Genomic DNA, 144,179 nt, shown 5'->3' on the forward strand with positions numbered 1-144,179 from the left:
TACATAATGGAAAAAATGATGGTCTACTTAAGAAACTAGATAGGGAGGTTCGATTGAGGGACAAAAAATGTGTGAAGCACCTTGTCCCACCTATCAAGTGATAATTACCAAAAGATGATCATAAATAAAGTAGATTTTTTTTTGTATTTTTGTATTTTTGTATTTTTGAGGTTAGAAGAAATGATAAAGAGGTCAAGAATAAAATGAATTATATAGCTCGGCTTAAAAATTGAGAAATAAAGGTAATGAGCAAGCTAAACTTGAAAAGTTGTGTTTGCTAAAATTTTTTGTGAGCCTAGGACTTGAGTGCATATTCACTTGAATTTTACTCTTTTGGGTTCTTAAGCACTTTTACATGCTTATGTACTCACTTGGGAGTAATTTTCTATGGGTTTGGTCATTGGGCCATGTTCATGAGTATTACACAATTTTAATAGATGTAAAACCTCTATGCATGAAAATATATCCTTATGATAATGTTTTTGTTAGTTTAGAGAGTTAGGTGTAGGTCTAGGAAGACCTCACCTTTGACTATTAACCCTTTTCAAACAATAAGTAAAGCGGTGGGTGCTAAAAGTGTATGCATGAATGGACTCATGAAGAAGAAGATTACTTCAATGAATGGGGATTACCATCTTCCTCCTTAGTCTTTAAAGTATAAAAAACTGAACTAAAAATTGAAAATAAAATGCTAGAAACACAAAAGAAACTTGAAATAACTTGCATTAGCATTGAATAATATTAGAACTTATTAAGGACTTAAAAGGGGAAGATAGCTTCTCAAGGAGAAGACTCTCTCTCTTCAACCCTATGCCTTAAAGAAAAGTAGAAAGACTATATTGTAAAGAGCTTGAACTTAAATGAAATATAAGAAATGGATTAGGTGAGAAAGAGATGAGCAAATAGAAAAAAATCAACACTTAGATATCCTGCACCACTTTAATCTTTTCTTTCTTTCCAAACTTTTTTCTTCTTTTAGATCTAGGATTCCAAAAAGGGTGAGTAGAGATTTGGGCAGAATTTTAGGGTTAGAGAGATCCTGGAGAGGATATTCGGACAAAATTTTCTTGCTCTCTAATTCGTCACCCCATTTGTCTTGATAAGCTATCTATTTATAGAGTCTTGAGAGGCCCTTTAGGGGTAAAAGAGTTCTAATCCTCTCAATTGCACAATATTCTCAATAAAACCTCTATGTGTGGCCTTCCTTTCCTCATATGTCATGTCCTCTATTGTCTTTTTCAATAGTTTTGAATCTTACCAACAAAGATTTCTCAAGGTCAAAGTGGTAAAAGTGCAAGATGTTCTAGAGCCTTCTCCTATTGTGACTAAGGTCAAAGGTAATGGAATATGCAAAATGACTAGAAGACCAAGATATGAGGTGATGGAAGAGTGTTAAGTAGGGGATTTGTGGTAAAGTTACATGTGATCCTCAAACTGAATTAGAAGCACTGACGGGGAATGGGGGCATAACTCCCAAAGGAAATCAATCAACCCTCATCCAGTTATTAACTTAGGTGACATCCAATTAAGATTAGCCGTGTGGTGACATCTATCCTAAAGTTAACTATAAAATCTCCTCTCAAAGATTGAGGAAGGGTTCAAAAAAAAAAAAAAAAAAACTAATCAAGATATCTCTAAGAGTAAAAAACCTCTCTACAACATCACTATTCATCTTTTTCTCTATTCTTCAACTCCTATTTTCTCTGATTTCCATTGTTTACTAATTAAATATTTAGAGGATCAATGACAGACACCACAACGGGATCTCATCCTTTATTTCTTCTTGTTTTCTTCCACCCAAAGCAAAATAATTGAAGAAAGGCTTCAAGTCGAAGATCAAAGCCGACATCAAGGTACAAGAAGCATCTCAAGGAGTGGAAGCCCTAAAAAGCCTCTACAATAATCATTCTACAACATTCTAGTATAAAATTAGTGAAATTAGTACCTTTAAAGGTTATATAACCATGCCATTTAAGGTTGGGCAATTTTCAAGGATCCTTTTAGAGATTTTGTGGGTTTACAAACTGATGGCATACCCTTGACTTTGGTTTTTTATGAGAGACTAACATAAAATGATTGAAATACCCTTGTCTTTAATCACTTCCAAAACCCTTAATTTTTTTCCAAAAAAAAAAAAAAAAAACCATTGTGTTCAACTTCTAAGGTAAAATTATCATCAATTTGAAAACATTGTAATATATCTCAAACATTCAAGTTAATGTAATTCTTTGAGGGAGTAAAAAAAGTTTGTAATGCATGGCTAAAAATCAACCACCCAAGAAATTAAAAATGAAGAGATTTCAATTTCTTTTGTCTTCTCTCATTTTGTCTAAAAAATTGGGCTGTGGGTTAGTTTTCATTAATTTTATTTATGAATAATGCTGAAGTGACCTCAAGATTGGACCTCATATCGCACATCTCAATGTGAAAGTGGGTAGGAATCATAGATACAAGTGAAAAAGCATCTATGATTCCTATCCACTTTCACGTCAAGATGTGCAATATGAGGTCCAAACTTGAGGTCACTCCAGCACAACTCTTTATTTATATCATGTAGTGTGAGTTTTGTAGTAAACTCATCCTAGAATGTTTTGAAACATACACACCCAAAAACAAAATAATAATAATAATAGAAGAACTCATATTGGCACCCCAACTTTTACTTATTACACTCTAATTTCTTAAATTATTTACCATATCCCAATTGAAGATTAAAACACACTCTTCAAACATTACAAAGGTTTGGCTCAAATTATAATCTCAACATTATAAAACTTTATAACATTCATTCAAACAATTTCAATAGTTGCTTACGATTATAATTAGACTCATATAAAATCTAAAACCCAAAAACTAGAACTCTAGCAAAAGTACAAAATAAAAAAAATGAGAGAGCTTTTATTGGCACCCAACTTCAACTTATTCTCAAACCATTCACTTATTGTCTTTATTTTTTAATTGGGGTGTAATAAGTAAAAGTTGGGGTGCCAATAGCAGTTATAAAAAAAAAAAGACAGATTGATGATTTTCGAGTGAATTTGTAATTCTAGATAGGCCTGAGGATGATTCCGATCGCACCAAAAAAAAAAATTGAATTAAAGGGATTAAAAACCTCTATGAAGCTGAATTTCGACATTTGATAGAGGCTTTGTGAATCAGATTAAGATCACAAATATCAATTAATCTGTACCAAATAAAGTTCATACAGGCCAAGCTTTTACGATTTGAGCACACTAAAATGTAAAATCATGAGAGGTTAGTCCACTAGATCCATTTTAAAAACTTCAAAAATTATCGGGCACATTTAACATACGGAATATAAATGAATGATTTATAATTAAACAACATTTCATAACAAGACTTATTATGTTTGATTCACTAGTTTCGCCAGTGCATTATATTAGTCGAAATGAACGGGTATTTATTTGTATGAGAGAGAATTGGAAAACAGGGGATGTACAATGTACCATTTATTCTCGAATTGTCTTCCACCGAATCTCAACATGTATCATTCCGTTCTTCGAATTGATGAGATTATATTTCTCATTGATGCGCCATTGTTCACTACATCAGTAAGGTTGATATCCACATGTCCCAATGATTCCTAGATGATACACAAATATAAAATTTTACAATTAATAGAATCGTAAATGTATGATGGGAAACTCAAGAAATAAACGTAAATGGAGAGTGATTCAACCTTTGATAGGAAACCAAAGCATGCCCGCTTGCTCATAACCTCGATATGGATCTTGTCATCTACCGGGGCTTCTTCTAGCATATATTGGAATTCTTCGTTCCAAAATGGATCCCGTGTTTTCTTGATCATCTAGTGAAAAACAGGATTACAACATTAATTTTAAGATAACAAACAAGAAAAAAAATTAATAAATCTTGTTCTCAATAAATATAGAAAACCTAGAGAGCTTCTATTGCCACACCAACTAATACTAATGCCATGTGTGTTAATTCTCTAGCAATTTACATATGAAATGGGGTGGCATTAGCAAACGTTGGTGTGGCAATAGAATCCCTCAAAACCTATTAACATAGAATAAAAACTTCACTCAAACCAACATTTAAAAACAGCTTCAATGGAGTCGGAACATGGCCGACGCATGTTAGCTTGCCACGGCCCAATTTCAAGATCACTTTCTACATATCAGTTGAGTCAGTGATTGAACTCCACCAACTCAGCCAAGTTATAGTCGAAAATGAAAAACATAAAGACAGTTTCTGTTGAAAAAAAGTTCAAACTTTGCAACAACAATTCACCTTGGTTTTATTCTGTTCTCCTCTAAAAAGAACTATGACATAGGGGTTATTGTGCTTCCTCCCCTCAACATTCTCAGCACCTTGGATGGAAACTAAAAGTAAACCCACCCCACTTAAGGCCACATCTTCAGATACCCTTCCAACACCAATTTCTTTCCTACTACAACCATCTAAAGGTCCACTAAATCTTTCATTGTCTTCTTTGAAAGGATTGAATGTCAGCTCAACCACAATTTTCCCTCTGTGTTTCTTGTTCATAGAATTACTAGGATTCACGGTCTTAAGCAAATCAAGCGTAAATGATTTTCTCTCATGAGGGACGAGCAATCGTAGTGGAACAACTTGCATCCCCAGCTTGTCATGTGACCCCACCTGTGAAAAATCAATAAGTGAAAAATACGAACTTGCATATTAAATTGAAAACTAAGCCAAATCAATCCATTTGGTCTTTGTTAACCAACCAACTACTCCAAAAGACCGATCCATTGGAAAAGGGGAAAACTATGAATATAAGAGGGACACAAGGCCTAATTGGGGTATGAGACACCCGAGAGTGGAAGAAAATATACACTATTAACACTCCTCCTCACCCATAAGGGTGGAAAGATTTGAACCCATGACCTATATGAACCTAGCGCTCTGATACCATGTTAACCAACCAACTACTCCAAAAGACCAATCTGTTGGAGAGGGGGAGAACTATGAATATAAGAGGGTCACAAGGCATAACTAGGGTATGAGACACCCGAGAGTGGAGGAAAATATACACTCAACACTCCCCCTCACCCGTAAGGGTCGAAAGGTTTGAACCTGTGACCTATACAAACGTATTGCTTTGATACCATGTTAACCAACCAACTACTCCAAAATACCCGTGACCTATACGAACTTAGCGCTCTGATACCATGTTAACCAACCAACTACTCCAAAAGACCGATCTGTTGGATAGGGGAGAACCATGAATATAAGAGGGTCACGGGGGTTAACTAAGGTTTGACACACCTGAGAGTGAAGGAAAATATACACTCAACTGTCTTATAGATGAGAAGGATACAAGGAGTTAAACCTTTTCCCAGTCGTATACATGTAACTGAAGGATTTGAGTCTCGGGATCTTTCACAATAAGCTTGAACTCTTCGTTCCACTCAGGATTCAGGTTCTTCATCTTGACTGTGGTTTTCTTCCGTGGAAGTCTCTCGCCACTTAAGCTGAGTTTAACATAAGGATCTGAAGCTCCCAACAAGTCCATCTTCAAGAGTTTGAGTGCTCGTATAATCTTCACATGTAATATGCCAACGGGCTTCTTCGTGGCCCCTCTATAAAAAAAAAAGAAAAAGGGGAGAAGGCAAAGTTTTAGTAACATAATCTTGTAGAAATAAAAATGCATTATGTTAGGTTGTATCAAATATATACTCTTATTGTGCCACCATTGAAAAACTTGGATTTAGATCAAAATTTATATTTTTTTACATTTTGAGTTTGTAATGGCCAAGTCAAGGAAATTGAGAATTCTCATGCTTTTGAAGTATTAGATAATGCATGAGAAAACCCATAATAACCTTGAAGTTTGAAAATTAGATGCTACTTACAAGAAAACGTAATATAATAAGAAAATATAAAACTAAAATAAAGTAATAAATATTTACGATTCACAGAAAGCTTTATTATTTCATTATCGAAGGCTTACACTGAACCATCAAGAATGGGTATTTCAAATATATGGGGCCAGAGGTAAAGCCTCGCAACTTGTTTCTTTATAGTTTCCTGTAAATAACAAAAACGCATGAAATAAGGTCTAGAAACTACAAATATGTAGATTTAGATACAATTATTTTAAATCATATAGCAGAATGTACATAAAGCTATGGACTAGAAATTAAGAACGAAGTTATCAAGAAATTTAAATGTAAGTATTGCACAAAACAGAGTCGAATTTAAAATAATTGAACAACTGAAAATTACACACACAAAAAAAAAAATGTACATAAATCCCAGGCACAACCATGTCAAATTAAGACTATCTAATAAAAATCCAGAGCAGATACCCCACAAAAATTACCGGTGTAGCACCTGAACAAATCGATAAAAGCCAGGGATGGCCATGATATCTCCTCCTAGAAATTTCATTCCGAAATCCACATGCGGCTGCAAATAAATCATAAGAGGTCGGATAATTTCCACAAACACTAATTTTAAATTGGAGCACGAGAGCTCATTTGAAATATTGGCAAGTTTCACATTGATTAGTCCAATTCGAACCAAGATCAAAGGAGGGAGTTTCATGTTGAATGTTAGTTATTAAATATCAATATACGTCTCCACTTACTTTCTCCATCAAAGAGACAACTATGCTTGCAAAGCATGGAAAGGCAGGCACAAGAGGCTTCAAAGTCACGCGAGGAGCAGCAAATATTTGCAAGTCCACTAACTAATTACAAGCAAATCAATCTCTTAGAAGAAACATCCTTGTACTAGAACAGAAACCGTATATTATTTGATGAGGTATTACATTTTGAAAGTTCTAACCTGCACCGTGATTCGTAGGAACAACAATTTCAGCACCAAAGTTATGTTGGGATTGCCAGCCCATCTAATTGCCGGCTCAATTACTAGTTCCTTCTCATTCGTTTCATAGACTTTAATACCTGCCAGGTTGAATAAGCACCCAATGTGACATATGTCACCCAATATGACACCAGAGACTGGAGGAAAACATACACTCAAAACTACCCCTCACCCATAAGGGTGGAAAGAATCAAACCCGTGACCTATACGAACCTAGCGCTATGATACCATGTTAACCAACCAACTACTCCAATAGACCGATCTTTTGGAGAGGGGGAGGGCTATGATTATAAAGGGTCACGGGACTTAACTTGGGTATGACACACCCGAGAGTGGAGGAAAATAAACACTCAACAAATTACTCTTTTATTACCTATATAGGATAAAGAAACTCATGTATATTTCAAACTAGGTATCTTAAATTATCCTTTTTTGAGTTCAATGTTGCCTTTTTGCTTAGAAGAAATTCCAAGTGAGAGATAGAACATGAATAGGAGTAGAATTTCAACATAAGGGAAAAATCCCAAGGCTTGAAGATGAAGAATTCACTAAGGATCCAAAGAAAGAAATTCAAAAGAAAAAGGGAGCTGATGTATTTAGAAATAAGGAACACACCCCCTATAAAATAATGTTACATTTAATAGGTGATCGACCAGGCTTAGACCCATAGCTCAGTTGGTTTGACACATTGCAAAGTAACTTAGAGGTTGTGGGTTCAAGTCCATTTTTACCCATCAAAATATAATATTGATCAATTAATCTGATTAAGAGGCAAACTCACCGTGAATGTTAGGTGGAAGAGTTCCAAGAGTTATACTCTCAAACTCAATCGATTGTATTTGAAACTTCCCAATGTACTCAGAAATTATCGGCTTTGTAGTGCTTATTATCGTATCACATATTGCCTATAAAAGAAAATAAAATTTGAACATCAGAAAGACAGAGAACGGTATCCATTATAATGCCTCACTTCCATGTGATATGGGCATTTAACATAGCCCAGCTTAGCCTTTTATTTTTTTGAAACCAAAATGAGATTTTTGAACTTAAAAAAGTACCTTATCTAGGTAAGGCCACATATAAAAAATGAACCTGTTCAACCAGTCAACCTGCACAAAGTAACGCAATTAAAAATATATAGCTTAAAAAGTAGAAGTCGGGTATATGAGCTAACAATCGAGAGAACTACCTAAGATAAGAACTTCAATACTCACTCGATCATAGTCAGGATTCTTTATCCATAGTGGGATCTCAGGTAAAATATCGAGCAAAGCATATGAATCGATCTCATGAAGCGGCTTGACAATTGGATTCTGCCAAGACATTTATTGAAAAATTTTGAGCTCTAAAATTTACACGTTGAGTTACAAAAGAAATATTAGAGTGGGAAATATTTTAGAAGAATTTCTATTTGTCTAAACTTACAAACACAAATAGAAAACACTGTTGGTGCTTCAAATTAAAAATGAATGGAAGACCCCTCTAATGCGTTTAAAGAAAAAAAAAGTTGCATAATCTGATCATAAGCTATCAAATAAGGATATTATCCATGAAGGGTTTCTAGATCAAATTTATACACTCAGAAGACTTAAGATGTTAGAGAAAAATTGAGACCAAGTAACCAAGAAACTACTCACTAAAACCATGTGAAACCAGCACAAATATTTAAAGGAAAATGAATGCAAACCATATATAGGCGTAGCAAATAAAAAAACTTGATGATTTGATTGGGTCGTCCATTTGGGCCCTATCATTCCTACTGGAAGTGAGGGTCCTAGAAACATAGGGAGTAGTTGTTAAATTAGAAATGTGCAGCAACCAATTCAACCTCTACAAAAAGGAAGTTGAGGCCGTATAAGAGGGAAAGAAATACTCAAGTCTCTCTCTCTCTCTCTTTTCCTTAAGCTTGTTGGGTACTCACTGTTTTTCTATCTAGTACCCTAAGGATCTAAGGCGTGGATATCATCATGATCGCTCTAATAGCATAAAAAAAAATAGGTTTAAAGTATTTCTAATCTCTAGCAACCCGTGATGGCGTGACACCATTTCGGTTCTCCACTGCATGTGACTAGTACACCTACTAACCCAATTCTCAAACATACTATTCGAATCAAAACTATCAATCACAAAAACCGTACAAACTTCACCCAAGGACTACTATAATTATTCATCACTATATTGTATAGATCCATGAAACACATTTCTAATGTAAAAGAAAATTTTGCCTCTACAATTGAATTGGAGACTCACCCATTTCTCAGATGAAGGCTTAAAACAAAAATCTCTATAATACGAACACCAAGTAACCCCTATTAAAGAGCCCAACTGAAGAAATATAAGATAGCAAAATCTCAAAAACCCAAGTAATGAACTATGGATGATCACATAAGAACCACTTAGTATGTCAAGTTGTCAACTTAAGATCAAAAACCCAGATTTGAAAAACTACTAATCATCAAATATATGATTTTACTAAATATGTCAACTTAAGATCAAAAACCCAGATTTAAAAAACTGCTAATCATCAAATACATGATTTGATATTCACAAAAGATGATCAAACAAAACTGGGTTTTAAAGAAAGAGATTAAAACAGATGTGTTACCTTGATATCTTTGGGTTCAGAGTAGACGAAGAGGAAAAAACCCAACAAAAGCCCTATTGGTATTCCGAATCCAAAACCAATAATTCCCAACAAAATACTGAGAAATCCCATGTTCTTGAATTATCAAAAAAGTACAAATTAAGAACAAATTAAAACTGGAAATCTAAGACGGAGAAGAATACAAAGACGTTGGCAAAGACAAAAATTTACTTGAAACGTAACGAAATCAAGTCTCAACTTCCAATAAAACCGCCAAAACAGAGTCTCGTTGTTTGATATAGAGTTTTTAATTTTTTTTTTGGGTCCTTTTCAATGTGGAGTCACGACCATACCCTCTTTAAGCAAAAATGGATTTTATTGCCAAAAACAGAAGAAAAAGATTTCGGATTTACCCCTATTAATAGAATTGTCTTCTACTCTTTAAACGGTCACTCCAAAACATGGTTTTTAAACTCGGTATGGCATCTCGTCCAGTTCAGCTCCAATATCGAGTTATCTCGGATGAATTTTTTGATACATTTGAGACGTCTTATGAGACAACTCAAAAAATTGAACATGAGACGTAAAATTCGATCAAAAAATGACTTTGTGAGTTGGTTTCGTTCAGTTTTGATATCGAGTTAACTCAGACAATACGTCTTTGCGTCGAACGAATTTAAAAACCATGCTCCAAAAGTTATTATCTTAAGGATATATTATGTATCCTTGAGATATGTGTTTTATCTCGACAATTGGAATTCATATTTTAATGGTTGGGATTTTGTACTTTTTCTTGAATCATTTGATCGTTACTCATTACCATATAAGAGGTGTAAATATCACAGATGTCCCCCAAAATATCCTCTTTTTTAGGGTAAAATACACTTTGACTCCGTAGTTTGGCATAATTTCATTTTAACCCTTTGACATTTTGATAATTATAATTGCCTCCCTTATTATTATCTAAGGTGTTCACTTACCCTCTTCTTACAAATTGCAATGAACTTAACAATTAAATTCCTCTTATAAAGACCATTTTGCCTTTTTTTTTTAAATATTATTGAAAAAATGAGTTAAATGAATGCTTAGACAGGGTATTTTAATTATTGTTTTAAAATTTATATATTTTAATTAAAAAAAATAAAAAGTCAAAAAGGTAAAATAGTATAATAACATCTAAATTCTAATCCCATCAGTGAAAGTATAATTTAGAGGGTCAAAATGATATTAGGCCAAATTATAGGGGTCAAAGTATAATTTACCCTTTTTGAGAGGATAATTGGGGACAAAACACTTTTTGAAATCCTATCCCAATCCGAGATCATTTATTGGAGAAAAATAATGCAATTGTGTTGAAAATAAATATTCTAGAATTACTCAATTAATCATTACTTGTGGTCTATTATCAGGAATAATTTAAATTTTGATTATGATATTTATCATACTAAGAATAAGCCAATAAAATGAGAATGTTGATTATTTTGGTAATTAAATTATTCAATTAATCATTACTTCTTGTCGATTATCGAGAATAATTTAATTTTTGGTTATGATATGATAGTAAGAATATGCCGAATGAGATGAGAATGACGATTGCTTGGATAATTCCACAAATTTTATTATTTGGGATTGAAGTGAAAAGGACATGTGTTGTTGGATTCATTTCTTCAAAGGCTTCAGTGGTACGACTCGTACTGGTCAATTCGTGAAATAGATCAAATCACATATAAATCAATCATTCTAATTCATTGAATTTTGTTAGTGGGTTTGATGAATCAAATAGTAAATATATGACGTAAATTTTTTAACATTCTTCTTTATGTTTTTTTATTTTATTTTATTTTTCTTTTAGAATTATTTATAATTGTACTTGTAATTTGCTTGCTTGAATTTATATATATATATATATATATGTAGGAATGCTAACGTCCAAGACCCCATGGGATGTTAGAATTCTCCATCACTTTTTTTTTTTACCAATAATATTCTTTTCCATTTTATCTTTTTGTGAAAAAAAAATAAGGGTATATTATTTTTGTTTACTAATAATAAATCGACGCAGCAAAATATACGTGGTCTGTACATAGCAATGGCACAAAACCATTGATCTTTTCTCTCGTGTATCCTAAGGAAAAGATTTGTAATTTTGTGCCCTTGCCACGTCAATCATGCAGAGACTGCATATGTTTTGCCGCATCGATTTATCATGATTCTATTTTTTCACTTCATAAATGCATTTATTATACCCTTACTAAATGCATTTATTATGTTGATATTGATTATCAAATCATTTGTTAAAAAAAGATGTTTAAATCAAAAGATTAAAATGTTGTTATCATTTATTATGTAAACAATTATTTATTATATAAAAAATCAATATACTTTTATCTTTTTCACTAAAAGACAAAATGGAGGAAGAGTATTATTGGAAAGTGAGTGTGGTGGGCAATGCTAACGTCTCCATGAGGTCTTGGACATTAGCACTCCCTATATACATATTGAATCTCGTTCAGGTGCCAACTATTTGGCCAACACATTTTTCCTTACATGAATTAGTAGTTTCAGAATGAGCTGATTTTTGGTGAGGATAATCTCCTCTTCGTGAAGATGATCTTTATGATGAGGAGATCATCCTCATTAAAAATCAAGTCATTTTGAAACTTCTAAACCTATGTTTATGAATTGAAGTATCGTGAACCATCCATTTTTTGTAAATCACTTTTGATGGGGTTAGAGACCATCCTCACAAAAAATCAACTCATTCTGAAACTTCTAACCTATATAAGACAAAAATGTTGCCTAAATAGTTGGCATCCGAACAACTCTTAATCTATGCACGAGCTAATTGAACTAGCAATGAAGAAATAAATTATTTGTGCCTACCAATACAATATATATATATTTTTAATATTTACTATGGCGATTTTGGAGTCAAAGGCCCCGACTGGCTGGACAAGGCAACCGTCCTCTTAAAGCACTATCTCTCACCCAAATCCTCCCGAGTACATGCAACACCCCACAAACCACACATATTGGGTAAGCAAAGAAAAAATCCATGTGGGTGGCTAACGAGGGGATTTGAACTCAAGACCTATCCCTTTTGTGAGGGATGCATTGGTATTATGGCTAACAATCGTTGGTTGAATGAATTGGAATTGTTTAAGAGTGGTGAATCACGTATTTTTATTAGAATCAAACAAACTGATGAACTAGGTAATAGGTTATGATGAATATTTGAAATGTATGTTAAAACTCCAAAATGATGGCATACATCCTTGATTGAAGTACAAACTTAGTTTTCAATCAATTATTTTTCTTTTTTATCAATAAAACTTTGCAGTGAAATTTTTTCAAATTCTTTCCCATAAATTCAAAGTCTTGGTGACAAGATTGCCACTTGTTCTGTGCATAATTTGATTAATTTTCAATTATATTTATTTTTTCATCCTTTAAGTCAATTAAAAGTATATAATAAATAATTGCCAAAGGAATTTGCCAAATAAAGCAGAATTTGAAGACAATAAATTTTTTGGGAAAAAAAAAGAGAATTTTAATTAGAAAATGAAGCTAGCAAACTATATTATTAATTTTTCTGTAAAAATTTAATACTATGAAAAAAAAATCAAGAGTTTTTGGCAACAGATGCAAGATGAACCTAAAAAAATGTTTTTAATTAGTCTCTCGCTGAGCGTATACCACAGTTCCCAAGTGTGGGGCAGGGGAGGAGCTAGTATTTGCCCCCCACAGCACTTTGAGGCACCCCTATATTTTTAACTAATTACATGTCCCATTTGTCTCTACTCCTTCACCTCACTCCCCATTTGCCCCTCCACCCTCATCTCCCTCTAATTTTTACCCCCACGCCCTCATCTCTCTCCAATCGTATTTTTCAGCACAAATAATTTTCAAATCTTTCAAGTTCTTCAACTATACAACGATCCATAGTTTGCCCCCGCTACAAGAAAATCTTGGCTCTGCCCTTATGCGGGGGTATCTCAAATATTCAGCAAAACTTGGGGGTATATATCAAAGTTAAGTATCTTCCCTTTAACTAATAAATAAATTGGAGCTGAGATTTTTTTAACATTCTTTTAGCTAAAATTATAAGCAAACCATTAACGCGGTTGAGCTGTACTCTGCAAGAACTAAGAATTAAGCACTCCATGGAAGCATGACTTTAAAAGAGTCCAACTAGGCATACCAAGCTAGTAAGACTCTTACCCTTACTAAGGGTCCTTGGGCTCATCACTTTGTGATATTAAAAAACATGATCCAATGCTTTGGGGTTGAAGAGGACAAAATTCTATGAAATTTGGAAGAAAAAAAATAATTATTTTTCACCGTTGAATTTTAATTTTAAATTTGATAGTTAGATGGAAGTTCAATAGCCGTCCATTTTCAAAACCTTTGATCAAGATCAAAATAAAATGTTTTTTGGATCTGAGTGTTCCTATGAAATTTAGAGGCCTGTCATGTTGGATTGCTAATGTGATAATCTATTTGAGCAAAGCAACAATTAGTAAGACTATGTTAATAGTATATAAAATGTTTCTCATTTTAAAACTTTAACCTCATTCAAGGTAATTTGAGTGAATCATCCTAAAGGCCATACAACAAGATGGTTAATGTACATAGTTCACAGTAGACTTGTCTAATATTTTGAAAATATTGGTTAAGTTAATGAAAAAATAGTCATCTCAACCAAGATTTGCATTTTTTGATGTAAAATAATTAATTTTTTATTTAAATGTATGCTATCTAAATCCATATAACAAAACACAACGATAGATCTTATTCCACTAACAATTGTAGGGTATAAATGTCTCATTCTGACTATAGTGAAGTGAGGTCTATTCCACATTTTTTTTTATCTTTCCTCTTCGTCCCTTCAAATTTATTATCTTTCATCTCTTCACTTGTTTACAATAACATCTCTCAAATTTTATTATTATTATTTTTTTTTATTCCTTTATGATGAGAAGGGTGTAGATCTTGTGCTCGATGGGGTCACATCACATGAGGTCACATCACATGATAAAGTCTATTTTATGCCATTTATACTTAACCTCTTCTTGAAGGACTGACATCCAAAATTAGTTTTATTGGTGATTTTTAGTTGTTGAATTTGAACATATTGAATCATGATCAGTCTCATAGACAATGAACGTAGGGTTTCAAAGAAATAATGAGAAATGCTAAAATCTAGACATATGAAACTCAAGAAGGATAGGACATGTTGAGTCGAATAGGTGACTATTTTGATTAGCTTACAAAAGAAGAAGGAAATAGTTTGTGAATGAATTCTAAATGTATGCTTGCATATTATTTTGCTCTATCTATAAGGTTGACTTTTTGGTACGTAGGCATATCAAATAGTTGACCAACATAAATGAGTTAGTAAGCAAAAATAGAGCGCCATGTGGAATTTTGGGGGTCTGATGACGATATTTATCACGATATCATCCATATAATAAAATACAATGGTGCGGCCCACTTGTGGAGAATAAACGTCCTTTCAACTACATTAGGGACTTTCCTCTTCACCTTTTCAACTTTATTATTTTTTCTCCACTTTCTCTTTTCAATGATATTTCTTCAAGTTTATTATCTTTCATTTTTTACTCACTTTTTCAATAATACCCCTCTTTCTTTAATATCTTTTATTTTTTACCACTTTAACCCCAAAGTGAACCCCACTTCTTTGTCCACTTTGTCAATAATACCCTTTCAAATTTATTGTTTTTTTTTTCCTTTGTCACCTCCTATTCCCAAGAGGATGCTCGTGTTGCAGATGAACGAGTACCTATTTTCCTTTTTCCTTATGATAAGTGAGCGTTACTTACATATCACAAGCCTCTCCTCACAACTTAACCTCAAAAAGAGTAGTTGTTCTATTTTTATTTTACTTAAAAAAAAGTGTATCCTTATCATTCGCATGTTTGTATTATTAATCTTTTTTTTTTATTGGAAGACAAAGAGTCTCGCTCTCTCCCACTTTGATAGAAGAAGGTGACTGAGTACAATTTTTATCTTTGAAAGTGCAATCATACCAATATAGCACAAGACATTTTTTGAAGCGATGGGGTTGCAATCACTTTTAGGTGATCTACAAGTAGTCATCCCCCTAAATAAGATGATTTAAAAAATATATTTTCAGTGTGAAATGCTTTATTTTATTGGTGAAATAAAAAAAAGGCAAAAATTAGTTATATTTGTATGACCCTTGCATCCAATGAGCCACTACCACGGCCCTAGTTAGAGAGGTGTTGTCAAACATAATAATGGCTAATTAGTAGGGCTTAAAATGGGTTGAGTATGCATGTATTCATTTCTAAATTTATTTTTTTTAATTATCTAGATCCGATTCGACTAAATTAATTAATTCAGGTTGATAAAGTCAAATGATTTCAAGAAAAATTGGTAGAGGTGTGGTCAAAAGATGACTTGAATTCAAGACATCTCCCTTTTTAAAAAGATGCATTGACCATTATGCCCAATACTTATTGGTTGATGGAAGATAGTTTGAAAAATACAAAAATCGGACTCATATTTTAATTTGAATATACCTGAAAGAATCAAACCCACTAAAGTCAGATTCAAGTAATTTAAATTTCAAATAAAATCCGACCCATTTTAAGGCTTACTAATTAGGGTGTATTATGCTCTTACCAATTTCAATAAGGTGGTGATTGCTCATTTTAATTTTATAAAACTTGAAAAAGGGGGAAAAGACAAGGACATTTATGTAATTCTATTATTTTTTACCACACAAAATGCCATTTAGCTATAAATTTGGCATGAGGACCGTGTCCAGGTTGAACAAGTTTGTCATCTTCAGCACAAGATTTTTTCGATATTTTGTCTCTTCCAACAAGTTATCCCATTTTCCACAAATATTTATTATTGATTTTCGTTGGTTTAATTCAAATTCTTAAGTAATAGATACGTGAAGAGCACGTGCTACTACTGCATTAAAGACTCCTAAAATAATAGGTTCTTGCAATTGAAGTTTTATTACATGTCAAGAGAAATTTAAAGGATAAAATTATTATTTTATACTAGAGTCATGATAACCTAATTCGAAAAAAGCCACTCGAAATTCACTTGCTGACATGCATGTACACAAAACCATATATCTTTTTCTTTGGGATACACAAGGAAAAAGATCTATGGTTCCATACACACATTCACGTCAACGAGAGGTTTTCGAGTGGTTTGTTTTGAGTTAGTTTACCATTAGACATTATATGATATTGGAGTTGTTTTATACCAACTTCTTACAACAATGTGTTGACATGGTCATGTGCACGGAATCAACCACAGATGATATTTACTCATATCCTAACGAAAAACGTTCATGGTTTTGTGCCCACTCCACGACAGAAATGCAGTGTTGTAGGAAGTTGGTTTAGTATTTTTCATTATATTCTTAGAGATAAGTTAATTGAAATACATTAATAAGTCTAACAATACATTAATAAGTCTAACAATTATACTTTAATAATAATTTTTTTTTTAATTTAATTCAGATTTTAATCAACAATACATATTCTTCTTTCTCATGTTTTTTGATAGGCACGCGGGTTAGTAATTAGTGATAGTGCATAGAACCATAGATCTTTTTTTTTTTTTGGAATACATGTCGGAGACCGTACAAAGAGTGCCAGTTTATCATGACTAAATCAAACTCTAGTTCTTTATATATTTGGATTGTCTAACGTTGTATCTACTCACCTCTACTAGCCCGACTCAAAAATTATGAACTTGAGAATTACAAGTCGATTCTACTTTGCAGACTTATGGTACAACATTCAAGTTGACCTTGAGTGAAATATGGCCCTAGCTCTCAATTTTTTTAGTGGGCTAATCCGTACACTTAAGCCCAATCAGTTCAAGTTGACCTTGTGTGAAATGTGGCCCAACTGACTTGAGCTAAATAATTTAAAGCCCAAGTGAAAATTGGTTTGGACTCAACCTAAAGACCTTGTACAACCCAATCCTCTTGGCTTTTGTTATGAAAAATTGCAAAATGGTGAAGGGGAGGAGGAGATTATAGTGAACACATGAACCAGACAAAATAGTTGAGAACAGATCAGGCCGAACCTGTGACAACTTAGTGCCAAGCATAGTGACAAAATTCTGTGATTAAATCATGATTTTATAAAAAATCACAGATTATTTTTGTCTTTAGAAAATTTTAAGTATTTTTTTATTTAATATATAAAATATTTATTTATTTTTACATTTTATACTTAAAATAATTATTTTTTTACTTTTTAATCTATCCGAAGTTTTCCTGACTTTTACTGAGTTTTTCCAAGCTTTCTCTTGCTGAATTATTCTCGAACCCAACTGGTGACCATGAGTGCCTCGGATTAGGTTTGGATTGAGTCTTGTAAACTTGACCTTGGTTTGGTTTGGATTAGATTTGGTTTGGGTTTGGGTAGTTTGTTATGGATCTTGGGCTGGACTTCCTATTGTGTATTGACACTCTTGCATGGAACCCTCAAGCCCTTTTGGGGGATCGTTCTCCAGGGCGTGCCACATCAAGCATAACAAGGGTAGTTTTGTCAATTAGAGTTGCCATTGTGATTGGTGGATCTCGAATTTTGTGAGCAACTTATTTTTCAACATTTGATGGGATCAATACTTGCTTGTTCTTAGAGTAACAAACTTTAATTATTGCTCAGGACTTTGTTCCGATCAATTTGAAAAAAAAAAAAAACTAAAATTTTTTTGGGAAAAATTCACATGACCCTTTTAGTTGAGTCATGCTGGGGTGACACAAACTAAGACACAGGGGTGACAAAATGATGTGGTGTTGTGCATATTACCATAGATGCTTTTCCACTAGATACGAGTAAAAAGCATCTACGACTGTATGTGCGCCACCACATCATTGTTATCACCTTTGTGTCTCCGTTTATGTCATTCAAGCATTTTCCTTTTGAGTATCTTATCAAATTGAATAATGATAAACTGACCCCTTTACTTTCTTGACGTGGTATGTGTATAGAATTATAGTTTCCTCGGAACACACAATTATATATCTCCACAAATATGTGTAGTTGTGTATCCAGAGAAAATCTATGATTCTATGAACATGCCACATCAAGAGAGTAGATGGAGAGTCAAACAATCTAGACTCTATCAAAATGTAACATCATCAACCTCTCTAAACAGAATAATGATTTTTTGATACACATCCTTGACGTGTCATGCATTAGAACCATAAATTTTTTTCCTCAAATACACAACCACACAAATTTATGGAGATGTACAATGTGAATTTTCAAGAAAAAAAATCTATGCTTCTAAACCATGCCAAGTTAGAGGGTGTGTATAAGGTGGGGAGTCAGAAAATCACGACCCTCTAAGAATTCTATCTTGTTCTTGAGATTTGAATGTTTTTTGAGGACGAATATTGAAAATATTATTATATTTAGTGTTTAATTTGATTAGTCAGTTAATTCCTTATTCCGAGAATTTTACTAAATTTTTAAAAAATTCGAAGAATTGAACCCACGACCTTCCCATTTGGGAGGATACTCACCAACCGAAGTGTTGACAAATGGCCCAAACAGGTAGGTTGTTGAGAACTTATAGACTTGAGATACACTCGTACACGCCTATAAATAAAGAAGAAATGTTATTCAACTAGATGCGAGTATCTCATATTAAAATAGCCGCAACTCTCTCTCTCTCTCTCTTTTTTGGCGCTCCTTCACACTGAAATCAATGGCGTCGGAAGGTATTCTTTTGGGAATGGGGAATCCCCTATTAGACATCTCAGCTGTCGTAGACGAGTCATTCCTCGACAAGTAACTCTCAATCTCTGTGACTTTGCTGTGTTTCTGATGATTTGAGCTTGTCAAATTGTAGATCTATATGTTTATCAGCTATTCTCGATCGAGAGATGAAGATTATCTGGTTTTCTGATTGTAGCTTGTAAAATGTTGATCTCTATTTTTCCTCAATTGTTCTCGATTGCGAAACCGAAATCTTATGGTTTATCTGATTTTTTTAGTTGTTAAGATGTAGATCTCTATGTTTCTCAGTTATTCTCGATTGCGTGACCAAGATTATCTGGTTTTCTGATGTTTTTGTCTGATTTTAGCTAGTAACATGTAGATCTCTATGTTTACTCAGTTGTTCACGAATGCGAGTCTGAAACTATCTGATTTTGGCTGGGAAAATGTAGATCTCTGTTTTTTTACTCTGTAATTCTCTATCTGGTTTCTTAATTGATTTTATTCTATTTTGTTTGTTTTTGCAACTCTGGAGACAGAGATCTGTTATTCTTTTTGATAACAATGAAGACTATATTATCTCCTTATATTTGCAGTAGAGAGATCTTTGAATTTGAGGATTGACAAGCTTAGATCTGTTATTCCTGGTTCATTTTTTTTTTTTGGGTTGGATCCTCTGCTATATTTCTTTTGATGCACACATGTTCTTTGAGATCTTAGTTTGTGGAGATGTGAACTATTTTTTGTGTTTGAATATCATGAATGTTTGGCGTTTTGATGATTTGGAGGTTTGGTTTAGATTCAGTTGGGCTTGTGAGTTTTCGTTAGATTCAGGTAGGCTTGTTAGTTTTCGCGAGTTTCTTTTGTTAGGATTTAGAGGTCCAAAATGGTGCATTAACAATTATGATGTTTATGCGACTATGAATTCTAACAAAAAAAATGTAGAGAAAGATAACCAGGAGAGCACACACCGGTTTTATGTGGAAAGTCTCCTAATAAAGGGGAAAATCACGGTTCAATGCATTGAATAAGTACATCGGATAGATTTCGAAACAGTGACATCGGGTTTAGTATAAATTCAAGAAAGTCTTGTAAGAGTTTTTAATCTCTTGGTCAGATTGATTTCAAATAGTCTTGTAATATTTTCTTGATTAGTAAATGTTTTTTACCGGCTTTCGTTATGTGGTTTTTCCTCCTTTCTTATGAGGTTTTCCATGTAAATTTGGTGTGTGCTCTCTTGGTTATCTTTCTCTACAACTTTTTTTTTGAATTTGTAGTTACATAAGCATCATAGTTGCTGCTACACCATTTTGGACCTCTAGATCCTAATATCTTTGGAGTGTTTAGGTTCTTGAAGGAAATAATCGTGTATTTTTTTTTTTTTTCCTTTTTTGGTTGGGGTTGGGGGGTAATATTTTTGAAGAAAAGCTGGGGTTAGGCACCACAACCAGAATTCATTCTCATTACTATAAGAAATAGTACAACCGTGGATATTTACAACCCTTTGCTTCCTCGTTGAAAGACTTTCAATATAACTGAAATACTAGAGACTGTGTTTGAGATAATGTGAAAGCCTTTCATAGCAGCTGAGCCATGGTCGGCTCCGATCTTGCGATCAGACCGGCCATGTTCCTGGTTTCTAAAGCCCAATCTTTGTTGATCATGAACTTCCGACTTTTGAGCACAAACTTTTCGGCAACAATCAACTCTCTTTTACCACCGTCAGATCTTTCAACACTTTTCTTTTCATCACCATTGGATCAGTGTGCAACACTCAACTTATTTCTTTATAACTATATGATGGTTGTTTTATCAAACAGTTCACGTGCACTACATGCATCGTTCTAACTTTTCTTCAAAAATTTCACATGCATGGCCCAGTCATCAGCCCTCAAGGATTTCTTGCCAAAAAAATCAGTTTACTTTGCCAGCCGGTTCTGATCTGCCATCATGAGCCCTTATTAAATCTAATATGGTGAACTATGTATGAGAGATGCATGGAACCATGTCTCACTTTCCTCAAACAAAAGGCGTGGCTGAGGTAGTTATGTTGAGGATAGGACTGGAGAGACATGGGCGATGCTTGTGGGAGATGGATCTCATAACCCTTGTTTGCTTTATCACATCCCCAATTCTATTTTACCAAATTTCAACTTGCTTCCCTCCTAAAAATAAAAATATTGAAAAGCAAAATCAGAGAGAAAGGGGAAACCATGATCAAGGATGACGAAGGATTCGAGGGAAATATGGAAGAATGACTTATCAACTAATGACACGAGCTTTTGGAAGAAAAACACTCTTGTGTGAGTTTATCAACACCCATTCTTTCCAATAGCCAATTCTCATCGTACAATGGCCACCTCTCTCTCTCTTCAATGGAGGTTCTGAACTTGATTACTCCAAGTAGAGAAACAAAGAGAAAAGAAATAAAAAAGTGATATGGAGATGGGTCATTCGACCAGCATATGGCATGTTCAAGGAAATACCAATATTACAAAGATAATGATAGTGATGCTATGGTAGGGGAACGGTTTGGTGCACATTTTGTCGAAAGAGTGGCATAAGCAAAGAAACTAATAAAATACCATTAAAAGGTAGATTAATGTTGGGGAAGATCAAGATGAATTTGAAGTGGAGATGGCGAGTTAGGATGGAGATGGGGATGGAAATGAGAGTTAGGCAAAGAAAATAGGAATCATGGCAGGCCTAATCACAAGATTGGAGCCGGCCATGGCTCTAATACCATGAAAGAATTTTAATATAACTGAAATACTAGACATGTTTGAGATAATGTGAAATTCGTCTGTGCCATTGTTACATCCATTGTTCTGATCTGCTACATCCGTCACATCAACAATCTATCACCCTTTTTTTTCCTTGTTTTTGTGTCTTTGTTATCATCCTTGAAGGATTAGTGTTTTTCTCTGTTTCTGCTGCAGTTGCCAAAGAATAATCTTTGAATTGCTATAATCAAACCTCATGGTCATGAGACACATGAGTTTTCCTCAAACCCTCATATGTGTTTGGTCATTAGGTCAAAGATAACACCTTTGTGTGTTTACTTTTACTTTGTGATGATCAAACTCTTCCAATTTTCACATCCCGACTGCCCTTGTTTTCTCCATTTACTTTGTTACCACCCAACGTGACCCAATTAGACCTTTCCATATCCTTATTTTTTCTCAAAGTCTTTTCCTCGAGTTGAAGTTGTCGTTGAAGAATGAATACCTCACACTGTACACAATCATTTAGATGGTTACTGGGCTTAAATGTTTAAGCCAAAAGCCCAACCGGGTTCCCACTAAAAACCATCAAGTTCTTATGCCTTGAGACTTTTGAATGTAGGGCTCAAGTAGCAACTAAGCCCACATGGTCACCCCATTAGTCCATACTCCTCAACCTTTGTGTACATCTAAGCCCAAGTTCCTTAGCTTAATAGTTCAAGAGTGAATTGCTTCCTCTGATTGAAAAACAAAATCATCATTTTGGCATATGGGTTTTAAAGTACCCAAAGAATGCATTGAATTCATCTCTTGGCCCAAATGAGGTCACATTTGGCTCAAACCTAATTGGTTGAGACCAACTTCACCAATCTCTCTATTTCGAGTCTTTGAATCTGTTAGGATCAAGCTCACCTTGGCCCATAGAGCCCATTCTCTTTTAAATGCCTATCAAGGCCATTGCTAATGATTGAACCTATGAATGAGTTGGCATTGAGCCCATTTATTGGTCCATTGGAGATCATTTTATCATCAAATTACTTTCGGATTCATATCCATCGAGTTTCAGTCTTGCCTAAACTGATTATGGCCCCAAAGGCCCATTTGAGTTGAGCATGTTGCTCCTCATGTTACACATATCTTTTCTTTCATGCAACAATCAGGAAGAACTCTTCATCTCAATCAACAACACACAATTGGCAAGCAGATTCGTCAACAAATCAGTGGTGCATTTTGATGGTTCGAATGCCTATCAACAATTGTCATAACATCAGGGGTGTTAATTCCATTAATCAATCACACGTTCTTTATTCAAAGGAACATGTGATTGCGGGGGGATATTAGAGTATTAGATTATGTTGTATCATATTATGATATACAATGATACATTGGATCATTATCTTATGATTTGAATAGGCAGTTAGGTTGTAGTTATACGGTTATGTTTCTATCGCATGCAATCTTATCTATGTAACAGAATTTCACTGGAGATGTAAACATTCAGGAATTTCAGTCATTAAAACCTGTCACTCATCAGTTGATTTTGAGGAGCTAGGAATCAATATTTGAAGAGTACAAAATAGAAAGAAATAAAAAAGTTACTTTTATGTAACTATTAAATTGGCAGACCTATTACTTTCTCTCCAAGAGTGTCTAATATGCCAAAATTTTAAGGATTGATGATTGACTTTTATTTCTCTAAGCATATGAATCCCTCTCCTTGGGGAGTGATCTGGAGTACATCCTAAATTACGTATCCTGAGTTTGATAGAATCTCGATCTCAAAAAAGATAAAGACACTGCTGCATGCCTCCTATGGATTTAGTTCTTGTTATTGCTGCGATATAGATTCCAGAACCATGGATTTGTTTTATGGAGCTGCCTTTTGTGGTTTAGGGACGTTCATATGAATATTTGGCAACTTTTTTACATATTTACTTTTGGCACGCTTTCCTCATTGTTTTCTTTTCTTTTCTTTTCCAGTTATATTTTTCTCATTGACATTCTAACCTAATTTTGCATATTAACGTATAACAAATTTATATTCCAAAGGCTTTAAAAAAGATGTACGAGTCACCTCCTTACCTCTTTTTCAGATTTTGATTTTAGAGGTGTACTTTTCATGAGAATATGCTGCTGGTGAAAACTTTAGGTTTTTTTACTTTAAAATTTCTATTTTATGTTTTCCCAACTAATCTTTTGTTAAATAGTAAGAAAATGTACTATGTTAGACAATGGAAAACTTCTCTTCACCCATATACCTCTTTTCACATAAATTTTCTTAATTTTTTTATATATTTTATTTTCCTATTATTTATTTATTTTTATTTAAATATTCATTAAAAAAAGGCATGCTTGTGAGGCTTGCGCTGTAGTCTATTGAAGTGCCTCGCCCCATTGCCCCTTTGCATTTACATTTTTTGTTAAATATTCATTCAGCTGACCCCCAAACATTTGGGATAAGGCTTCAAGGATGATGGTGATAAGAGTGTTATTTGCCTTCTTTGTTCTTGAAGTTCATGGTTTGACTCACGAGGAACTTATTTCTAGTCAGTTTGATTTTCATGCTTTTGCTTCTATGATGATGACTACAAAACAGATGTGAAAAGTTAGTTTTTTGTTGTTTTCATGGATTTTGTGGATGTGACAATAATTTTTGTTTGGTTAACACTCTTGATAGAAATAGCTCCCCTCCGTTCATTTTGTTAGATATGGAAATGGCCATTCTTTGGTAATTTTATGCATGTAGAACATGTTCTTGTTTTTTCACAGGTCAGCATATATCTATGCATTCTTTGTAGTTTTTATTTCAAAAGTTATATAAATTAATATTCTGGTTGACAATTGTCGTCTCAAAGCTTTAAAAGTTTGGTAATATAACTTACGTGAAATGTTTGTATTTTGACTACATTTATTATTATGGGCTTTGAATAGCTGTGTTTTTGGTTACTTCATTCTCTGGAAGAGATGTTTCTTTTTGCTGACATGGTTTGAAAATCATAGTTGAGGAATAGAATGGTTCAGTGAATGTTTGAATTTTATGGTTCTGACAATTTCATTTGGTTGGCAGATATGACGTAAAGTTGAACAATGCTATTCTTGCGGAGGACAAGCACCTACCGATGTAAGTGCCCTGTTTCTAAGTTGGTTCCCTTCTAGTTTAATCTAGACTTGATCTAATGGTATAAGCTGAGATTTGGTATTTTATTCATATTCATTTTATTTGAGCTTTTTGGTCAAGTCTTGGAAAATCTTGTTTGGTCCCAATGATAAAAATTGAATTTGAAGTAATGTAAATCAGTTTGAATGGGCTTTTGAAGAGTTATTTGGATTCATTGTGCTTATATTTATGTCTGATCTTTCTTTTTATCGTGAGTCACTATGACAATTTGAACATTTTTTTTTGACAACTATGTTCTATTTAAACAAATGGAATTGCCATGTTTCAACCATTTTTTTTATAAGTGTAAATCTTTATTGATCAAAAGGAAAGAAAAAGGGAAGGGGGGGGGGGGGGAGAGTCCGAGATGGCCCCATGTTCGACGACTCTAGAGACTATGCTACGATAGGAATATGTGACGTTGGGATTTAAAAATAATCATACTAGGATCAATTGAAGCTTCTCACCAAAATTACAACATTTGACAAAAATACCCTTTACATTGAAATGTGCTTAGGAAACACATCACGCTTAGGGAAACAACCCGAAACACATGAAATGAACCTACAACGTGAAATAACAAAAATTAAGCCATAACTTGAAAAATCGTAACTTTAGTTTGAAACCAAAAGCTCATTTTATGCAATATCTTACAATGTTCTTACAATATTCAAGAGGGTTGGGATTCACGCCTGAATATTTAGTCCTCGTAACCCTGCAATGTGAAATAATTTAGATTCGGATGAAGCAACGACGTTAAAAATCGGAACAATACAAACTTATTAACGTTTATGCAATCAGTGGTTGATATGAATTTCTTCAGAGCAATGTGCACTTCATTAATGGTTGTTTTAAGATAATCTGATCAAAAATTTCCTTGAGAATCTTCCCCTTGGTATCCGGCAATAGGCGAATAGATTTGAGAGGAAGTGAGAGTTGAAGTGAATTGAAGAGGTAAAGATATGGGAGTGAAAGAGTTGGAGAGGTATGTTGAGGAGGTGTAGAGATCGAAGTGAGTTGGAGAGGTGTGTTGGGGGAGGTGTCCCTTTTTATAGAGAAAATGGAGGTGTAGGGTGTTAGGTTTAGAGTAAGGTGTAGGGTGTAGGGTGTAGAGTAGGGTGGTGGAGGATTTTAAAGAGGATGTTTTGGGCTTGTCTTTGGGCCTTGGGCTGTTGGTTGGGATTGAATTTGGATATTGGGTTTGTTTAATTAGTTGGTTAAGATTTGAACAAACCCAATATCCAAATCCAATCCCAATCAATATCCGGTAACCAAGCCCTAGGCCCAAAGACAAGCACCAAACATCCTCCTTAAAATCCTCCACCCCCCCTACTCTACACCCTATACCCACCCCCTAATTTACACCCATCACCTTTCTCTACACCCTACACCTCCATTTTATCTATAAAAAGGGACACCTCCCCCAACACACCTCTCCAACTCTGACTCCTATCTCTCCACCTCCCCAACATACCTCTCCATCTCACTCCCATCTCTTCACCCCAACTCTCACTTCCTCTCAAAATTTTCTTCTCATAAAATGTGGCACTTGAGTTGACTCACTGATTTTTGTGCATAGGGAGATTAAAATTGATTTTCTTTTTATAAAATGTGCCACATGAGTTGACTCACTGATTTTTGTGCACGTGGGGGGTTCAAATTAATTTTCTTCTAATAAAATGTGGTGTTTGAGTTGACTCACTGATTATTGTGCATGGGGGGATTAAAATTGATTTTCTTTTTATAAAATGTGCCACATGAGTTGACTCACTGATTTTTGTGCACGTGGGGGATTTAAATTAATTTTCTTCTCATAAAATGTGGCACATGAGTTGACTCACTGATTTTTGTGCATGGGGGGATTAAAATTGATTTTCTTTTTTATAAATTGTTTGGCACGTGAAGTTGACTCACTGATTTTTGTGCGCGTGGGGGGTTAAAATTGATTTTCTTCTTATAAAAGGGGCACGTGAGGTGACTCGCTGATTTTTGTGTGTGTGTGGGGTTAAAGTTGATTTTCTCTTTTAAAAACATTTGGCCATTGAGTTGATTCACTGATTATGGTACATGAAATTTGAGTTAATTCGCAAAGTTAACAAGTGTCACATGAACATTGCAAAGTTAATTGGAAATTAAGGTTTATGGGGTTTTTTCCCTAATACAAAGTTTGGAAAGAATGGTGGAATTTTAATTTTGGAAAATTGTAGCGATATAATTTGATTGGCCAACTTGGTATAAAATGACGATGATCATTGGTTAACTAGACATAAAAGATGACGATTGGGCCCAAGCCTGTGGACCTTAACCTTGGCTTAGGTCTCCTCAATTTGGCCCTAGAACATTAGTTTGACCTTAGTCTTCCCTCATTGAACTTAGGATATCTTGGATCGTAGTAGAGATCGATCATCTCGATCGTGTGGATTCGGTGCCTAACACCTTTTGAAACCTGCAACTTGAACTCTTACCCATTTCTCTTACCTGTGCACCAACCCAAATCCAATTTAGAGTCAATATTCGGTTCCTAGACCTATAACTAAGTGGTGACTCCCCATTCCCTAAAAGATTACCCAATCATCGATTCTTTGATCAATCGGTCAAGACGCTTCAACCCCCTACATAATGATGAATACCGCAATAAATTATTTATGAATCAAATTGATTCAACGATTTTCTTTACATATATTACTATTTGATATTCAAATATATTTCTCTGTGCTCCAATTATATTGCATGCCAACAATAAACAAGTAAATAAAAGAAAAGAAAGAAAAGAGGGAAGAAGGAGGGGCCTTAACGAATATAAAATCCACTAGTTGGAATAAAGTATTTCAATCCACCATTAACATTTTGTTGTCAACCATTTACCTCAAAAGATCGACATGATGGGGAAGGCACAACGATGAATATAAGAGGGTTACGGGTAGAATTGGGGTACAATACGCGAACACGTGACACCCGAGAGTGGAGGCGAATACCACAACACTCAACACTTCCTCTCACCCATAAGGGTGGAAAATTCCTTCAAGACTCGAACCTGTGACCTATACGACCCTAACGCTTTGATACCTTGTTGACAACCATTTTACCCCAAAAGATCAATTTGATGGGGAAGGCGCAACTATGAATAAAAGAGGGTCACGGGTAGAACTCTGGCTCGATACATGAGCACGTGACACCTGGGAGCGGAGGCAAATAACACAACACTCAACATATTCTTATTGCTATCTTTCAACCATAAAATGTTTTTGTGGATTGGCCCATTTAATTACTGAAATGCTGTATGTTATGTTGAACTGAGATTCTTTGGCTGAATATTCTCAGGTACGAAGAATTGGCAACTCAATTCAATGTTGAGTACATTGCTGGAGGCGCGACTCAAAATTCAGTCAGGGTTGCTCAGGTACATATGAATGTTTCCATGGTTGCTTCTATTTTTTTACCTGGTTATATCATTGTTCTAGAATTAATTTATATCCATCTTTTGTAGTGGATGCTTCAAATTCCTGGTGCAACTAGTTATATGGGTTGCATTGGAAAGGACAAGTTTGGGGAAGAGATGAAGAAAAACTCAAAACTTGCTGGTGTTAATGTAATCTTATTAGTTTTCTTCTTTTAGTTTCTGGTACTGCTTTTATTTTCACATAGTTCTTCTAGGCTTCAGTGCTACTCTATTCATCTCTTTGAAGATATCTGATACCTCTCACAATCAGGTTCATTATTGTGAGGACCCTACTGCACCAACAGGTTCATGCGCAGTTTGTGTCGTGGGTGGTGAAAGGTGGGTGCTTTGCTTGCATTTGTGATGTTAGATGAGAAATGCACACTAAAACTAAGCACAAAATACAAAATAAAAGAAGAGAGCTGCTATTGGCACCCCAACATTTACTTATTACATCCCAGTTAAAAATAAGTGAATTGCGAATAATTAAAAGTTGGGGTGCCAATAGAAGCTCTCTCATTTTTCTTTTGGCTAGATTTCTACTTTTTGGGTTTAGGATTTTATATGAGCCTAATCATAATTGTAAACAACTACTGAAATTGATTGAACGAATGTTATAATGTTGAGATTACAATTTGAGCCAAACCTTAGTAATGTTTGGAGGGTGTGTGTTAATCTTTCATTGGGGTGTACTAAGTAAAAGTCGGGGTGCCAATAGCTGCTATCTAAAAGAAAGAAAATATGGAGGAAACTTGGGTTTGACATTTAAATGGATGGATAAAGAAGATTTACTATTAAGCTATTACTTGCCTTGCCATCTTGATCCTAATACACGTGGGTCACAGCCCTCTCTCGATTCCTACCACAAACCGATGGCATAATTTCTAAAAAAATTCTTAAATCTTGACTAATATTGTTTAAATTGTTATCTTCGAATTCTTACGACCATATATAAGCAGGTCACTCATTGCCAACTTGTCAGCCGCAAATTGCTACAAAACTGAACATTTGAAGAGACCAGAAAATTGGGCTTTGGGTACACCCTTCCTTTCGATTGTGTTCTTGATCGTTCTTTTTTTTCTTTTCTTTAGTTGTATTATTTTTCTTTTTGGCTAACTTTTTTTATAAACTCCTATATGTACAGTTGAAAAGGCCAAATACTACTACATTGCTGGGTTTTTCCTCACCGTTTCTCCAGAGTCCATCCAACTTGTAGCCGAACATGCAGCTGCAAACAACAAGGTAACTAACCCATTAATATAATTCAAAATTCCTTCTCTTTTGCTTTTCCGTAGCTACGGACCTCATCCATATTCTTGCTCACCCATCTTTTAGGTGTTCATGATGAACCTCTCGGCTCCTTTTATCTGTGAGTTCTTCAAGGATGTCCAAGTGAAAATTCTACCGTAAGCTTTTCTTCCTCATCCATGTTTATTGTATTTGGTTTGAAAAGGTTACATATATCAATGCGGTGCACACCTCTCATTTCAGGTACATGGACTATGTTTTTGGTAATGAGACGGAAGCAAGAACTTTCTCGAGAGTTCATGGCTGGGAGGTATTTGTTAGTTGCTAGAGATGATTTGATGATTCATTGATATCTTTAGTTTTGAAGAAATTTATATAATTTTATCGTCTTTGATGGCTAGACCGACAATGTTGAGGAGATTGCTTTGAAGATTTCTCAATGGCCCAAGGCATCAGGAACACACAAGAGGATTACTGTTATAACTCAGGGTGCAGACCCTGTTGTGGTTGCTGCAGATGGGAAGGTGAGGTTATTCCCGGTGATTTTGTTACCGAAGGAGAAGCTCGTCGATACCAATGGAGCAGGTATGTGCTCTTCCTCCATTGCATAGTGTATAAAGCAACTAATGTTGGTTCTGTCTTGATTTTTCTACTGTTCTGTATGTTTAGTGTAGAAAATTTATTTTGTCACACCAACTTATTATTCTAAAACCCCAATTAATGAAATTAAATACAACACATTGCCGTATACGGACAAAGACACGCCAAAGAGGGGGCAACAGTATCAGATCTAGGGCTATGTTTAGTGGTTGGATCTATACTGCAATCAACCGGGAGAAGGGTTAGCTCCATAACTGATGCTTGCACCTATAAATTCTCTCCCTCGTTGATTTCGGGTTTGATGAAGGATCTCTATCTGATTTTGTGTTTGAAGAAGAAAAAAGTTCTATGATTCTAGATTTGAAGGGGCGGGGGTGCAAAAAAAGGGGTATGGAATCCCTATACGAGGAGGGATTTAATTGAATGATTGATGTGTTATAATGAAAAGTTAATGTGGCAATATAAGTTCTCAAAAGAAAATCATTGATAGCTTCTATTAACACATCAACTTTTAAATCTCATCCTAGACCGAGATGACTCGCCCTAGTCATCTCGGTATCGTTAAGTAACTAGATGGATTTTAAATGCATCTCAGATTTCACTGTCTCATGAGATAAACGAGATGTCTTGAGTGATATTTTGAAAATCTCGGCTGAGTCAACTGGGATTTTGTATATTTTAAATAAAATAATTATTATTTTTAGAATTTAAATATTTATTATATAAATAAACCATGATATTAATCCACCTGATTTTCTTAAAAAAATATGATTCTTTTCATTTAAATATATAAGAATAAATCATTTTAAACTGTCTCGTCCATGGATGAGACGAGACACCCAACCGAGTTTTGAAACCATGGTCCCAAGGCCCACCATATCTGTGTTGGCTTTGTCCAAGTTATGATTTTGTTATATATATCTAATCTTGTTCTGTTTACAGGGGATGCTTTTGTTGGAGGATTTTTGTCTCAGTTGGTTCACGAGAAGCCTATTGAAGACTGCGTGAGAGCTGGGTGTTACGCTGCAAATGTTATCATCCAGAGGTCTGGTTGCACCTACCCAGAGAAGCCTGATTTCGAGTAGAGGCTTCATCTGATTTACTGCCAACTGCCTCATTTTATTATCTTAATTAATATTTTTGATTTTTGATTTGCTTATATTAAATAGTACTATTATTTATGTTTCACCAATTGTGTGATTGCGATATGTTTTTCCTAAAAATCATCAATTTTACTTGAAATATTATGAAGGTTGATGAGTCATCCTGCATTCTGTTTAGAGTTTTAACTTTGGTGAATTTGTTAATATGACTTATTAGAGCAACTCCAACACAAACAGTCATATGTGAGGCATCTCTGCTAAGCATTTTATTGTGGAGAATCCTTTTGCCTATTGAAGAGGTCTTCATTCCAACCGTATTAGCAAAAAACTAGTAATTTCACAATTACCATCATTTTTACCGTCAACATGTAGAGAGAGAAATCTACTCTTCTTTTGCCTTTCGCACTTTCCTCAACAAATTTTGAAGTAGAGAGTCAAAGCTCCGAATGCGTTGGAGTTGTTTTGGAAGGCTCTCTATAACAGCAGTTGGTAGAAAACACAGAGTGAGAGCCCGAGTACGTTGGAGTTACTCTTAGTAAATACAAAATTCAGTATTACTAGTCAAGTTCATCTAGTTTTCTATCTAATTTTAAATTATAAAAAATAAATAAAAATAAATAAATAAATAAAAATCAAGGTAGATAAACTGAGTAGGTAATGGATTTGTGCACGAATCTCTTTGGGTTGGTCGAAAATGAATGAGAGTTAAAAGTACCTTGCCCAAGCTTGGCTCCATTGACATCAAAGTGACGACACATCATTCATCCTTCAAGTTTGGAGAAATTGCTCCCTAGTCAAGAGGAGAGTAGAGCTGCAAACTTACCAATTGTACTGTTCATTTTAAATGGTGTAGTTGATTCCTGGTGTATATGTCCACCATGGAGTGGCTAAGACATTTATGGGTGAGAGTCTCAAGATATGATCACATTTATTTATTTATTACTACCAAACCCAAAGGAAGAAGGGGAGAAGGTAGAAAAAAAAAAAATGAGAGGAAGAGAAAGAGAAAGAGAAAGAGAAAAAGAAAAATGAAAAAGTAGAAAAAAAAAAAAGAAAAAAAGAAAAAAAAGGAAGAATATATGTAAGAAGAAAACAAGAGAACCTAGAAAAGTTAAAAGAAAAAAAAAAAAAAGAAGAGAATTGCTATTGATGCCTCAACTTCTACATATACACTCCAATTTCTTAAATTATTTTTTCACACCTTAATTAAAGATTAAAACACACCATTCAAAGATTACAAAGGTTTGGCTCAAATTGTTATCTCAACATTAGAAAACATCGTAACACTCAGTCAAACAATTTCAGTAGTTGTTTATAATTATGGTTAGGTTTATATAAATCTTAACCCCCCAGAAGAAAAAAAAAGTTTTCAGTACATGGTTCATTTTAATTCCCAAAACATGCATGCGGTACATTGCTCACTTTTTAAGTGTTTACGAATTTCTAAGTTCATCACTCTTAAACTTATGAGTTCGTAGATGCCTAAAAATGAATAGTGTACCGTGTACATGATTTAGTTATTAAAATGAATAGTGTATTGAAACTGTAATTAGAAAAAAAAAAGTTGCGCATGTTTTCGTAAATTATCTCTTTACTCATTTTCTTTATTTTTAATTAGACTGTAATAAGTAAAAGTTGGAGTGCCAATAGAAACTCTCTAAATAAAGATGAAGAAAAATTAAGAGTGCGAATCGTATGCACCCAGGGTTGAGGATGGAAGCCCTCCTCCCACACACCACGTAAGTTGTAATCCAAGGAAATTTTTTAGGCACTAATTCCTTAGATTTATGGCTTACGTGGCGTGTGTATTAGGTGTGGGAGGAAGGTTTCAGTCCTTTACCTTGGGTACATGTGATCCGGACTCAAAAATTAAAGTGGGAGGGGCATATCCCTTTTTTCAAATTAAAAATAAGAAATAACGAAAGAAAGGGAAAAGAACAAAATAACATGAAAAAAAAAAGACAATAGGATGCTATTTACTTCACATCAAAAAGAAAGAATGAGGAGGAAGGAGAACAACAAAAGAAGAAACTTTTGAACAAAAGAAACTAAACGAAAAGAAGAAAAAGAGCAGATAGAAACACAACTAGAGTGTTTTGTATGGGAATATTTGGTGAGTTATATGTAATTTCATTAATTGATATTTAATAACAAAAGGTTGATCACATGTCAATGATTTTTTTGAATTTAGCAAAGTCAATGAGGGTGCGCCTTGGGACCACCCGTGAGGGCGCACCCTCACTTACCCGGTGCAAGTGATATGCAAGTGTTGCATGTGCTCGGGGAGGGATCCATGTGCCTTGGCTTTGGCCCTGACTCTTCTGGTCCCTAGTTGGACACCTCCGTCATATAATAATAATAATATTAAAAACTTAGCCAAGTCTCTCTAAGAATGAGTTAATGTAATCTCCATCATGGTAACGGATTTCCTTCTAAGTATTTGATTAACATAAAAATAATTTGCTATTTTTATTAACATAGAAAATTGATATTCTTCCTCTCAGAATTCATTTTCAAGAAAGAACATTAAACTTTTATGTACATAAAAATAAATAAATTCATCTCTAATTAACTATTGACTCTTAGCAAGTTTAAAAATTATCATCAAGAGTTAAAGGATAAGTTTTAATTAAAAAGACAAGATTTGAAATGGTAATCTTTTTGTAATTCAATTAAGGGAGCGAGGATTAGTTACAGAGCACCTAAAATCAATTGCATTCCATCACTTAAAAAATTATCCTTGCATTCAAAAAACAAAAAAACAAAAAAGGAAAAGAAAAGAAAAGAAAAAAAATGCACTTTTTTTATTCTTTTTTTTTTCTTAATTGGTCAAAATCTACGATGTTACATTTTTTTTACACACCTTTTTCATCTTAATCTTTTTTCAATATTTTATTTATCAGTAAAACTTATTTTTAATGAGATCATTAACTTGATGACGGTGAGCATTGAACTCAGGCTTATGATAGCATAAACTTTACCAACTAAGCTATTTGACACCTTCTTCTTCTTATATCTATCTGTTGATTTCACTTCATAAATGTGGTTATGACATTGAGAGAAAGTGTTTATGAATATCAATGACACGAACATTTGAAAAGTAGGAGTAAAGAAATATGAAGTGGGTTCAAAGAAATCATATGAATACCTAGTGAGGTGCAACAACTAGTAACAGGTGATCTACAAGTTGTCGAACCCTTCAAATAAAGGGTAAATTATCATTTCATGTGCTAAATATGATGAAAATTTGGTTTTGGCCCACTGTTCATGTTAACTCCCATCGCATGACTAGTTAGATTGTACATTTTACAAAGTGATGATCTTACTAGTTTAAAATAACGAGATCCTTGTGAACTTCTGAGATTGTCACTTAGAAAAAAAAAATCAACGATCTTGCCAATTTAAACCAGCAAGATAATCACTTTGAATGACTTGCGATCTCACCTTTCATGTTTTGGGAATTAAATTAAACAGTAAGTCATGATGGGAATTTCGTCAAAAGCTAATCATGTCTTGGAAATTTTTTCTTAATTAACAAGAAAAAAGACATTTAATTATAGAGAAAAAAATATATATACAGAGGACTGCGCGTTTGGTCTTTATTAGATATTTATGTTTGATTCAAAATGAAATTAATGAACAAAATTTCAAGAAAATTTTATTGACATACCATAATCTCTAAGGGCCCTCTAAAAAAAAGTAAACTTTGAAAGAAGTAATTTTTAAGGGCACCTCATGAACTAAATCCTTTTTATTGTTCTTTTTTTGTCTACACTGCATTGTCTTCTCCAGTGAATCAAGATGTTATAAATTTTAGAGTTCAACACCAGTAACCAAAATCAAAATCTCATTAGAAAATATATGTGGATCCTTACGAACTAATCGCTCACTACATTCCTTCTTTTTTATTTACAATACATTGTCTTCTCCAATGAACCAAAACATTAGAAATTTCAGAGCTCAACTCATGCTTTGATCTATGAATGTTTGAGTCTATAAGAGCTAATGATGTATCAAAGCATAAAATTGCATTTGCTTAAGAAAAATTCTCAGCAGTAGTATGACCAAGTTCTATTGTCTCATTTCATTCCTCATCATCTGAACAAAACCCACTAATTAAATATGTATCTTTGATCTCAATGAAAATAAATTATGCCTCATTTTGTATTATTATGTCAAAAGTGGACATCTAAATGCTTTGAGTCATGTCAAGAGTAGATATTTGATATTGTGAAGCACACACATCAAAAGTGTACATCTAGCACAAATTATGCCTCATTTTTGTTCACTATGTCAAAAGTGGACATCCAACATGTTTCAAGCCATGTCAAGAGTACACATTTGACATTATAAAGCACTGGTCAAGAGTGTACATCTGACAAGGGATTAAATCAAATGCATCAATGGAAACACTTTCTCTCAAATTCTTAAATGTTGTCCAATTATGATCATGCATTACATAGATTAGACTTAACTCAAACGAAACCTTAATCTCGGTAACTTACCCTGATATCAAGTTATGTATTATATTCCAATTAGTTGTGAAGTTGCATTTTTGATGAAATTTCGATTTTGGTTATTAATGTTTTGACTAAAGTTGAGCTTTGAAATTTTCAACATCTTGGTTCATCAGAGAAGATAATGTTCTATAAATGAATGAGAAGGAATGTAAAGAGTAGTTAGTTTGTTAAGGTTCATAGATATTTTTTAATGAGATTTCAATTTCGATTATAGATGATTTGACTGGTGTTGAGCTCTAAAATTTTTGACGTCTTGAGTCACCAGAAAAGGAAATGTACTGTACATGGAAGAGAATGAAGGTAAAAAGGGTTTAGTCCTTGAAGCACCCTTAAAAATTTAACTTTCAAAATTTATTTTGTTTTATTTTGGAAGACCCTTAGAGATTGTAGCGTGTCAATAAAATTTCCCAAATATCAAAGCAACAACCTTAAAATTTTATATTCGTTTTTTACATACTATTTATGTTAACTGCACATCTTCCCCTAAAAAATTAACATTATTTACATGAGTCCTTTAAAATTCTAGACAAAATATTTTGTCCGCTAAAAATTTGATAATGAACTGATTTTTTGTGAGGATGATCTCTATAGTGTAATTCATTATGAAATTTCTAACCTTAATTTATAAATTGAAGAATCATGAACAATCAACTCTTATTGATAATTTATAAATATTTTTCATGGATTAAAAGTTTTAGAATGGGATGATTTTTTTTTTTTTTTTTTTTCATGTAAGACAAAAAATTTTCAAATCCTATTTACATGTTCTTATCTTTGGTGCAGTCGACGTACATGATTTGCTATCGTACATGTGTCCATGTCATCCTCCTCAATAAACCCGCACGAGAGAACTTCGAGAAAGATCAGCTTCAGTTGCAGAGAAAGAAACACTCGTCGTGCTAACATACGCCATGACCTCTCCTCGTCTTGACCTACGCACCACGGCGCAAGTTATCAAACAATCCTCAACATCTTTCCTCTCCAACTTCTACACATTTCTCTTCCTCTCTTTTCTTCTCTTCTCTTTTCGAAAATCTGTCGAGAACTCAACTTTCTTCATCATCACCTTCATCGATCGAGATCCATCTCTCAAAACCCTAATATCTCGTCTCGATCTCTCCGGTAAGAACTCCAGATCTTCCGATAATTTCAGATCTCAAACCACTGGAACCCACCACCACCGTCGCCGCCGATCTTTTATCCAGTTCAGCCGCGTCGGTAACCTAGATGAAGATTTCTTCTCCGGTGAAGGTGAACATGATCGGAATCTTTACGGTCTCGTTCGGAGATCTCCTGTTAATGTTAGTTCTGTCAGTTTGAGTAATTTCTTCCTCCGTGATGGGAAATTAGGGTTTTCTGATTCGGAGAAGAATGATGGAATTAGGTTTTCTGAGATTTTTGGTTCGGGATTTCTCTTCAAAAGCGAGGGTTTTTCTTTGTCGGATGACGGTAATTCCGAGAGGAACGAATCGGAATCGACGGCGGTGTCGGAGGATCTTGGATTTTTTATTAAGGGATTGGAGCTCAATCGTCGAGATGCCACGGCTTTGTTCTTTCTGGTGAGTTTCTTGTCCGCTGCTTATGGTTGGGTGATTCTGGGGTTTCTAATTACAAATTCTTGCATTCTAGGTATAGTGTTCTTCACTGTGGTTAATAATCATTTAGGGAAGTATAATTCATTTTTCAGTACAGTTTGGGTTGGTTCTGGATTGGGAATTCGGAGACTTTCGGGTTTTATTCTAATGAGATGGGCAGTTAGAGATGCAATGACTCAAATCCTTGGTTTATGGTACTTTGGTGAAATTGAGGATCAAAATTCATTTTTTAAACTTTTTGTTAGATTAAAGTTGATGCCTTTCTCTGTTACGTCTCCTTGGGTTCGTGGGTATGAGTCAGAGATTTCAAGGTTCTTGGTTACATGGTTTTTGTCGGATACTCTTGTGGCTCTTGGGTTCGCGGTGGATTGTTGGGTTGCAATTATGGATGTCAGGAGTGGAAGAGAAGTAGTGAAAGAAGGATGTTATTTGATAATTACAATGTTGAACCAAGCAATCCAATTAAAGTGCTTTGAAGCTATTCTTTGTGGGTCTCTTGTGAATTGGATTCTGGCTTCGATATTTGGGAATCTATTTGCCTCGTTTTTCCAATCTGTGGTGGAGGTTTACTTTATGGTGGTTTGGTTGGTATACTACTTTGCAGCGAAGTGTAAGGATGCCAATTCAGATGGGACGAGGTTTGGGAGGAGAAATTTGGAAGATTATATCAATGGCATCAGATGATACTAGTGGTAACTACGTGGAAGTTCACTTCAAGGTACCTAGCAAAAAACAAAAAAAAGAAAGATGAAGTTCACTTCAAGGCTCTGAATGTAACTGAAATATACCGGTAACATCTTGATGCTTTTGGGTGTTTCTCTTTTGTACTCCATATGTGTACTTCATCGGTCAGGGAAACGTATGAACTTGTGTATAATTTCACGAGAATGTATTGTATGTAAATTGTGTTCTGCTTATGATTCCAATTTCCTGTAGTGTATGATTTGTTGGCACTAGTGAAATGAAAAATCAGATAAGGCTCATGATTTGCTCAGCTGAAAGCTTAAGTGTTGGTCTATAATATTCTTTGTTTCACGTCATATTGTATAGATTAAAGCATTTTCTTTTTTAGTCTGTACTTGTATTTCTTTTTCTGCACAAAGCACACTAGAATGTAGGTATTGTTGCTGTATTGTAATGTTATGTGATGCACTTAGCATTTGTTGATGTGGGTCATGTTTCTGTATGTGGTTGCTTGTTTAGTGGCAAGACAACTATCTTCAAGTCATCAGAGTCTTTGGTTCTCTTTAAAATTGAGAATCTTTCTTTCTTCTTTTTGTTTTTCAGAGGAACACTGAACTGCCTTTGAAATCCTGCCCAACCTAGCACATAGAGACTATTTTTTTTTATAACCAAAAGATTTGTTGAAAAGAGGAGTCCTCAAGGAGAGATACAAGAAGCAAAGGCCAAAAGACCAAAAGGCCACAAAAAAAGAAAAAGAGAAAAACGTAAAGCCACGATCACCATTTACACACAAGGTCCCACCCAAACAAGAGACCCTTGAACAATCAAAATTGCTTACCCCGATGAAACAACAAACCCACAATGCTAAAAATAATTTCCTGCAAAGAGTGTTCCTTTCCTTAGAAGATTTTCCTGTTCCTTTTTTTTTCCATAAGCCCAACAAATAGTCTAGGGAATAAAATTCAAAAGAATCCTCTCCCTACCAAAACAATCAGAGGACCTCCAACACTCAACTGCCTCTCCGAGTAAGGGGCACACCAAGGGAATCCTCTCCCCATCAAATGGCATGCAACTGGGACATGGTTCTTTCCTTGGAAAACCCTATTGTTGTGCCTTTTCCACACATCCCCAATGTTGTTAAATAGCATATGCCATGGTGTGCAACCTGGCATATGCTATGCGCATATGTGATTCGCATTAGCATATGCAATGGCAGAACAAGAACTTTTTTTTTTTTAAATAATAAAGAAAAATAAGAAAAAAATGCAAATATTCTAACAACCAAAGAAAAATATTCTTATAAGCTTTCATTCCCAACGTGATTGTAATTTATATTTGCATATATATAACAAGTATGCAAGAAGGTAAGAATGCATGGACTCAAGAAATTGAAAACAAAAATGAAATCTATATTAATTAAAAAAAATTAATGAAGTTACAAATTCTTGACTTGTATTTGATTTTAAATTATTACATTTGTTTGACTTGCTTTGTGTATAATACTAGAACCTTGAATCTTTCTTGAGTTGTTTCTTGGCCTGATTCTTGTCTTGCAATAGAAGAAGTAATAGAAGATAAAAGTAGAAGTATAAAAACTAAGAAAACAAGTCATAGTTTAAAAGAACTAGTTGAAAAATTAGAAGTAGGGAGCCTTTGAGTGTGTGATTTGGAGGGTATTAGAGAGAAAATGTGGGCCTTTAGATGCGTAGAGAGTGATGGGAAAGGGAAGGGAGGAAATGGGGTATTTATAGAGGTGTTTGAAGAAGAAAACATAAAAATAAAAAAATAGTGTGCCCAACAATCAGGGGTTTAGTCAGGATTTTACCTATATGGGGGCAACTCAAGAGTGGAAAAATTTGGGGTCGGGGGAATAAGAGTAAATTTTTTTTATGGGGGCAATAGCGGCAGATTTTTTTGATTCACCGCTGTTATCTGTTGCAATAGCTCTTAACCCCATATAGGCTTTGAAAATTCTTGTAGGGGCAAGTGCTCCTATTGCCCCCACTGTAAATCCGCCCTTGCCAACAATAAGATTTCGACTATTGGATAAGTATGCCATCACATACTGCATATGCGATCGCATAGTGCAGTATGTGATCGTATACTACAATATAGTACGCGATAGCATATGTGTCTAGCATGTTTGCCTCATATGCCATTATGGCATAAGCGGAGAAAAGTTTTGTGGATGGCATAGGCGACCGCATTTGACAACAATGCACATCCTGGAAAGTGCGCAGAGAGGATCTTTCAAAAGATTTTGCTAGTTGGCTGAGGATGTGAAGATCAATTATGGAGTAAGTCAATTGCCCTCTTGGGGATCAACTGCTTAATATCAAGGAGATATAGACTATCTTCTTGGATAGCTAAAACTGACAGAGGTACAAGGGAATAGAGATTGAGAGAATAGAGGAATGTAGAGATGTGAGGGGTTAGAGGAAAAAAGAGTGATAATAAAAGGGTTTGGAATAGCTAATGAGTCTACAAATGGAGGATGAGGAATTCAAGGAAGAGAAGGGAAAGCTTGCTAGAAATGCTGAAAAAGCTACAAGGAACTGCAAGGCTAGGCTGGTGTTAGTTGGGATTTTGTTGGTGTTGGGTTTGAAACATTATTGGGTCAAACCCAACTAGTAATCGGTAACCACAAGGCTATGGAAGCCATTCACGCTTTTTGACCTACAATACCTTTTTGGTGTTTTTTTATTGATTGCAGTTCATGTTCCAACATCATCCATGCATAGGATTATAGGAAGTTTATTGACCCATTTTTTGTTGTTGGAGAAAAGTGCGGAGTGAAGTTGCATAAAGTCAAGGAGCAAATAGATTGAGAGATGTTAGACAAAGCTATGATTGGTGATCGAGATTGATGGCATAAAGTCGAGTCTTCATCCTTGAGGTGTGAGGAATAGGGCTATGGTATCATTTGTGGGGTGTACCACTATAGGAGTTACAACATATGCAAGGTTTGTTTGTTCATGAGAGTCGACAAGTGAAGAGGAGAGCTGGATATCAAAAGGGTTCTCAAGTCCATGAGAGTCGACTAGGTTGCTTTCGGTGTTCTTTGTTCTATGCTTTATGTCAAGATGTAGTTGAGCTGCAACTCAGGTGGTTTGGGTCCGGTTAGGGACCAACCCAAGCACAGTGAGAGCTTTATATCGCCCAAACCAAACATGATCTGGTCGGAGCTTGGTGAGGTGCTTAATCTAATCCCACTTAAAGCTGTAACTTGGGTTGGGTTAGGTTAGGTTAGGTTAGGTTTGAGAGGGAAAGCATATTAGTTGTGTCTATAAGAGTTCAAATCAACAATATAAACAGTTGCAAATAAGGAAAAAAAAAAGTCTATATATATTAGCTCAATCAGTTGTAAATTCAGAAATGCAAAACAAGCCTCTTTGTGGTCAGTGAAGATTAGACAAAATAAACTATTTCTATGCCTTAACCAACGTGAAAAAGAAGAAAATGAAATGTCTTCACTTCCCTGTCACTCTACAACCACTATGAAAGCTCGAGGTTTGATCTCAAAGTTCATCAATAGCTCCTCTTCACTTAGGGCTATCAGCATTAATGGTTATTAAAAATCGACATCAATAGAAAGACAACCACTAGATGACGAGTAGAGACTTTGAGAGGAAATGGTGAATGAAGAAAGGAGAGGGTGAGAGAAACACAAAGGAAAATGAGTAAGGGGAGAGGAAAGAGGGAAAATCGGAAACATAACCTAATCTCTGAATGCGTTAAACTAAATCTTTTCACCATTGTTAGTTATTAATTATTATATATGAGGTATATTTATGTAATATGAGGTATATATATATATATTTCATAAATTGAAATTTGAGTTCGAGTTGAATCAGGTTGCCCTCAACCCCACCTTGGTTTGGTCTTTAATTTCCAAAATTGAGCCTAACATGAGCTAGTAATACTCAAACCCAAGCTTGGTTTAGGTTTGAGTTGGCTTAGTTTGGCTTGGTAGGGCCCACCCAGGTTGCACCTAGTTTGTGGTGTCCTTCAATCGAAAATAACTAAAATATGATATCGTAACGACATGTCAGCAATTCAGGCTTCTATGTCAAACACCTTATATTTGCGTTGAACATTGATGAATGTTACATGGTTGATACCCAAGAATTTTTCTATTCATGTTTCAGCTTTGAAGTTCCAAACTCTGATTGTGTAGTGTTTCCTTTATACTACATGGTGGGTCCCAGGCCCCGGATAAAGGGGGGTTGTGTCAGGTTGACACCCAGTGTAAAAATTCATAACCTCCTAGTGCGAATCCTAATTAAAATTATACTCAATCCATTTACATCAAGGATTTTCCTCGAGTCTGTATTTATTTTCTCTAATTGTAGATGAAGTAATTTTTCATATTCAAGACTGCATGTCTTGGTTTTTTGTTATTTGCAGATATTGTAATATTAATTGATGAGGCGAGAAAGTGAGTTAACACAACTAGAATTATGGAGAAAGGTGTTGAAGTCTAAGGCCTTTAGAGTATGTAGAACCAAGAGTGAGTACATGGAGTGTAAATTTAGAACTGACACTCAGGTAGAGGAATGCATAGTAAAAATTGATGGTTTAGAAAGACCCCGAATCGTGACCAGTTTTGTTATCTCCAGTCTATCATGCATCAGGATGAAGAGATTGAGACTTGAGAAACATGTCTCCCATATGTATGATTAGAGTTGGATGGTTATAATGGAGGTACACTTCTGGAGTGCTATGTGATGGACACAAAACAAATTAAAAGGAAACTTTTATCGGACAACAATATGATCAGTTATGCTTCATGTAGTGTAGAATGTTGGGCTGTTAAGAAGCATATGTGGATAGATTGAGTGTAGCAGAAATCAAGATGTTGAGATAGATGAATGAAAAGACTAGGAAAGATAAAAGTAAAAATAAATGCATTAGGATTGGTTCCAATAGGATAAAGTGAAAAAGTTGACTGAATATGCTTTGGCTGGGCATATCCAACGAAGGCCGATTGCAGCCGCCCTAGTTAGAAGAAATATTGAAGTTTAAGTTTCTAAAAGAGCGAGATGAAGATGCCAAAAAATGTGGACTCTTAATTATAGAATACGTGGCATAAGGTTATGTTTTGAAGTAGTACCAAAACAGATGTTACTAACGAGAACAATTCTCCAGCATCCACAAATAAACCACCATATCATCTCCACCTCACATCCATATCTCATGTGAAGTCTTTCCCGGCCATATAATTTTACTGTCAAAGAAACAATAGATATTTAAAGACTAGAAGGAAAAAAGGACTCGGGTATCCATCATGGCCTCATCCATGGACCTTGTGATGTCTACGACACCTATGTTTACATCAAGCTCCAAAGCGTTCCACATGGCATTGGAACCATCAACGATATTGGTGGCGTAGAGGTTGGTACACGTGTTCTGTGTCGGACCCATTTATTGAGTCACACTCATTGACTACCTTAGCAGTTGTAGTCCTTCCATTGTTAGCTCTAGTGCTGATCGTCGTCCCACATCTGATACCACATTCGTACCATCCAGCGGATGAGCAACTACACGTTCAGTGTTGTCTTGGTAACTATTGTCACACTTTGAAGGTCCCCAACCATAACCACCTTGGCTTAAATCATTAAGAGTAAGAGAGGCAATGTGTGGAAGATACAACTAGAGGTGAGGAGATGTAATTTGGGTAGATCTTACCTTAATCAAGTTAAGTTGACAGACTGTTTGCATCCAACATCAGATGGAGGAGAGGAAGATCCACCACCACCAGCACCTGATGATGAGGAGCAAATATGGGTCCCGATATTGGGGTCATCATTGCATTTTCCATTGATGCCAGATGAGTTTGCCAGCACAATCGTTTAGGGTTTTATAAGAGAAGGAAAGAAGAGTAAAGGGTAGAAGTAGAACTGCATGAGCCCTGATGATTAGTGACATAGTGACAAAATCTGCGACTTTTTCATGAGCCCTGATGATTAGTGACATAGTGACAAAATCTGCGACTTTTTCAAGAAGTCGCAGTTATATCACAATTTTAGTAGTTGTTGATTAAATCATTTCTCTCTCTCTTTTTTTTTTTTTTTCCCCGAAAGATCACTATTAATCACTTTTTAATCCCAATTTTTTAAAAGATCATGGATTATTTTTATTTTTAGCATTTGTAAGTGTTATTTTTTTATATTTAATATATTAAATACCTATTTTTTTAACTAAATTTATTTTTACGTTTAGTTTTCTCCGATAATTTCTCAACTTTCTCTTGAATAATTCTTTGATTAGTTAGAACTCTAAGTCTGAATGCTTGGTTATGTGAAAAGTGATGAAAGAGAGAGGGAGGAACCGGGGGGGGGAGGGATTGCGTATCTATCGCTACACCAGCTTTCGCTAATGCCACCCCAATTCATATGTAAATCATAAGAGAATTAGCACGCATCTTGGGGGTGGCATTAGCAAAAGTTGGTGTTGCAATAGAAGTGTTCTCTTTATTTGGCATAGGTGTGTTATAAGCAATTGATTATCTATGACACGCGAGATTCCATGTAACTTGGCGCGAGGGCTTGAAGTTAACATGGGTGTAGGTCAAGGATTGGGAAGCACTAAACACCCTTCCTACAAAGTGTATGCTAAACTTTTCCTAGGTTTCCAAAAGGAAACATCAAAAGTAGAAGCTGGTCATTATCCCTTAATATTAAAATTTCACTAAACTAATAGATATGCCCTGGCACGGGGTTGACATGGCTTCATATGTGAGCCTTACATTATGTTACATGAGTGTTCCTGGGTGACTTCGGGGTGAGATATACCTAACTTTAGGTGACAGAATGTATGGCCATCACAGTCTCCTTCACCTATTTTACAGACGTTCTCGTCGCATTGTTCTGACAAACTCTTTAATCTTCTACTTGAAAGGTAGTAGATTATCTGCACTCTTCTATGTAGTTTTACATTTTAACATGTTTTTCTATGTGATGACACGTGTTGTTGTTGGCTTGAACTGCTGTTGACTTGATGCTTTCGAGAACTTGGTCGACAACTCGTTTTGGCTGAATAACTGAATCAGAAGATATACGTGTTGGAATACTGCGCGTAGGATCTGCATGGTACGGTTTGAAACTTTTTGCATGAAAGACAAGGTGAATGTTGCGTAATTTGTACGGTAATCAAAGCTTAGCAAACTTGTACGTCCTTGGACTCTGTCTTTGATAGCCTGAAATAACAGTATGAGGAGTTAAATGTTGTTGGCCTGTGATAATTTCAAAAGATTGAAATTGAACTCTTCTAAAGGTTGAAATTGAACTGCGCGACATCAAGAAGATTCGCCCAATTCATGTGGTTGGCATTGGCAAGATGTCTCAAATACTCCAACATGGAATTGAATCTCTCCGTTTGCCAATCTGTTTGAAGATGTCCACTGGTTGAAAAGTCAAGCTAAAACCCAAGTAATCTACACAGTTTGTCCCATAACTTCCTTGTGAATCTTGAATTTCTATTATTGACAATACTTTTGGGCACACCCCAATACTTGATGACATTTTTGTGAAGTAACTGAGAGTCTTTATCTGCAACCTGAACTTGACAATAACCTAATTTTAAACCCAACCCAACTTTGAAGAGTACTTAACTGTCCCAAGTTTATCAAATAAGTCAACAATTCGTTAGCTAAGATACTTATTCTTGATGGTGATTTTGTTTGACGCTCGATAATCAACACGACGTTGTAATAACCCATAATGTTGCTTACATAACTTAGCTAGTTTTAGAGGATTCATTTTGTAAGACCCCTTCGTAGGAGGTATGGTACCAGGTAGCGGTTCATTCTGATGATCAATCGGCCTATGAGGTGGTATGACCTTTTGAAGTTCATTCGGCATCACATCATTAAATTCTGTCAATACCTGTGTAACCTGAGTGAGAGTTGAATTATGGTCCTGATCATCAGGTTCAACTCGTAAGGTAACAATGTACGTTTGCTCACTTTTCTTCAACCTTTTTTTTCAATTGAAGGACAGAAATCATCATTTCCTCTTTCTTATTGGTGGAGACAAGAATAAAGCTTGGACATTCACCTAGCATACCCAATAGGTTAGCGAATGACATTGGTACAATCTTGTTCTGTCGCAAGAAATCAATCCCAATGATAACTTTGAATTCATCGAGTGGAATTGAGAGTAAATCAAGCTTACCCTTCCATGTGCCTATTTTGACAGACACTGACTTGCCCGACCCTTGGATATGAGTGGCCTAAGAGTTAACAACTTTCATGCAGCCTGAACCTTTCTCGAGCCGTATATTGAGATGCTTCGCCTCTGCGAGGGAAATGAAGTTGTGTGTAACTCCTATATCAACCATTGCCTAGATGGTCTTGCCACCAATTTTGATGTCAACATATATAAGACACTTCCATTGACGATTTTTCTGAGTTTTAGAGATCTGCTTCATTGCATTTAATAAATACTTAGTTCCCATGTGAGGAGAATCTTCATCATCTCGCCCACTTGTACTCTCGTGATTGGGGTCACTTTGGGAGGTTAATAATGCATTTAACTTACTCCGTTGTGGGCACTTGAACGTCTTGTGAGACTATCACATATCATGCACTTAAACTTGTGGCGGTGCTTGGCAGACAAGGTACTTCTGCTCTTTGAAGGGGAGGAATTTCGTTGGGATCCCTGACTTGAACTATGTTTGTGCCGTCCAATTTCTTACCATTTGAAGACTTCTTAGTGTACTCATGTTGTTGGGAGTACCCCTTCGAGTGAGGGTGTGCACTCTATTTGCTCCCATTCGTGGGAGTATAATCAGTCAACCGTTCGGCTACGACAATTATAGACGCGAGATCTTGCACACATTACCTTTGTAGTTCGGTTTGAACCCAAGGCTTGGGCCATTCTTGGAATGAGAACAGTTTGTTTTTTTCTAACATGTCACGAATATCAAGTATCAATGAGGAAAATTGCTTGACGTGGTCGTGCACTGTATCTGTTTGGTGGAGTTTCCTCAACTTTCTAAGGGCAATGAATTCCACATTCTCTGGTAGAAACTGATGTTTCAACTTTCGTTTAAGATCATCCCATGTATCGATGAAACATTAGACACTTTCCATCTCGGTATATTTTGTTCGTCACCATAGTTTGACATCTCCTGTAAGATACATAGTAGCTGTTATGACCTTTACCTTTTCGGAATCCGGACGAGCAGTACTGCTCCATGTCAAATAAGAAATTCTCGAGTTTTTTCGTATCGTGAACACCATTAAAGGTGCATGGCTGGGGGACTCGCAGGTGTGAGGGAGGAGTTTTACTATTGGTAGGTCGTTCATTATCGATGGCTCTGACAGGAGACCTACCTTCGTAGTGAGCTCTGTGATCTGTTCTTGTAAGTTGGCTAGGGATCCTCGGGTATTTTCCTCGAGGTCAACTAGTCTAGCACTGATTGTCACCGATTCCTCTTCCAGCGTGTTCTGGCGATTATCTAGTTGTGCAATACCATCAACGAGACCTGATAGTTGGGTCATCTTTTATTCGAGTAGCTCAATACGTTCCTTGTTATTACGTCGTGGTGATATGGTTGGAATGGGTTGGTTTGCGGTACTTTTCTTTCGTCTTAACATTGTTTGTGTGAACTAAATGGAACTAGGGGAAGAGCTTGATGATGAAATTAACTTGAACTTATAACCAACGTGGTTTAGATACCAACTGTCACGTCCGTGTTCTTTCGAAATGAGGTCGTGCGTCGCAAGGGAGTGCTAATCCACAAGCAAGCCTGTAAAAATGATTTTACACCACAAACGTAATTAGTAAACAAGATAAGAGGCAAAGTCCGGAAGTAAGTTTATTGATATAATATTAATTACACGGTGTAACACGTTACAAAAACAAATAGGTGTGTTGCAAGCAACTGATGATCTATGACACGTGGGACTCCACGTAGTTTGGCATGAGGGCATGAAGTCAACGTAGGTGTAGGTCGGGGATTGGAAAGCACTAGACACCCTTCTTACAAGGTGCATGTTAGACCTTTCTTAGGTTTTCAGAAGGAAACATTAAAAGTAGAGACTGGTCATACTCCCTTATTATTAAAATGCCACTAAACTAACATACATGTCCTAGCATGAGGTAGACATGACTTTATATGTGAGCCTTACATAATGTTATATGGGTGCTCCTGGGTAACTCCGGGGTGAGCTACACCTAACTCTAGTTGACAGAATGTATTGACGTCACACTTTCATACATTCTTTTCATGTACGACCACACGACAGCTTACATTTGCTATTGACTGTATTGGGAGGAAAAACACTTTCCTTACAAACTTAATAAGATTTTTAAATCTTACTAAAGGTTTTTAAGCTCAAATGGATTATCATATTGGCAATCCAACACCATGGTCTTTAGATTTCATGAAAATATTTAAATCCAATAGAAAAATATTAAAAAAAAATTAATTTTCTTTTGAGTTTGATCTAAGGTTTTTAAAATGGACAGCTCCCAAACTTCCATAGAGCTCCCAAACTCAAGATTAAAAAGAAAAAAAAAATCGGTGAAAATTAACATCATTCTTTGATTTGTTTTTTATATTCCAATCTCTACCAAAAACAGAATACTCTACCAAAGCATATTATAAAATGGTCTAGACCTTGAAAAGGCTTAACAACTTTGCACCAAACCCACCAATTTGATGTTGATGTTAGTGGACCAAATAGAAAGTGAATAGAAACTTCTACCAACCACCAAGAGGGTGGCTGAATGGTAGTAACTTGGGGTCAAGAAATTTGCTCTTTCTATAGTCTCAACTTTAAATCCCACTATCCATAAAAAACCTTGGTGGCCACGCACCGCTCCACGTATTGGGGTATAGCCTGAGTGTGGGGCGTAGGAACTAGTCTGGTACACGCAAGCCCCTTCGTTATCCCAAAAAAAAAAAAAAAAAAAAAAAGAAACTTCAACCAGAAAATGAGAATCTTTTCTGCTCATTTCTTAGAAAAATCTCATTTTGTTACTAAAGTTTCTATTGACTAGACATTGGACCGAAATTAACGTGGCCTATTCACTTTCCATTTGTTCCAATAACATCAAATTGGTGGGTTTGGTGCAAAGTTAAGCCTTTCCAAAGTCTAGACCAGGTCGTCATGAACTCATCATGCCTCCACACACTAACATATTGAATGAAAATACGGTTTACGCTTAGCCATTATTCAAAGTTCCATGCCATTTTATAATGCTTAATGTAGAGTATTCTGTTTTTGATAGAGATTGGAATAAAAATCGGCCCCAAATCTTCCATTGAGGAGAGAAGATTTGTAGCAAGTTTTCTCTGTAGCTCTTTTTCCACAGTTGGGAAAAAAAAATTCACAACTCAGGTCGTCTATGATTCATGGTCTTCTTCGTCAGTCTAAAAGGAGAGTTACCATTGCAACATCAACTTTTGCTAATGCCACACCAAACGTGCGCAATTGTTTGGTGATTTATAATAGGAATTGGTGTGGCATTAGTAAAAGTTGGTGTGATAATAGTAGCTATAAAAAAAAATGAACAATTTTTTTTTTAGCCTGATCAATGGTTTGAAAATGGACGGCTAAGGATCTGATGCAGTCTTGGAAGTTTTATGATTACAGTATTATTAGAGCTAAGGGTACATTTGATTGCATAGAAAATCAGGTGGAAATTACAATTTCAGGGAAAATTATTGTTTTTAAGTGTTTGGTGCGTCAAAAATTAAAAAATTATGGGGAAAATGATTTGCCACTAAACTCGATTTTCCTTTGTTAGCGACAAATCATTTTCTTACCCCTCCCCTCTAGGAAAATGATTTGCCATCTCACGTAACATTAAAATTTTAAAATAATGAATTATTTTAAATTGTTAAAAATTAAGTTTTATTTGTAAAATAAATATTTAAATTGTTAAAAATTCATTATTTTATAATAAAAAAAATTAAAATTAGCTTTGTCAATCATTTTTTAATATTTGATTAAATAATTAATTTTAAATTATTTCAATATTTATTTTGTAAATAAAAATAGAGTGCTACTGTTGGCACCCCAACTTTTATTGATTACACTAATAAAAAATCATAAATAAAAGTTGTGGTGCCAATAGAAACTCTCTCAGGTTTTTGTTAGATTGTTATTTATGTATTTATTTATTTTAAAGACTTTTAGATGAACTTAATCATAATTGTATAGAACTAATAAAATTGTTTGAATGAGTGTTATGATGTTGAGATTATAATTTGTGCCACACCTTTGTAATTTTTGAAGAGTGTATTTTAATATTTAATTTGGGTTTGATAAATAATTTAAGAAATTGGGATGTAAAAATTAAAATTTGAGGTGTCAATAGTATCTCTCTAAAAGATTAAGAAATTGGGGTATAAAAGGTCAATTTTTTCACAAAAGAATGATTTTATTGTGATTTTTATATAGTTATCACAAAACTTGAAGTAAAAAAAAAATATTTTTTAGGTTTATTTTTTTTATGCAACTCTAGCAACAAAAATAAATTTTTGTGAAAATCAATTATCAATTATCTAGCAAATGATTTGCCAAGTAATATTATCTCTGCAATCAAACACGTCCTAAGATCTTTTCCTAATGTTACTTGAGCACCATTTGAGCCCACTATATTAAGAACCATAGTTACAAAACTCAACCCATACCCCAACTTTTACCTATTACACCCCAATTTCTTAAATTATTTCACACCCCAATTAAAGATTAAAACATACCATTCAAACATTACCAAAAATTTGACTCCAAATTATTATCTCAACATTATAACACTCCATCAAACAATTTCGGTAGTTATTACAATTATGATTAGTCTCATACAAAATCTTATACCCAAGGATTAGTAATGTAACAAATAAAAAATAAAGAAATAAAGAGAGTTTCTATTGGCACCCCAACTTTTACTTATTCACAATAATTTACTTATTTTCTATATTTTTAATAGGAGTGTAATAAATAAAACTTGGGGTGCCAATAGCAGCTCTCTAAAAAAATTACCTCACTCCCAAACTCGCATCTAGAAGATAATCCCCCTCTTATTCTTGTAAAAAGTCTCAACTATGAAATTTTTTTCCAGATTAAGACCCTCTGACGATTAAGTTAACAAGAATAATCAAAGGGTTAGTGAGAAAATGAATCCAAAAGTCTTTTACTTATGTGATTTTTCTTGTATTTATAGAAAAAAGAGAGTTTTAATCTCTTTAGGTAGCTTCTATTGAAAATCTTGCAATTGATCCTTATCTTTTAAAGAATTAGGGTCTTTCAATCGTAGTCCTCTTCATTCCTTTTTGAATTATAACTCTTAATTTCTTATTTTCTTCATACTGATCTAGAAATATTATTGTAATTAGAATTCTAACCGATTATGAAACTCTTTTGTTTGAATTTGCATTGACCCCTTATCAATTCTAGAGCATTCCTTAATTACCAAGGTCACTCAGCCATTCTTGTTCGAGTGGCTTAACGCTGCCACGTGTCATTCTAGTTAAGTGTCATTTCAGACTCAGGGGAATTGGCTCGTGAGGGTCTTGGCTGGAATCTCTCATCTGTTGATTGGATTCCACTAACTCTTAATATTTTCCATGTGTCCGTCAGGCCCACTTTCTCAATCTCTTGCCGAAACCCCTTAATGGTATCTTTGATTGTATGAAATTTATCGTTAAAGGAATATGAATTCTTTGGGAAAATGAATATTGTGAGAAAATGAATTCCACCATTTGATTTATGATAGGATTCCGGACCCATAGGTCCAACTAGCAGGAGCGAGACAACTGGTCTCTTGGAATACCATATATATCTCGTCCAAATCCCTCCGGTATATGCAATACCCCACAAACCACACATCATGTAAGCAAGGAAAAATCCTTGTAAAAGTGATCAATAAGGGAGCTTGTACTCATCACTATTCCCTTTTTGGAGAGATGCCTTGGCCATTGTACCCAATGCTTTTGTGTGCTTCATTTGATTGCACCTAGAAAAATATCAAAAGGAGAGTTGGTTTTTAGCATAATTTAAAGGTACTCATCTCGTCAACTTCAAATTTGACTGAGTTGACTCATTTTGATTGGATTTCAAGGTGACTCACCCTAAAAAATTAATGGGACCAACATGCAAGAGAACCTGGCAAATCATGAATTCAAAAAAGACGAATTGTACAAGGAAATTCTTTTTCCATCCCATTTTCCATTTGCGATCAAACATATGTATATATTTTTCCCAAACACCCTTCTTAAGTCTTGAGTGTGGCCAAATAGATAAAAATTGAAGAGGTTAAAGATATTGGATTTTTGGATCCAATTGCAGAAGATGGTATCTTGGTCAATTTTTATAAGTATCTCAAAAAAGACCACGGTCAAGGGGTATGTCATCAATTTGAAAGCACATGAGGGTATCTCAAATATTTACCAAAACCTGGAGGGCCTTATCCATAGTCAATGGTTAGAAATGGGATCTCTTCACCTTAGAGCTCCCATGGTGTGTTTGGAAAATGGAATGAAAATGGGTAGAATTTCCATTTTCCACGTGAAATCACACAGAAAATGGAAATCTACCACATAATAATTCAGTCAAGCAATCGATTTCATTTTCTCACATGGGTTCATGGAAAAATGGGATCTCTTCAACTTAGAACTCCATTGGTGTGTTTGATTATCCATGGAAAATGGCATGAAAATGGGTGGAATTTTCATTTTCCATGTGAAATCACACAGAAAATGGAAATTTACCGTCATATAACAATTCAGTCAAGTGATCGATTTCATTTTCTCATGTAATCCCATGAAAAAATGAAATCCAACCTTCTTATCTTTATCTCTATTTTCTTTTTTTTCTCTCTTTTCTTCTTCTTCCTCCTCCCTCCGCCTCTATCCTCTGCTACCGTTAACTCTCTCCCTTCTCTTTTTTGGTTTTCGTTCAGGTATCTTTCCAGGTGCAATCAAAATGGTGGATTTTCAATTTTCATTTTTCCCACCACCATTTTATCAAGGAATTTGAAACCCATGAACTTCTTCATCAGCTTCAAACTCTTCCAATTAAAATTCTTCTTAAAAGCAAATAGTTCAACTCCTCAAAAAACCTATCTATTTCTTAAGATTTTAATGTTGAAGGAAGTAGACTCTTCAGTGTGAAAATGAAGGTAAAATCTTTATATTAGAAACTGAAGACAATGGATCTCTAAGAAAAAACTAAAGGGATTTGGACAAGAAGTTGAGGATGAGAGAATTTGGTCATTTTAATTAATCTCTCATTTATGATCAAATTCTAGGGTTATATCACCACTTTGAAATACAAGATTTTATCTTCACCTCACTTCTCTCATACCACTACTAAATCTAATCTCTTCCTTTATTTCAAGTACCATCTAGTGAAACAGGCCTATATATAAGTAACATATCAAAGACAATATATCTTTAAAGACAAGAAAAATAAAAAAGATCTTCGGATCCCATCATCGACCATGTGACATTCACCACATCTAAATCTGTGCTAAGCCCCAATGCGTCCCACACAGCATTGGAAGCATTAATGACGTCGAAAGCGCATGGACCTTGGTACCCATGCTCTGCATCGCATGCATTCCTTGAGTCACACTCATCGACTACCTTCGCAGTTGTACTCCTTCCATTGTCAGCTATTATATAGATCAACTTCTCACACAGGGTGCCACCTGCATACCATCCAGTCGATAGGGCAATGATATGTTCGGTGTTAGCATGGTAACTACCATCGCACTCGGAAGGACCCCCACCATTGCCTCCTTTGCTAAAATCATTATTCGTAAGACGGGCATGTGTGGAGGACGTGATTGGGGGCGAGCAAGAGTAAGTTGAGAAATTTTGGCCTTGGCAAGAAACTATGCCCGACGGTTTGCATCCACCAGCAGAAGGAGAATCAGAAGAGCAATTGTGTGTCCCCATAGTGGGATCATCGTTGCATTTGCCACTGATGCAAATGAGTTGGCCCGAGCAATCGTTTAGGTTTCGACAAGGTTCTCCACATAAGGAGATGGAACTTATAAGAGTAGGAAGGAGAAAGAGAGAAAGAAAGGATAGAAGTGCATGAGCCATTGTGAGAACAAGATTGGTTGGATGTTGTGAGAGGTGAAGAGATAGAGAAGGATGTTTGTTTTACTGTCTTTTTAAGGAGATTAAGTTTTGACCATATATGAAGAAAATTCAGAGTAATGTAAACCTTAGTCCTGAAACCTCTGCCAGTTGGTTTCTTTTTTACTTTTCTTTCCTTTGAATCTTTTAGTCGGCTTATCTTGAACCAAGCATAGCCACAAATTCTCCGAGCATTTAAAAAAAAGTCATAAAATTCTTCAATAATGAATCAGTCCATTAAATGGATCAATTGCCGATTTATTAAATAATCAGAGTCTGTTACATATTTTAACCTTCAACCTTAAAATTTAATCTTCTTCAACCTTAAAATGTCGAGAATTTTCTCGAACTTAGCCAAATTATGCGAAATGAACTGAACTTAATAATCGTCAAATCCAAATTTGGTTAGTATGAACACGACATAAATTCCCTTAAAGTAAAGTTTGAAGAATGAGTCTAATTAGCCTTACAATGATAGTGAGGAAAATAGATCTTACTAAACCTCATTAACCATAAAAATAGACATTGAGATTCGTGAAACAAACCCTCAAGATTTATAATAAATTTCAAAGTCTTATTTTACACATCTCGAAGTCTTTTGACGGTGGATGAGACTTAACAAGACTTTCTTCGTCAATATCATTGTAAGAAAAGGTTTTCTCTTGAAGAATTGGGTTCGAGGTTTGCTCGTAAAAGACACTTTTCTTTCAGTTTTTTGTCTTTTGCCAAGATGCAGAAATCTGTACCTAATTAACCTGTGACATACTTTTCATGAGGCCCACACTGCTTCCGTGACATGACACTCGTACCTCGAATGACGCTAGTTCCACGCACGAGGTAAGTGTTCATATGTAAGTGTCAAGATTGCCTGATTACTTTAATAGGATCAAATCTTACTACAGATCGTTCAGCCAACATGGATTACCACATTAACAATCTCCAAAACCCTAGTCCTCTAGATTTTATGAAAAAATTATATATATATAAAGATAGTATTCTTTTGATAAAATTCTAAACAATATTCTAAACAAAGCATATCTTATAGGAGTTAAAAATTTCGGAATGAACTCATTTTTTGGGAGGATGATAGCTATAGCGAGAAAATCATTCTCACAAAAAATTAGTCAATTATGAAATTTCTAACCCTAATTTATGAGTTGAAGAATAGTGAATCGTCAATTTTTAACTGTTAGTTTGTAATCATTTTTCATGGGGTTAAAAATTTCAGAATTGGTTGATTTTTTGCAAAAATGATCTATTGACTATAGAGATCATCATCACAAAAAATCAGTCCATTCCAAAACTTAATCATATAAGACAAAAATTGATCTAGATTGTTGTATAGGATTTTGTCAAAATAACCCAACCCAAATATATATAACTTTATTCAACTAACACTGAGGGGGTGGTTCAATGGAAATTTCAAATCCAATAAGCAGTGAGAGTGTCTGTAGGTTGTGTCTCAATACCCAAGATAAGCAATATTTTCTTGGGACAACCTCCGAGGGTGTTCCTTTACTTAGTTGGTGCGTGTGATGTATGAGTGTTGCACGAGCCTGAGGGAGGGTCCCATATGCCTTGGTTTCGGCCCTATCTCATCTGCACCATCCTAGTTGAACGTAAGTCCGTACATCTCCGTTTAAAAAAAAAAAAGAAAAAAAAACTTGATTCAAGGTGTTGAAAATGGACATAAGTCGAACTCCCAAATTTAAAAATAAAAATCTAATGGGAGGGATTTCTACTAAATAATTCTTAACTTTTGAGTGGTGTCTTGATAGTTTATTTAGTAAACTTTTTATATCTAAACCGTCCATCAAACTCATCTCTCTTTATAAATTTTTTGGAGTACCCATACCATCCTTTTCTCATTTTCTTCATATACTTAGGTTTTTTACTAGTGATTATAATCAATTTTCGATAATTTTTTTAAATGTGAATGGTAAATGTTGACTGATACATTCTTAATTTTAAACATTTAGGTATATTTTTTGATTTATTTAGACGATTTATGACAATAAATAACAAATGAAGTTAGAATACTAAAGTTTTGTAGATTTTGATGTAACTTTTGATTTTAGTGTTTGTATCACAACTATAATATATATATTTTAAGTATTTCAAGGGAATTTATCTAGTATTGAAGTCATAAAAAAATAAAATTTTCTTTTAAAATACATTGTAGACACTCTATTTTTTTACTTTCGTCTGATTCACCGACTCGTCATGATAATTGTCCAAGAATTCTGAAATGAGTTTACATTATTATAAATACTCCGAGATGAGTATAAAATTCCCCAAGTCCTAAAATGAACTAAAGCTACATGTATCCGAGAGATGATAGAAAGAAAATAATAAAAAAAAAGGATAATTGAGAGAGAGCTTTTGCTAAGCGACCACCCTTCCCTACAAAAAATCATCACATTAACTTATCATGGTAAATAAAAAATAAGAACCTAAGTCATATGTCTAAAATCCCTCGACATAGGTAAAGTGATGAAAATACCCTTAAGACCTAATTAAGTGGTATTAAAAAATAACAAAACAAATCCAAAACCCAAACCTGATTCGACTAAATACAAAACAATTCATCTTACCCTAACACAACTTACTTTATCCCAACCAACTACACCTTTACCTCCTTACACGTGGCCCCCCACCTTACAATACTCCAACTACCAATCCCACTCATCTCACACGCACAAGCACAAATACACAAAACAGCTCTCCGCTCTCACGTTTCCCTCATACGTGGCCCCCAATTAGACCTTCTAACATTTCATCCCCAACTCTCTCATTCATAAACCCTTCCCCCCCACACGTTTTTTTTTTCCATACCTTCTCTCTACATTTTCTTCTTCAACTTCCTCCTACAACACAAATCAACTTCCATCATCTCCTTTTTTTCTCTCAAAAAACTCACCCACGAAGAGAGTGAGGTTGCTTTGGGAAGCCTATAAAAGGGAGAGAAATCCATTGTTTTGGGCATCCAAATCTTTTCAAATTAATTTCTTCCCCCTAGAGTCTCTTTCTCTCTCCTTCTCATTTAGAGGTTAAAGTAGGAAAAAGTAGTTGCTCTCCGTTTCTTTGAAGAAAACGCGGCAATCAAATTGGAGTTCGTTGGTTCAATTATTTTTGTCGATTGAATCTGTTAAAATTCAACACCAGCCCAAATTGGAAAAGCCCACATTTATTGTCCAAGCCCAATAGTTATTTATACCCCAATTTCTAGAATCTTCCTAGAGAAAACTCTAGATGTCTTTAGATAAGAGAAAAATAGAAGATTCTATAATTTTAGATATTTTCATAGAAAACTCTAGACTAATAGATATTTTTAGAAAGTTCTAGATGACAAAATTGTAACCACTAGATTAAGAATGTGTTGGCACAATCCTAACCATTAGTTAAGGAGGTGCCACTAGTATAAATAGGGGTGAGTCCTTTCATTTTGTAATCAAGTAGTAAGAAACAAGTTGTGAGAAATAAGTTGTGAGTAAGAAGTCTTGAGAGGTTGTAAAAAGTGTGAGTGTTTGTAAAAGTGTGTTTTTCTTAATAGAGTGTTATTTTCTTCTTTAACTTGTGAGTGATATCTTTATTGAGGGTATAGTACAAGTAAATTGTTTACTTGTTTATATCCAATATTTGTGCATTTATAGTCAAGTACTCTAGTTTTTTCTTCAACAATTGGTATCAGAGCCAGGTTGTCAAGGATCGATTTTGGTGGAATTATCTTGAGTCGTGAGGAGTTTACTACTCTACAAGATCATTAGTCAAGTTTGTTCCGTTCAGTCGAAGCTCTGTCAGTACGATGGGTGACCTTCAAGTAGTTGGAGGAATCAAGAAGCTCAACAACCAAAACTACAACACGTGGGCAACATGCATGGAGTCTTACCTACAAGGTCAAGACCTTTGGGAGATTGTTGGTGGTAGTGAAGTTACGCAACCGACAACAGAAGATGCCAATGGCATTTTGAGAAAATGGAAGATTAAAGCAGGCAAGGCGATGTTTGCTTTAAAGACCACAATTGAAGAAGAAATGTTAGAGCACATTCGAGATGCCAAAACACCGAAAGAAGCATGGGATACTTTCGCTACACTCTTTTCAAAGAAGAACGATATAAAGCTACAACTTCTCGAGAACGAGCTGCTATCAATGGCGCAACGTGATATGACGATCGCCCAATACTTTCATAAGGTGAAGTCGATATGCCGTGAAATTTCAGAGTTAGATCCGAATGCTGCTATTGGAGAAACCAGGATAAAAAGAATAATTATCCATGGTTTGCGACCCGAATACCGAGGTTTTATTGCTGCAGTACAAGGATGGCCGACACAACCATCACTTATTGAGCTCGAAAATTTGCTTGTTGGTCAAGAAGTTTTGGCTAAGCAAATGGGAGGAGTCTCGTTGAAGGATAAGGAAGAAGCACTTTACACAAGCAAAAGTAAAGGTAGCTTCAAGCAGTACGTCAGAGGTGGATCTAAAACGAATGGTGACACGATAAGAGGTCATCAAAGAGAGGGAGGCTCTCGTCCAGGGGGAGCTTCAAAGAATCACGGTAATAGTAGAAGGTTCGAAGGCGATTACTACAATTGCGGGAAGAAAGGCCACATGGCGAAAGACCGCTGGTCTAAGAAAAAGCATGCTGAAAGTAATGCTGCTACTTCCAATTCTAAAGAGAAAATCGAAGATGGATGGGATGTTGAAGCATCGTTTGTAAAGGAAGAAGAAGAAGTAGCTCTTACAGCTACATTTGAACGGATTGACTACGAGAATGACTGGATCGTAGACTCGGGGTGCTCAAATCACATGACAGGTGATAGACAGAAGTTGCAAAATTTGTCCGAGTATAAGGGAAGTCGTGTGGTGGTGACAGCTGACAACTCAAGGTTACCGATAGCTCACATCGGTAAGACGATAGTCACACCTCGTTATAATTCTAACCAGGTGCCACTTCAAGATGTCTACCATGTTCCAGGAATGAAGAAAAATTTGTTATCTGTAGCTCAACTAACATCATCAGGCTACTATGTCTTGTTCGGTCCCCAAGATGTGAAGGTATATCGTGACATCAAAATCTCATAAAAGCCAACGATGGAGGGACGACGATTGGAGTCAGTTTACGTAATGTCAGCAGAGTCTGCATATGTAGACAAGACAAGAAGGAACGAGACAGCAGATTTGTGGCACATGCGGTTGAGTCATGTTAGCTATTCCAAGTTAAGTGTGATGGTAAAGAAGTCGATGCTTAAGGGACTTCCTCAGCTTGACGTGAGAACAGACACGGTCTGTGCAGGATGCCAGTATGGCAAAGCACATCAATTGCCATACGAGAAATCGAAGTTTAAAGCAAAGGAACCATTAGAGTTAGTTCACTCTGATGTGTTCGGGCCAGTCAAGCAACCATCAATCGGCGGAATGCGGTACATGGTAACCTTCATTGATGACTTCTCTAGGTATGTGTGGGTTTTCTTTATGAAAGAAAAATCTGAAACCTTTTCAAAGTTTAAAGAGTTCAAAGAGATAGTTGAAGGAGAAGTAGGAAAGAAGATCCGTTGCTTGCGCACAGACAACGGAGGAGAATATAGCTCGGACGAGTTCTCTCTATACCTACGAGAATGCAAAATACGTCGTCAGTATACATGTGCCAATACACCACAACAGAATGGTGTAGCAGAAAGAAAGAATCGACATCTTGCAGAAACTTGTCGGAGTATGCTACATGCAAAGAATGTACCTGGAAGATTTTGGGCCGAAGCTATGAGAACAGCAACCCATGTGATCAACAAACTTCCTCAACCAAGGTTAGAGTTTGTTTCACCCTTTGAAAAACTGTGGGACATAAAGCCTACAGTTAGCTACTTTCGAGTATTCGGATGTGTATGCTATGTATTTGTTCCTGATCATTTACGTAGCAAGTTCGATAAGAAAGCAGTCAGATGTATCTTTGTTGGATACGATAATCAGAGAAAGGGGTGGAGATGCTGTGATCCTACAACTGGAAGGTGTTATACATCGCGAGATGTGGTATTCGACGAAGCATCTTCTTGGTGGTCCTCAGGAAAAGAGGTGTTGCCAGACTCAAGAGAATTCGAAGACAAACTACAACAAAAGATGGAGGAGCACACTGTCAACATTCAACCAAGTTCAGATGAGGCTGGAGATCTGCATGACAGTGATGGTGATCAAGAGATGGCCCAGAATCCTTGGGAAACTGGTGTGTATCAACAAGAAGATCATCATGGAGAAACGGAAGTATCAACTCCACAATCACAACTGAGAAGGTCAAACAGAATTCGCAAACCAAATCCCAAATATGCCAATGCAGCCATAGCTGAAGAAGCAACTGCTAAAGAACCCGAGACATTTGAAGAAGCATCACAAAACTCTGAGTGGATCAAAGCTATGGAAGAAGAAGTCACAGCGTTAAAGCAAAATCAGACCTGGGATCTGGTGCCAAAGCCAAAAGATGTGAAACCCATATCCTGCAAATGGGTTTACAAGATAAAGCGTCGTCCAAATGGATCAATTGAGAGGTATAAGGCTAGACTGGTGGCTCGAGGGTTTTCTCAACAAAATGGGCTAGACTATGATGAAACATTTAGTCCGGTGGCGAAACTTACAACTGTACGAGTCCTACTAGCACTTGCAGCCACCAAAGATTGGAACCTGTGGTAGATGGATGTGAAGAATGCCTTTCTACACGGGGAGTTAGATCGAGAGATCCATATGATCCAGCCAACAGGTTTTCAAAACCAAGATCATCCTGAGTATGTGTGTAAACTGCGAAAGGCACTCTACGGATTAAAACAAGCACCAAGGGCATGGTACGGTAAGATTTCTGAATTTCTTACTCAAGGTGGCTATTCAGTAACATCTGCAGATTCCAGTTTGTTTGTTAAAGCTAATGGAGGAAAATTAGCTATCGTGCTTGTGTACGTGGATGATTTAATCATAACGGGTGATGATGAGGCAGAAATCCTTCGAACAAAGGAGAATCTATCTGTTCGTTTCCAAATGAAAGAACTTGGACAACTCAAGCACTTCCTTGGTTTAGTAGTTGATCATACACAAGAAGGAATATTTCTCTGCCAGCAAAAATATTCTAGAGATTTATTGAAGAAGTTCGGAATGCTCGAAAGTAAACCAATCTCAACACCAATGGAACCAAATGCTAAGCTGTGTGCACATGAAGGAAAAGACTTGAAAGATGCAACGATGTATCGACAACTGGTAGGTAGTCTTATCTACTTGACTTTGACTCGACCTGACATTTCTTATGCAGTTGGTGTGATGAGTCGGTACATGCAAAATCCAAAGAAGCCACATTTGGAAGCAGTCCGACGAATACTAAGATACGTGAAGGGTACAATTGACTATGGTCTTTTGTACAAGAAAGACAAAGATTGCAAGCTAGTTGGCTACTGTGATGCTGACTATGCAGGAGATCACGACACTCGCCGATCAACTACTGGGTATATGTTTACTCTTGGATCGGGAGTGATTTCTTGGTGTAGCAAGAGACAACCGACTGTGTCTTTATCAACAACAGAAGCAGAATATCGAGCAGCAGCAACAGCAGCTCAAGAGAGTATGTGGCTGATACAGTTGATGAATGATCTACATCAATCAATAAATTATGCGGTTCTATTATACTGTGATAACCAGTCAGCAATCCGCTTGACAGAGAATCCAGTTTTTCATGCAAGAACTAAACATGTGGAAGTGCATTATCATTTTGTTAGAGAAAAGGTTCTTCAAGAAGATATAGAAATGAGACAAATCAAAATAGATGATCAAGTTGCAGACTTGCTCACAAAAGGATTGAGTACTGGCAAGTTTGAAAACTTTCGTCGTCAACTCAACATGGTGCAAAGAGTAAGAGCTGGTGTTGAGGGGGAGTGTTAAAATTCAACACCAGCCCAAATTGGAAAAGCCCACATTTATTGTCCAAGCCCAATAGTTATTTATACCCCAATTTCTAGAATCTTCCTAGAGAAAACTCTAGATGTATTTAGATAAGAGAAAAATAGAAGATTCTAGAATTTTAGATATTTTGGTAGAAAATTCTAGACTAATAGATATTTTTAGAAAGTTCTAGATGACAAAATTGTAACCACTAGATTAAGAATGTGTTGGCACAATCCTAACCATTAGTTAAGGAGGTGCCACTAGTATAAATAGGGGTGAGTCCTCTCATTTTGTAATCAAGTTGTAAGAAACAAGTTGTGAGAAATAAGTTGTGAGTAAGAAGTCTTGAGAGGTTGTAAAAAGTGTGAGTGTTTGTAAAAGTGTGTTTTTCTTAATAGAGTGTTATTTTCTTCTTTAACTTGTGAGTGATATCTTTATTGAGGGTATAGTACAAGTAAATTGTTTACTTGTTTATATCCAATATTTGTGCATTTATAGTCAAGTACTCTAGTTTTTTCCTCAACAGAATCGTTGTGGGCGTTTTAACTTTTGCATGAAATATGTTAGACTTTATATCTAAACTATCAAGGCCAAAATCTTTATTTTATTTTTATTTAAATCAACTTCAAATTAATAATTTCTATTTGGGTAACTGCATACGAAATAACATCTAATTTTTTGAGTTGATTAAGGTGCAAAGATATATATTCATTTCCATGATCGTCGGTTTAATCGTCAAGTTAACTCATTATTTGTTCATGGGAAGAAAATTTAGGTTTAGTTTCTTTTACACTTAGTCGCCAAGTCGACTCGTTGGTTGCTTCAGTCTTGAAGGTCTTTTTGGTCCATCTTTGTGTTGATGATCAAGTCATGAAAGCCACTTTGAGTTCAATCAGTTGCTGGCCAATGGGTTGTCAAGGAGAGTTAAGAGTCTTACTAACTTAGTAGGATTCCAAACTTTTTGGCTAACCTTGTGATATCCAAAAACTTGATCTCATGCCTCTAGAATAAAAAAAAAAATTTATTTTCTTTCTTTTTAATTTTTTTTTTTAATTTATTTTATTATTGGAATTTAAGTTTACCATGAAGTAAACTCAAAAAGAATTAGACATTTATTAAGAGGGAAAGTAGTCTTGAGCTCAAACATTTGTTGAGTTAACTTTTTGTTCTAGTCACGTGGTACAATTGAAATTAGTTTAGTGCTTCGGGAGTTATCGGGTTGACTCACTATTTTAAAGGCGTAACATTGCACAAAAATTAAAGAATTTCAAAAGAAAGCATTGAGTGGATTCAACATTTTTGGGCAACGTGGCATACATGAAATTGCTTTCATCAATTTGCGAGTTAACCCATTATTTTGTGCAAAGTGGCATGTTTGGTTTTGAGAAATGTCCTGTCAAGTTAACCCATTGTGTGACATGGAACGAAAATCAATTTTCACAAATTAGTTTTTATTGAGTCAACTCGGTAGAAATCTGGAATTGGTTAAACTTCAAATTTGGCATGGATTCATCTTTCAACTAAAATAAAATGATGAGATGATGATGATGATCAAAATCATTCCCTCTAGGATAGCATATTGACCTTATTCTACTTAGGTTGACCTTAGTCTAATTGATGTATCGTAGTAGAGACTGACTCTTAAGTCAGACAGAACCGATGCCTAACATTCGGATTCTGTAATTTGACCCACGTACCAAGGATCTCAAACGCAGACCGACTCGAATTTGATTCGGTGTCAATTTTGGTTCTAGACTTAAACTGGGTGGCGACTCCCAAACCGATCTCTCCGAGGGCTCCCTCGAGATTTTCCTCGGCGCCTTCATATATTTACAAAGTCGAGTTCATCATTTTTTATTGTCAAGTTCAACAATTTTACATCAAGATCAATGTTTCCTAGTGTTGAGATCAATATATTTTTTTTAATGTTGATCTCGACAATAAAAATTGTTGAACTCAATTATAAAAATATTTTGAACTCAACAATAAAAATTGTCGAACTCAACAATTTTTAAATTTTTTTTCAAACTCAACAATAAAAAATGTTGAACTCATCAATTAAAAAATGTTAATCTCGATTATAAAAATGTTAAACTTAACAATAAAAAATGGTGAACTCGACAATCTATGGAATTCAGATTTTTTTTCTTATTTTTTCAACTTCGATAGATCTTCTTGAAATATCCAAATAGATCTTCTCGAAATATCCAAATACAAATATTATAATTGTGAAACAGACAAATAAAAAGTTGCAATAAAATCTTCAAAATTTTTAGAATCCCAACTTAGCTCCTCATTTTTTTTACTATGGAAATCCTTTTTGTTTTTGAGGTTTGAAGGTTGAAGGAGATAGATTCTTAAGATTGTAGGATAATATATATATATATTTTTCATGGAGGTTTAAGAAATTGAAGATGGCTGGTTTTAGGTCGGAAACAGTTTTTTACCCCCTAAAAGTTGAATGTGAGTGTATTTAGGTAATTTTTCCTTAATAACTTGGGAAGATAGGGTTATAGGGAGCATATCTAATCGCCCAAAAAGGAAAGAAAGAAGACAAATCCATTCAATTTTTATTCTAGTTGTTCAAGCCATCTTGAATGAAGTCTCTTGTTATTGGATTCTGTTGGATTTTCATCCTAGGATTATTTTTCCTTCTCAGAAACGATAACAAATTTTCTTTTCTCCCACGAAGATTATATTGTATTTGGATTAACTAATATCAACTAGAGTTATTTAGTTATATATAGTTCTATTTCTATGTATTACTTTCTATATAAACCCATTAGAGTTCTTGCAACTGTGAGATTCAACAATAGAAGAAATAAATATTAGATTATGATTAAATTAATTAATTAATTAATTAAAGTTAAATTTAGTTAAATTTCTTTTTATTATTTTTAATTAAACATTAGTATAGTTCTTATAATTATGAGATCAGATAAGAAAAGAATAATTTTTTTATATCAAATGATCTCTTGTAATTGTGAGATCCCCTGATAAAAGAATAATTCATAATTTATATTTCCTTATATAATACGATTACTGCTAGCAACATGAATTATAATTTCTTACTTTCACAACCATATCATATTTAACCCTTCTCATATCCATTTAAGCTGTTGTTTACTACTGGATATGTTGATTACCATTTGATTGCCTGGGCATATTATTTGATGTTTACTACATAATAAAATAAACCATGTTATTTCTATTACCAATGTAACAGTTGTGATAATACTTTAAAAAAAAATAAAAAATCAAATGCCGCTTTTCAAAGTAATTTAAAAATAATCTTTAAATATTGGACAACAGTGTTATTTATTATTTTGAAAAATGAAGAGTCTTAATTATTTAATAATTAAGAATAATGATTTTCTGACGCCCCATCATAGAACCATAGATCATTTGCTTCGGGATACATAGAAACATAAATTTTTTCTTGTGTATCCCGAGGCAAATGATCTACAATTCTGTGATGGGGGTGTGGGAGGTATGTCAGAGTGGGGCACCAGAAAATCACTACTCTTATTTTAATTAGATGTCGTTGAATATTTTTTCTTTTCTTGAAATAAGTTTTCCCAATGTTAGATGAAATATATGATAATGAGGTTTTTTTTTTTTTTTTAATCAAAGAATCTAGGTCTCATAGACCACTCGACTAATTAGTTAGGTTTTTTTTTTTTTTTTTTTGAACCAAGGAATCTGAATTTGGGCCTTATAGAACACCTGACTAATCTTCGGGGCACGTACAAACCCCTCCCCTCACATGCACTGGGCATGGGCGCCGGGGGGGGTATGTCAGAGGAGGGCTTCAGAAAATCATGACTCTTATTTTAATTAGATGTCGTTTGAATATATTTTCTTTTCTTGAAATAAGTTTTCCCAATGTTAGAGGAAATATATGGTAATGAGTTGTTTATTTATTTATTTTTAATTGAAGAATCTAGGTGAAAGCACCCTCGATCCGCGGGGAGCGCGGATCCGCTTTTGACCCTTGAGGTTTGGGAGTCGCCACCTAGTTATTGTGGTCTAGGAACCAAACTGACTCTAACATGGATAAAAAGAACTAATCTATCACAAAAAATCTGGATCCGGGGATCATGTTACGGGGTTGGAAGGTGTTAGGCACCAACCCCGCCCGGCCATGGCCGGTTTCTACTTATCCCAAATAAATCTACATCGCTAATGACAAACCTAGATTAAAAAAATAATAAAAATAAAAAAACTTACCTTCGATCTACAAAAGTACTATTCCCTCAGATCTGGTGAAAATGGCTCCTTGTACCGTATTCCTTACTTAATTCTATCTTCAGATCTGATTTCTGATCTCCGAGGTAAGGTATCTCCTTCTTGGATCTGGGTGCTTCGAATTTGTTGTGGATTTTTAGGATGTTTTTGAGAGGTTTTTGGGTGTTTTTTAGGCTAAAATCAGAGCAGGGGTGTTAGATAAGGAGTTGGGACTCCAAAATTAGGATTTTGGAGAGGTTGTGGAGGCTTCTTCACCTACTTTTCCTAGGGTTTTTTATTTAATACGAAAATAGGGTATGGAAGCTCCTATTTATAAAATTTTTAGAAGCATTAGGGTTTGATTAGGGTTTCTTTTTAGGGTTTCAATTAGGGTTTAGACTTTGGTCTCATGAGATGGACTTAGTCATTAGGGTTTTGACTTAGGGTTTTGACTTTAGTCTTATGAGATTGATTTGATTAGATTAGGGTTTTGATTTAGGATTTGACTTTAGTCTTATGAGATTGACTTGATTAGTTGAGATTAAGGTTTTGATTTAGGGTTTTGACTTTAGTCTTATGAGATTGATTTTAATACTTGACTTTTAGTCTTACTTAATTAACTTTAATTTTGGCTTTAGTCTTATTTAATTGACTTTAATATCTTGACTTTAGTCTTACTTGATTGAATTTAAATTTTTGGAGAACCCCTCTGTATTATATCTTTAATTCTTTGGACCCCCAAATGGAAAAGTCCTTAAAGAAATATCTTACGAACCCTCAACAATTTTGCCTGAAAGCCTGATTGATCGATTTTTTTGTTCACATTTTAAAATTAATTTTATTAATGTTTCACTTTAATTATTTAATGTTTTATTTATTAATTTCAAATTTTTTAATTATGAAAATTGTGAAATTACTGTTTTGCCCCCGGAGAGGACTTTTCACGTTTTAAGTCGATTTTTAATGTTTTAGGATGTTTTAGAATCGATTTTTCGTAAGAAATTCAATGGAAATATTAGTTTGTGTCATTTATGAAATTTTTTGTGTGAAATGGTTGTGAACTTTATGAGGGGCATTTTCGTAATTTTGTCGAATTCTGTGAAAATTGGCTAAACGATTTATTTGGTTTCGATTTATTATTTTATGTGTTTGAATGAATTTTTCTAAGCGTAATGTAGGCTCTAGGGTTGTTTTGATGTTAGGGGTATTTTGGTAATTTGATAGTTTTTTAGTGATTTTTATCGTGAAGCTTCTTTTTGTCTGAAAAATGATGATTTCTATGTTTCTGGAGTCGTATTTTCCTAGCGTAGCGTGGTTTCTAAGGTTTTGTTAGTTTGAGATACCTCATCCGGATTTCTGAAACACACCTGGTAACAAAATAAAGCAATGGAATACACATCCATCATTGAAAATCATTGCGATCGGGTTGACGAGTTGATTAATCAGGCGGATGCAAAAATGGGGTGTCTACACTAGGCCTCATAGACCACTCGACTAATCTATAGGGCACGTGCAACCCCCTCTACCCACGTGCACCAAATAGTTTTTGGGATAAGTCCGTGAGGGTGGCCCCTAAGGGCGGATTTGAACTCAAGACATCTGCTTCTTGAGGTGTGGTCTTGACCAGCTCACCAGTGGTGGATTTACATTGGGGGTTGTAGGGGTACTTGCCCCTGTCAAGAATTTTTTAAGTTTATAGATATTTGAGCTATTGTGACAAATTTTAGCGGTAGATAAAAAATTCTGCCACTATTGACCCCACAAATATTTTTTCCACTGTTAGTTGTCCCTCACAACTTTATTTTTTCACTCTTATTTGTCCCTACAAAAAATTTTCTACTCTTGGTTGTCCCCACATGGGCAAAATCGTGGCTCCGCCCCTGTTTATGATAGCGATTTCTACCATGTAACAACGTAATAAGACACTCACAGATGATCATGTCATTTTATTAACCTTTTTTTAAATATTTGTATAAATATTTAAATGTTTTCTCTTCCTACACTACGAGAAAACTAGAAAATTCGACAGAAAAAATTGTTGGCCCACGAATTTTAGAAACTGAATTTTGACGGTCTAGGATCGTGGAAATTTTAGATATTCCTAGTTTTGATGGCTTAGAGCTATCAAATTTCTCTCATTCTTTATTAATTTGACAGTTCGGCCTATAAAAAAAAAATGACAATGAAAAGTTTGATGCCAATTCAACCCTTTTGTCCGTTGAATTTTATGAAATTTGACGGCCTAGAGCATCAAATTTGGGTTTTTTTTCACATTGTGCTAATAAAGTGCAGCAATGTTTTTTTAGTGTAGTTTTTTGAATAATGATAATTCTTTTAGATTAAAATAGTAGAAAATATAACTAAAATTAACCTAATGGATAAGTACAATAACTATGTAAAAAAAGTTTATGAAGACATTATTAAAGTAAGAAAATGTAGATAAGTTTTTATTTAATTAAAATATGGAGTTTTCAAAATCCATATAAAAACAATATTTGCAAAAATAGGCTAATCTAACTTATGATGTTATAGATCAAGTAATCTTATGAATGATTTGGTAATCTCTATAACACAATGATGATATTACAAAATTATCCGTTAAAAGTTTTACATCACGAAGATACACAATGTAATTATACATCAGAGTTACGTATTCACGGTAAATGGGGCATAAATTGGGTTCAGGTCTAAGTATGATTAGCAGATGGGTTGGATCGACGCCCGAACCAAATGCTTCCTAATGTATATATACAGGTGACTTGGGATTGAATGGTTGGTTGAAAATGTCTGAATAGCTAAGTAATCATTAAGTGCAGTAGGATTTCCAAATGCTTCTCATCCAAAACTTTGCTTCAATATAGATGATAAGTTGTTGAGAAACTTCTAAGAATATATTCTAAGCCAAGGTGAAGATAATCATGCACTAAAACAGGAAAACTACAGTGTTTAGTTGACTTTGTTAGAGCTTCATCCACTAAAAGGTGATATATCTGTTAAGAGTGTTCATATTGACAAAGAAATTCTAGCAATCCATCATTTAAATGTTGTTAAAAACAATTTAGTGGAATTAAATGTGGGTGTCATTTGTTTTTGCCCCATTTTGGTGGGGACCCCATAGCCTAATCTTGAGTAACTTTCAATGCTATAATCTTAGCTCTTTATCCCTATATAAAGAGTTGAACACTCCCTTTATTAAACCATTAACTCAAACTGCCTTTCATCTCTTCTTGGTGCTTCCACTTTACTTAGGTAATTAAGCAAATATTTGTTTCCTTTCTTTCTTTCATTCATTCTATTTATTTTTTTTCTCTTTTAATAAAATTATATTGGTTACTGATAATCTTTATTTATTTATTTTTGTTAATGTTTCAAACCATTATGTATTTCGGTTGATAACAGCGTATGATCGAACCTTGAAAATGAAGTTGGTAGCATTTCTTGTATCCCTGATGATGGTGACCTCTTGCTTGGCCATGAACCGAAGAGGTCTAATGGCTGAAGTACAGGTGCGAGACATCGAAAAAGGCATAGAAGGAGAAGGTGACAAGGAGAAGAGCAAAGATATGTATCCTCAAAGCAGTACCAACGACCATCACACCATACCTAGGCATGACTTCAACAACTGGGGCAAAGGAGATGGTGGGGGCAATGATGGGAATGGCTAATTTTTCATATGTGGGGGGTTTTATTACATGATTAATTAGTATTATCTGTTTATAAATATCAGTTAATAGTCTAAATCCAGATGTAGATATGGAATATAATGGCTAGTATACTTGCATGAATATATTGCAAATAAAACATATTTTATATATATAAAGGTTTTATACTTCCACCATGATATTGCAATTTGATGGGCTTGGACCAGAAAGCTTTTTAGACTGTCTGTAGGTTTAAGGTCCACCATGCCCGGGCACGGACAGGTTAATTTTAGCTTATTATATCCCAATCATCATCTTTTCTAGGACAGTTTTGGGCCCACGACCAATGAATGGTTGGTCCACCATTGGATCAACTTACTCTGATAATCAGTCTGATTGGTGATATTATGCATTATTTTACATTATTTGGAACGGTTGAGATGGAACTTTGTTATCTTGGAAACCTATATTTCTCCTCCCATCTCAGACGCTATATTGGAGACTAAACAAATCCTAGTGATACACTAGGGAAACTGATCCCCATAGAACCTTAACAGTCTCCAAAGAACAGCTGAGAGCCTGAGAAGAGAAGAGATACCGTAAGGATCACCAGCAAAAGTGATCCCTAGGAAACCTTTATTTACACTCCCATCTCATCCTTTTGTTCAACACACAAAGTTGTTCGAGACTAGAAAAGTCCAACATAAAATGATGGGTGTGACGCTAATCCACCTAAGAAATTAAGAACATAAAACCAACTAAAAATCCTTACTATTTGGATTAAAGATTTGAAATATATGTAAATGGAGAATCCCAAGTGTGGGGCAGACAATATGTGAAAAAGTGCTAAATTGGACGCCAAAGTTTGTTGAATTTAACCTTTTTTTCACATAGTGTTTAAAAGAGACATAGAATTACCCTTTTTTTCCACTTATTTAGTGAGAGAAGCATCCACCTCTAATTCAAGAACTTAAAAGTCTGAATATGATGTTCTCAACTCAGAATCAAGCACCCGAACCTAAGACACTATTGTTGAGTCCCCAACACCAAAAGGGAAGCTAACAATGGGGAAAACCTACACATTTTTAAGTGTTTTAATTGTAATTGGATTTTGATTCAAATATATTAATTAGTAATACGTTGGAATTAAATAAAGAATCCTCATTAGAATTTTATTGATTAGGAAATTTTGATGAAAAGAAATCCTAATAAAAGAGGAACTCTAGGCCCTCTATTTTTATTTATAAAAGAATGGAATGACACCCCTATTAATGAATCAACTAAAAATGTTGGAATATTAATTCTAGTAATTTTGGCCTTAATCCATCAAGAACAGTGAACCATAGCTTATCCGAAGAAGAGAGAGAGAGAGAGAGAGGAGAAGATGAGTCTAATAGTCAAAAGGAGTGAGTTGATTAAAACGACGGGAGCTTGTTTCATTCTTCCATATCTTATTCAATCAATTTATTAATCTCAATGGCACAATGTACGCTTGCATATGACCTTTTAAATTTCAGATCATAATTATGACAACCTCGAAATATGTGATTGATTAGTCCATGAAATTTATGTTGAGTGAAATTTGTAATCCATAAAATTTCTAGCAGGTTCTCTAGAAAATAGTGTCATGAGGATGTTGATATGGACGCACATGTCTTGACATGCTAACAGGTTATTGTGACGTGGGGTGATTGACCTGATCTTACGTGCTAGACAAAATGCTCAACATCACCCTTAACAGGGGGTTGTTGGACTTGGTATAATGTTGACACATGTCAAATCCATCAAAATGATATTTATCAAATATTTTGCTATTCGTCCAAACATTATAAGTTTAATTGATAGAAATACACTTGAAGGTATGGATACACAATTTGGCGTTAGCTAAATCCTTACTTTCCTAGAATATATGTGGACTCATTTGATCATCAAAGTCTTTACTTGAGATTGAAGGGCATGAATATTACCTTAAAAGTTATAGGTGGTTTATTTTTAGGAAAAAAAAATCAAGATTTTTAATTTGAAAATGAAAAATTAGAAGAATGTTTCGTAAACTTTTGGAAGAAGAACAAGAATGAAGGTTATGAATTTTGCAAAAATTAAATAAAGGCTGCAAAAGAAACAAAAAAATAAAATAAAAAAATCAACAAACTTCAAAATAAAAAATAGGAAGACAGAGAAGAAGGATGATTGAGAGGCAGAGTAATGAGGATTTTAATAAAATTAAAAAATTATAGTTGAAGCCCTGTAGGATGGAGTGACAGTTCAACAATTAATGGGAAAATCACCAGTTAATTAATTCATTAATATTCCAATTTGATTGACTGGTCCCTTTCTTGACAATTTTTTTAAAGAGTCATGATCCAAAATGATGTCCCGCTCGTATAACAATGTTAGGTGTCATGTGGCACATTTTTATTGGAGTTAAAAAATATCGGACAACATGCACGACTTGGTTAAGAGCCCTAGATATTTTAAACTCCAACAAAAAAATACCATGTAGACACCTTACCTTTATTATAAGAAAGGGACACCATTCTTGAACCCAACTCTTTTTGAGTTATTGAAGAGCTTCATCGAATTTTGTTAGTGACCATTGCCTATCGGTGCACTACATAATCTTACTACTCATTGTTAGAGTATTAGATAGGAAGCTATGTAAGAAGGTGTATTGGATTTGAATTAGAATCGATTGTGCTTATCCAATTAGTTAAGATTTGATACTAATTTTTATATAAACCCTCCTAGGATCTCTGTCATTATTATGAAGAGATCATAATTATAATCTTAGATTTTCACGTGGTATCAAAACATTTTCTTCCCCATTCCTTCTTGTTGGGGAAGGAAAGTTACCTTTGGGAAAATCCTACTAGTGTGAGATCCATTGGTTCAAGTGTTAAGGAACATTCTTTTGTTAAAGGATTTGTTTTTGATATATCACAGATTTGGTGTACATCATAGTGTCCCAAAGTCCCACACATATACTAAAAGCCTATTAAACCCATCTATATTCTTATTGCAAAAGACTAGTTTGATCCCAAATCTTGGGCCAAAACATAAATCTTCACCCCCCATTTTATAGATTTTATTTCCCTGCAACTCTCCATCTTTCACCATTCATAATCTCCATTGAGAGATAATTAAGCCACACAATCCAATCAGAGACTCTCGGGAGTGATCATGATAGATCTGATTAAGTGATCATTGGCTTCGATAGACTCCATAATGAGTAGGACGCAACAATGACGACTTTACAGATAGTTGATGAGCACCAGTAGCACGATGGAGGCTTATTGACAATACTAAACATTGAGATCAAGGAATTCAATATTATATAATATCAAACTTATGTTGATTGTTGATCACCATAAATTTGAGGGACGGTGTTAGAGTATTAGATAGGAAGTTACGTAATAAGGTGTATTATAATACACCCAATCATCCTTTAAGGATTAGATCAAATGATTTAGATTAAGATTAGTATTGGAATCGTTGTATTTATCCAATTAGTTAATATTTGTTATTAATTTCTATAAAACCCTCTTAAGATTCTTGTAATAATTATCAAAAAATTAAATTTAATCTTAGATTTTCACATCCGCATCCCTCGCCAAGCGGTAGATGTTTTAGCATGGGTAAAAACCAAAACCTTCCCTCATTGTTACTCAAGCACCACTTGGACTCACTACATTCAGAAGGGATTGAATAGTTGCACATCACCTAGTGCTGATTACATTCCAACAATAAAAATTTATTTTTAGCCTTCTATAAAGTTCTCATTCCATCCCATACTTGCTGCGCCTCATCTTTATATTTAAATTTAATATTATAGGTGTTATTTTTGTCAAAAAAATTCAATAATATTTCAATGTCATAATTGTAATATAATTATATAGTAATGTTGATTAATTTTTTTAAATTATAAATATCTTTTTACAATAAATAATGTTAGAGTGACCTCAAGATTAGACCTCATATCGCATATCTTGACATGAAAATGTGTAAAAATATAGATATTTATTCTTATACATTTTCACGTCAAGATATGAGATATAAGGTAAATTGTTGAGGTCACTTCAGCACAACTCTTTTATTATATATATCTTTGAAATCTTTTGAATTAATATTTTAAATTATAAATAGACTCCTATGATCCATGTGCGTTTATTGCTTTTTATTTATTTATTCCTGGGTTATAATTCTAGTTTTAAAGTCGTTTGACTACATTTGTATAAACCGACAAAGTTCATTAAAAAAACCAACAGGCACTTTCTGTATCTCTTCCTATGTTCATTGGACACTAGAGATATACTTGTGAGACATATCTCTATGAAACTTTTACTTTCTCCAAAGAACAGCTGAAGAAATCTCCTAGGGGATTACAACCCAACTGATCGCTAGAAAATCGCTGCTTCCATATCCCATCTCAGCTATTTGTTCCACACAAATCATTCATAAAACAATACTAGAAGACAAGGGTATGTAAGTCTGTTTGTGTTAGTCTTACATAGAATACCACAGTCAAGTATTGCAAACTTTCATATGAGTTTATTTAAAAATCATTGGATCAATTAAACCAACTACAAATGCAACACAAGTTTCATCTCTCCATCTCAAATTCAACTCTCTCATACTACTTTCTCAACTAAAGTAACCTAGTCCCTCCATTTATTCTAACAATATAAATATATATATATATTATCTAGTGAAACAGGGACTACAGGAGAAATATATCAAACACCATTCATAACTCTTGTAGGGTCCCACCTAGTTAGAAAGCTAGGCCATGGACCATGTTACCTCCACCCTACCTTCATCTATATCAAGCCCCAAAGCTTTCCATACAGCATTGGAACCATCAACGATGTTGTTGTCGCATGGATCTTGATAATCATGCTCTTCGTCGCACCCACGCGTAGAGTCACACTCATCAACTACCTTAGCAGTTGTAGTCCGTCCATTTTTAGCTCTAATTTTGATCATCTTTCCACATCTGCTGCCATCTGCATACCATCCAGTGGACAAGGCAACTATACGTTCTGTGTTCTTATGGTAACTTTCATCACACTCTGAAGGGCCTCCACCATCTTCACCTTCAGCAAAATTATTATTAGAAAGATTGGCAATTGTGGAAGATGTGATAGGAGGTGAACACGTGTAAGTTGGTTTGGTTTTTCTTCCTTTGCAAGCTAGAGTGCCGGACGGTTTGCATCCACCACCAGATGGAGGACGACGAGAGGGAGATCCTCCACCACCACCACCACCTGATGAGGAACATGTGTGAGTCCCAACCTCGGGATCATCATTGCATTTACGATTGATGCAAATGAGTTGACCAGAGCAATCGTCATAGGTTCTACAAGGTCCTCCACAGTGGGAGATGGCAGTTATAAGAGAAGGAAGGATGGTGAAGAGGAGGAGGAGAAGAGAAAGAGAGGGTATAACTGCATGAGTTGCCATAATTATAGAACAAGGTTTGATTGGTTATTTGATGTGAGAAATGAGGAGGGAGTACTGATGGGTATTTATATTGTCTTTCTAAAGAGATTATTGGATAATTGATGAAGAATGGTCAAAGTTCAAAGTGAACTTGGTAACCTTGACATTGACACTTGGAGCCCACACCATCAGCTAAGACATGGTCTTTCATGTGGTGCACTTACTATTTAATTAGCTTTATAACATCTCACGTTCTATGAGGCCAAAGACATTTTCCTACAAAATTAGTAAGGAAAATTTCATTACGACACCTCCATGATATCCAAAAACATGATCTGATTCCACAAGATTATAAAAATAGATAACTTTTCACAATTCGATTTGAATTTTAATTTAATATTTCACAATTGTCCATTTTCAAAACCTTAGATTAAACTCATATATAAATATAAATTTGATTTTTTTTTTCTCTTTTAAATCTGATCTAGAACTTTAGAGGGTTTTAGGGTCATTTCATCAATGTGGACCAAATTGCATTTATCAATGTATTTTCAGAATACCAATGGTTTGTTAACTTGAAAACAATGAAAGTTTTGTTCATATGAAATTGTCATTTTTTTTGTAAAATATCCCAATTTTTTTACTAAACCTGCGAAATAGTCACCTCAAAACCCTTCAAATTCGTTATCGATTTGATAATTAAAATGAATAGTGAGGTAGAATTGTAAATTTGTAAGAAGTTGATCATTTTTTTGTAAATATCCCAATTTTTTTTTTTGCTTAAATTACCATATCATGTGTTGAATATGGGGAAATCTCATTCCAATACATTTTTCATTTTAATTCCGTAAAATACTCTACATGTTTTGGAATTTTGTTTTCAACTATCATCTGTTTTTATTTTTATTTTTTTCTTTTTCTAAGCAAGCAAGATACTTGAATTAAAAATGAAGAACTTTACAATGGTGGAAGGGGCTTACCCCTTAATTATGTGACTCTCACAGATGGAAAACTCAAAAGATCTCCTTGAAAAGCATTACAAGTCAAGAAAGGAAAATTTTCCAGAGATAAGAAAGTTTTAGACGCATGGTTTGCAAGAGCATCCGCTACTCCATTAGCTTCCGTAAAAACATGACGAATCTCCCAAATATTATTAGTAATTCATCAAGCCTTATCAAGATTACGAAAATCAAACTTTCGTTAAGCATTAACAACCAGGGATGAATTAGATTCAATTAACAAGTTAAATCCAATTGTTGGAATCAATAAATTTTGCTATGTTGTTTGAGGACACTCCAATGAAATTGCTATAAGCACTAACAAATTCTCACTGTCCATCAACAAGATCGTCACCTTTATAAGTTACGATATAAATATCAGCGAGATAGCCACTTTTATAAAACAAGATTGTCACTTCAGAATAAATACATGTAATATCACTGATTCATGTTTTATTTATTTTTAGTGAGATCATGATTTAAAATTAAAATTAATCCCTATGATTCTCCTGTTCATATTTTGGGAATTAAAATAAATAATGTACTGAAATGAGAATTTTAAAAAGATACTGCTAAAGTTACATTAAAATTACACCGTGGGGGACATTTCTGACATAGATGTGTATCAGAATCATAGATGCTTTCATTGAGATCTCACTCGTTTCTTGATAAAAGCATTTATGGTTCTAACACACATACACGTTAGATATGTCCCCCACTATGTACATTTCACTGTTACTCCAACACGACTCTTCTAAAAAAAATTGCACATGTTTTGAGTTTTTTTCCACTGTCATCTTTGAGGTGTGGATAAAAGTACGTACCTTAATAATCTTTATTAATGTATCAACTATCCTAGAGATTTGAGGTCGATTAAACGAATCTTATTCTTTCGTTCCACTTTGTTCTAAAGCAAGGCTTATCAAATCAAATCAACTAATTATATATAAATTAAAATTAAGTTTTTAATTAAAAAAAAGATCATGTTAAACTATTACATTAATGTTTGACCATGTTCAAGTCCTCAAGGGCCATGATTTCATCTAATCATATATATTTCCATATGAACCTTTGGATATTAGAAATACCTTCTTCTCTCTTTAAAATCATTCCATAATGAAAGTATAGTCTTTCCAAAAATCTTATCTTAAAAGAAAGATTCTAAATTTTATATTTAGTTCAAAAAAAAAAAAAAAACCTCAATCCAATGGTTGAGTCATTATTGTTCTAAAAATCGACTATTCTTTCAAATGATATATTCTATCCTAAATAAAATCAATTTTCCTAGAAGATCCAATTGCACCATGACCTAATTCTATCTTTAATTGAGTTGGTTTTCTTAGAAACTAAATACAATATGACCTTGCACAATTCAGTGTGATAAATGATCTAAACTCTTTTCATTTAGTAGGGGATCTCTAAGAGCATCTCCAATCAGTTTCTTTATCTTCAAACATAGGGACCATTTTTTCAAAATTCAACTCAAACCAATCTTCAAATTTGTAGGAAGCCCTCTTATTACCATTACTAATGGGTGGCACGGCTCATGTATTACAAAAATTAGGATTTATGCATAACTAATTTTTATAATTATTTAAAAAAATTAAATAAATAATTTAATTTTATATCATATTTTATCATTCAATGTTGTTTAAGAATTTTTTTATTTAAACTGTTACCTATGGTAGTTTTGTATTTAACATAATAAAAAAATTTATTTTATGGGGTTAGGATCCCTTGACTCCTAAGATTGACTCTGAAAAAACACACATGATCCAACTTCTTTAAATGCAGAATTCAATGGTTGAGATTTATTCTCACAATATGTTTTTATGACATTTGTATTATCAAGATACTCATAAATCTCAATCATTGGATTTTGTGTTTAAAGGGTTAAGATTTTATGTTTTTTTCATGAGTCATTCTTTGGAACAATGGATCCCAACCCATTTTTATAATAAAAACTAACCGTAGATAATAAGGTTAAATATTAAAAGTAGGGATATTTCTGTTCTTTCCAAATTTTGTGACAACAAACGCCCATGTGGCCTTCTCTAGTTATAATAGCGAAGATGCGAAAAAAAAAAAAAAAAAACGCATCCATCCAACTTTATTGACTGTGATTGAAATCAAAGAAACTTTTTCAAATTTTAACGACTCTCTCTTTTGAGTTCTTTCCTTCATTAATTGCTTGGCTATTGTTCAACGATTGTTTCGCTACTTTACGTACATCGACTAAGCAACGTGAGTTGGTTCACCATCTGAATGACAGAGATTGATAGAGAATCGACATTGTAATTAGACCTTACCTTTACATTTGGGTAAATATTAGAGATATACTGTGTTTTAAAACTAAAATGACATGCACCCCTTGAGGTAGGTCTTTTTTATAGTTAAGTAAACGATCATATGCGGATACGTCTCATTTTCGAGTCATTTTTTGCTCAGACTCCTCAGGGCTGATTACGTCAAGCATACAAGGGTAGTTTTATTACTAACAAACGTAATTTTGTAAACTAAAAAAGTCATCCATCCAATACGCGAGGATATATGTGATTGGTGGATCCTAGATTTCTACATGAGCAAAATACTTTTTCTCATCTTCAATTTGTACCCTTGGTCATATTTTTTTTATCCTCAATCTTTCACTCTAAGATTTTAGCCCTATCTTGAACTTGGAATTTCTGCTTATATCAACCTACAAAACTTAAAACCGAAGATGGTTTTTGGGAAATTGAAATATTAATTCTTTTACCATCATCTTCAACTGGAATTTTTTTTTTCCTACATCAACATATGCCTAAAAAATTAGATGGATTTCTTGCAAGCAAAAGATGACTGATTTTTTTTATAGAAAAATCGTGGATTTGCTGTGAAAAAATCGAAATAACAAAGATAATAGAAGTCGCACAAACACAAGGATTTATGTTGATCTACAGTATGCCGTTCATAGAATAGAATAAGAACAATCTCTATTTTCTCTTATGTTTAATTGTCCTAGGGATCTCTATTTATAAAGTTGAGAGTCATTAAAACACACTTATTATCTCCCCAAAATAGAAACCCCCTTAAAAGAGAAAACCCTTAAGAAGTTTGGCCGGAGGTTCTGCACTCTTAGGAGGGGCACTACCCCTTGCACCCCCACAACTCTAGGTAGTACAATAGAATATAAGACATTTACACAATAATCTCCACCTTAACTTGAATTCTGTCGCATTGAAGAAAAATGATAAATTCTTCATCTTTCATAACTTATTGAGGTACCCCCATATTACCTCTGGGGGGAGGGAAGGGGAGGGGGTGCCTTCAAACACATCTCAATAAATGTTTACCAAGTCCAAACAATACTCGAATTTGATTGTTGTAACTCACTTTATTATCAAATATGTTGGGTTGTCATTTGTATAGATTTTCTCCAACATAATCTCTTTGTCAGATACCGCACCCCTAATGAAGTGGAAATGAACGTTTATACTTTTGGTTCTTGGAGTCAAGTTCAGTTTTACAGTTTTAAAACTAGGTTAAGAACAAATGAGTATGACTTGTTGTTTGTGGAGGTGTAATTTTGTGCAATTATGTAGATCAATAAGTTTTCTCCACATGGCCATTAAGGCAAAGCTGAATGGGAGGAAACATACTCTCATCCTCCAAGTAGGAGGAACTATTTGGGAAGAGAAAGGTTCAGCCAAACACGTCCCTTCCTCACTTTAGCTTAAGCACCCGACTTAGCTTGACCGAAAACCTAATTAGTGGAGGAAATATTACAGAATTAGAAAGAGAATAAAAATAGATTAAAAATGTGACATAGCGGAATCGTGTGACTCAATAGATTCGATAGACATTAAGATATCATATTCAATGGAACACACAAAACTAATTTGAATCAATAGATTCAAACTTGGAAAAAAAAAATCAGAAAATTAAATTGAAACAAGTGAAATGATTAAATTTAAAATTTATTAAATGAATAATAATAATAATTCAAAATTTGTATGTAAAGCTCTTTATATAAATAATTTTATCATAACAACTTAGAATCCTTTTAAAATACTAAAAATTAACAATCCTAATATATCTATAACATTATAGTTACTTTTTAAACCTATTATAACTCTATTTAGATACTTTTAAATATTTCTTATTATAATTTAAATAATAAAAATAAATTTAGAACAAAATAGAAACTAACATAGAATTGTACTCCTAAAATAATTATGAAATGAAAATCTTATTAAAACTAGAAATTAAAATTCTACTAAAAGTAGAAAATAAAAACAAATCCTACTATAATTAAGGAACTACTTAAGATTCTAACTAACTCTATAGATGTCCTACATCAAAATGAAAGGCTTCCTAAGTATACAAGATTCTAATTAGAATGAAATTGTTAGATCAATTTGAAAGGAGACTAACATAAGAGAGAATTGTGATTCTATAAGGAATCAACGTGATAAAGATAAAAAGATCCCAATCCAAATAGGATATGAGAGTATACATCGGACTATCACGAAAAAGTCACCAGTGCAAAGACTCTAAAATTATATAAATAAAGGTATCAATGCTGGATTATGGGTTTTGTTTTTCGTATTCTAATTGAACTATTCTAGATTTTATGCTAACTTGATCCCAAGAGTTTTAATCTGGGAGATCCTCCTAAATTTCAGACTTTTTGAAGGAGAAGGGAGGTTAACCTCGAAATATGAGTTTCGGGATGAGGTAATTTATCTTCCCCACACTGTTAACAATGCTGCACCAACCCGATAAATCAATAGCATTGTGACACGTGTATGAAGAAATAAGCAAAACCAGGCTCTTAACCACTAAAACCATGTTTCTCCACAATTTTCTCTTGGCCAGACCAATAATTTTAATTTTCAATAAACGTGGCATCCTGCCATTGGTTCATCAGTTTGTCATTGATATTCCTTAACATCAAATCCCTATTCAAGACAAATTGGCGTGTAAGTCGAAAATTAAGATGAAAATGAATCAATTTGCATTTATTTGAGTAATTCTATATAGGTAGAATTTGTTTACTAGAAAACATTCAAAGTTTTTGGTCTTATGGCCCTGTTTGGTCTACAAATCAATTAAGAAGCAAATGCTTTGCGATGAAACTTTACTGTTGCTTGGTAGCCACCAGAAAATCTCTCACAAAATCATTTTTTGTGTGTGATTGATATTTGAAACTCAAAATTTTTTTCGATCTAATCAAAAAACTTATTCAAATCATAAAAATAATTACTTCATTAATATACATATGAATTTACAAAATATCCCTATCAAAAGTATAGTAACCTATATGCTGGGATTACAAAAATACCTAACATGGAAAAAAACTATTTAAAATATGAAAATACATTCATTACCCTTCCAAAAAAATAAAAATAAATAAATAAATAAAATTCTCAAAAACTTTTTGTTCACAGCGCTCATAGAATCTAGGATCCACCAATCACATGAGCTTGCGTGTATTGAATAGCATCCCCAATTTACAAAATTATGGTCATTAGGCTTGAAGTGGCAGGCGCTAGATAGTCTGTGAGCACTGTGATGAGAATTCTCTGAGAAACAAATAATTCCTCCCAATTTCATTTTATTTTGCTCACAGAACTCATAGGATCGGGGATCCACCAATCACATACCCGCATGCATTGAATGACACCCCTAATTTAGAAAATTATCCTTATTAAACTTGACATGGCACACGTTAGAGAGTTTGTGAGCATTATGACGAGAAATTTTGTGATAAAAAATATCATTCCTCCCAAATTTTTTTGCTCTTAGTGATCAAAGAATCCAGGATCCACCAATCTATGAGCTTGTGTGTATTGCATGGTATGCCCAATTTAAAAATTAAACTCATTAACTTGACGTGGCACGCGCTCAAGAGTCTATGAACATTGTGACATGAAATTTTGTAAGCAAAAACAATCACATGCGTATTGAATGGCATCCCAAATTTATAACATTATCCTCATTAGGTTTGACGTGGCACACACTAGAGAGTATGAGCACTTTGACTAGAAATTCTGTGAGAAAAAAATCACTCTTCCCGAAAAGATTCTATTCACAATGCTCACATAATCTAAGATCCACCGATCACATGAGTGCTATGATGAATGCATCCCCTGTTTACAAAATTACACTCTTTAGGTTTGATGTGACACGCACTAGAGAGTTGGTGATCACTATGACAAGAAAGTTTATGAGCAAAAATTCACTCCTTTCTCCTTGTGGTGAAATCAGTGTCTATTATAATGAGGACTCACGTGCTCTGGTTTTGCAGAATATCTACGAAAACCAGCTTCACGAACTCTCATAGAGAGCTGCAGAGACGTCAGTCCAAGATTTCGAAACACCGGCATCCATGCAATCGCATGCCTCGCCGATCGTATCATTTTGACACTCAGAGATAACTCACGACCTTGATTCATCCCAAGATTCTCCCCTATTTTCTCTCTCTCTCTCCCCTACCTGGCTGAAGTCCGACAATAAACTCGTTAAAAAATTTGGGCCTAAAACTGTGGTGCGAGAAAAAGAAAAAATTCTATCAATACTTTGAAACAAAAAAATGCGATTTGAGCACACTATGACCTAAACATCATCTCCTCAAGGACAGTTTGGGGCCCACTGTCCAATGAATTTTATGTTCATTATCGATCAATCTATTTAGATAATCAGTTTGATTGGTAATTTGAGTTCTATAATTTCCATCACGAATTCCATGTACAGTTAAGAGGCCTGGGTCCCACATCTCTCTCTCTCTCTCTCGATTTGTCTTTGGCATTCCACAATATCTGAGGACTTTGACAACGTCCAACATACGCTTTAGATGGGAAAGAAAACAAAATATTCCGAGGAATCCGAGTTGCATGGAATTCGTAGCACGTATTATCATATATTCCAATCTCAGCCGCGTAGTGCGGGTCAAAGGCGTTGGTGAATAGAATTTTCCTTTGGAGAATTTTAAAGGAGCCCCATCCCCCATAGCCCCATTTTCCTCTAGCACCTTGTAGCCCTTCTTCTACGAACAACTAAACATAACCTTTGAACAAATAAAAAAAATATTTTTTTTTATAGGATCCATGACTTTGAAAGGAATCATGATAATCTGACTATCCACGTGACATCTCAATCGATTCCCCCTGACTTGACATGTGTGAGAATCGTAGATCTGTACTCCTTGGCAAACACAACTGCACATCGCCATAAAAAATGCAGTTGTGTGCCTAACGAGTACATATCTATGATTCTAACACATGTCATGGCAGGGGAGTCGATTGAGTATGCCATGTGAGGTAGTTAGCACTACGTGAAAATTGGAAAATTTTACAAAAAAAATTGACGGGCCAAGGCCCACAGATTTTAGAAACTGAATATCGATGGTCTAGGACGGTCGAAATTCTAGATAATCCCTGATTTGACAGTTTAGAGTTGTCGAATTTCTCCTATCCTTTATTAATTTGATAGTTTTGACTTGTCGAAAATAAAAATTTGACAATGAAAAATTCGACGCCAATTTGATCCCTTTGTCTGTAAAATTTTATGAAATTTGACGGCCCAGGACTGTCAAATTTGAGCTTTTTTCCACATTGTGTAGATTATCACGACTCCTTTGAAAATGGAGAACCCTCCAATTTTCAAACACTTTTAAAGGTGTAATATAAGTTTGTGGTTGGTGTGGCACTTTCAAAATCGTCTAAGAGCCCTATAGGAAAGCGGGGTTACAGACAATCCGCTCTCGAAGTTTAAGGTCATTAATGGCAAATTAAGTCAATAAAAGTCACCCAGAGGACAGAGCCACGGAAAAAACTTTAAAGCGGGTATCCTCTTCAAAATTTTGACCCTCTCCATGGGACTGGCATTTTCAAGGAGGTATTCCAATTTTTTGTGGAAATGTAAGGGCCTAAAATAAATTCAAAATGCAATTTGAGATTTTTTGAAAATGGTCTTTAATGCATATATTTTATACATTAAAAAAAAATTAATAAATCTTGAAATTTGGAAATCGGTGTTTCTCTTCCCATCTCACCCGTTCATTGTATCTTAGAAAAGTTCTGGTGGTACACTAGTGAGAATGATCCCTATAAAACCATTCCGAATTTTCCAAGGAATAGCTGAGATGGGAAGAGATACCCTAATGATCCCTAGGAAACATATATTTCCATTCCAGTAGTAATTGGACACTTGAAAATCCAAAATAAAATGATTTGTGTTGCTGCTAATTCAACCAATAAATTGAGGAGAAAACAAATCAACAAACAAAAATACCCTAACTATTTGGATTGGGTCCTGATAATCTCTCACTTCTGTGTACATTCTTTGTACACGCCCTTCATAGAATCGTACAAAACCATAAAGATTTGTCTTTGTGTATCCCAAAACAAAGGATCTACGGTTCTTTGAAGGGAGCATACAAAACAGTAAGTCCGATTATCACGACTGATCATTTGAATTTTAGATTGAGTTGTGAATAATCTAATGCTTTTTTTTTTTTTACCAAATGCTCCATCACAGGACAGTAGATCCTTTGCTTTGGGATACACAAGAAATAGATTTATGATTCTGTAATTGGCAAGTCAGCGAGCATCAGATTATCATTAGTCTTATAGATTTGTATTTGAGTCCTTATTTTACCTTAGTTTTTTGTACAATTTACATTGCAACTGAAAACCCTAAGTTGAAATAAAAAGAATGCTGATAATATGACACGGTTTTGACGCATGCCCTTGATGCTAACTGATGTTTTTTTATCACAGTCCAACAAATGTTTCACATGTGGTGCGAATGACATAAAAAATAGAGAGAGTTTCTCTTTCTTGCCCATTGCCCACCTATTTATTTTTTAGATTTCAAATCTTAAAAAGGGTCGTTTGACCCACATTGATTATGGCATTTACAATCCAACAACACGTGCTTTTAGATTTCATGAAAATATTCATATTCAAAAGAAAAAAAAAATAAAAAAACATTGTTTTTCGAGCTTGATTCCAAGGTATTGAAAATAGACGGCAAGCGAGAACACAAATTTAAAAATAAAATTCAACGGTGAAAAATAATTATTTCATTTATTTATTTTAAAGTTCATTTAATTGTCCTCTACAACTCCATTGCATCTGATCATGCAATTAAAGTTCATTTAATTGTCCTCTACAACTCCATTGCATCTGATCATGTTTTTGAATGTCACAAGGTAATTAGATCAGAAAATTTTCTTTTTTCACTACGGGCAAGAGAGAGAATAGGGCGTTAGCCAAAAACTACATCCTATTATCAAAATTCAAATAAACTTTTTTTGGCATGAGATTGAAGACAAGGGTATTTAGGTAAGTTTCCGTTAGTCTCACATAGAATACCGCAGTCCAGTAGGGCAAATCTTTCATTTGCTTTATTTATTTTTAATTTTAATTATGGAAAGAGCCAGATACAAATGAAAGACAAAGTTTTATCTCCACTTCACATCCAATTCTCACACCACTACTAAACTAACAACCTAGTCTCTCCATTTATTCTAACTATACTATCCAGTGAAACATGGAGCACAGGAGAAACATATCAGACACCACACATTTTCAAAGAAAAGTAAAACGACTCGCGGTGCCAACTAGTTGGCCATGGACCATGTGATGTCGACCCTACCTGTATCTATATCAAGCTCCAAAGCTTGCCATACAGCATCGGAACCATCGACGATGTTGTTGTCGCATGGAGGTTGGCCATCATGCTCTTTGTCACACCCATGCATCGAGTCACACTCATCGACTACCGTAGCAGTTGTAGTCTTTCCATTGTTAGCTGCAATGCTGATCATCTTCCCACATAGGCTCCCACCTTGGTACCACCCAGTAGATAAGGCAACTACACTTTCAGTGTTGTCATGGAAACTCTCATCACACTTTGAGGCGTCCCCACCATCACCACCTTTTTCAAAATTATTATGAGTAAGAATGGCACGTGTGGGAGATGTGATTGGAGGCGAGCACGAGTAAGTTGGGTAGGTTGCGTCTGAGCAAACTAAGTTGCCGGACTGTTGGCATCCATCATCAGCACCATCTAATGAGGAACATGTGTGGGCCCCGACATTGGGATCATCGTTGCATTGGCCATTGATGCAGATGAGTTGACCATAGCAATCGTTTAGGGTTCCACAAGGTCCTCCACAGTTGGATTGGGCAGTTATAAAAGATGGAAGGTTGATGAAGAGGAGGAGGAGAGAAAGAAAGGGTAGAGCTGCATGAGTTGCCATAGTTAGAGAGCAAGATTTGATTAATTAATGCTTGATGTGAGAAATGAGGAGGAAGTGATGGGTATTTATATTGTCTTTCTAAGGAGAATTTTTGAATTTTTTATTATGGAGAATTGTTGACTTTCAATGTAAACCTTGACAGCAAGTTTCCTTGCTTTTGATTTTCTTACAAATGTCATTCCAGCATTTTCCGTTAGAATTTTCATGTAGGCCATATTGGAGAAAACATCGTTGGCAGCTAGTGCAAGTGGGCTTGCCGACTAAGTACTCTTCGGGCTATACATTTGCTCCGTAATTTACTATTATAATAAGAATAATAATTTTCTAACTAGAAAGTCTTTCACTCGGTCAATACTTTGACGTATTATGGACACATAACCATTGACCTGTTTCCTTGGGATAGAAAAATGCAAATCCCCATAAAAGATGTGTATTTGTATATCTTGTAAAAATAAATCTATGATTCCATATCCGTAACACCTCAGTCGGATATTGATCGAGTGAAGACTTTCTAGTTAGAATATTAACACTTTAGAATACTAATGAATGCAGGTAGTCTTGGTACGTGGTTGGATATGCGGTTGACGTGGCAAGGGTACAAAATCACACATATTTTTCCTGTGTGTTTTGATGAAAATTGTAGAGGTGGATTTGAGTTCACCTCGATCTACTCTACAGTTGCTTTCTCTCAAGATACTCCTCATCCTATCAGCACCAGTGTGGTACTTGCTAATGAATCTTCGACGATCAAATTAGAATTTTTTGGTTAATCAGTAATGAACTCTCTAATCTTTCGAACACCTTCCTTCTGAGTCTCCTCCTCTATTTATAGCTTTTTTTGAGGAATCTCTTCAAATAAGGAATCTCGTCGAGATCCCTAATCTTTATGGATCTCCAACAGGGATTCCTTACCTTTAGAAGAGGATATTGAGAAGGGAAAAGATTCTCTCGAACTTTGTTATCTATTCCCTTGATTCTTGGGATTTTTGTTAAAATCAAGGGATCTGAGTTGATTCAAAGCCAATTCAAAAGTCTACCCTACTCAGTTTATATACTAGGCAAAATTGACATTTGAGCTCTACCCTTCAGATGAGCTGGGCATTTTGAGCACCACTTAGGAGAAAATCAATTAGTTTTGATCTCTTATTAATCTAATATCTGGACATATGTACGGCCTAGATGCCTTACCAAATTAACCTTCTACAAAAACTATCAATGGTTCTGTGCCCTTGCTACATCAGTCACATACCCAACCACCTACCAAGACTGTGTGCATTCATCACGACTCTTTTTTGCTCACGGCACCTCAACCATTTGACGAGTGATTGTTTGCTCACAGCCCAACATTATTTTGACATGTGGCGTTGATGACATAAGCAATAATAGAAGAAAAATTCTCTCCTACCCAAAGTAAAAAAAAACACTAAATTTCTTGATAAATATGATCTAATACAACAATGTTGTAGAGGATGAAATTCTATGAATTAAAAAAAAAAAAAAAGGTTATTTTTCATCGTTGTATTTTAATTTTAAATTTGGGTGTTCGGTAAGTGACCATTTTCAACACCATTGATCAAGTTTGAAAAATGTTGCTTTTTTCCAGTTTTTTTAATTTTTTATCATGAGCTTTTTTAATGAAATCTAGAAGGATGTGGTGTTCGATTACTAATATGATAATCCATGTGGATCCCACAATTCTTTTTAAGATTTGAAATCTAAAAGTTAAGATTTCTAGCAGTGGATGTGCGGACAAGAAAGAGAAATTTCTCTCTTATTACTTACGTCATCGACGCCACATGTCAAATGGGTGTTGGTAACAATATATTGATAACAATATAATATAAACAATTAAAAAGAGAAACCAAATTACAAAAACAGGATTAAACAAAGAGAAATTAGGACCAACAAAGGGAAATCAAGAGCACATAGATGATAGATCTTTATGTATACATATATAAACATAGAACGTAGTCTAGGCCGAACTTCTCATGTACCCACCCACCATTGAATCAAAATTTAATGAGGTCCTTTAAAAATGATACGGTATATATTGTTCTGTTGATTATCTTGTTCTTGATCCTTTTTTTTTTTTATCATTATCAATTTTTTTTCCCATTGGCATTGTATTTTTTCGAATTTACAGACATTCAATGATTCATTATTCAAATCTAGTGTTCCATTCTAACTTCACTGGAATTTCCCCTTTTTGTAAGTATATGTAGAACTTATCTATCTGAAGTAATTGTGTGGATGTGAAGTATTTTGGTTAATCTTTAATTGTAAAAAATCGATGAATATGCAAGCATTGGCTATAGTAATAGATTCAAACATGTAAAATATGTTCCAAAGTTAAATATTTTCAATGAAAATGCAGATTTGTGTGCTGATATATTTCAAGTTTTCTCGAACTCTCGTTATGACCAACTGATTAGTTATCAGTATATTAGTGATTAGTATATTATCTGAAAAACAAGTTAATTTAGCCACTAAAATCAAGTTTTCACGTTAGAATTCAAATCAAACATGATCAGAAAAAGAGATCAATCTGATAAGAAAAACTTGAGAATAGTAGATCTCTACAAATTACATAAATCAGATTCCAAATAAAAATAAATTTTCTTACCATAATCAACTTCACTCGGCAAAGAAGACTGAAAATGAGAAAAAAGAAAGATGAAAGAAGGAACTTTGTTTTTGGTAACCAACCTAAATTCTTCATAACTGTAAACTAGATCCAATGGTTTGAGAGAGAGAGAGAGAGAGATTCAATGAAGATCTGCGATTGTTGAAGCTCTATTGAGAATTTCAAATTAGAGTTTGTGGCTCTAATTGGAAGAAACCCTAAAATTATAAATCAGAGATTCAATGGTGGTGTCGAATATGATCAAGAGCTGAAGCTTCTAATGGTGTCACCATGATAGAGAGACTTCAAGAGAAGTTCAGAGAGAGAGATTTGTTACTTACAGGTTTGGATGATGGAGATATGATTTCTCGAACAAATTAGCTGCAGAGATCCACAAATTCAGAAATGGAGGTCAAGGCCACAAGCCTTAATTCAGAGGAGGAGAGCTGGTTAGAAATAAAAAAATTAGTTCAGTCGAGATGATATATATATCGGTTAAATGAGGAACCCTAGATGTTACAGAGAGAACTCGAAATCAAACGAACCTTGTGAGAGAGAGAGAGAGAGAGAGAGAGAGAGAGAGAGAGAGACGATCTCTGGTTCAGAACCAGGGGCGGAGCCAAGATTTTCTTGTAGTGGGGCGAACTATGATTAGTTGTATAGTTGAAGAACTTGAATGGAGGGAGGTGAGGGTGTGGGGGCTAAAAGTGGAGGGAGATGAGGGTGTGGGGGCAAATGGGGAGAGAGGTGAGGGAGTGGGGAGAAATGGGGCATGTAATTAGTTGAAAATATAGTGGTGTCTCAAAGTTTTGTGGGGGCAATTGCCCCCACAGCTCTTTACTAGCTCCGCCCCTGTTCAGAAACACAGAGGCGAGAGCTCCTCGCATAAAGAACCATTGATCGTGAGCTTCAAATGATCGTGCATAGTGGAGAGAATCGAGAGAAGAGGAGAAGACGTTAGGTTTTTATTTATTTTTTAATAATAAAAAATGGCGTGGCAACTGATTCATTAAGTGAGTAACGTGGATACTGTGCCAGGTCAAAACTGTGAGAATCATAGTGCCCAGCCTATGTCACCCCAGCATTACTCAAATGAAAATTAAGTCAATAAAAATCACCCACTAAAGCCATAATATATCACCGGGTCACGATAAATTGACTCGAATATAAATAAATTTGAACTGACCTCAAGATTGGCCTCATTTCAAACTTTTCTATCTCATTTCACACTTTTTTGACATGGATGCGTATAGGAACCCTTGATGTTTTTCATTGAGATACAAGTGAAAAGAATCTATGGTTCTATGCACACCTCCATGCCAGAAAAGTTAGCGCACTACCACTGTTCAGCCTTCGCTTGCTAGGTTCCTTTTGTTCTAACCCCTTCATAGAGCCTTGTATTGTAAGTGGTTTGAACCTGCCCGTAGTGAGCCCCCCACAAAGTTAAATGACGTTGGTGAGCCATATGATGGGAAACTATCTCTTGCGGTTTGGAGAGGACTTGCATGTTACGTTAATTTATTCTTAATTGATCCTAATTCGACATTAGGAGTATATTGATCATACCACAATAACCAAATACTTTTGTCTGTAAATACTACATATTTGATTCCCCATAAATCTATTTTCTTCCTATGAGTTCCAGTATCGATAATAATTTGAGTTCTTAATGTTCCTATGTTATGGTATATTTCTAATTGCCCTAGACATAGTTCCTCCAACCGCCTTTTCTAAATGAACCAAAGCCGATCTGAATTGATCTTGTAGCAGATGTGCTACGAAACGAATAGGTTTATTTTTCAAGTGATTCATATCAACAAATGTATCCATTCCAACATTTATTCCGATCAAATGATCTGAAGTTGCAAATATATCTCGTGGTAACAAAAATTTATTGTTCTGAGGTATATCGAGATTTAGAGTTCGATTCATATTTCATCGATCAATCCTTCCTAATTCTCAACTTTGTTGAAAAACATTAGAAATAATATTCTATTTTGGATTTCTTATTGCTTATGCTGTCAAATCACCGATTATACCCCTGCATACATGGTTACCAGATACCCATGGAGAAGCACATTACAGTACATGTATGCTTCTAGCCGGAATCTTATTAAAAATAGGTGTATGGATGAAATTAGGTCAATCTTGAGGTCATTCAAGCACAACTCCTCAGAAAAAGAAACTCAAAATTCATTCATTGGTGTGGCATGTGCATAAAATCATAGATCTTTTTTTTTTTTTTTTTTTTTTTTTTGGGGGGGGGGGGGGGGGGGGGATACACAACGAAAAAGATATTTGGTTTTGTATTCACTTCAACGAGTGAAATTCGAGTGGCTTTTTTTAATCAATTTATCATTAGTCTATATCAATAGTTCTCTTTCTTCTTTGAGAATTTTTGCTACAAAACATATTCTTTAATGAATGTATTTGATGCAAGAAAAAAAAAGTAGAAAACCTTGAGATATGGAAATCTGTGTTTCTCTTCACAGGCAGTCATTGAATCCTAGCTAGAAAAGGTCTAGTAGCACACTAGTGAATGGGAGAGGTTCTGAGTTTAAAATCAAGAATTTTTAGCATGGGATCGAAGACAAGGGTATTTAGGTTAGTTTTTGCTAAGACTCACATAGAATAACCTACAAGTGTTTGGTGTAATGGCCAAGACCACCGTCCAAAAAGGGAGATAGCCTGAGTTACAACCCCATTGTTGACCACCCCACAGGGGTTTATCCCAGCTTACTTGGAATGTGTTGTTTTTGAGGTATTGCATGTAAATGTGGGATTTGAACGAGATATGGTGTTCTAAGAGTCTAGTTGCCTCTCCTTACTAGTCGGGCCTACAGTCTAGACACCTCATCATTAAAAAAGAGTGATTTAGAGATGCCCCCCCCCCCTCCATTTTACTGAATAGTAGAGATACACCCCTGTGTTTTGAAATTGATGATATGCATCCCTTGACCTTAGTCTTCTAAATAGACTAAGGAAAAAATCTCCAATGCCCTCATCTCAACCTCTAGTGAAAAGTCGAGATATTTTTTTTTCCTTATAACCATTTATCTTCAAACTCTCCAACTTTCATGGTATAGTATATTTACTCAACTTTATCTTCAATTCATCTTTTTGTACATAGAACTAACCCTTTACATAAAACCTAAGATTTTTCTACCAAAAATCCCGACATTTTCAATTTCCCCAATAATCTTTATTTGTTTTATCTTCCCAAAACAAGTTATCTTCAAGCTCTTCAATCTGGTAACTGTAAGCTATTCAACCTTATTTTAATCCATCATTTCTACCTTGTCTTCTTTGTACAAAACCGTAGATTTTTCAATCCAAAATTTCATAATTTTATTCTTCTTCAAGAATTCTATCTTGCCTTGAGATTTGAAAGTTGCAGACTTGACATAAATAAAATCTTGAGATAGTTAATGAGGGTTATAAAATTTATCCAATAAGATTGAATATGATTGGTTTTTAGAAGAAAAATCTGGGTTTTATTAGAGGTTAAAGTTGAGGGTGTCCAAGTCTTTTCCCCTTAGTCTATGTACAAGACTGAGGTCAAGGGATACATGTCATCATTTTCAAAATATAGGGGGTATCTATAATATTTAGTAAAACATGAGGGGTATGTCTAAATCACCCAAAATAAAATCATGAATACAACTGTCAAGTAGGGCGAACCTTTCATTTGCTTTTATTTAAATCATGGAAAGAGCCAACCATACATGAAAAAAAAAAGGTTATTTTTTTTCTCCACCTCACATCCAATTCTTATAGTAGTACAAAACTAAACTAGTTGGTCTCTCCATTTATTCTAATTATACTACCTAGTGATGTCCACCTAGGCCATGGACCATGTGATGTCCACCACACCCACATTTATATCTAGTCCTAAAGCGTTCCACACAGCATTGGAACCATCAACGATGTTGTTAGCGCATGGACCTTGGTAGGCATGCTCAGCGTCGCACCCGTTCCTCGAGTCACACTCATCAACTACCTTAGCAGTTGTAGTCCTTCCATTGTTAGCTCTTATTTTGATCATCTTCCCACATCTGCTGCCACCTGCATACCATCCAGTGGACAAGGCAACTACACGTTCAGTGTTCTCATGGTAACTATTATCACACGCTGAAGGGCCCCCACCATCACCACCTTTTCTAAAATCATTATTTGTAAGACGGGCACGTGTGGAAGGTGTGACTGGCGGTGAGCATGTGTAAGTTGGATGGGTTTCGCCTCCTTTGCAAGTTAGAGTGCCGGACGGTTTGCATCCACCATCTGGTGAGGAGCATGTGTGGGTCCCAACGTCAGGATCATCGTTGCATTTGCCATTGATGCAGATGAGTTGACCAGAGCAATCGTCTAGGGTTCGACAAGGTCCTCCACAGTTGGAGATGGAAATTGTAAGAGAAGGAAGGATGATGAGGAGAAGAGAAAGAAAGGGTAGAGCTGCATAAGCCATAGTTAGAGAACAAGATTTGCTAGGTTGTTTAATGTGAGAAATGAGGAGGAAATGACGGGTACTTATATTGTCTTTATAAGTTGATTTTAAGAATTTTCTATCGTGGAGAATACTCAACTTTCAAAGTAAACCTTGAGAATGAATTTCCTTGCTTTTAATTTTCCTACTAATAGGATGTAATAGGCGCCCGTGCATGTTAGATCCTTTTCAGGTGGGCCCATACTCAAGAATACATTGCCCTGCCAGCAAGTGCTAGTGGACTTGACTTGAGTTTACTTGACTAAGTCCCCTTGGCATTTATATTTGATCCCTAGTTTACGATTAACTAGACTTATGTTTCTAGTTTATGAAGTCGGTAGGTTCAAATTTTGATCCAGAATTTATGATAAGTCATTATGATGTATTTTCAAGTTTACCTTCGACAGCTCAGTCTAATGATCCAATGGTAATTCATTCTCTCTGTTACTGCAATGGGGCACAGATGTGATACCTATAAAAAATTCTCTGATATTCAAGTTAATTACAAAAAGTAAATAATTACTTTCACTCACTCTCTCTCTCTCCAATATTTTTCCATGAAAAAAAGTCCCTTCCTCTAAGACTTTGCTCCCTCTTTATAGGTTCAACCCTTAACCATCCCCCCCTTTATCTTGTAACCTAGAGGGATTCAAGTCTTTTTCCCTCAAATCGCGGGGAATAATTAACGGAAAATGGTTATAAAAATGGAAGTAATAGGGGATATACTCGGTTCTACTTTTGCTAAGTTAAGCTGAATGCGCTTTTAGGTACCACTAATCTAAGGTCTATTCAGTCTTTACCCCTTTCCAGATTTGGACCCTTGAAGGTTCAGATCAAATTCTACTTTTTTCCTCTCCAGTCACTTTTCAAGGAACAAGTTTGTAGGGATAGGAAACAATATTTAAATGTTTTTATATAAAATAAATAAGAAATGAAGATTGTACTAATATTCTTAAAATCTATCGAGAATATTAATTGAAGATGTTTCTAGCAATTACACTCCATAGATTGTTAAAAAGGAGGGGTCCTTTAATCCCAGTATATCAATCCAAAACAAAATAGCCTTCAAGGAAATCATACATGTTCACTATTTGATTGTGGAAGAAATTGTCAAAGAAAATCTTTCAAAGATTCTCCTTGTGGAAGAATTGAACCTCCGCGTTTAGGTATTTGACTTGGGATTAGTGGTACATGCTTTCGTGTCTAATTATCAAAAGACAAGTTAGGAAGAGACATAAATGCAAGCTACCCAAGGAATTGGTCAGCTTTTTGCAAATTTGCAAAACAACATAGCAACGAAAATTGAATAAGGGAACTGGGAGCCTAAGTTCTCACTTTTGGGTTTCACATGGGTTCAACCACATGGTAAAATCCCAAAATACATCCACATAAGTGGAAAAAAACCCATATAATATTTTATAATCAAAATCAACAATATGCATGGGCAGATTTGAGCTCTCTATGATCCAAACATCGATCATCTCCTCTAGGACAATTTTGGCGCACCAATGTTCAATGAATGTTGATCCATCATTGGATCAAACAGCTTATACTTAGATAATTAGTCTAATTATTGATGATTTTTAATTTGAATTCTATAAGTTCTATCACAAGCTCCATGCATGTACAGTTATCAGGCTCGGGTCCTCTCTCTCTTTCTCTCTCTCCACGATTTTTTATTGGCATTCCTCAATATTTTTGGACTTCAATAGTGTCTTAACTTTTCTTTCTTGGTGCTAAATTCACTAGTGTCTAACCTACAATTGAGCTGGAAGAGAAAACAAAGATTCCTAGGGATCCAAGTTGCGCATTGACTTCATGGGACTTACCATAATATCTTCCCATCTCATCCTTTGGCATATCAAAGTTGTTGGAGATTTAGAAATTTTAAGGTCATTAAGTGCAAATTAAGTCAATAAAAATCACCCACTAGAACCATACTATATTACCATTTCTCTTCCTTACTTGAGAATTTTTCCCATAGAAAATGTTCTTTAATGATTGAGACGCGATACAATACAATGTACTGTTTGTAAAGCAAAATACGATGTCTACTTGGCAAGTATTTATTGGAGAACAAACACATTGGGATGCATGCTATATAGAGAAACGGCTTGGCTATAGGAACCCAATGTGTCTTAAACTCAAACCTAGGGATGTATATTCAAGTATACCCAAACCAAACCAAACCAAAATTTCAGGTTTCGTTTGGATAAGGCTAAAATCAAGACCGACCCTAAATTTTTAGGTTTGGTTTTGGTCTGAGCTTAACATCGAAAGGTTGGAGTTGAAATCGAGACCGGACCAATTTTTCAAGTATTCTTTGATTTCGAGTTTGGTCTGGGCTTAAGTAGAACCGAAATTTAAATATTTGAATTTGAAATATTTTTAAACAAAAGTAGTTCCAAGGGAATCAAACTAAAGATGTGGCAGAACCACCATGTGTCACCAGCTCGTTAAGTTAGCATTTGTATTAAAAGTAATAAAACTAAACATATTATAATAATTGGATTTTTGGTTCGATTCGGATTCGATCAGATTTTCTGAGGTGGAAGGGGGCAATAATGGCAAATTTGTTTATTCACAATTAAAATCTGTCACAATAGCTCACTAGTATATAGAATTTGAAATCCCCCCCCCCCCCCCCCCCCCCTCTCTCTCTCTCTCTCTCTCTCTCTCTCTCTAGTGCAGGACTCTGGCTCAATGGCCGATTTAGTCAAAAGGCATTCATAAGCTATATCTTCCTATGGCATATACCTGTAAGATCGTTAATTGCCTGCATCTGCCCTTGCTTGGTCCACAAATTATTTTATGTAAATATGGATTCCCGGTCCAGCTCATCTCTCATCTGAAAAAAAACTCTCCTGCAAGTTCAAGGCTGGCAGTAGCAGTTGCAGGTAATCCCTTCGATTCCCTTCCTTTAGAAAGAGTAGTTGCCCCGCCCCTGCACCAGTGACAGCAATCCTGTATATGGCAGAGGAGGAGATATTCTGTATACGGGCCCATACTAAACACAAAAACACCAATCTTTTTTTAGAAGTGTGGTTCAAGCTGAACACCGCCACATTCTTTATTGGAACGGAACCGAAAAAATTGTTTCATTCATACAATCATACAAATATGGAGTACAGGAAGAGGAGTCCAGTGTAAGTGTACAAGGCTGAAACCTTAAACTAATATTTATAATAACCAAGATCCTCCATGTCAAATCATCGAGATAATGTAAACAAATCTACGGAAACATACCTGGATTCATAACAACCAATCACTGTTTCGAGTCGAGCAGTTGGACTTCCAAATCAACACGTTCTTTCTTTGTTGGTCTCCTTCTTATCTTATTCTGATTTTTCTCTCTGTATCTCTCTGTTGATGGGAAGTCAGAAAGAATTGAATCTTGAACGTGTGATTTGGGGACCATAACTGCCATAAATAGATAACTGAATCCTTGTTATCTTTTGGTATTGCCATTTCAGCTCATCATAAAGATGGAAAATACCCTTAAGTCTCTACACATTAAAGGCCCACACCCTATCAAATACATTAAAGCCCAAAACCTTAGTAAACCACTTTTTAAATGGGCTTAAATATATATAACAGTCCACAATACATTATCATTCACACATAAGCCCAATGTTGGATTAAGGTTCCAACAATCTCCCACTTGGGCTATATGTGTAACTTTATAATTATGCATTGTATAAAATAAATAACCGTATGAGCTCAACTTTGCTGTTATTACCGAAATGTATCTATATTCAATCCGGTCCATTAATCATACCAACATAGGATCAAAGCAGCCTTCGTTACATTTGTCGTAACTCGACTCATCAATGGTCACGTATGCCGATATAACTAAATGACATGGATCATGATGTGGATGTGTAGCATGGAAATTTCATGCAATGTGATCTTAACATACGTATTTCCAACTGGTCCAATCTTAAACCATAGTGAGATCAAACATTACCAAAATCAAAGTGTAAATAAAACCAAAACTTTATTTCTACAGAAAATAACCTTAAAGTATCTATAAACTGAAATAACTGAAAATATGTCTATATATCATAGAAACATATAAATTACAAACTCCCACTAAAATTCCATATCCTCAAATGACATGACACCCATACGAGCAGTGTGTTCATGAAACACGTTGGGTGGCAATCCCTTAGTAAGCGGATCCGCAACCATGGAGTTTGTACCAATGTGTTCTATAGACACTTGTCCACTTTGAACTCTTTCCTTGACAACTAGGAACTTGATGTCTATAGGTTTTGACTTCGTCGAGCTCCTGTTGTTAGTGGAATACAACACTGTTGACTTATTGTCACAAAATAACTTGAGTGGTCTTTCTATACCATTCACTATGCGCAGCCCCGTGACAAAATTTCGTAGTCATATTCCGTGATTTGACGCCTCATAACATGCTATGAACTCTGTTGCCATGGTAGAAGGGGCTATAAGAGACTGTTTAACACTCTTCCATGAGATAGCACCTCTAGCTAGCAGGTAAACATAGCCTGACGTAGATTTTAAACTATCTTGGCATCCAGCAAAATCAGAGTCAGCATACCCAACGATCTCAAGCTGATCCGACCTCCGATATGTGAGCATGTAGTCTTTTGTTCATCTGTAAATATCGCAAGACCCGTTTGACTGCCTTCCAATGGTCTATTCCTGGATTACTTAAATATCTGCCCAACATCCCAACAACGTACGCAATATCCGGACGTGTACAAACCTGAGCATACATTAGATTCCCTACTGCTGATGCATAAGGAATCTTTTGCATTTCTTTTTGCTCAAAATCATTCTTGGGGCACTGACTGAGATTAAACTTATCTCCCTTAGCCACATGGGTGTTACCTGGTTTGTAATTTTGCATGTCATATCTCTTGAGAACCTTTTTAATATAATTCTTTTGTGATAATCCAATAATACCCCTAGAGCGATCCCGATGTATCTGTATACCTAATACAAAAGAGGCTTCACCAAAATCTTTCATCTCAAAATTCTTAGCTAGAAATTTCTTGATTTTGTGCAATAAGCCTATATCGTTGCTGGCAAGCAAAATGTCATCAACATACAAAACCAGAAAAATGTATTTGTTCCCACAAAACTTATGGTATATGCAATCATCAACTAAATTCATCTCAAAATCGAATGAGATGATCACTTGATGAAACTTGAAATACCATTGTCGAGATGCTTGCTTAAGTCCATAGATGGATTTATTAAGTTTGCAAACCATATTATTAGGGTTTTCCAATACAAAGTTCTCTAGTTGCATCATATATATCGTTTCATCAATGTCACCATTGAGAAACGCTGTCTTTACATCCATCTGATGTAACTCAAAATCGAAATATGCCACCAATGTCATTATAGTCCTGAAAGAGTCTTTTGAAGAAACTAGAGAGAAAGTCTCTTTATAATCAATGCCTTCTTTTTGTGTAAAGCCTTTTGCGACAAGACGGGCCTTGTACTTCTCCACAGTACCTTTCGAATCCTTCTTGGTCTTAAATATCCATTTGCAACCAATAGGTTTCGTATCTTTTGGTAATGGAACAAGATTCCACACGTCATTTCTTTCATAAATTTAATCTCCTCATTCATGGCATCAATCCATTTATGAGAGTTAGAACTTTCCATGGCTTGACGGAAGTTGATCGGATCATCTTCCATCATTCCAATATCATTCTCTTGTTCTTGGAGAAATACAATGTAATCATCTGGCACTGCACTTCTCCTTTCTCTAATGGATCTCCTTAGAGGCATAGGTTCTTGAGGTGGTAGAGTTTGTTCTTTTGGATCTTCTGGAACAATTCCTTGAATGGAAGGTTCTTCTACATTGTCTTGATTTATTGTGTCATGTACAAAGTCAGGAATGAGATCCTGATCAATGCCAATGGCACCTGTGGAAATATCAACATATTCCTCTTCAAAGACAAAATCCCTATCTTTATCTCCTCCCGCAAACTCAACATCCTCAAAGAACCGGGCATTTCCTGATTCGAAAATCGACTTAGTCGTGGGATCATAAAACTTGTAGCCCCTAGATCTTTCAGAGTATCCAATAAAATAGCAACTTACCGTCCTTGAGTCCAGTTTCTTTTCATTAGGCCTATAAGGTCTTGCCTCAGCTGGACATCCCCAAACGTGCAAGTGTTTTAAGCTAGGCTTCTTGCCTGTCCAAAGTTCATAAGGGGTTTTGGTAGTCGCTTTAGTTGGAACCCTGTTCAGGATATATGCTGCAGTCTTAAGTGCTTCTCCCCAGAGTGATGTTGGTAAGGTAGAATGACAAATCATACTCCTTACCATGTCCTTAAGCGTCCTGTTTCGTCTTTCAGCAACACCATTCATAGTGGGCGAACCCGACATAGTGTACTGTGGGACGATACCGCATTCTTCTAGGAACTTAGCAAACGGTCCTGGACGTTGTTCACCTGAACCGTCAAATCTACCATAGTACTCACCACCACGATCAGATCTGACGTTTTTGATCCTTTTGCTGAGTTGGTTCTCAACTTCAGCCTTATAAGTTTTGAACACATCCAACGACTGTGACTTTTCATGAATGAGATATATATAGCCATATCTTGAAAAATCGTCTATAAATGTCATAAAATATTGTTGACCATTCCAAGCAACCGCAGGGAATGGCCCACAAATATCTGTATGTATAAGTTCTAAGACTTCCAAAGTCCTATTGGCTACAAATCTCCTTTTATTGGTTTGTTTCCCCTTTATACAGTTAATACAAACATCAAAATTTGTAAAATCTAAAGGGTCTAGAATTTCGTCTAACACAAGTTTTTCTATTCTCCGTCTGGAGATATGGCCTAATCTCTTGTGCCATAATGCGGCCGAATTCTCATTGGTTAATTTTCTCTTTATACCTCGTGTATTTAATTGCAGGGATTCATTAAATGAAGCAATTGTATCAATTAAATAAAGATTATCATAACCTGATACGAACCGAACCTACCAATTTTGAATCATAAAACAAACTAAATTTTCCATTCCCAAATGAACAAGAATAACCAGATTTGTCCAAAGTAGAAATAGAAATTAAATTCCGTCTAAAAGACGGTACAATAAATGTTTCATTAAGATTCAAATAAAATCCAGTTTTTAACAATAATCGAAAGTTTCCTATTGCTTCAACTTCAACCGTCTTGCCATCACCCACATATATGTATCGTTCACTATCATTTGGTTTTCGGCAACTCAGGCAACCCTGCATAGACACACTGATGTGAGTTGTTGCACCAGAATCTATCCACCACGTGTGTCTAGGTACCGAAGTTAAATTAACCTCAGAACAAACCAAATTAAGAAGCATACCTTTCTTAGCACGCCATGCGTGATAGTTGGTGCAATGCTTCTTCTTATGCCCTTCAGCACCACAGAAGAAACAACCAGTACCTATCGGTTCATCCTGTTTCTTTTGTTGTTTCTTTTGAGGTGTTGTATTTGCAGCTTCCTTACCCTTTTTCCTTTTCTTTCCCTTGTCCTTGTCCTTAGAGGTTGAGGCCAGGTGAGCACTCTCTGTCTTATCTTGTTTCAGCCTTTCCTCTTCCTGAACACAGTGTGAGATGAGCTCATTCAGAGACCAAGTCTCTTTCTGACAGTTGTAACTCACCTTAAACTGGCTAAACTGTGCTGGAAGGGATATCAGAACTAGATACACCAACAAGTTCTCAGAGAGTTCTAGCTTAAGTGCTTTCAGTTTGAAAGCAAGATGAGACATCTCCATGATGTACTCCCTGATATTGCCTTTACCCCTATATCTCATTGAGATTAGACTTATCAAGAGCATACCTATCTCAGCCTTTTCATTCTTGACAAACCTTTTTTCAATATCCATAAGGAACTCCTTAGCCGTAGTGATCTTGTCAAACATTGTACCCCTAAATGCTTCCGGAATGGCCTTCTTCATGACCATCATACACATGCGATTTGATTTCTCCCACCTTTCCACATCCCTCTTTTCTTCAGAGGTACTCTTATCCGTAAGAGGTGTAGGATGATCAACCCTTAGTGCAAGGTCAAGATCCATGACTCCGAGAACTATCAAGAGGTTCTCTTGCCATGACTTGAAGTTAGTGCCATTTAACATAGGAATAGAGTTGATGTGGCAGTAATATTAGCAGGATTATTTAAAGCTGAATCAGAGAACAACCACCAAACAAAACAAGCTTACATAAGTCTCAAAATCAAAAGTAATTATAAATTCAAATAAAGGTAAATCCCATCTCAAGATACCAGGTACTCCATTAATATGCTGTCTTTGGACAAGAAAATATTAACTTGTGAGTGATATCTTGGTGCAATAATCAAATAGTGACAATAAGAACATGTCGAAAAATAAATCTTCCTTTAGGCCGATTTATTGGTCACATATAAAAAAAAATTAATAATCATCACGTGTTTATTATTACAGGTGCATATGTAAATTCTATTAAATATTGTCCTTCCTTCCTTTGGGCCGGTCAATATTCACATAATTTACATGGCTGCAACCGTTTATATTCCAAAACAAATTAATTTCCACAAGAGAGATCACTTTGGTGACATGTTGTTTTAATTAATTCATCTCAAAATATATATATAAAACATACCAATATTCGAATTTAATCAAAACTGGATCCATAAAAAAAATACATAATAAACAAACTGATTTAACCAAAAGAATATAAATATATAAACTGAAACTAGAAAATCTGAATCTGAAAATCATAAATGGGGAAACTAGAACAATATTAATAAACAAAAAATTCTTAATTAAAAAAAAAACTGAATCCAAAAGCCTAAATTTGAATCCATAGAAGTTGATTCAAAACATTGAATATATGCTCACAGCAAAATTCCAAAAATATATATATATATATAAAACAAAATCTAATTTTATGAAACATAAATCAAACTTGATTCTCAATGGATTAACATGAAGAAGGCTCTGATACCACTTGTAAGTGTACAAGGCTGAACCTTAAACTAATATTTATAATAACCAAGATCCTCCATGTCAAATCATCGAGATAATGTAAACAAATCTGCGGAAACATACTTGGATCCATAGCAACCAATCACTGTTTAGAGTCGAGCAATTGGACTTCCAAATCAACACGTTCTTTCTTTGTTGGTCTCCTTCTTATCTTATTCTGATTTTTCTCTCTATATCTCTCTGTTGATGGGAAGTCAGAAAGAATTGAATCTTGAACGTGTGATTTGGGGACCATAACTATCATAAATAGATAACTGAATCCTTGTTATCTTTTGGTATTTCCATCTCAGCCCATCATAAAGATGGAAAATACCCTTAAGTCTCTACACATTAAAGGCCCACACCCTATCAAATACATTAAAGCCCAAAACCTTAGTAGACCACTTTTTAAATGGGCTTAAATATATATAACAGTCCACAATACATTATCATTCACACATAAGCCCAATGTTGGATTAAGGTTCCAACACCCAGAACTAAGATAAAATAGCATATATTAAGAGCTACTGAGCTAGAGGTATAAATCTATCACCATGAGCCAACCGGGTTGAGCGAGTCCAATACGGAAGGCAGCTAATCCAACATTGCAACACACACGCCTCTTCCTAAAAATAAAGACTCAAATAGAATAGTACAGTCAAGTGGGTGCATATCCTCTGTAGGGCTACCTTCCTGTAGCTCCCTCCGCTCTTACCAACGGTTGAAAGCTTGCCATAGAATCAAGAAAAAGAAATCTGTACGTTTAAATTTGAGAGAACAATGACCGTTCTTTTTCAAATGTTTGATCAAGCACTAAAAAAAGGTTTTTTATGTTATTTTATTTTTTTAAATCTGATCTAAACATTGAAACCAAGAAGCCTGGGCTGTTATTTTTTACTCAATGTAGTGTTTTATATACTCTAGAAGAAGAGCTACAGGAAAGTAGTGCTACAGAGGATCCGTTCCCCAGTCAAGTAGGGCAAACATTTCATTTGCTTTTACTTAATCATGGAAGAAGAAGCCAATCATACATGGGAAAAAAAAAAAAAAATTATCCATGTCACATCCATCCAACTTCCAAATACTACAAAACTAAACTAGTTGGTCTCTCCATTTATTCTAACTATACTATCTATGAAAAACGGACTACAGCAGAAACATAACAAACACCACCAATTTTGTGGGGGATCTCACCTAGGCCATGGACCATGTGATGTTCACCATACCCAAGTTTATATCAAGCCTCAAAGCGTGCCACACGGCATTGGAACCATGAACGATGTTGTTGGCGCATGGAGCATGGTATGCATGCTCCGCATCACACCTGTGCCTCGAGTCACACTCATCGACCACCTTAGCAATTGTAGCCCTTCCATTTTTAGCTTTTATTTTGATCATATTTCCGCATCAGCTGCCATGTGCATACCATCCAGTGGACAAAGCAACTATATGTTCAGTGTTCGCATTATGGTATTTATTATCACACTCTGAAGGGCCTCCACCATAACTACCTTGGCCAAAATCATTAAGAGTAAGACGGGCATGTGTGGAAGGTATGACTGGAGGGAACCACTTGTAAGTTGGGTATGTTTTGCCTCCTTTGCAAGTTAGAGTGCTGGATGGTTTGCATCCACCACCTGATAGGGCAGTTATAAGAGAAGGAAGGATGATGAAGAGAAGAGAAAGAAAAGGTTGAGCTGCATGAGCCATAGTAAAAGAACAAGATTCGGTTAGTTGTTTGATGTGAGAAATGATGAGGGAGTGATGGGTATATGAATAATTTACCAAAACGGTAGAGTTTTTGAAATTATTTACCAAAACGGTACACTATTCAAAATATTTCCGAAAACGGTAAAAATATTTCCGAAAACGGTAATTTTACCGTTTTCGGAATTAATTTTTTTTACCAAAATGGTAAAAACAGTAAAATATATTTTTTTATACCGAAAATACCCTTTTTTTGTTTTACATATGTATTTATAATTTAAAACTTAAAAAAATGAAAATCCAAATAAAAAAATTCACTGTCTTTCGGTAATCCAACAATCATATGTATTTACAATTTTTTTTTTTACCGAAATCAATTTTATTTTCGTAATTTTAGTCAAAAAATAAAAAGGGTATTTTCGGTATAAAAAAATACATTTTACTGTTTTTACCGTTTTGGTAAAAAAAATTAATTCCGAAAACTGTAAAATTACCGTTTTCGGAAATATTTTGAATAGTGTACCGTTTTGGTAAATAAACGAAAAATTGTGCATGTTTTGATAAATCTGCCTATTTATATTGTATTCTTGAGGAGATATTTGGAATTTTTTATTATGAAGAATAGTCAAAGTCACAATCACGACAGTCAAGGGATTTATGTTCAGAGATCAAGATAAACCAAGGGATTGGCCTAGTGGCAAGCCAAGAAACTTGATACCTTACTCCTCAATGAGGGTAGGTCAAGTGTTCCAAACCCCACAAAGCAATGAATTCCTTGGGGTCACAATGAATTCATTGGGGCCAGCGTCCACGGTCTGGTTGACCCTCAAACTCAATCAATTGCATGTAGGTTTTTTCAATAGGGCGGTACATGTGACCATGGAATTAGTCTCATACAAAGGGTGGGGATGCCCACGATAAGATAATAATAATAATAATTCAATGATCAAGACAAGTGAGAAATAACATAAATGCTATTTGAGGAGCCGGTTTACCTGTTAAAGTTAGTTAAGAAATTTGTATGCTAAGCTGATGAACCAATGGCAGGTTGCCACATGTATTAAAGAAGCAAGACTGATTGGTTGGTGGCATGGAGAGAGAATTTATGGACGTTTAAGGAGATCAGATTTTAAGTGCCTTTTTAATACACATGGCAACCTGACATTGGTTCATCAGCTTAGCACGAGAATTTCTTAACAACAAATTCGTACTCGATTAATAGTGTTGGGAGTGGATCCTCTGTAGCGAGTTTTCCCTGTAACACCTTGTAGGGTTTTTTTAACGGTTAGGAGAATACCAAGTCAGCTAAAAAGAAAAAACAAATCATTGAAAATTTGTTTAATATTGAAGGTTCAGTGACCATCCATTTTAAATGTGTTGGATCATCACAGATTTTTTTTATTGAATCAGATCTAAGACCTAAACAGTACTAGAGGGCCGTGGTGTTATATTTTTTCTTACTTTATTAGTTTCTGCACTGTGGATAAAGTGCTACAGGGAAAACTTGCTACGTAGGATCTGCTCCCAATAGTGTTGGTATCAAATAGTGTAAGTAATAAATTTATTGATTTTGGCTCCTCAATCCCTGCAAATTCCATATCCTTTGTCAATTTTGAAAAAAACTTTAAAGCGGGCAGCCAACTGCAAAATTTTGAAAGAATCCTTTTCCTTGGATTACACATAGCCTCTTCAAGTAGGTATCCCCAATTATTGATGAAAAATGGGGATGTGAATTAAATACGATAAGTCATAATGGGAACAGGTTTCATCAAAATTTTGAAGTGGGTTGCCCACTTCAAAGTCAGAAGTGTCAATTTTGAAGTCATAATGGGAACAGGTTTCATCAAAATTTTGAAGTGGGTTGCCCACTTCAAAGTCAGAAGTGTCAATTTTGGAAAGAATTAGTCGACTACCTTCTTTTCTAAATGAGAGAGATTCTCTCTTATTCCTGACACGTCGTAATTTGTTGGCTTAAAACCTTCCCAATTTTAGTTGCAACCCTACGTGCATCCCTTTACCCAATGTTTTCAGTATAATAAATTAGAGGGATGATTATCTCGAGTCAACTACCCAATAGATTTCTTTCCTTGGATATTGTAGTCGGGAATTAATTTTATGCCGTTACAAAGATGTATTTATGAAAAATCGAAATAGCAAAGATAATATAATCGCACAAAACATGAGGATTTACAAGTTTATAAACCTGGAGATCCTACCCCTACAAATCTCACTTGAAAGGAAAATAACAAAAACAACTATGTTGAATGTGATTGAAATTGTCAAAGAAAATCTTTTAAAGACTCCTTGTGAAAGAATTGAACCTCCAATTTTAAGTCTTTGACTTGGAGATTATTCTTAAATGCTTTTATTTGAAGTCATCAAAAGACAAGTTAAGAAGAGACATAAATGTTACCTAAGGAATCGGTCTACCATTTAGCAAAATAACAGGGAAAATGGAATTGAATAAGAGAATGGGTCAGTCTACCCTTGCTAGGGAACGGATTTGTAATGCCATGAAGTTTTATTACATAAATCGAGGAATTAAGTCAACTATATTGACCTATTTTCTTTTTAAATTTTAAAAAATATATATTAAAAATAAATCTTGATATTATCGATCTAAAATAAGGATTTGCTAAAAGGAGAATTTAACAAATGAAATGTATAATTCAAAGAACCTTACGATGATTATGATCGAAGAATTAAAATATTTAGTTAAAGTAGATAAAATTCAAAATTTTATAGGAAGTTTTTTTGATCAAATGAACATTATCATTGAATTCAAAAATATCAAAAAACATAGTTTTGACTGCCAACATGCTTAAATCCAATTTTAATATGATAAGTTAGGAAAATATTAATTTTATTAAGAAAACTTAGGATGTAAGGGATATTATTGTCAATAGAAAAAATCTGTAAGGAATTTCGAAAATTCGAGTTACACAGTTCGAATTGGTCTAATGTAATGGATATAACAGAAAAAAAAAATATGAAAAAAATATTATTTTATTATTTTATTATTATTAAAATATTAAAATAATTTTTTATTATAAAATTGGATTTAATTATAATTATTTATATAAGAGGGATAGATTTGAAATCACTAAGTGTGTTAAAGAGGTGAGGTGTAATTAATATAAATATAAATATTATTATATTATATTATATTATATTATATTATATTATATTATAATATATTATAAGTTATAAATGTGTTAACATATTATATAACAAAGTTTATTCATTTTATATATTATTATATATTATAATCTTAGTTCATGTTCTTCATTTCCCACGAGAGAGAAGTAGAGAAAAAGACGAGTGGATTTTGATAGTGGATTCGTTTACATTACCTTCGATCGGGATTTAAACATGTTTCAAGCATGAACTAAGATTTGACACTGAAGAACAAAATATCTACAATTTCGAGATTTACTTAATCACTAAAATATTTTGTCGAATCACTAAGAAAATTAGTTAGAAAAATCATTTTAATGTCATAGGGACGGGTAAAACTCAATTGTAAAGATAAGAAACTTATAATTTCAAATTCGTAATATAGTTTTCAATGAAACCTATTTTAGTTCAATTTTGATAGTTAGTTTTAAATTTATTATGATTTAAATTCAAAATCTATGCATCGAATTGTAAAATAATTTGTTTTATATCTTTTCTTGAATATTTTAATATTGTGAAATAAAAATAAATGAATTTTGATAAGTGTAACTAGAAAATTAATTTGTTTAACAAATTGATTTTTATAATAATTTTCGTAGAGTATTCATTTTAAAAATAGTTAAAACGTCTTATTTTGAAAGTGTATTTTTATTGGATAATATTCTATTAAAAAATAATCAATGTTTAAATTTAAATGAAATCAAGAATGAAAGTTTCGATTGATTAGAATCGAGAATGGGATTCTCGACTGTATGTGTTTGTGTTGAGAAATTTTCAAATTTATAGTATTTTTAAATACTGTGCAGTAGAACATGGGATACAATTATGATAGTAACCGTATTATGGTGTACATAGATGTTTACTGTTTTATGATTTACTATTGTTGATATACTACTGCGTGTTTATAATTCGAGAATACTTAGAAAGATCATCACACTTGCAAATTTATTTTGATTTATTTCAAATGTATGTATATATATATATATATATATTATTCATTAAAAGGATAATAAATACTTATACGATTAATCGGTAGCTCTTTCAAAAAATAACAAATTAATTTAGAATAATAGGAATTTGAAATTCTTTCTACTAGTATGGGATACCATTTGAAAATACTATTGTATCTATTATTCGAGATATTATTATCTTATCTTTATTCGAAAATAACAAATTATACTATAAATATGATTTATATATGACTAGATTAATTGAGGACACATGCATACCACAGAATAACAATGAAGTTTATAATAATCAAATGATTGATCTTTGTTAAGGATTAACGACCAACTTGAGTTGAAAAAAAACGATCAATCAATTATGATAAATTGTCAAATCGACCATAAAATCAGGAACCAATGGTGAGTTCTACATTGGTTAAATATTGGAGTATTGATATACAAATCGGTACTTTTGTATCAATCATGTACCTCGTTATTCTTATCAAGTATATTATCAATATTGATATTTTTATGATATGTTTATATTTCATTTGTTTTATTATTAGATGAAAATATTTTATTATTATTTTATTAAAGATTATTATATTTTGAATGTTATTTGTTCCTGTTTACTTATTTAAAAACATGTATTATTCGTAATAGATTAGTTTGTTTATCTATTCATAGATGTCCCAACTATCGATATGTATATTTCTGATGGAGAATATTATATAAAAGGATCGCAAGATTAGAATGATGAGCATTATTTTTTATTATATATGAGCTGAGATTGGAATTTAATAGAACTATTTTGTATAGTTTTGAACTTCTTTATATATATAAAATTATGTGTATATGTCCAAAGAGTAAGAGTTAGTATATATGGCATGGACAACTGTTGATCGATATGAGATATGTATTTGATCTATGTACACTTTTACAATATACTAATAGTTATATATTTTAAAGTAATGTATATTCGTTATGATATGATGGTTGGAATGCAGTGGATATATAGATTTTGATTATACAGGTATATTTCTAAATGTGAAAATTATTCATAAGTTCAATTTTTAGGAAAAAATCTATCAAAATTACTTGTAAGAAATTCATATCGTATTTAAGTTTTGAAAATATTGATTTTGAGTTTTTTTTATTTCTCGCTCCATCTTTGAGATTTGAGAAAATTTAGATCCCAAATCGGGGGCAATGACAAAATCCTCTGTAGTGCGTCTTCCCTATCGAAGTCTTAAAATATTAAGGAATGCTATACTGGACAAAGAAAAATGTTGGAATGTTTTTGTTATACATTGTGTCTAAGTTGCATGAAATTTGAATGACTTATTATCATATCTTCTCGTCTCATCCCTGTGCATGTTAAAAGTCGTTAGTGATTACACTATGAGAAAACTAGAAAATTCGACAGAATAAATTGACGAGCAAAGGCCTACGAATTTTAGAAATTGAATTCTGACAGTCTTAGATTGTCGAAATTCTTGAGATTCTCATATTTGACGGTTTAGAGTTGTCGAATTTCTTCCATCCTTTATTAATTTGACAGTTTCGGCTAGTCAAAAAAAAAAATTGACAATGAAAATTCGACACCAATTTGACCTCTTGGTCCATCGAATTTTATGAAATTTGATGGCCCAAGGCAGTCAAATTTGGGCTTTTTCACATTGTGTTAGAATTTTTCTTTGGAGAATTTTCATGGTCATTAAATGCATTTTTTTTATTTGGTAAACTTTATTAAATTATCTCTGAGAATAATTACAAGTAATATCATCAAAAATAATTTTCAAAAGTTTTTTAAGAATGGAATCAACCTCCTCAATTACAAAATGCAAATTATGTCAATAAAAGTTAGCAAATAGAGTTATATTACATGGAAAATACTTTGAAGAGGTCATCCCACTTCAAAATTTTGGTACAATCCTCTTGTTTGGATTACACATGGTGCCTCCAAGAAGGTAATTTTAATATATATTAAAAAAAAAAATAGGGGTGTAATATAAATACAAAAAGCCATGTGTGATGTTATGAGGAGGGTTACTCTAAAATTTTGAAACAGCCTGGTCGCTCAAAGTTGGACTCTACCATTTATCTTTCTTATTTCTTAATTTTTGCTATAGAAAATGTTCTTTAATGAAAATATTTGATGTAGAAAAAAAGTAAAAAACCTTGAGATATGAAAATCGTTCTTTCTCTTCATATCTAATCCGTTCATTGATCCTAAACAATTTCTAGAAGCTCTCTAGTGAAAGAGATCCCTATAGTAAAATCTTTGGTACTGTGTCTCCAAGGGAAGATGGGAGAAGATACACTAATGATCACCATCACAACTAATCCCTAGGAAACTTGTATTTCCATTCCAGTTGTTGGACAACTGACAAGCCCAGATACGATGGGTGTGTTGCTAGTTCAACCAATAAATTAAGGACTTAAAACAATCAAACAAAAAAAAAAAAAAAACCCCCACTATTTGGATTAATGTAGCCAATGGTATCTGGGTCATTATTTTATCAATTTTTTTTTTTTTAAAATTTACATTTCAATTTAAATATATAAATTCTTGATTTTTCTTTTTGAAGATCTTGTCTCCAAAACTCTAATTTGAAAATCAAGAATTTTTTGCCGTGGATTGAAGACTAGGGTATTTAGTTAAGTTTCTGGTAAGACTCGCGTACAGTAATCCATGAGTATTAGGTACAATGGCCAGGATCTCCTTCCAAAAAGGAGAAGTCTTGAGTTTAAAGTTCAAACCCCTCGTTGGCCACTCACAGGGCTTTATCCCAGCTTACTTGATATGTGTGATTTGTGGCATATTGCACGTACTTGGGGATTGGGATGAGAGATGGTATTCTAAGTATTAAGGATATGGGTTAGATATGGTGTTTTAAGAGGCCAGTAATTTTACCCTACTAGTTGGGGCCTACGGTCCAGACATCCATCATTAAAATAATAAATAAATAAAACTAAAACCTCATTAATACAACAGTCAAGTAGGGCAAACCTTTTGTTTGCTTTTATTTAATCATGGAAAGAGCCAACCATCCACTCACACCACTAGACAACTAAACTAGCTGATATCTCCATTTATTCTAACCATACTATCTAGTGAAAAAGAAATTACAAGAGAAACAAACCAAACACCACAAATCTTGTAGGGGTGCCCACCTAGACCATGGACCATGTGATGTCCACCACACCCAAATTTATATCAAGCCCCAAGGCGTGCCACACGGCATTGGAACCATCAACAATGTTCTTGGCGCATGGACCTTGGTACGCATGCTCCACGTCACAGCCGTGCCTAGAGTCACACTCATCAACCACCTTAGCAGTTGTAGTCCTTCCATTTTTAGCTCTTATTTTGATCTTCTTTCCGCATCTGCTGCCATGTGCGTACCATCCAGTGGACAATGCAACTACACGTTCAGCGTTCATATGGTATCTGTTATCACACTTTGAAGGGCCTCCACCATCACCACCTTTCTCAAAATTATTATTAGTAAGACGGGCATGTGTGGAAGGTGTGACTGGAGGTGAGCATGTGTAAGTTGGATGGGTTTTGCCTCCCCTGCAAGTTAGAGTGCCAGACGGTTTGCATCCATCACCTGCTAGGGCAGTTATAAGAGAAGGAAGGATGATGAGGAAAAGAGACAGAAAAGATAGAGCTGCATGAGCCATAGTGAGAGAACAAGATTTGATTGGTTGTTTGTGTGAGAAATGAGGAGGGAGTGAAGGGTATTTATATTAAGTCCTGATAAAATAACTCGCCAGATGGCATACTCAAGCGACTCACTGACATGGACAAGTTTGAAAACTGTAGATCTTTCCGACACAGGATACACAGCTCGCTAGGGAGACACCTTTTTATGGAGAACTGCAATCATGTATAGCGAGGCATATGGATCTACGGTTCTGAACTTGTCCACATCAGTGAGTCTATTGAGTATGCCATCTGGCGAGTCATGTTATTGGAACTCATTTATATTTTTTTTTTGATAAGTAGCAATATATTCATATGAAAAGAAAATAATACTAGGCCAATCGAGGTGACCATCCTAGCAAGACCTTACAAAAAGATGCTACTCACCAGAAATATAAAGCATCCCATCCCAGTTATAAATAAAATCTTCGAAGAAGATCTCTCTAAATTCTCTAAAAACTTTGGACCAACAAAACAAAAGGCCCAAAATGGAAATAATTGTTTCTGTGCCATATTTTTTATTCCTCTCAAAGATACGGCCATTTTTCTCTCGTCACACCCCCCCAACATATTGCGAATGGTGTAATACTCCAAAGTAACCTCTTCATGCCACCAAACGAACATCCACTCGATGTCCAACTCGTGAAAAGGTCCTTTATTGTTTTGGACAAGCAAGTTAATATACCAAATAACTTAAGGAAATGTGCCCAAATTCCATATGTGAATTTGCAATGAAGGAGTAGGTGATCTGAAGATTCCCCATTATCCATACATAGAATGCAACAGTTTGCCCCATACCACCTACGTCGCATCAAAAAATCCGTCATTTGGATCCTTCCTAAAGAAGCTGTCCATGTGAAGAAAGCAACTCTACTTGGCACCTTCGGGCCCCAAATTGATTCATATGGGAAGGAGATATCACCATCATCATTACACAAGGAATGGTAGAAAGAACGCACTGAGAACCTACCATCCACACTCTCTCATCCTCCCGATCCCTACGGAGCTCAAAGCACGAAGCAACATCAATTACTCTACCAACCTCTGCCAATTCCAAGCCGTCAAGACCCCTTCTGAAACCAAAGTCCCAAGCCCATTCGCCGTCTATCAATCTTCGGAATGCTATGATAGGAAACCCTTTTTTCGCGGATATGGAATACAAAGAAGGAAACAACTCCATAAGGGGTTGATTATTGCACCAAATATCCTCCCAAAATCTAACTTTGTTCCCTTGACCCACTTTGAATTTAAGCCTCGACTTGAATAGAGAAATGATTTTCATAATACATTTCCACATCCCACAACAATACGGGTGTCTAACTGGGCCACTCTCCCACCCTGTTCGCCTAGCCCCATATTTTCCTTCTATCACCTGTCTCCACAAGTTATTGCCATCAGACCCAAACTTCCATAACCACTTCCCTTTCAACGCTAGATTCATTGTTCCGAGTCTTCTAATCCCGAGGCCACTCTTTTTCTTGTCTGAGCAAACTTGTTTCCAATTAACTAAATGATGCTTTCTACCCCCACCTCTGTCATGCCATAAGAAATTACGAAACAACTTATCCAGCCTTAACTCCACACTACGGGGCAAAGTCAACACAGATAAAAAATAGACTGGGATACTAGATAGGACACTTTTAATCAAAGTCAACTTGCCCCCCTTGGACAGATAATTTGCTTGCCAAATCACGAGTTTTTTCTCAACTCTCTCTACTATCGGCTCCCAAATCGACACCATCCTCTATGGGGCCCCCAACGGAATCCCCAAATAAGATGAGGGCAAGCTATCCACATGCCAACCCAACGAGGCCGCAAGTAAGGAAACACACCTGACCTTGTCGACCGAAAGTACCTTGCTTTTCCTCATATTAATTGGAGATATTTGGAATTTTTTTTATTATGAAGAATAGTCAAAGTTCAAAGTAAACCTCTAATAGGATTAAATAGGTGCATGTTAGATCCTTTACACATGTGGGTCCATATTCAAGAAGACATAACCTTACCGGCACGTGCAAGTGGGTTTGACTTGAGTTGACTTCACTTAGTGGCGTTTGGGTATTATATTTGATCGGCAGATTACTATGACTAGCCTTATGTTTCCTGTTTATGACTTTATGGGTTCGCTAGGTTCGGAAGGGAGCGGATTCTTTGTGGTCCGTTTTTTCTGTGGCTTTTCCTCTAGAGAACAACAAATTGAAAATAATAATTATTATTATTACAACTCAGCCCGTAGTCATGGTTTAGAGTAAATTTGAAAAAAAAAAAGAAAGAAGGATGGTTGAATGCACATGGTTTTAGTATGTGGTTGGGTATGCGGCAAACGTAACAAAGGCATAAAATCACACATCTTTTTCATGTGTATACATCTTTTTCATGTGTATCCCAATGAAAAAGATTTATGATTTTGTGCTCTTGTCACATCAATAATATCAATTAGGATATTCTATATTAAAAAATTCTAATAAATTAGAATATTTATGTTAGGCTAATTTTCTTATCTTGGTTAATGTAATTCTTATAAATATCCTGTCATGGTCATGTAATATTTATTCAAGAATTATCAATAAAATCAATTTTTCAACATGGTATCAAAATTCAAGTTCCACTGAGCATATTGATTTTAGTGTGTTGTTTCTTTGGTGATGCTGTCACGTCGGACATAAATCCTTTTTTTTTTCCCCTTTTTCTTCATTATTATTTTTTATTTTTTTCAATAAAAATCCTACATTTCTTTGCGTTTCTATGAATCTCTAAAAACTCATGTTACATGATTTCAATTATCATTTTATTTAAAATCTCTTCAATGAGACATTTTCTATTTAAGCCAAGCAATTCTAATTCGTAAATTTTTTAGAAAGATCACAGTGGACCTGAGCTAGAGTACCATCAGCTCTGACAGACTCAAAATAAGTAGGTTGCGACAGTGATAAATATTACAGATAGACGATGACCACCATCAAGTTTGATTGGTTGTTTACGACATTCCATCATCAATTTTTTTTTTTTTTTTTTTTTTTGTGAGAACGAGAGCAACTATTCAATTAAATCAATTGCATACTTTTTCTTCAAAAGACCATATAATTGCGGGAGGATGTAAGAGAATATGATGCATTATGTTATGATACATGAGATACATTGTATCATATCAATGTATCTCATCTCAAAAGGAAGATAGTGTTGGAGAATAATACATGTAATAATATCAGTTACGATATTCTATAGTAGGAAGTTCTAATAAATTAGAATATTTATATTGAGCTAGTTTCTTTATCTAGGTTGATGTAATCCTTATAAATATCCTATCATGGTTTAGGTAATATTCATCCAAGAATCTCAATAAAATTCAGATTTCTACAATACACAACTGCGTACCAAAACCAATTGCATTCATCACGACTCAACAAAAAAAAAATTTAGAATGCTGATTTTCTGACTCAATCTAACATATTAACTCAAAAACTCAAAGAATGGCATGTGCAATAACTATGAATTTTTTTTTTCCCTCAGGATACCCAACTGCAATTGTGTATCCCAACGGAAAAAATATACGGTTCTTACACATGCCACGTCAATGAGTCTATTAGTTTCTCTGTTAGAGTTGAGTTAGAAGATCATTGCACAAGAAATAAATGAAGGAAAGGATTCTTTGACAATTATTTAATGAACGTGCATGAATCTTTTAAGAGAAAATTATTTAAAGATCCTTGAGAAGGAATTCCTTTTGAAATACCCTCTAACTTTTATGTGGTAACTTGATGGTTTAATTATTAAACTTTTTCTTTCTTAATGCCCATCATCCCCCTTTCAATCATTGAGATCAATGATTCAAATTGTCATGGTTGGCAATTCAAATCATGGAATCAACTTTGATCCAATTGTTGATTTCGATGTTTTAACATGAATCATTGAGATCCATGATTCAAATTATTGAAATGAATCAATCAAATCATCAATTTTACTAATTAGTATGGGATACCTCACCAAAAGTTATAGGGTGCATTTGGAAAGATATCCTTTTAATAACAGATTTATCCAAATTGATAACTTCCATTTCTAATTTCTTGATTGTTTTACTAAATTTTCTCACATTCATCCAAATTAAACTGAGTGACCCTTCTTCCTCATTGAATAATTATTGATCAAAAGTTGGTTTGTTTTATGTTATCATATTCGTTCCTATGTACCAAATCATGAAGGAATGAATCAGTTTCATTCTTACTTGATTCATGAAACCTTAGCAAACCAGTATTAAAATGCTAAATACTATAATGGAAGGTTGAGTGGATTAGGTGCCTGATTTAGACTCCAATCATGAAGAGCATGGGTAAATCCCTTGGGCATTCAAGCCCCTCGTTAGCAACCCATAGGGATTTAGCCCCTGTTTGTTAGTTATTGAATGTACTCAGCTAGTTGGGCCTACGCACCGGACACCCAGTTATCCCTATGAATTGGGTTCGGTCTAATGCGACTAACCACAAAATATGGAACTGAATTTGAACCAGGAGCACATCCTTTGTGGCCCATTTTTATGTAGCTCTATGTAGTTAATATCACCAGTTGAGGATGTGTCACATCATCACACCCTCAAGACAGTTACATCTGATGATTTAAATTTAAGAGTTCAATAACAGTCCATTTTCAAACGAGTCATGCTAATCTGACACCCCCCATGTGGCCTACTCCCCGTACACTCCCCCACATGGCTGTGCATAGAATCATAGATTCTTTTTCCTCGGATTACACATCCCCCAAAAACATATGCTGTTGTGTATCCCGAAGAAAATCTATGGTTCTATGCACAGTCACTTGGGGAGTGTACGGGAGAATATGCGACCGGGGGGGGGGGATCAGAAAATCATTGTTCTTTTCAAACAATTGATATTTGCTTCTATTTTTCTAAGTGCTGGTTTTATAACTCAACCTGACGGAATAACTCAAAAGCTCACCAACGTGGCATGTGAAAAGAACGGTAGATGTTTTCTCCCCCCATGAAATCTACTAAGGAAGACTAATAGAAAATGACTTAATCATCTTTGAACTCTAGTTATAACGAAACGCTTAAAAGTCTTGCTTGTATTTAAAATCTGCCTTCACATATTAATTATAGACTATTAATCTCACTTGCTTAAAAGGAGGGGGGGCTCTTCCAACTGGGTCGATTGTGATAGAAAGTTGGCAAAGAAATATTGTGGTATAACAAGTGTTTTAAAAATCCAACTGGACAGTCGGACCATGTTGGACCAGACCCGTTAGTTTCTATGGGTCGAGTCAATTGAAAAAATCCAATTTTATAAACATCAATTGACTAGTCAATTTTATAAAAATCAATTGGACCAGTGACTCACTCGGGTTTGTGAAAGGATCGGTTCAATTTTTGGGTGATTTTAGCATACCCATTCACAATTTGGTGACTATTTCAGTTGGCCCTTGTGTTTTGAATTTGATGACATGCCTCTTTACCTAAGGTTTACTCTTGTAAACTAATGGAAAATAGTCTAATTTACTAAGATTTTAATTGTTTGATCCATATGGATTGCAGCGTTGGAAAAATAGTACTGCAACAACCTAAAATTCATGCCCAAATCAAATAGAAACACATAAAATAAAACTTAAAATAAATATATATTATATATATATATATATATATATATATATATATGGATTAGGATCCGTGTACACATAAAGCTACTCATAAAGTTACAACATGTTTTGTCTTATATGGGCAAAAATGTTTGGAATGGGCTGATTTTTTGTGAGGATGATCTCTATGGTGAGGAGATCATCCTTGCCAAAAATCAGCCAATTATGAAACTTTTAGCCCCATGTTTACAAGTTGAAAAATTTTAGATCGTCCAATTTTTGTAAATCAGTTTTGACGGGGTTAGAAATTTGGAATGAGATGATTTTTTGCAAGGATGATCCACTCACCATAAAGATTATCCTCACAAAAAATCAGCCTATTCCGAATCTTTTTGACCATATAAGACAAAAACGTTGTAACTTTATGAGTAGCTTTATGTGTCTACGGAACCCCACCATATATATATATATATATATATATATATAATATATATATATATATATATTATATATATAATATATATATATATATATATATATATATATATAGGGTCAGGTTCAAGGGTCATATGAGAAAACATATAAGAAAACTTTCGTTTTTCAAAATAAGGGTTAGAGGTTTTGGATGAGCTGATTTTTTGCAAGGATGGTCACTATGATGAGAAGATCATCCTCACAAAAAATCAGCTCAATCATAAACTTCTAAATCCATCAAAAGTGATTTACAAATTAGTGATAAAAATTGGTAAAAAATCGACAGTCCACATTCTAAATCACTTTTAATGGGGTTAGAAGTTTCAGATTGGGCTGATTTTTTTTTTGGATGATCTTCCCATCATAGAGATCATCCTCACAAAAAATCAGCTCAATCCAAAATTTCTAACCCATATTTTAAAATTTTATTTACCGTCGAAAGTTTTCTTATATGTTTTCTCATATGGCCCTTGAACCAGACCCATATATATATATATATATAGGGTCCCGTTCAGCACCCCAAGCTTTACCCTACACTTTAACAGACGTGTTTTGTCCTACATGGGTTAGAAGTTTTGGAATAGGCTGATTTTTGGTGAGGATGATCTCTATAGTGAGGAGTCATCCTCACCAAAAATCAGTCCATTCCAAAACTTCTAACCCATGTAGGACAAAACACGTCTGTTAAAGTGTAGGGTAAAGCTTAGGCTGTTGAACATTTCCCATATATATATATATATACTTTTTTTTTTTTTTTTTGCTTGATCCATGCAACTCTTAAATTTCAATTTAAAATCAATAGTGAAAAAATATCTCTTAAATTTCAAATTCAATTCCAATGGTAAAAAATTATCTTTTTAATTTTTTTAAACTCTTAAAATATCTACATTCCTATATAATAATAAAAATCTTATAATTTATCCCAACGTCATTGGATCATGTTTTTAAAGTTGAGATTAGATTTTTTGGAGGAACCCAAAAACTTAATAAATATCTCAACCTGGATCCAATCAGTTTGACCCACCAGTTCGACCAATTTGGACCAACCTGGTCAATTGTATGGGTCAATGACCAGTCTGATTTCTAAAATTTTGGGTATAACAACAAAATTCAGAATTAGCCAACTTGAATTTTTTCTAGAATGCAATTAATTTTGATAATACCTGGAGCAATTCCCAAATCGAAATTGAAAGGAATTTCTTCTGACGCATGACACCTCTGCATCAATTGAATGTTTGTGCAAGTAGAGTCGTGGCACGCCACCCACAAGAAAGAATGCCAGTTCAATGCCTACCCTATTTTTTTTAGTTACTTCCTTGTAAGTAGTTCCCTAAGTATTCTAATTTTAGGTAAGTGAATGTCCCTTTACTTTAGTGTCTCAATAGCTAGTTAGACTATCTAGTTATCAAGTCTTTATGATTAAAATCCTCCTACCAACTTCTCTACCTGGGCTCCATCGGATAGGAGATACCCTACTGAGTATTGAAGACTGATCTTTTTATCCTATCTCTATTCATTCCTTAGTAAATTCAATACTTCAGAAGTTATCTAAGCGCCTTCCAATAGACTTCCTTCCTTAACTCTTGACTCTTAAAGGGAACAGATCCCATCGGTATCACCTTTCTTTTCTTCCGGTCCGGATAGCTTGACCTACTGGAGGGGAAAGCCTAGGACTGAATTCAGCCTTTAGTTGCAGTAGACGATCAAGAATACCTTTATCGACGAGTATTCTATTATCTTATGTCTTCTATCTATAGGTGGGAGGACGGGGAATAAAGAATCGATAAGGAAGAATGATGGGCAGGAAGGACTTATAAGAAGTCCCTTAATTGGTTCGATCACAATCGTTGTTCGTTTGCCTTTTGCACGAAGGCAAGAATCAAATTGATTCACAGTAGTTTTGTTTGCCCAAATAAATAGTAGAACACTATATTTAAATATTTTAAAATAAGAAAGCAAGTCAAAAAGAAGAAGAACATTGTAGAGTAAAACTTTTGTAATGGAAAACGTTCGATAGAAGTTTGTTAGTATCTTTGTTCTTACAAGAGGATAAATACTTATAGAGAGAAATCCAACCTACATTGTTAGGTATTACTACAATTAAAAAATTATTAAAATAGAATAGTATAACATATTCGTTATATATCGATTACACTGGTAACGCAAACACCTTAGTATATCAACGGTTAGAGTTATAAAAATTATTTTTGACTAAATAATGCAATTAGAATTATTATTTTTTTTACTAAAAAGATATTAATGTTCATTAGACACCTCAATGCACAATGTCACGACTCAAGTTTCAAGATCTATAACCTGACCCATTACCATTTTTTGAACCATGATCCATAACTTAGGGGTGATTTAGGAATAATCCACATACTCACATCAATAAAAAATTACGTGTTGAACCTAACTGAAAACATTATCTAAATTCATGTCTTGGAAATATTCACATAGGACAGTTCAATACACATTCAATCAAAAATTCATAACTTGCTCAATTTTTATCGTAATTTAATGTAACACCCCATTTTGGAAAGATGATTGAAATAACAATAATATAAAAATTCTAAATCATATAAAATATTTATTTTTCTGGTATAAAAATACCGAACAAAGGTTATGTACAATGACACAATTTAGGATTTAACAACACATGGTGTGACTTCAAAAATTTGTACACCCTTCAGTTCTTATTAGAAAATAGAGATTTTAAATTCTATAAAAGTTATTAAAATGTGGGACCCAAGAAAAATATGAAATGTATATTAAAATCATTGTTTGGCATGTGAACTATTTTTAGAAAAACAGAGGTACAGAATGGATTTCCTACAATCCTATTCAATAGGTTGGACGATAAAATCCGAAATAAATATTTTTGTCATTGAAATGGTATGGGACCTAAGCTATGTCGAAGTTAACTTTCAAAACCTAATCCTCAAAAAAAATTAGAACCAAATGAGAAGTTTAAGCAGGGATTGTCACGATATAAAGTAGGTTTTGTTTTCTATTCATTTATGTTATCCATTAACAATGACCGCAAAGACAACTCCTTTCAAAATATAATAAAAAATTTAAAATTCCAGAAAAATATAAGAATATGCGTGTGCGAGTTACAAAATTTCTCTAAGTGATATCACATCATTTCAACAACAAATGAAAAATCTATAACCTTTCTAGTAACACATGTTAAAAGGAATCGACAACATTACAAATCTTCTTTTCTAAATCAATTAATAACCAAGGTTCTTAAAATGAAAATCCAACACATTTATTCAATAAATTGGTTTAAAACAATTCTAATAAACATAAGATAACATCAAGAATTTTTTCCAAAAACCCATACACCCTTAATCGTAGAAGCAAATCAACTTAAGAAATAAAACATAGCAAATCGCTGAAGACGATCTCAATGTCCCTAATGTGTTCTAATCGAAATCTAAAATTTTATAATATAAAAAAAAACATAAACCACAAGGCTCGAGTAGGAACTCATCTCTACATTTTTCTAAGAATTAATATAAGACAAATAAATAGAACATAAAAATTTTACAAGAAAAAATATATATTCATGATCAATAACAATAGTAAAACTTCAATGACAATAATAATTAAAAAATATATCATAAAATATTGTCATCATTGTCATCGTATTTCAAACCTAAAATTCAATAATAAATCTAACTACATCACAATTTCAAATATGGAACTCTCACATTCTATCATAAATATCTTATTTTAATTGAGAAATAAAGGAAAAGATGAACCTACCTTTTTTTTTTTACAATGAGTCTATGATTCGACTACATTGATTCACTTGATTCTACGAATAATGTTTTCTTCTTTAATAATAGGAAACGATCAAGGCTCTATTGATATTAAAAGTATTTTTTTTTCAAAGATGAAAATTTCTCTCTTTCTCTCTCTTAAATATGAGATTAAGTTTTAAAATAAAATAAAGGTGTGCTCCTAAAAATTCTAGGAACAATGTCATAAGATATTATCTCATTTATTTACTCTAAATATTAATTCTCCTACAAATCTAGGTCACTCATAAATTAAGAAATTTTGTAACTGTTTTAAAATTATTTCCTTACTTCAACATGAATATAAAATACTAATTTGAATTTTAAAATAAATTTCCTACTTGAACCCACTCTATTTAAGAAATGAATTTAAATTTTGAATAATTTCCTAATCAATTCTCATATCATCCTTATTCTTTATTTTTCTATATTACTATTAAAATAATAAGGAAACAAAATACTTATTAAGAACCATCACAATATGTAAGTTTTATATAAATTTTATTTGTATTCTCTTTAGAGATTTAATGATACCAAAATAAAATTCAATGTATTCCAAAAAAATAATTCCAGCAATTTTGACTTGATTAAGGAGGTGTTTGAATATTTTTTTAAGAACTTAAGATAACACCATTTTGTCATAAAAGCCCTTAATTTTATATTAAATAAAAATAATATTTCCTATGCGCATTATAAATTACATTATAACACTACTGTAAACTAATCATTTTCATAGTGACTCATTTATCCTTATTTTAACAAATACTATCTACATCACATAGACTTCTATGATTTGAGCTACTAATTTATCTATTAGATTTATTTATAGGGTCTATATATTTTAATTAATAACTCAATTATATAAAGTCAAAATTCTATATTAGTAACCACTTTTTATTTCATAATTTTTTTTTTTTAATTTTAACAGTGAATGAAAATATGATATTAATCAATATTTTGTTTCATAATTAAGTTGACTTCAAACTTTGACAACTAATTGTCTAACATAATAAATTATCGAAATGTGTAGTATAAAACTACCATATGTTAAAATCAAAAATATTAATTATAGTATATCACAATTAAAGAGGTTTTCAAGAGTATTATTTATCAAATAATTTCATGATTTTTAGATCAGGGGTATTACACAGCACCTGTCCTATCTCAACCCATGCATGTGTGTGTGTTTTTATTGAGTTGACCAATGTAGAATTTTTCCTTTGGAGGAAAAACTTGGGTGCCCCTTGGGGTATTACTCCAAACCAACCAGTCACCAAGCAAAAAAAAAAGACCCAAATTATAGAGACAATACAAAATTGAGTTGTACTGGAGTGACCTCAAATTGGAACCTCATAGCACACTTCTTGATGTGAAAGTGGATGGGAATCATAGATGATTTTTCACTCGTATTTCAATGAAAAGCATCTATGATTCCCATACACTTTCATGTCAAGAAGTGCAATATGAGGTTCTACAAAATCCAAGGAAGGAAAATGTGTTAAAACCATAAAATGGCTTAGAACTTCCGAAGAAGAACATGGGATAGTACATATCTCGCCAAGTTTGCAAATGATGCAGGTAGCAAACAATCCTTGTAAGCCATTTTGGAAATATACTTCGAGCCTTGGGGTAATTCATTGTTCAAAAAATGTTCCTAAAGAAAATCTCTAATGGTGTAATAAGTACCATAAATCAACGTAAAATAGTGTGTAAAGGGAGCAAGGATGATATATAGCGACTAGGCGGTCATTTAGTAAGTGATCAGGCAGTCACTTAGAGAACGATCAGACGTTCGCTTAGAAAATGATCGATCACTCAAAAGACCAACCAAGCAATTGCTCAAGAAAGCAACCAAGTGAATGCATAGGAGAGCGGTCACTTGGGAAAGCAATCGATCATGAGACTGAGCGATCAATCGAAGGAGAGCGAATAGTCAAGATAGCAATCACTCGAAGGAGAGTGAGCGGTCAAGAGATCGACTACTTGAACAAGAGCAATCAGCAATCACTCTAAGTAATAGAATTTTGTTACAAATATTCTCTTAGCAACCAAAATCTATTAGAAACACACACACACCACACACACACACAAAGTGCAAAAGTGATATTTGAATATTAAAAATGGATATTTTGACGAAAAAATATTAAATAAATGAAAAAACAACATAGAATAACGCACAAAAATAAGCAAGAAAAAGAACATGCAATTTTAAGAAAACGTATTTTCTATCTAAAAGGGGTGATATCCAACATCCAAAACAGGGAATTAATGTTTGTAAAACACTAAAACTGAGAAAAACAAAAAAAAACAGTGGACTAAATGTTATCGGAATTTAGAGGGTTAAATTTGAAAATCCTTTAATATTCATTTAATTTTAACCATATGGTAAATCAATCTATTAACCATAGGGTAATTCAATCCCATGTATGTTTTATGCTTTTTTACTTTATTGCTTTAAGTTTAGTTGATAGTTTTGTTTTTTACCTTTAGTAATTTTAATCTCACATCGACTAAGAGAAGAATAGATTTGCAATTCTTAAATAGTTATACTTCTAGTAGTTTTAAAAGCGGATAGAAGTAGTGGGCGGGCTCATGGGGGCCCAAGAGGAAAACCCATGATTCCAATTAGAATTTGGATCCACCGGTCCGAAAACCTTAATGCGTGTGCGTAGGGGATGTAAAATCTTGAATTTACACCTCACGTGGGTGCACGCAAAGGCCTGTTTTTGCTTTAATTTTTATATTATATATTCGAATTTCGTTTTAAGACAGTGCTTTGTGGACGCCTCAACCATTATTTAAGTAATATTTCTTCTATTACATTCAATTTTAAAATCAGAATTTTTCAAACTTCTTCTCTCTTTATCCATAAGAAAACCAAATAAATTAGTGTAAAAAAATAGTGATTTAAAGTTCTTAATGGAAATTAAAGAAAGAGAACCCAAAAATTACCACCAAGTGGATCAATGAAAGCACTATTTTATTCTCTCTCATTTGGATCCATTTGAGAGTTGTAATATGGGGTGTTTCTCTTTTGTTTTTCGGGACATTTGAGGCAACCAATTTGAGGAACATTTAGAGGGTGACAACGGATGATTTCTTTTACCCTTTGTTCTCATCACACTGATGATGGATCAAAGATCCAACCACGCAAGTAATGAGGCAATTCTTGAGTTTTCCTTGAAAAGTGTTAATGAAGAACTTCTATTCTAGTTCCAATAGATTTAACTCCATTAACTTGTTGTAAATAAAATTACAGAAATTAAATTAAATGGTCTCTTACCAAGAATAGAAGGATTAGAGGAAAGAAAGAAAAGTCAATAGTTCTTGAACTTGTTATGTAAATTTGACATAGTTTATCCTTAATAATCTCCTCCTTTCTTGCTTTCTAATCTCTCCTATTTATAGACTCGTTGGAGAATCAATTACGAAGAAATTTACAAAAATAGGCTAAAAAAATGAATTGTCGATCGCTCTTTAATTAGAGTAGTCGCTTTGGAACGATCAAATATCTATTTTTGTGATTTCTCGTGGGATTTCTACTGGTATACCTCTTATTGATCGAAAATGTGTCTTATTTTAGACACAAACTTTGATGGACCATGAGCATTGCACAACACTTAGAGATATGGAGAGATTGTTAAAGAGATTTAAATTTTGCGTCTTCTTTCTAAAGTTGCGATTTCAATTTCAATGGAGAGAAAGCAATAGAGCTGTTGATTTCTTGGCACATTTAGGGGCTCATGGAAGTATTTATTTGTAGTTGAGGAGACAAATTCTATACCTCAAGAACTCATGAATATTATTGTCGATGATTTATCTTGTAATTATATTCATGAAATTTTATTAATACAAGGGAGGTGTCCCACCAACCCTAGCTTACTGATTTTATAATAATAATAAATAAATAAACAAACTTTATCAAGTCTCTCATTTTGAATTATTTTCTTCATTTATTTCTCAATTATTGTTTTACGATCATTTCTTTATGTTTATTTACATCCACCAAGTGAGATAGCAATATGAGTTGTTTTACTATTTAGGAGAGAGAGAGAGAGAATCCAACCACCAAGTTTAATGTTAAAGAAAAAAATTAGATAAGAGGCTAGTGAAGGGTGAATTTGAAATATACCCTCCATAATTTTTGTTGAACATTATTGGAGAAACCACCGTATTTGTAAACTGATGACAGAACCCATGAACTTGGTCTAGTCTTCAAAGCTAATAGAAAATGATTCAATCATCTTCAACTTCTAATTACAATGAGATGTTTAAAAAACAAAATTGAGTGTCGATGCATGATGCCACGACTTGTGCTTAATAATAACCAATATCACCTTCACATATTAACCATTGACTAGTAACCTCACTTTATTAAAAGGGGAGAAAAAAAAGTGTCAAAGAAGATGGCACTTGTCGAACTGGATCGATTGTGATTGGAACTTGTCAAAGAAAATCTTTTAATTAAAGACTTTCCTTTTGGAAAATTTGAACATCCCCTTCTAGGCCTTTAACTTGGGAATTATTCTTACCTCAAAGAAATTCTTTTAATTAAGGGTTTTGTTAAGGTGGGGCACGCGTTAAGTGCAATAAATATACTTCAGAAATTGGAACGTGAGAGTATTTTAGTAGAAAAATAATTTTTTTAAGGACATTATCGATACCAATTCCCATTTCCAAAGTGTATTTATTGCAGTTTAACATGTGCCTTCTGCACACATAACAAAACCCTATAATTAAAGACTCCTTCTGGAAGATTTGAACATCTACTTCTTGGTCTTTGATTTGGGGATCATTCTTTGGTGCATTTATGTCTAGCGATCAAGACAAGTGAAAGATGAAGAGGAAGGATGCATAAATGCTATCTAAGGAGTTGGTTTACTTTTTAAGAAAGAGTATAAATCCAATACGGTGTCCCGTTCCAATAAATAAGAATGATGTCTATGTGTCATATTTTGGTTGGAGAATAAATACATCGGACTGCATGCACGACTCAATTAGGACCTTAAGGTGTCTTAAAACTCTAGTAAGAGCATGCCCCATGAACACTGTTCTTATTTTATAGGAACAGGACACTGTATTCGATCCTAAGTCCTAAAAAAAAAAAAAGAATCAGATCAAGTACCGTGTCCCATTCCTATATAATAGGAATGTTGTTTATGTGGCACGCATTTTTGTGGGATTTTAAAGGACTTAATCAAATCGTTTTCTACATTGCATGTAGCCTTATGTGTTCCTTTATAATTTGCTCATTATTTCAGATGCCATTGAGTTTTCAAAAATTTTGCCCGCCTTCCCCAAATATTTTGGTGACTAAGACTGACCTTGTACGGTTTTGTGAATATTTCACAAAGTTTTCAAACTGATGAAATACACTTTAGCCTTCCCACAAAATCTTTTGATAATTGAGGCATCCACTCTACCAATTTGGTGGATATTTGAGATACCCTTTTATTTTCAAACTAATGACATGTACCCCCTTGACCTTGTTCTTCCTTTATTGACTAACAAAAAATATCCTAAGTACCCTCATTTTCAACTTGAATTAAAAACCCTGAATTTTATCTTCATAATGTTAGTCATTGTCAAAATTTTCAACATTTGTATCAAATTAATTTTAATCTATGTATCCTCATTTTTAATTCATCCTTTTGGACATCGCCTTAATCTCTTGTAGAAAACCTGGATTTTTCTATAACGTATCTCTCTATCATATCTTGTTCTTTAGATTTTAAAAGTTAAATGTAGATTAATCTTATGGTTGAAGATGAGGATAAATTTGTTTACCCAAGATGTTGGAGATAAGGGGTTTTGAAAAGATAAATCCAAGGTTTTTTTTTCAAAATTTTAGATTGAAAACGAGGGCAAAGTGGTCATTTTTGCAATAGTCTATTAGAGAAGACTGATGTCAAGGAGCTTGTACTTAGAGAGTATTTAAAATACTTTATGTCAAATTGATGACAACATTACCTAACTTGACTTTGGTCTTATATCATAGACTAACACGAAATTACTTAAATGCCTCTTTCTTCAACCTCTAACGAAAAAACTTGAATTTTTATCCAAAATCAATCTTCTTCAAGCTCCTCAACTTACCATTAACCAATAGTCCCTCTAAAAATGTAGAAAACTTTGAATCTGTTTAGACTCGTCATTGTAATAATGTAGAAAATTGTTGATCTTGATGTTGAGTTTAGTCCCACATCAGATACTCATTGCCTTGTCTTTTTCCTTATAAGTTCCCGGGCCTCTCCACTCATTGCCAATTGGTCTTGAGTTGGACCTCTAGTTTTAACATGGTATCAGAGCTCTAGTCCGTATAGATTACGAGTTCAAATATTTCCACCCTTATGAGTGAGGGGAAGTGTTGAGTGTACATTTTCCTCCACTTTTGAGTGAGTCATACCTCAGTTAAGCCTCAATTCTCCCTTCTCCAAGTAAGAGATACATTGTTTCATATCAATGTATCTCATCTAAAAAGAAAGGTATTGTTGGAGAATAATATATGTAGTAATATCAATTAGGATATTTTACATTAGGAAATTCTAATAAATTAGAATATTTATATTATGCTAGTTTCCTTATCTTGGTTGATGTAATCCTTGTAAATATCCTATCATAGTTCAAGTAATATTCATCCAAGAATTTATCGTGACTGCCTTCTCAATCACTTCTTGAAGTATCTTCTGTCCATTGCTCTTAATATGACAGCCCTGAGGAGCGCTTCAAGCTCTTCAAACACAACTGAGGACTGGAATCTCTATTTTACATGCACCACACTAACAACCCCAACACTATGATTATTTCTCAACTTTTAATTGGCGAAAATTATTCTACTTGGAGTAGAGCAATGGAGATGGCTCTCAACACTAAAAACAAACCTGGATTTATTGATGGCTCCATTACCAAGTCGATTGATTAAAATGATCCTAACCTTCTTCAATGGACACGCTGCAATAATATGATCAATTCTTAGACCCTCAACTCTAAGGAACTAGAATTTAGCGTAATCTACGCTGGGACTGCATATGAGGTATGGAATGATCTTAAGGAAAGATTCTCCCAAATTAATGCATCTCGTCTTTTTCAATTACAAAGAGACATTATTTCTCTTCACCAAGAAAAAAACATTAATGACTAGCTATTTTGCCCGTTAAAAGGGACATTAGGATGAATTATATGCCTTAAATCCTCTTCCTAACTGTACTCATGGAGCATTGAAAATTTCAGTTGAGTACCAACCTCGTGATAATTTCCCACATTGGACACTCATTGCCTTGTCTCTCTTCTTATAAGTTCCTAGGCCTCTCCACTCATAACCAATTGGTTTTGAGTTTGACCCCAAATTTATCACTTGAGGTGACATATGTGATTCTTATATGTCTTTCTTGAGAAAGTTAAAATATTTTTATTTTTATTTTTTTGTGAACCTTTCACGAATGAAACACATATTTGCAAACTTTATAAAACATTGTAGAGTCTTAAGCAGGTCCCTCATGTTTTGATCAGCTTCATCTATTTTCTTTTTTCTATCAATTGTAAATTTAGTCACCCTACATCTAAAAGACTTCTCACTATCTTCTAGTGTGAAGGCCCATCAAATTCTCAACTTTATGTTATTAGTCCCGTGGAAGGATAAATTTGCAAGCCACAGAAATAATGAAACTGGTCATTAAAATGTTTGAGATATTATTTGATCTCTAGGTTCCGGCCTATCAACTATATTGCTCGGTAGCAGAGATTCCCACCTAGCCATCGTCGTTTGGAAAACGATCAAAGAGAATGAGATCCTAGAAAAAGAAGTATGCAGATCCCTGGATTCTTGGAATTTCATCGCGATATGCTAGGAGAGGTTCTAGTCTCAAGGATTCCCACGCTTCTTAGTCAAAAATAAAAGGAGGTAAGATTAAAAACATGGAAGATAGAAATTCCCACTCTATAAATAGAGGAGAAAGGCCACACCCTAAGGTACACGATTTTGACTCATAAAAATTCTGTCAAATCTTCTATGGGATCTAACTTAAGTATTGGAGGCTTTGTGTATCAGGGAATAGGAACGATTGAGAGAAGATCCTACACACGGGAGAATGGAGATCTCGAGGTGATCACGAAAATCACCTCGACAAGTCCTTTTGGATTTGAACCTAATTTTTTTTCATATGAAAATGCAACCATCTCAATATAAAAATTGAATATTGAACCATCACTTCCAACTTGTTCAAATGTTAAGGATTTGGTATAGAGTCGTGATAATCTAACTACCCCACGTGGCACACTCAATCGACTCTCCTAACGTAACAAATTCTGGAATCGAAGATCTAGACATCTCTAGATGCATTATTCCTTCGAGATACACATTTTTATGGGGAAGTGCACTTTTGTATCCCAAGAGTATAGATCTATGGTTTCCAAACTTGTCACTTCAAGAGAGTCGATTGAGTGTGCCACATGAGGTAGTCAGATTATCAAGATTCTTTGGTATATTCTTCATGGGATTGAAAATCTTTGCCTCTTAGTGTTCGTGCAAAAATTGTTGAGCTTCTCCTTTGGACTCCTCGGCAGTAGGAGTAGGATGCCTTTTAACGGAACTCTGCCACTTAAGTCATTGCATAATCTAAGAGTGCTTAGTTAGTAAATTTAAATGAATCATATATGATACTCTTCTCTTATTTATAGATTCTTTAATATCTCTTTCTGTTTAGAATCATGATAATCTTACTACCCCAGGCAGCAAACTCAACCGACTCTCTCTGACATGACATGTGCTAGAATCGTAGATATGTACTCTTTGAGATACACAATTACACTTTTATGAAGATGTTCTGTTGTGTATCCCGATGAATAAAGATCTACAATTCTAGCACAAGTCAAGTTAGGAGAGTCATTGAAGATGCCACATGGGGTAGGGTTGGCAATGATCTAAAATATATCCGATGTTCGAATTGGTCCGATCCGAAAAAAACATGAAAAATTGAATTCGGATTGGAATCTTTAGATCCAAAACAATTTCGGATCAGAATTGGATCTACCCCAATCCTCTCCGTAAAAAATCCTATCCGAGCATATTTTAATAATTTTTTTGTAATTCTTAATTTCATATAAATACATATAAATAAAATATTTTAGTCTTTTTAGTTTCCCTCTATATTTATGGTTGGAATGTAGGTTTTTTAAAAATTTTATGATTTTATATTTTTTAAATTTATTGAACATTGATCATTTGAAAATTAGGCATTTGTTTGGACTGGATCGATTTCGGATTAAGGATGAAATGAAAGGGATCGGATTCGGTTCATATATTTATTAATTTGTTTGGATTGGATCGAGTACATGTTTTCAAATTTTTGGATCAATATTTAAGTGATATTGATCCGTTGCCAACTCTAACGTGGGGTAGTCAAATTGTCATGATATTCTGACTCAAAGATTTTCGCTCGGTCGACATGGCAAGTGCACAGAACTGTAGATCTTACAGTTCTATACACTTACCACGTCAACCGAGTACGGAGTGAATGATTCAAGTCAGATTATCATTAGGCTTATAAATATATATGTGAGGTAGTCTTATAAATATATATGTGAGGGGTGGGTGGGTTGAGGGAGATAAATCCGTTTCTTTTTATCCAAAAGTTATCAATCCAATTTTCAATGAGTTAACAATCGCTAATGATTCCTCATCTGTGACTTTTTTTTAGGGGAGATTATATTCCTCACTAAAAGGTAAGTGAAAATTTTCAAATAAAGAAGGGAAAATTTCTTAAAGAACCGTTGCAGAGGGATTTCTTTTTAAATAGTCCCTAAATATTTTTTCAATGATTGTTTGGCAAGACATTTAGTTAACTTTTTCTTTCTAAATGGTTCCTGGAACTCATCTCCCACATTTCTCATTATTGAATGCCCTAGCCATTTGAACTCATCGTTTTATATCCAAAAAGAGGACTCCATTATATCAGAAAAGATTTAAGAAAGAAGAAGAAATCATTTTCAAAGACTTTTTCAAATATTTTAAAGATATATGTAAAAAATTAGGGTTTTTACACTTTTTTTTATATAAATTTTTAATGAAAATCGATCAATAATGATTCTTTTGGGTTGAAATCATTTAAACAAGTTGTTATCTCAAGTTTTTAGTTGACATTTTCATGTATTTTAGTTAGAAAAACTCAAAAATTGAATGGGTTGGATTTATCAGTGTCGAGTTCACTACTTTTTATTTTAACAAATGGTGAACTCAACAGTAATTAAAAAAGCGTTGAGTTTGACAGTAAATAAAAAGTGGTGAACTCAATAGTAAATAGTGGTGAATTCAATATTAAAAAATGTGAACTCGACACTAAATATAAAAATGTCAAGTTCGACAGTAAAAATTATGAACTCAACAGTACAAAGAACTATTAAGAAAGTAAAAAATTTTACTAATTGTCCTGTCAAGTTAACATGCAAAACTTAAGGACTATTTAGAAAGAAACCCTTTAACAAGCGACCTTTAAGTAATTTTCCTAATAAAGAAAGAAAAAAAAAAAAGGTCAAACATGATTAGAACACACCAAGCATGAGCTAAGCAAAATAGTTTTTAAATCATACATGCTAAAAAAAACCTTTTATAGGCGCCAAACGTTTTCTACAGTCCTCTCTCAATCACTCACTCACTTAGTGGGTGTGAGGACGCCAACCATGTATGCTAGAAAAACCTATTTTAGGCGGCACTCCTTTCGATAAGGATGTATTTTTAAATGCACCGTGAATTTTGGGACAGTGTCTTAAAAAAGATTAAATTAACTAAAATCATGAATATTGATGATTCAAATTGTTGAGATCAACCATTCAAAACTCAATCATTTGAATTGTTGATCACAATGATTCATGTTCAAACGTCAATACTGACAATTGTAAAATGCTTGGTGTTGACAATTTAAATCATTGGTCACAACCATCCATGTTAAATGTCGAAATCAACTATTTATAATTGGTGTTCACGACAAATGTAAAAGGTTGAGCTCAATGATTTGAACTGTCAATTTTGATAATTTGAGTCACCCAAATCACAAATTGAAAGTGGGTGAGAGGGCATTAAGAAAGAAAAGTTAAGTAAAGAGACCATCAAATTATTACTACACAAAAACGGAGGGTCTTTAGAAAGAAATCCCTCTATTAGGAATCATTTAAGCAATTTTTCCTATTAAAAAAAAAATTAATAACATAATAATAACATAAAAGTGGAACCTTATGATGAGATATAACCTCACAAGAGATGTGTCAAAGATTATTCATTGGGATTATCAGTCTCCTTGGTCAGGATAACAGTTCAATGGCATAAAAAGAGGATCTTATTTGGAGAACAAGTTTTTGATCAATTTATGTGATTAAACCAGTAATCTAATTTAATTAAGCATTGGAGATTCTTTGGTATATAATATATTGATGCCCTCAACATCAATGACGAAGGATTACTTTTAACATAAGATATTAATAATCTTAAGATATTGATAATCACGAAAAAACCACTCCACACCCATAAATAGAAATCTAATGAATTTATCAAATCTAAATAGTTAAACACTTATATACATACTTGAACCAAAAGATTCTCTTGTGACTCCAAAAATGTTCCAATAAGCATAAGACCGTTTTATTTATTTATTTATTTTTGGTTGTTTAGGAACATACAAATCCGTAACTCCATCCATGTATTGATCTTATATGCATTGAACCTATCCTGCTGGGAAAATAGAGTGTGGAAAATAAGAAAATCAAAATTTTGGGATTTTGAGGTGCAAAAATATCGATTTCTTCAAGACTTTATTTGTCTCCACTCGTAGAAGAGTTTGTTGACGAGTTGTCGATAAAATAGCCTCCAAAATCCAACAAAGCCATTGTGAGAATTTACAAACAACAATCTTGATAATTCTCTACGAAATAGTATATATTCTTCGACTTTGATAATTTGGAAAAACTAAAATACTTCACAATTTATTGGAAAACTCTAGTTGAATTTAAATCTAAATGTAAAAAATACAAAGTTAAATTCTTCAAAAAATTAGAGTGATTTGACCTAAATGTCAATCCTATTTATAGAGATTGATAGGATTCTTAAATATTTCTCCATAAAGACATTTGAATGAAAGATGTGTCCTTTCATCTCATGATTTAACTGGGAAACCATGGCGATAGGTTGTTGTAATAGTCCTCCTTGAAATTAGCATAAAAAAAAAAGTCAAGGGATATATCCATTCATAAATATTAATAAATAACGGAAAGATCATTCATGAAAACTCAAAGGACATGACTCTCCATAAATAATTAATCATTTGCATCTTTTAAAAAACTTATTTAATCAAAAAATAAATTTTATAAAATAAAATCCCAACAAAAATTAGAGACAAGATTAATAGTCTTTTTACTTACTTTGTTATATGTTGGAAAACTTCGAATTTCCATGGTATTGAGTATCCCAAAAGGCTGAGCATATAAATTAAATTAAAAAATTAGAAAATTAGTGAAACAAAAGAAAAAAAATACTAATAATAATGAAAGTGAGGCATGACGCATGTGTGTAGGATCCTATTGTAAGAAACTACCAAATTCATCTACGTCATGAAGTCCATAATAATGAAAGTCATCGGACTTTGAAGCGAGCACGCCGCGTCAGAATTTTGAAGGAGCCCTAGTCGTTACAAGAGTCAAGACACGTGAAATTTTGAATTTGTTTCACACCCTTACATGTCTGCCAAATTTAGGAGTACCTCTTAGGAAAGTGACAACTGAAATCTTTTATTACCAAAATACCCTTACATGGTTAATCCTACAGTGTATTTAACGTTAACAAAACCAATGGTACAGTGATTGTAGGGGTGTCAATGGATAGCCGAAATCCGAATTCGAATTCGAATTCAAATTCGAAAAATCGGATATTATTTGAAATTTTCGAATATTGGATTCGGATTCGGATGTTATTTTAACATTCGAATGAGTTTCGGATACGAATTCGGATATTACGAAATCGAATTCGATAATATCCGCTCCGATTATAAATACATGTATTACGTATTCATGTTATATAACAAAACTTATTTATATATATATATCCTCGTGTATTCAAGTTTTACAACGAAATTTAACTTGAATGTTATCTTCTCAACCAAAACACAAACCAGCGTGGGTTTCGACCGTGGGTTTTGACCATGGATTTCGACTATGCAGCTCCCCATAGCCACCTTCTTCTCCGGCCGGCGAACATGAAGGTTGGTATTTCCTCCTCTCTCTCTTTTCTCTCTCTCTCTCTCGCTCTCTCTCTTCTCCTCTCTCTCTCCACACACACACACACAAAAGTAAAACTAAAACCCTCTTTTGTCGATTGTGCGAGCTCCATATCCACATATTCTCCGGTCGGCGATCATCAGGTAGAACTTCATCTCTCTCTCTCTCTCTCTCTCTCTTCTCCTCTCTCTCTCTCTCTCTGTGTAAAACCGTATATTTTATTCGAATTTTTCATAATTTTTTTTCAAAAATCAAGTTTATTTGATTTTAAATCATTTTTTTTTTTGCAAAAATCAAAGCTTATTTGATTTGTAGACTGAAATACATTGAAGATTATAATTTCTGAAATTAGGAAAATCGATTTGATTTTTGCCGATTGAATCCAATTTTGTTAGGGTTTTATCGAATCGGATATTATCGGATATCCGATAAGTTTTTCGAATTCGAATTCGAATCTTGGTTAATGATATCCGATCGGATTCGAATTCGAATTCGGATATCAATATTTTTTTCGAATTCGAATTCGGATATAGCACTATCCGATCGGATAGCTATCCGTTGACAGCCCTAAGTGATTGGGCTGACACTGCGTTAAACATTGACGCATGTACAGAATCATTAGATGTTTTTTACTCCCATCTCAAGGAAAATCATCTATGGTTATGTGCTCACTTCCACCCGTTATTAGCAATTTCTCATTTAATTCTTGAAAAAATCATGAATTTTTTTTTTTTTTTTTTTCAACGTTAGTCTCCACATTATTGAACTATTCTGAGTAATTTAGAGAATTTAAGTTTGAAAAGTATAAAACGCATTTTTATGAATTTTATGAATTTTTATAAAACTCAATAAATAAATAAAATACTATTGTAACTTGTTGTATGTTGCAAAATATAAACTTATAAATTGTGATGTGTAACACAAATAAACTTTGAAGTGCATAGACGGAGCTAGTGAGAAATTGGTGAGAGACAATTACCCTTACAGAACTTTGAGAAACCCCTATATTTTCAACTACATGTCCCATTTGTCCCCACTCACTCACCCCTCCCCCTCCCCCTCCCCCTCCCCTCCTTTTCAATTTTCTGTTAATGACATTACCTCTTGACCAAACATTCTCCGATGCTAATTAAAATGATAACTACCTAAATATCATTTTCTTCAACTTTTAATAAAAAAAAAATCTCTAAATTTCTCCCTAAAATCATCCATCTTCAAGTTCTTCAACTATACAACAAATCATAGTTTTACCCCACTACAAAAAAATCCTAACTCTGCTCTTGTTGAAGTGATCAGAATTCAAAATTTTGTAAGAATTGACATATTTATGTGATAAATAGTTATTTATCTTTAAAAAAATAATGAGATGACCCTCTACATTTATTTGATATTACATCTTAATTTTTTAAATTGATGATTTATCTCTTACTTTGATGTTCTTTTAAAAATTAATGGAACAATACCTTCAATGTCCTCATTATCACCACCATCACTATCATATGTCCGAAATTTTTATTTTCAAATTTTTGAAATGAAACAGATAATACACTAATGAAGCATATGGCGCATATTTCTCATTTATCAAACTCGAATTTTTCATGAATCGAATTTTTACCGACAAGACTTTTACTTCAGCGCAGTATTTGAACACAATGTGATAGGAGGTCGCCTTAGCATTTGCCGCATGACTAAATACACTGGAATGAATAGTAGGCCAATTAAAAAGGGTTCAAAAACAGAAGGGTCACCAAAGCAACAGCGCAAATTAGCACGATGACAACCTAACAAGTGCATGTTAGCACAAAAAATAAAAATAAAAAGCATACCTTTTGCTTCAAAACCGCGAAAGAGACGTAACCGTTTGCTTTCTGTAGTGGCTAGCCATGGCCTTATCATAACGAATCTGTCTACCGTACCATCCTCTTTCCACAAGAACAAGGACCCATTCGTGATTCATCGAAAATGAAAATCTTCTCCAAAGTTTCGCTATAATGCGCCGTCTTCACCTGTGCAATTTAGTGGGACCGAATTCAACGACTACTCCATCATCACAACATCTTCCAAGTTCCAACCCCAAATCTCTTCAAACCAAAACTCATCAAATTCTTAAAACCCTAACAATTTTTTATTTTATTTTTTCTAAAATTAGGGTATCTGAATATTTTCTGTGTATCCTTCATCCATATGTGTGGATCGAAAATGAAAACCACTGCAATGGAGCCCAGCCCAACTCCTCGAAGCAATCGATCTACACGAACCACAACATCATCAAGGACCACTCGAACCACCAAACCCTCTGAAACATCTCAAACACGAAAGCCTTCAATCTCAGACCCTTCAACAAGCAATTACACAAGCGGAAACTACACGACTCGTTCAAGCAACATAGATTCATCAAAAACTTCGATTTCAAGCCGAACATCTCTCGCAAGCCTTCGAGATTCCTTGCCAGAGAACCCTCACATCTACGATTTCTCAGAAATCTGTAACGCTACAAACAACTTCCTCGCGAAGCGCTTCTCTTCCTCTTCTTCTTCCGCTTGGCGATGCTCGATTCGAGGCAAAGATGTGATCGTCTTCCAACGCAAGTTCCGCCGTTCGATTGAAACATCACAGCTTCGTGAACGACTCTCCTTGATCTGTAAGAGCCATCACATCAGCTTGATTAAGCTTCTCGGTGCTTCTAACTCTGGAGAACATATCTACCTCGTATACGACTACGTTGATGGTGCTAATCTCGCTAATTGTCTTCGAAGTCCTAAAAACCCTGGTTTTACAGTCCTCTCAACTTGGATCTCGAGAATGCAAATCGCTACAGATCTCGCACAAGGACTCGAGTACATCCACCATTACACAGGATTGAATCTAAGTCTCGTTCACAATCACATCAAGAGTTCAAGTGTGATTGTCACCGAACCTTCGTTTAATGCGAAAATTTGCCATTTCGGTACCTCAGAACTCTGCGGAGAGATCGTTAGACATCAAGAACAACAAAAACAAGAACAAGAAACGAGCCAAGAAATTACAGAAATCTCTGATGACTCAACTCCAACAACATCAAAATTAAAGAGATCAGATAGTGGAATCATGAAATTTGAAGGAACAAGAGGTTATATGTCGCCCGAATTTAAATCTATTGGTGTCGCAACGCAGAAATCTGATGTGTTCGCCTTCGGAATTGTGATCTTGGAACTCTTATCAGGAGAAGAACCTCTCAAGTACAAAATCGACAAAGAGACGAAAGATTACAGGAAGATTTCTGTGATCGAAACAGCGAGAGATGCGATTGAATCTCAAGAACCAGGAAGGTTACGGAGATGGGTTGATGGAAGATTGAAGGATTCGTTTCCAGTAGAGGTGGCTGAGAAGTTGACACGTTTAGCTCTGGATTGCGTACACGTGGATGCTGAAAAGAGACCAGATATGCGACGCGTGGCAGGGAAGATTTCGAAGCTTTATTTGGAATCTAGAAGATGGGCAGATCAGATGAGACTCCCAACTGACTCCACGATGTCCTTACGCTCCTCGTTAAGATCTAATTATCCTCTAACGAGATTTAAAAATAAAAAAAACATTTTTACGGTTTTTCGGATGTTTTTTCTTAGAGATTATTTGTTGAATTTTTTATTTATTTTTAACTTGTATTTTAGTCAAAATGGCGTCGCCTTTGGGATGTGACGCAAGTGCTTCAACACTATATATTTTAATTGAATTTTAATTTTTTTTTTTTTTTTTTTTTGGCGCATCCCATTATGCCATGTTAATTATTAAAGGAAAGTATGATTTGTTTGTTTAAATTTTAATTCATGGCTGTCAATGACTTGGGTTGGGTCAGATCGTAAATCGTTTGTGCTAATTGGGTCTTAATTCTGACCCATTAATGATTGGGCCGGGCCGGGCCGGGCTGGGCCAAGTGATAAATAACCCGCCCACAAGTTTTCTTTCATTTATGGAAAAAATTATTCATATAAATACAATTCCAACTGTTATTATAGAAATTCAACGATTGAGATTAAATATATATCCCAAGGATATATCTCATTTCTCCAAGGTAAACATAAATCTTGATCGTTGAATTTTGTTTTTTGATGGTGGAGATTACATATTTTTTTATCTAAGTCATTTAACATGAGCCATGGAATTCAAATCATTACAAATAGTTTTACTATGATGATGAGAGTAGGGGAAGTAAGAGAAGTTTAGCACAACCAACAAGCGCCCTTGGTATACTAATTTGTTTTACTTGCAATGAATTAGGCTCCACGCGATTAAATTTTACATGCTAAAACCTTCTTTAACAAACAAAATGCAATGAGTGCGCACACGTGGACATGTATATGTTTATTTATATCTAGAATCGTGATAATGTGATTACCTCACGTGCCAAACTCAATCGATTACCTTGACATGACAAGTTTGAAAATCGTAGAACTACACTCTTCGGAATATATGGATGCACTTCCTCATAAAAAGTGTATCTCGAGAGAAACAATTTCTCGAGGAGTGCAGATCTATGATTTCAAAACTTGTCACGTTAGATAGTCAATTAAGTATGCCAGTAGTCAGATTATCACCATTCTTATATCTAATTTGTGAGTAATCAGTGTTGTGGAGGTCCCTTGGAACTCATTTCTATGATGTGTGGGTCTCACTTTGTATGAGATACATTTTTTTCTTCTATTATTGGATGTAAAGTGATGAATCATAAAGAAAATTGACTCATTTAACTTTTAATTAAATGAAAATATTTTGGTTCAAAATTAACTCCTTGGTCATGTGTAACTCTTTTTTTTAAAGGATCATTTTAGGTATAAAACTCAACTCCTTATTTCTAAAATAACTCCGTTTCAAATTTATTAGAATATTCAACATAATTTTAAATAGGGTAATTTACCGTATCTTGATGACGAAATTCGAATTTTGGTTCACTGACCAATTCAATCGCAAAACATGAAAATCGAGATCGCAGATTTTTCAAAGTGATGATTGATTTACAGTAACGAGATCCTTGCGAACCTGCGAGATTGTCACCTTTGTAATCAGTTAAGACTGTCACTTTGAAAGAAAAAAATATAAACAATGATCTCACTATTTTAAACCAACAGATCCTGACTTGAAAAACGTGTGATCTCACTCTTCTTTTTAGTAACTAAAATGAATAGTTAGTCAAATTGGGAATTTCGTCAAAAGTTTATCATGTTTGAAAACTCTCTTTTAAATATGAAATACATAATTTTAAAACTTGACTCGCCAGATGGCATAATCAAAAGATTCCATGACGTGGACAAGTTCAAGAACTGTAGAACTACTTTATGGGAAAGTGCAATTGTGTTTCCCGAGGCATAAAGTTGGATCTTGAGATACATGGTTTCCTCGATATACACTATTTTATGAGAAAGTGTAATTGTGTATCTTGAGGCGTTCAGATCTACAATATTCAAACTTGTCACGTCATGGAGTCATTTGAGTATGCCACCTGATGAGTCATATTATCATAACTCTTAATTTTTCTCTCCAAAGCCTAGTTAGCAATCTCCTGTTTAATTCTTGAAAATTTTACAAATTTTTCACTTTTTTTCAATGAAAGTATTATTCTCCATACTATTAAATTATTCTGAATAATTTACGGATTTTAAGTTTGAAAAGAATAAAACCTGCTTTTTATTAATTTTAATGAAACTCAGTAGAAGAAAAAATGCTACTATAACTTGTTGTATGTTGGAAAGTGTACATTTGTTAGTTGTAACGTGTAACACAAGTCGACTTTGAAGCGGTCATGCTTCAAAATTTTGAAGGAATCCACCTTTTTAAGTGACAAATGTCCTTTTTGTCTTTAAAAAATTAATGGCATGGTCCTCTACATTTAATTAAAATTACATCTTAATTTTCTAAATTGATGATTTATCCCTTGACTTTGGTCTTCTTTTAAAAATCAATGGAACAATAACCTCAATATCTTCATTATCACCATCACCATCACTAGCATGTTTTCGAATTTTTGAAATGAAACGGATAATACACGTAAGAAGCATATGACACAAAAATAGAAAATAAGAAAGAGGGGTATGTTCAAGCACACTCAAAAATAAATAAATAGAGTAACCAAACTATAGCTTGTACTAGTTCTCTAATTCTTATTACAGAAAGGTCCTCTAGAGAAATTAAAATATTCTTCACTTCCTATATGTTCTCCACTAATATCGAACCAACAAAACAAATAACAAATTAGTTCTTAAGATTTCTCACACATTTTATAACTAACTAGTATAGAGAAAATGTGTTGTCTCCACTCAGAATGGTTACTGGACAAGAGACGGCCCCAGCCAAAAGCCTCCCAAACATAACCTATAGAGGTTTGGGGATGGTTGTCAGTTAAACTTATGAAGGAACTAAGGTGTTCGATCACTAATAACATAAAAAAAGATACACAAATTTTGAAGCATGCCATTAGGAGTTCTAAAACCAGTAATAAAGTTGATTTAGACTAGACAGACCTGAGGCTCTAATCTATCAAAAAGTAGTCACTTCAAAGTTCTAGGCAAAAACTAGACATAAAGATACAAGTAAAAGTTCGGTGTATGCCGATAGGTGAGTTCGAAGTCCCCCCCGAGGGGGCTAGGGGGGTAACGTTCCTTACGAGCTACTGAGCTCTGAGTTAGGAGGGAATATTTTAATTTATTCAAAAATCCATTTTATAATTAGAATTAGAGAACAAGTACAATCTATAGTTTGACTTTCCTGTTTATTTATTCCTAGGTGTGCTTGAACATACTTACCTCTCTTATTTTCTATTTTTGTGTCAGCAAATGCGTCATATTTTTCATTTATTGAATTTTTTATTGGATTTTTGTAATCTAAAATCGAATATAACTCAAAGTTTTCACTAATGGAATTTTCGCCGCAATCCAAATTACTAACAAGGCTCCAAAGTATTATTTAGAAACCCAAATAACTCGGTCAAGTTTTTTACCTGACTCGGTGTATTTTTGAGCTAACTCAATCAACTTGACTTGGCAAGCTCGTTCCGTTGACTTCAACCTCAGCTCACTGTGTAACCCAATCGAGTCGATATCTAAAATGTGGTCAATCGAGTCGACTCGACATTTTTACAAGAGTTTAAGACGACTCACATCAACAAAGTCTATGTGAATGAAGCGTTGCAATTTCGCGGTCGTTCCACCCACCTTCCACGATTTTTCCATCTCCAAATCCTTATATTTGATACCTAAACTAATCAAATTCTCAAAATCCGAACTTCTTTCTACGGTTAGGGTTTCTGAATATTTCTCTCATTCGATATCTGTGTCCATCCATGTGTGGACCAAAAACCAAACCCACCGTAATGGAGCCCAGTTCAAAGGCCTCAACCTCTCGAAGAACTCCAAGTTCTTCGACTTCAACCTCTCCTCGAAGTATTCCAACCACTCGAAGCCCTCGATCGACACGAAACACAGAACCCTCAGACACCTCACGAAACACCAAATCCTACAAAACTGCTCACACCACACTCCCCTCTCAAACATCTAAAACACCCATCCCTTCAATCGCAGAATCAGAAGATCTCTCCATAAGCGAAAACCTCAAAGACTCATCAAAAGCTTCTACAAGCACCAACGTCTACACTTTCTCAGAAATCTGCACCGCTACTGGATTCCTCGACAAGCGCTTATCCTTCTCTTCGTCTCTGTACTCCTACTCCTGGCGATGTTCCATCCGCGAAAAAGACGTTATCGTCTTCCAACGCAAATTCCAACATTCGATCAAAACATCACAGATCCATGAACGACTCTCCTTGATCTACAAGAACCATCACGTCAGCTTGATCAAGCTTTTAGGTGCTTGTATATCTGGAAATCATATCTACTTGATCTACGACTATGTCAACGGTACTAATCTAGCCGATTGTCTTCGAAGCCCTAGAAACCCTAGTTTTACAGTCCTATCGACTTGGATATCGAGAATGCAAATCGCAACAGATCTCGCACAAGGACTCGAGTACATCCACCATTATACAGGATGGAATCTAAGTCTAGTTCACAAACACATCAAGAGTTCCAGCTTGATAGTCACCCAACCATCGTTTAATGCGAAGATTTGTCATTTCGGAACAGCAGAACTCTGCGAAGAGATCACCATTACAGAGATCTCTAATGATTCATCTCCATCAACATCAAAATTAAACAGATCAGACAGTCTGATGTAATTCTTTTTCAAAATCCCTTTTACCGACTCCGTGTCGATGCCAACTCCGTGTTGATGAAATCATTTTTTAATTTGTACCGGCTCCGTGTCGATGCCAGCTCCGTGCTGATGTAATCACTTTTAATTTTACCGACTCTATGTCGATGCCAGCTCCGGCTGATGTAATCCTTTTTCAAAATCCTCTTTTACCGACTCCGTGTCGATGCCAGCTCCGACTGATGTAATTCTTTTTTCAAAATCCCTTTTACCGACTCCGTGTCGATGCCAACTCCGTGTTGATGAAATCGTTTTTTAATTTTTACCGACTCCGTGTCGATGCCAGCTCCGTGCTGATGTAGTCACTTTTAAATTTTACCGACTCCGTGTCGATGCCAGCTCCGGCTGATGTAATTCTTTTTCAAAATCCTTCTTAC

At 34.5% G+C, this 144,179-nt stretch overlaps 9 protein-coding genes and 3 pseudogenes across 11 annotated transcripts; 3 read left to right on the plus strand and 9 right to left on the minus strand.

Moving 5' to 3' along the window:
- Nucleotides 1-3,254: 3,254 nt before the first annotated feature.
- Nucleotides 3,255-9,728, minus strand: LOC147384771 (synaptotagmin-3-like). The gene is given in 14 exon segments (XM_086425892.1): nucleotides 3,255-3,553; nucleotides 3,556-3,604; nucleotides 3,701-3,829; nucleotides 4,276-4,647; nucleotides 5,342-5,591; nucleotides 5,963-6,039; nucleotides 6,346-6,420; nucleotides 6,602-6,703; nucleotides 6,802-6,920; nucleotides 7,622-7,745; nucleotides 7,899-7,949; nucleotides 8,055-8,153; nucleotides 9,446-9,559; nucleotides 9,656-9,728. Coding segments are annotated over 13 exon segments (1,641 nt in total). The 5' UTR covers nucleotides 9,557-9,559; nucleotides 9,656-9,728; the 3' UTR covers nucleotides 3,255-3,470.
- Nucleotides 9,729-19,079: 9,351 nt separating this feature from the next.
- On the plus strand, nucleotides 19,080-31,604 carry LOC147384772 (adenosine kinase 2-like). The gene is made up of 11 exons (XM_086425914.1): nucleotides 19,080-19,245; nucleotides 24,964-25,017; nucleotides 28,375-28,453; nucleotides 28,541-28,642; nucleotides 28,764-28,831; nucleotides 29,452-29,528; nucleotides 29,637-29,734; nucleotides 29,828-29,898; nucleotides 29,984-30,050; nucleotides 30,142-30,325; nucleotides 31,283-31,604. Exons 1-11 carry the CDS (start codon nucleotides 19,163-19,165, stop codon nucleotides 31,423-31,425), a joined length of 1,026 nt encoding a protein of 341 aa, XP_086282040.1. The 5' UTR covers nucleotides 19,080-19,162; the 3' UTR covers nucleotides 31,426-31,604.
- Nucleotides 31,605-36,745: 5,141 nt separating this feature from the next.
- On the plus strand, nucleotides 36,746-38,559 carry LOC147384773 (uncharacterized). 3 transcript variants are annotated; one of them, XM_086426266.1, is made up of 2 exons: nucleotides 36,746-37,522; nucleotides 37,651-37,789. In XM_086426266.1, the coding sequence occupies exons 1-2, from the start codon at nucleotides 36,875-36,877 to the stop codon at nucleotides 37,720-37,722; spliced, it is 720 nt and encodes a 239-aa protein (XP_086282392.1). In that variant the 5' UTR covers nucleotides 36,746-36,874; the 3' UTR covers nucleotides 37,723-37,789. The 3 variants fall into 3 exon arrangements, with proteins under 3 accessions (XP_086282392.1, XP_086282393.1, XP_086282391.1); XM_086426267.1 differs by having other exon boundaries at nucleotides 36,748-37,522; nucleotides 37,593-37,732; XM_086426265.1 differs by having other exon boundaries at nucleotides 36,751-38,559.
- A 4,939-nt stretch (nucleotides 38,560-43,498) lies between these two features.
- Nucleotides 43,499-44,218, minus strand: LOC147384774 (kiwellin pseudogene; annotated as a pseudogene).
- A 9,147-nt stretch (nucleotides 44,219-53,365) lies between these two features.
- On the minus strand, nucleotides 53,366-54,421 carry LOC147384775 (kiwellin pseudogene; annotated as a pseudogene).
- Nucleotides 54,422-74,646: 20,225 nt separating this feature from the next.
- On the minus strand, nucleotides 74,647-75,634 carry LOC147384776 (kiwellin-like). The gene has a single exon (XM_086425996.1). It carries the CDS (start codon nucleotides 75,578-75,580, stop codon nucleotides 74,900-74,902), a length of 681 nt encoding a protein of 226 aa, XP_086282122.1. The 5' UTR covers nucleotides 75,581-75,634; the 3' UTR covers nucleotides 74,647-74,899.
- A 10,292-nt stretch (nucleotides 75,635-85,926) lies between these two features.
- LOC147384777 (ripening-related protein grip22-like) lies at nucleotides 85,927-87,861 on the minus strand. The gene has a single exon (XM_086424717.1). It carries the CDS (start codon nucleotides 86,804-86,806, stop codon nucleotides 86,165-86,167), a length of 642 nt encoding a protein of 213 aa, XP_086280843.1. The 5' UTR covers nucleotides 86,807-87,861; the 3' UTR covers nucleotides 85,927-86,164.
- Nucleotides 87,862-93,100: 5,239 nt separating this feature from the next.
- Nucleotides 93,101-93,940, minus strand: LOC147384778 (kiwellin-like). The gene has a single exon (XM_086426877.1). The coding sequence runs from the start codon at nucleotides 93,892-93,894 to the stop codon at nucleotides 93,271-93,273; it is 624 nt and encodes a 207-aa protein (XP_086283003.1). The 5' UTR covers nucleotides 93,895-93,940; the 3' UTR covers nucleotides 93,101-93,270.
- Nucleotides 93,941-100,942: 7,002 nt separating this feature from the next.
- LOC147384779 (uncharacterized) lies at nucleotides 100,943-102,262 on the minus strand. Its single transcript, XM_086426625.1, has 2 exons — nucleotides 101,260-102,262; nucleotides 100,943-101,152 (listed from the first exon to the last, which is right to left on the minus strand). The coding sequence occupies exons 1-2, from the start codon at nucleotides 102,032-102,034 to the stop codon at nucleotides 101,124-101,126; spliced, it is 804 nt and encodes a 267-aa protein (XP_086282751.1). The 5' UTR covers nucleotides 102,035-102,262; the 3' UTR covers nucleotides 100,943-101,123.
- A 1,833-nt stretch (nucleotides 102,263-104,095) lies between these two features.
- Nucleotides 104,096-104,611, minus strand: LOC147384780 (kiwellin pseudogene; annotated as a pseudogene).
- A 7,295-nt stretch (nucleotides 104,612-111,906) lies between these two features.
- Nucleotides 111,907-112,419, minus strand: LOC147384781 (ripening-related protein grip22-like). The gene has a single exon (XM_086424979.1). The coding sequence runs from the start codon at nucleotides 112,417-112,419 to the stop codon at nucleotides 111,907-111,909; it is 513 nt and encodes a 170-aa protein (XP_086281105.1).
- Nucleotides 112,420-137,373: 24,954 nt separating this feature from the next.
- On the plus strand, nucleotides 137,374-139,298 carry LOC147384782 (lysM domain receptor-like kinase 3). The gene has a single exon (XM_086425617.1). The coding sequence runs from the start codon at nucleotides 137,749-137,751 to the stop codon at nucleotides 139,240-139,242; it is 1,494 nt and encodes a 497-aa protein (XP_086281743.1). The 5' UTR covers nucleotides 137,374-137,748; the 3' UTR covers nucleotides 139,243-139,298.
- Nucleotides 139,299-144,179: the final 4,881 nt, after the last annotated feature.

This window comes from Akebia trifoliata, chromosome 15, assembly GCF_017979445.1.
Source record: "Akebia trifoliata isolate Shusen 1 chromosome 15, ASM1797944v1, whole genome shotgun sequence".
NCBI lineage: Eukaryota > Viridiplantae > Streptophyta > Magnoliopsida > Ranunculales > Lardizabalaceae > Akebia > Akebia trifoliata.

Coding starts and splice junctions, on each gene's coding strand:
- LOC147384779 (XM_086426625.1), bottom strand. CDS start 102,034: ATGTTAAATGGCACTAACTTCAAGTCATGGCAAGAGAACCTCTTGATA. Junction 101,153..101,259: donor CGCATGGCGTGCTAAGAAAG/GTATGCTTCTTA, acceptor GTGTCTATGCAG/GGTTGCCTGAGTTGCCGAAA.
- LOC147384781 (XM_086424979.1), bottom strand. CDS start 112,419: ATGGCTCATGCAGCTCTATCTTTTCTGTCTCTTTTCCTCATCATCCTT.
- LOC147384772 (XM_086425914.1), top strand. CDS start 19,163: ATGGCGTCGGAAGGTATTCTTTTGGGAATGGGGAATCCCCTATTAGAC. Junction 28,454..28,540: donor ATTCAGTCAGGGTTGCTCAG/GTACATATGAAT, acceptor CATCTTTTGTAG/TGGATGCTTCAAATTCCTGG. Junction 28,832..29,451: donor TGTGTCGTGGGTGGTGAAAG/GTGGGTGCTTTG, acceptor ATATATAAGCAG/GTCACTCATTGCCAACTTGT.
- LOC147384777 (XM_086424717.1), bottom strand. CDS start 86,806: ATGGCAACTCATGCAGCTCTACCCTTTCTTTCTCTCCTCCTCCTCTTC.
- LOC147384782 (XM_086425617.1), top strand. CDS start 137,749: ATGTGTGGATCGAAAATGAAAACCACTGCAATGGAGCCCAGCCCAACT.
- LOC147384778 (XM_086426877.1), bottom strand. CDS start 93,894: ATGGCTTATGCAGCTCTACCCTTTCTTTCTCTTCTCCTCATCATCCTT.
- LOC147384773 (XM_086426265.1), top strand. CDS start 36,875: ATGACCTCTCCTCGTCTTGACCTACGCACCACGGCGCAAGTTATCAAA.
- LOC147384776 (XM_086425996.1), bottom strand. CDS start 75,580: ATGGCAACTCATGCAGTTATACCCTCTCTTTCTCTTCTCCTCCTCCTC.